Source organism: Rattus rattus, chromosome 3 (genome assembly GCF_011064425.1).
Source record: "Rattus rattus isolate New Zealand chromosome 3, Rrattus_CSIRO_v1, whole genome shotgun sequence".
NCBI classification, from domain to species: domain Eukaryota; kingdom Metazoa; phylum Chordata; class Mammalia; order Rodentia; family Muridae; genus Rattus; species Rattus rattus.
Genome location: NC_046156.1, coordinates 214,742,164 through 214,876,828, shown reverse-complemented (window position 1 = coordinate 214,876,828; position 134,665 = coordinate 214,742,164). Strand labels below are relative to the sequence as shown.

General features: G+C 41.5%; 1 protein-coding gene and 1 pseudogene across 1 annotated transcript; one reads left to right on the top strand and one right to left on the bottom strand.

Moving 5' to 3' along the window:
- Positions 1-21,306: 21,306 nt before the first annotated feature.
- Positions 21,307-102,698, bottom strand: Adgrv1 (adhesion G protein-coupled receptor V1). Its single transcript, XM_032899093.1, has 39 exons — positions 102,476-102,698; positions 100,769-100,882; positions 98,481-99,046; positions 97,927-98,197; positions 97,256-97,585; positions 91,788-91,964; positions 90,677-90,900; positions 86,474-86,600; positions 86,204-86,389; positions 85,327-85,507; positions 84,248-84,411; positions 83,007-83,130; positions 81,606-81,872; positions 79,980-80,106; positions 79,208-79,422; positions 77,562-78,293; positions 75,746-76,119; positions 61,543-61,719; positions 60,460-60,640; positions 57,788-57,990; positions 54,772-54,901; positions 49,304-49,384; positions 47,877-48,016; positions 44,708-45,317; positions 41,854-42,069; positions 41,166-41,381; positions 40,179-40,423; positions 38,775-38,956; positions 37,183-37,997; positions 34,643-34,852; positions 31,716-31,846; positions 29,155-29,254; positions 27,505-27,684; positions 26,749-26,912; positions 24,479-24,572; positions 24,026-24,052; positions 22,537-22,615; positions 22,298-22,436; positions 21,307-21,669 (listed from the first exon to the last, which is right to left on the bottom strand). The coding sequence occupies exons 1-39, from the start codon at positions 102,494-102,496 to the stop codon at positions 21,499-21,501; spliced, it is 8,691 nt and encodes a 2,896-aa protein (XP_032754984.1). The 5' UTR covers positions 102,497-102,698; the 3' UTR covers positions 21,307-21,498.
- Positions 102,699-130,507: 27,809 nt separating this feature from the next.
- LOC116897334 lies at positions 130,508-131,726 on the top strand (annotated as a pseudogene).
- The last annotated feature ends 2,939 nt before the right edge of the window (positions 131,727-134,665 follow it).

Sequence of the window (134,665 nt, the reverse complement as noted above, 5' to 3'; positions counted from 1 at the left end):
CCCTCACTGCTTCTGTTTGGGCCACCCTGGGTTCTCCCTGGTTGTTCTAGAAAGCCTGTGCTCACTACCACCGCCTGAGCTCCTTGTTTACTTTGTACTCCTTGCCTAGAGCCCATCTCCTGCACAGCACTTAGCCGCCTACTTAGCCCATAAGTCCTAATCCCATGATTGTTGAAGAAAGCTTCGTCGGTATATCATAAACTAGCCTAAACCCTTTGAATGCTTTATTCAATTCTTCCCTGGAAATTATCTGTTGTAGCTATAACACTATTTGTCACACATGTGCACACACGCGTGCGCACACACACACACACACACACACACACACACGTCTTTCTGCTACTATATGCCACATTGTTGTAAGACAGAGACTACAGAGCTGCCCTTGTACCCACCCATTCCGTCCTGCGATTGCCACCTTAAAAGGAATCTATTTACCCTTAAAGGAGCCAAAAAAGAAAGATGTGGCAAATCTACACATCCTTGCCATATGCGCCCTGTTCATGTTCTGTCTTCCGTTTTCAGAAATCAATCACGGAACTAACCAAAGCATAAATATGTGCACCTATGCCCCCGGTTCCAATTTAACATTTTTAATAAAGTATTTGACTTATACAAAATAAGAAATCCTTTGAGCGTTTTTTAGTGCATGCTTTCAGCTTTCAGGACTTTATAATAGCTATTCTGAGTAATTCCCTGCTGTCTTTCATGTCTCTACAACTTCAAGTCACAGAAACAAAGGAAACAGAGAGGCCTCACAATGGGCTCTTCATAAAACCTCCGGCAGAATTTCTCCTGAATTCTTTCAGAAAGTACACCTATTATATTTTTTTGAAAAAAAAAATCTTTAAAAGGAATTCTATAACTTCAATTATTGGCCCATCCACACAGTACACTTCTTCCTTAAAAACATTCATTAGGCGACTATTGTAAGCATTGGGAGGTGACCTGAGTAGACAGTCCATCCCTCTGAAATCCTGAGGGACGGAGATGACAGAAGCAGAAACGAGAGGCCCCAAGTTAAAGGATAAGTAGGGAGAAGAGCTAACAAACATAAGGAAAGATACAGAATGTATTCAGTAAATCAAAAGAAGAAAGCCAGTCCTCTTGTGCATCATAGGAGAGCACCACAAGGTGTTTCCTTGTGAGCGGTGGGGGGGAGGGTTAGCTTCAGGTCTCGGGGGAGAGTGAGACGAGTGTGGGGACTAGAAAGGCACACCGTCACCCAGGTAGAAATTAGAGTGTGCAGGATGAATGCAGAGCCAGAAGGAAGGGGGAGAGCCATGGAAACAAAGGCAGCTCAGTAGGAGAACTTGGCTTAAAAACAAAAGGGAAAACCCACAGGGCAAACCTAACTCTCGTGCTGAGTGGGTGAGGGAGATGAGTGACCCCAGGGAAGGTGCAGTGCTCCATTATGATTCCACAGACAAAAGAAACACCAGAGTCCTGTAGGGTTGACTAATTCTGCTCGTCTCCTGCGTTACTCTATTGTCTTAACTGGCCAGTCTCGCCTATCCCCAGGGATCAGCATCTCTGACGTCTAAACCTCTCCCTTCCTCCTGAATCTGTGCCACACCTCTCACCACCTAGGCGCTTTAACGTTACCTCGAACTACAGCCATCTAGAACCAAACTTTTTACTGCTTCCAATAGACACAGTTCCCTACAGCCTTCCTCAATTTCAAACTAAGAGCTGTGAAATTGCCAAGGTGCAAGGGTTTTGCTGCCCATACTCAAATAGTCAGAAGTCCTCGTGAATGCTTACGGCTGAATCCCTGTCCAAAAACTTTCTTACATCTAAGGTCCCCTCCAGCTCAGGATGTTCTCTTGGTTGGTCTAGGCAGCTGGAACACATTTCATTCACGTTTCTTGCACTAAAGCATGTGCCTCTGAAATGCCTAAAAGGATTTCTCTACCGCAGCAGTGCTCATGTCAAAAGTCCCAGACACTTAGACAATCCAAACTGTTTTACAGAGAAGCTATTTGGGTACTTCGTTCCTATATTATCAAGTTCCCTGAGTTGCTGTGACTGGCTATACTGTAACAGACCGAATGGAGACACAGACACGAGAATCCAGATGCAGAGAGAACACGCAATTCCTCTTCCACAGGCCAAGACCTTTTGTATGAAATGTGAAGGACTAGAATATTTCAGATTTCAGAGATTTTCAGATTTGGGGATACCTATATATATTAACCTGAAAATTAGACACAATTATAATCATAAAGATTCACAGGAATGGTGGCACCTTTAATTCCAGCATTCCAGAGTCAGAGGCAGGCAGATCTCTGGGAGTTTGAGTTGTAGCACAGCCAGGGCTATGTATGCGAAGAAACCCTATCTCAAAGAAAGAAAACAGCAGCAACAACATAAAAGTCACAGTGCATCTTATAATCTTACTGAAGGTAATCTTACCTGATTTTCTCTCACTAATTTTATCCTTAAAACAAGGCATTGTGGGTATAACATTTCATTGGTGGCACCCTTTCAGGTTTCGAATGTTCATGGAGAGGACATTCAAGCAGCCTGAGGATCTTAAAAAGTTGAACTGTTGTAAAAAGAACTTACAGCAGGGCCAAGGGCATGGAGCCACAGATAAATCAAAGCCTGTGTAACACAAGCCTGCCAGGCTGCCCTCAACATCCCTGAGGGGTAGCTTGCTGCTGTAGACTTCACACTTTATAGTGTGGCAGAGTAAGTTCTGCTCTCATCTCCACGTGCAACTGTGATGGAGGCCTGCTCACTAGTATACATGCATGTGTACACACATGCACGAACAAATAAACAAACAAATCTTTAAATGAAGAAAGCTGCAATGGCGGTTGCCACAGGCCTACACTGCAGGAAACGGAAGGGGATTGATTAAAGAATCAGACCTTCAGTTGTGGATATGTTCTGGAGAGCTCATTGTATAGGGTGGGAACTGTACAACCAACAACAGAGTTGAAAACTCAGAATAGGTCAGGAGAATAAATCTTGAGTTCCCACTACATACAGAAGAGTGATAGGCCGTGCAGCCTAATGAAGCAATGATTTCACATGTGCTTCAAAGCATCACACTGTACATATTAAGGATATACAATGCCTCTATGTCAGCCAGACCTAAATATAGCTAGAAAAACCAAAGAACAAATTAAAGGTGACATAGAAATAATCTAATAAGTCAGACATGAAATAAAACAGCATCTTTCACAGAAATGCTTTTTGGAGAAGTGTTTTTAAAAGAAACACGTTAAGGGGCTACAGATGACTCACAGGGTAGGAACGCTAGCTGCAGAATAACTTACTAAACTCTGAGCTCAGCATTCACTTAAAGGAGCCAGGCAGGACTGAGCATTTACCACTCCATCTGAACTCAGTGACACTGGAATCAGTCTAGCTCCCCATACTGCGTTAGCAGACTGCCTAGCAGTTGAAACACCCTTACCTATTCCAGAGGCTGGTGTGAAAGAACGGATTCTGTTAACAGTGGCAAAGTCCAGGGATTGGAAATGTCTCAGAGATGACTGCCCCATCTCCCAGACAAAAATGTCGACTGCATTCTGATTTCCTGATTAAGAAATGAAAAGAAACAAGCTGTGCAAAAAGGACAGCACTGCACGGCAGAAGTGTAGTGAAATAGCAAATTCAACGAAACTCTCCACACAAAACATCTATTTTAACAACTTGGTAGGGAACACTGCAATCACTTTCTGTTTTTATCACATGAAACACACACACACACACACACACACACACACACACAAAGACACACCAGGAGACATATTCTGTTACATGAAGCACATACACCAAGCTACACACAAGAAAGACTAAGAATAAAATGTTCCTGGGCTGGAGAGATGGTTCAGTGGTTAAGAGTACTTGCTGGTTTTCCAGAGGATCTAGGTTCAATTTCCAGCACCCACACACGGCTGTCTAACTTCAGGGGTCTGACACCCTCATACAGACAGACATACATGTAGACAAACACCAATGCACATAAAATACAAATTGCTATAATTTTTGTTTAAAAAAGAATAAAATGTCCACCCATTGATGATTGTTGATATTTCATCCTTGAAACTGAAACAACCAGAAGAAAATGTATTCTTGTGCAGACTATATTTTGAATCAGTTATATCATTATTCTATAAATTTCTCATGACACCCAAGAATAGTCCAATAAAATTATAACTTGGGAAATTGACTATAAAGTCTTTATATACATTTTCACATTACCCATCTACTGCTCATTTTATAGAAATATAAGTTTAAACTGGTTCAGTCCAGCACAAGATCACAGATAGAATGCTTCCTGCTTTGGTTAAATCCTCATCTAATTGGCATCAGTCTATAAATCATGAAAAAAGAGAACATGTCACACATAACAGACAATGCTGCAGAATGTGGGCGGTAACTGCACATGCATTACAAGCACTGCATTCACTCACCTAGAAAGGTATTTTTGGCAAAAAATAAGTAAATATCATCGCCTGAAGACAAAGCCTCAACTTGTGTTATTCCACTGACGGACAGTTCTTGAAAGTTAATAAACTGACTACCAGACCACATGAATAAGAGGGGATTTTGTCTGATGTTAGCCTGAGAAATGGCTAAGAAGACAGAGCCTCCTCTGCTGAACAAGGCCATGCCCAGCACACCTCGCACAGGCAATGTCTGGTGCCAGGCGAAGTTGTTTCCGTTCCACCTGAAGACCTGTAGGGAAAGTCCAAACACAGGCTCCTTATGACCGGGAACTCAGCATCTGCGACTGGGAGCAGGGTCGTACACCTCCACTCCCGCAGCCTACTGTTCAGTTGAGTTACGATAGTTACGGAATAGAAAAGTAATAACATTGACATTCTTTCAATTTTCTCTATTCACTCCCTCTCCTCTCTCTGCCCCTCTGCCCTGTCCCTCTTCCTCTCCTCTCTTTCCCATCCCTCTTCCTCTCTCCCATGTCTCTCTCTCTCTCTCTCTCTCTCTCTCTCTCTCTCTCTCTCTCTCTCTCTCTCTCTCTGTGTGTGTGTGTGTGTGTGTGTGTGAAAAGAGAATCTATTTAAAAAGAAATCAGTATAAAATATGTGGAGAAGAAACCAGAGCAGAAAACGAAAACTAGAAAAAAAAACTGAACTGAGTATAAAAGTAAAATCCTTGATGCCTCCAAGTCGTCAATGGCACCTCAAACAACAAAGCAGAGAGACGTTTCCACCTGAGGGCAGCAGCCATATTTCCTGCCCTCATGGTAACAATGAATATAGGCCTCAGGGTGAACATCCAGGAGGCTAACCTTACTAGGAACTTCATGACTTACCTGGTCCACCCTATAACCTGCTCACTTTTATAAAGCATTGCAGTGCTTAAGCCAAACTCCAACTTCCAACCAAGCACTAAGCCCAGGGCAATGGACATCCAAGGCCCCACCAGTTATCAAGAGATAATCAAGCTATCAATAAGTAAAAAGACGACTGCACACGGAGACAGTCCTGAACCTGAACGTGACAGGAGGGTAGAACACAGAATTTAAATGTCCTGAGGAAGTCGTTAGACATGCTGGCCCAGAAGACAGAGACAGTTTGTCTTGTTCTAGGCAAAGATTAATCTGACCAGAAACAACGTGAGGGGAATGGGGAACTGGAAACGTAAGGCTGTCCCTTTCCTTGGGGCAATGACATAACATATAGTTCAGATGGGAGCCTCCGAGACAGTAAAATATAAGTAAAAATGATTCCATCAAGGCAAGTGGCATGCTACAGCAGTGACCTAGTGAAATGAGAGAAAGATGGCAATGCCATATAACATATAGACTATATTAAAAACAGACAGTCTATATTGAAGATAGTCTGTTAAAAACTGTATAAAAGTTTGAAGTTTTGTAAGTGTGACTGGAAGTTGCTTAGCAGTTTTAAAATGAGGAATAACACAAAGTAATGCTGATGAAAAAGGTAACTGCAGACTCCTGACAGAGATGGGTTTGCAGAGCTGAGAAGACTCTAGACATGGGCCGGGATGGTCTTCTAACTCAGTGAGAAATGCTGGGCAAATGCCTCAGTGGAAGGTAAGAAGGGGACAGATGTGACTTATTCTAAATATTATGAGATGTTAAAAAGTATTGAATGATAACCAGATATAAAAGAATGTAACAGGATAAGTAAGCAGAGGCTATCCCATAATTCCTATCGAATAATTCTACTTTACAGGGTGCTGCTTCCTGACATAAAACAACAGTGAAGCAAGTCACATGGAAAACTTTAAGTTCAGGCCAAGATGTTATATATCACATGCTGAAAAAGCATGCAGGAGGGCATGGAAAGAAACAGGCACCGTCGTCCAGAGGACAGAGGAAAGGCTTCAGGGGCGATTCGGAAGACACTGGCCTGCAGCTTGTATGTCAAACCACAGACATAAAATTACCCAGAACAAGTACAGAGAAAGAAAACTATGAATTAAAACTGAATTCTCAAAAGTTCCAGGTTCTCGGTTTTGAGAGGAAGTGGGAAATGACAGTAGTGTCTGGGAAAGATGGGGCAGAAGTGGGGGTAGAGGGGGACTTAAGGGAGGGATTGAGGGAGGAAGAAAGGGATGGAAGGGAAGAGAGGGGAAGACAAGGGAGGGCAGGGAAGATGTTGACAGATGAGAGTAAAAGAAGATGGAGATGTCTTTTCTCTTGAAAAACAAAGTTTGAGACCATGCTGACCACCATACACAATCACAGTGAGAATTCACCAATCCCAGAAGACCCGACAACCCAGTCACCATTGGTGAAAAGTAGTATCAACTACATTTCTTGTCTTGTGATGAAGGATTCTGGCAAAAGCACCTGCATGAAGAGTTTATTAGGTTAACGGTTCCAGGATATGGTCCATTGCAGTGGGAAGTGCACAGCAGTGGGAACCAGGGCAGCTGGTCAGCCTGTACTCACTACCCAGAGATAGGGAGATAAATGCTCAGTCCACTTTCACCAGCCTACAGAATGGTGCTGCTGCAGTGAAGATGGGTTTCCCACCTCAAGTAACCTGATCTAGAGAGTCCTCATCGTCATATCCAAAGACTGGCCTTATCTATAGAGGCTGTCAAGTTGACTAGGAAGTCAGACCAAGTGTGGAGAAATGTATTCATATCAGGGAGAGGGAGGGAGGGAGAGAAAGGGGGGAGGGAGAGAAAGACAGAGAGACAGAGAGACAGACAGACAGACAGTAAGTCAGTCAGTGTGTATCAGGGAGGAGAGGCTCTCTTTTTAAGCTGGGCAGTGCTTAAACATTGTGCTCATTGTAATAATCGCCAACATGGAGGGAATAGCTGGTCTATGAAGGCAAGAAGGGCATCAGTGTGAGAGGATGGCCTTCCACAGACAGATCAGTGTGAGAGGACAAGCTTTCACAGATATCAGTGTGAGAGGACAGGCTTCCACAGACATCAGTGTGAGAGGATGGCCTTCCACAGACAGATCAGTGTGAGAGGACAAGCTTTCACAGATATCAGTGTGAGAGGACAGGCTTCCATAGATATCAGTGTGAGAGGATGGTCTTCCACAGACAGATCAGTGTGAGAGGACGGGCTTCCATAGACAGGGCCCCACAGTGATGGCAAATGGGGATAAGGCTGGGTTCCAAGTGTTGTAAAAATAGTAAGTTTCTTTCTGGAAGATTTCATTCCTTATGGAAGATAGCATAGAACATACATCATCTTCTATTTTGATGAACCTTACAAATCTGAAGTGCACTTAAGAATATAGAGAAAAAGGAAGATTATTTTTAACAAGAATAATGGCAGGGGAGCCATTAGCTGGAAATGAAGAGGTAAGAAGCATCATCAAACAAGATCACAAGATGTAGTGTGCCAGAGAAGTGTGAAGTGTGGGCTGTGGCCCCGAGTGCCCGCCTGGCAACATTAACCATGACTCTCTACTGATACCATCTGTTGAGCTGGGGCTTTTCTCCATAGTGCTTTCCAAGTCGACAAGACCCTAATGAGATGCTAGTGCTATTATTAGATTGGCTCTCTCTCCTGAAGAAAAATTTCATATTTTAACCCTAGTCTTCAAAAACTATGTCCAAGCAGTATCATTCCACATTACCACCATGAAATTATGGCATTTGTTAAATCCGATGATATACAGGAACAAATTTTAATAGCATGTTTTAAAAGGGAAGAAATTTTCACGTCAAGAGAATCACACCTGGGTTAATTCAGAATCATTTCTTTGACTTGCAATGATGAAATAGTCTTGAGTATCTGAGGTGAAATGCCTTACTTGACAACTTCCTGAAATAACGATTGTCTGTACCTACAAAAGAGAGGGGAGCGTAAAGGGTTTTAATGATGGGAGAGGCTGAAGTCCTTAATAGCATGCATTAGATATGGCTTAACATTCGAAACTCTTTAATTTGTAGGCTATGTATTCCTAGTTAGAGACAAAAATAGCCTTGAATTTATATACTTGCTACAATGTGTATCCAACTGCAACAAGAGTTCTTTTGTGCTTTAACACAGAACATACAGTATCTTCCATTCTGATTACTCTTACAAATCTGAATTGCACTTGTAAAGAATCTACAGAGAATGGAAGAATGTTTTTACCAGGAGCAATCTGAATCCAGAAGTGAGTGTGTACACGCTGTTGATGGAAGGCTTTTCTCCGTTTCTTTCCCCGTGAGTAATCACAAGATACAGAGAAACACCAATAGTAAAGGCCTCGCAAGTTCTAGGACTTTCTACATTTAAGTCCTAGGAAATACAAATGATATTAGTAATTGATGTTGCATTAAAGTTTCCACAGACATATTATTTCCTGCACCATAAAGCAAACAGGGATATTTACCTCAACTGGAACGAAAGTCCCTTGCCATCGGTAAACAACTAAGGAGGATTTTCTTAACATTACGCCATAAACTGAATCTCCAACAGCAAAAAAACACCAGTCCAATGCTGTCTTGTCAAAAAAGCTTTGAAATATGGAAAAGACAACATCCATTCCCCCTAAAACAATAAAATAAATATTTATTTGTGTATATAATTGCATCTGAACCTTATCTCATTTGGCATTATTTAAAGAGTGAAGCTAGTGAGTGTGTTAGAAAGACAATGATGGTAATGAGCAGGAGGAAGAAGAGGAGGAGGAGGAGGATGGTGTGTGGGTGTGTGGGTGTGTGGGTGTATGTGTGTTCGCGCCTGTGGACGTGTGAGTGTTGTATGTAAAAGAGAATAGACACTAGGAAGCTTGAAAGCAGTAACTAAAAGTATAAAAAATTTAAAAGTAGTGATATTTTGATAGATACTCTACATATTTTCCAAGTGTATTCAAAACTAAAGTCTAAGTATATATTTTAGAGAAAAATATGCTAATACAACTTCTATCATCTTCCATAGAGACTATGCAAAGACAGCTGAATTTTGAAAATAATAAATATGCCTAACAGAAAATATGCTAATGGTATATCAAATTTAATCTCACATTTTAATGTCTATCCATCTGACAGTATTAGTTTCCATTTGATAGACTTTAAAATATCTATGCAGACTCACTTCAAATGACTTCAAGGTTTTATCAGATTGCTCTAAATTACACATGTTCTAAATTTAGTATTTAAAAAACATTAAAAGAGAAAACCACAGGTTAATGAGGAATTTTTAAATTTTTTTCAATTTCTATTTTTTTAAAAAGGTTCTATCACATACTGTCATGACTATCTCCCAAAGTAAGTTATTTTTAAACTTTCGCTAATTATCTGAACATAATAGGCTAAGAACAACAAAAGCTACAACTCATCTAAATTATTGAACCGAACATTTTAGTTCAAGAAGACACAATGTCAGTACCCAGAGGAAGCATCCACTAGAGACTTCTTTCCTAAGAGTAGAGATTACATTTTTAATTGGCAACCTTTCCCAAGCTTCGTCATTAGGAGTCATGAGTAAAAGTGATGAATCTTCATTCCTGTCACTCAGGAAGATGGATGATGTGGATGGAACACCCGCCACCTGGGACCGCCCACTCTCGGGACCACTTCTGAGAGATGTGATGAGCGAAGTCTGAGCGGGAAATAAGTCTCTGTGTTTTTTATATGTCTCGTCATATATGTGACGTGTGTATCCACACACATATCTTCTGACATTATTGCTACTTCTGTTTCTCTCCCTCATGGTTACTCTTTCTTATTTCCTAAGCCTTCTCCATCAGCACTGATGCAAGTTCTAGTAACTTCCCACTACAGGGAGAGGAATTTTCTGAGTTCCAGTATTTCTCTAGACACTATCTTACAAGGCAGACTTTCAGAAATAGTTGCATGTTTTTAAAGTCTCTTTTCTTTCCCTCCCCTGTACAAACAGCCTTTGCTATGCCCATGTGCACTTCCTCATTAGTAACTGTAATAGTTGGTTTTTCTAGATTTTCATCTCACTCAACTCCCAGGGGCACACGGCCTCTCCTCAGTTCTAACACTCTCTTTTGCCTGTGGCAACCTCACATTTTCCTGGGCTTCTCGGGTCATGTTCATTTCTTAGGTCATTTTTCTATCTGTAGCCACTCCATAGGAGCGTCTTCAAGGCTCATAGCAAAAAGCACTGCACTTGTCCCCAATCTAACTACAGACTCTGTTCAGTCTCTCAACCCCCGTGAGTCTCAATACAATGTGCTTCATCAACTCATTGTGTATCAGAACATTTCTATCTAATCTAGAGAAATACCTTCTCATCTCTAACTCAAGTGTAACGTGTTACATTTAACCACACTTAGTCCACTCTCCTTCCTCAAATCATATTTCCTTGATAATTTCTCTCTTAGAGGGTGGCTTGAACTTTCCTCAACTGTATTAAGTTAAAAATGCAGGGTCTTCCACAGCATTTCACTCACCATGACAAGACAATCCATCCCTGAGTCTAAGCTACCTAGCCTGCTGCCTCCTTGTTCATCCTCTGCATCTTTTCTTCTGTTCACCAACAATTCTTTGCATGGCACTTGGAACGATGTCTACAGAGTATATATATGGTCCTATGTACACCTAAACCACCGAGAGGCTTGTCCTTAAAGCTCAGACAAGCGTGACATCCAAGAGATGTGTTTCAGGTTCCCCCACTCATTAGTAAGTCTTAATGCAATCATTGATTCTCCTTAGAAATACCCACCTCATTTTTTTTATTTTACGTGTGTGTGTATTTGATTGAATATGTGCCACGTGTATGGGTGCCTGGAAAAGCCAGAGGGAGGTGTCAGAGCTCCTGAATCTAGAGTGCAGGCAATGTGAACCTCCTGACATGGGTGGTAGACCAGAATGCAGGTCCTCCGAAGAGAATCTAGTAATGAGCTGTAGGACCATCTCTTCAGCCCTCACTTGCATTTCTACTACTTCCAGTGTCCTCAAAAGTATTGATCTCATTTACAATGAAAATTTATTTTGTATTTCCTATAGTTATTTATGGGAATGCCCAAATGCTAAACTTTGTGAGCGGAGTTCCAAGTCTAGTGCACGATAAGTGCACAGTAAATACTATGGATTCAATAACAGAATCAAGTACCTGTTCTGTTGGTAATACATCATTTATGGAAAGAAAGTTAAACGTACTCATGCCAAAAGCTGTTTCAGATACTGTCTCCCACTGCACACTCACAGCCAAATCAAGGCCATTCGTACGTGACACATTGAGGTACACAGTCCTGTTGGATTCTTCAACATCTATAGAGGTAGCACTAAAAGACAAACAAATGGATTTTGGAGATAGAAGAGAACAGTTTCTAAATATTTAAAATGCATATTATACTACCAGCATAGTACTTTATATACTTATAAATTTGTACTCTCCAATGACACCCACAAATTTTAATTCAGTGGAGGACTAGACTCTAGTATTCAAAAGTATTCACTTATAGAGAATTTTTAAATAAAAAAATACAAACGTGACACTCCAATAGTGTTATCCTTACAAGGATTAAATATCTGTTACTCTACAATATATATATCAAGCAATATCACCATTCTAAGGTCTCTCCACGCAAAACTCAGATAACTGCTAAGAAATAGGTGAAGTAGGAGAGGTTTAGCCTATTAATAGTATTAGGTGCCTTAATTATTTTAAGAAATAAAATATAAATATTTGTCAGCTCCCAGACGTTAAAAATAACCAGATATTAATTTCTATCTACAGCGTCTCAGTTTGAAAGTGTTACATACTGTTCCAAAATGTTAATGTTTTGTAAATAACCCATACCTATTTTCAACAGCAGAGATACTGAATAGTCCCAAAGGGGCCTGGTTTTGCAAAACTGTTATCAAGGTTTGAACGTGGGCCCCTAGTCTAGCACCTCCAGTTGGATTAAACAAGGTGCAGACAAAATGCTCGTCCATTTCTGGTTCCGTGTCTAATACGGCAGAGATGTGTAGGGCCTGAAACACAATGAGAAAATGAAGTTAATAGAGTCTGGTCTTTTCGAAAGACACATTTGGAGAAATTTACTACACATTTTCATAATGTGTGCTTTGAAATATGACTTCCACTTATTTACATTTGATTCCCATCATGTGGTGGCTACAATTGTTTCAAGTTCCTACTGTGGGAATTTTCAACGCTATGATCTGCTGTCCTATAGTGTCTGAAAAGTAACAGTCATTAGCATTTCAAAAGAACCCTAGTTGGGGATGGAGGGATGGCTCCTCAGTTAAGAACTCCTGCTGCTTCCATAGAGAGCCCAAACTTAGTTCCAGCAGATACACCTCAGGCGGCCACAGAGGCCTGGAACCCCAGGTCCAGGAGACAGGACGCTCTCTTTCGGCCACCTGCATCCATGCGAACAGGCACATGCATGCCAGTGCTTATGCATAACTTTAAAATAAAACAGTTTTTAAGGTTCTCAAAAAACACTGATTACCAGGTTAAATTCATGTGCTGATTTCTGTAACATTTTTGTCCTATCCGGGCTGTATAATTTCCTTAACCTCATCTCGTCTGGAAAGGACTGACTAGAAGCAGTGACCCGCAGAGTGGGTGCAGACTAGAACCAATCAGGGGTGGGATAAAAGGGCTGTGGCCTCAGCAACGGAATGCAGCAGCACAGTAACCGGGAAATGAACCAGCTATGGACAGGTATGACTGTGCTCCAGAATGCCGAGCGAAAGGTGTCCTTAGCTGCTGAACAATCCTGTCTCTACAGAGCACGACGGTCCTGAATTTTAAAAGGTGGAAAGCTGTTTTCTCTGGAAAGGGCAAAGGACAAAGAGAGACGCTTCTCGACGGCAGTCATTTGACACCCTCCTCTGCATGGTGGTCCTAAGTGCCATCGTATTTTTAAAGCCATTTCTTCATGTGCTCAGGGACTGTATACCCTACAACTTACATCTTCAAATTAAAGTGCGGGAGGCAGATAGGCTAGTTCAAATTTTATTTAATTTGTTCTAACAATTAATTTTTTTAGTGAACATTTCAAAAATCTTAAAACTATTTTTAAAACGTTCAAGGAAAGCCAAAATAAAATGTAATTTTAACACTAAAAGAATAAAATATGAGTAAACTAATAGCAAATTCACAAAACACTTATATTTTAAGCTTTTATATCATTTCAAAATTGGAGATTTTCAAGAATATATATACCCAAAAGATGCTTCAACATACAACAAGGACACATGCTCCACTATGTTCATAGCAGCCTTATTTATAATAGCCAGAAGCTGAAAAGAACCCAGATGCCCTTCAACAGAGGAATGGATACAGAAAATGTGGTACATCTACACAATGGAATACTACTCAGCTATCAAAAACAATGACTTCATGAAATTCATAGGCAAATGGATGGAACTAGAAAATATCATCCCGAGTGAGGTAACCCAATCACAGAAAAACACACATGGTATGCACTCACTGATAAGTGGATATTAGCCCAAAAGCTCAAATTACCCAAGATACAATCCACAGATCACATGAATCTCAAGAAGAAGGACAACCAAAATGAGGATGCTTCACTCCTTCTTAAAAGGGGGAACAATATATTCATAGGAGGGAATGTGGAGGCAAAGTTTAGAGCAGAGACTGAAGCAATGGCCATTCAGAGTCTGCCCCACATGTGGCCCATATACATACAGCCACCAAAACTAAATAAGATTGATGAAGCTAAAAATGCATGCTGAAAGGGACTGGATATAGATCTCTCCTGAGAGACACATCCAGAGCATGTCCAATACAGAGGTCAATGCTAGCAGCAAACCACTGAACTGAGAACAGGACCTCCTTTGGGGGAATTAGAGGAAGGATTGAAAGAGCTGAAGGGGCTCGAGACCCCATATGAACAACAATGTCAACCAACCAGAGCTCCCAGGGACTAAACCACTACCAAAAGACTATACATGGACTGACCCTGGGCTCCAACTGCATATGTAGCAGAGAATAGCCTTGTTGGGGCACCAGTGGAAGGGGAAGTCCTTGCTCCTGCTAAGTTGGACCCACAGTGCAGGAGAATGTCGGGGGCGGGGCAGTAAGGGGAGTGGATGGGGAAACACCCATATGGGGATGGGGGAGGGGATGGGGGCTTATGGACAGGAAACCGGGAAAGGGAATAACATTTGAAATGTAAATAAAGAAATATATCTAATAAAAAATAGAATTTCAAAAAAGACAAAACAAAAAACCCAAAACAAACAAATAAACAAACAAACAAAAAAACCGCCGAACTTGGAAAGGTGCTGGAGTTTACACATGTAAGAGGACTGAGGATGTAAGTGAACTGGAGTGTTTGCACAGCATTCCCAAGGCCCTGCGTCCAACCTGCACCACAGAAAACAGTCTTCTTCAATTATTAGGTTACCTCCAATGTTAAATCATTGTAAATATACTACTTTACTATTGTATTTAGCTGTAAAACGCGTAAGGTAATGTAACCAAATAGTTTTAACTGTATCTCGAAAGTAAAGCTGAGGGCGTGGAACGATGGCTCAGTGGTTAAGAACACTGGCTTTGTTTAAAAAAAGGGTGGGGAGCTGGAGAGATGGCTCAGTGGTTAAGAGCGCTGACTGCTGTTCCAGAGGTCCTGAGTTCAATTCCCAGCAACCACATGGTGGCTCACAACCATCTGTAATGGGATCCGATGCCCTCCTCTGGCATATCTGAAGACAGCTACAGTGTATTCATATGAATAAAATAAATCTTTTTTTAAAAAAAAAAGAACACTGGCTTGTCTTCCAGAGGACCTGGGTTCAATTCCTACCCTGGGTTCAGTTCAGCACCCACATGGCAGCTCACAACTATCTGTAACTCCATTTCCAAAGGACCCAACGCCGCCCCCACCTTCTGAGCTCCATAGGAACCACACATATATGGTCAAACATTCATATACATATAAATAAAATAAGTCTAAAACATAAATTTTTAATAAAATTGAGTACCAACTTCAAAAGAAAAGGAAGGTTGGAAGGCATTTTTAATTTAATTTTATTTTATAGTAGACTGCATTCATAACTAATCTCAAATCCAGCATTTTCTCTTCTAAACTACTCCTGCTCATTTGTTCATCTGAAATATAGCAGACAAGGATGAAAAGCCAAGTATGAAAGTTTCTTTTGGCTTCTGTTCTTACAGACAATATACAGGAAAAAATACCATTTAAATGATTTTTTTAAAAATTAGATTATATAATGTAGGAGTTATCTATCTGCATGTACATATGTAGGCCAGAAGAGGGCATCAGATCCCATTACAGATGGTTGTGAGCCACCATGTGGTTGCAGGGAATTGAACTCAGGACCTCAGGAAGAGCAGCCAGTGCTCTTAACCACTGAGCCATCTCTCCAGCCCCTGATTGTAAATTGACAGTGCTGTTTGCACAGTTCAATCCTTGCATATTCCTCTATACATTAACAGGCAATTTTCCCAGCTGCCATCTCTGTACACTTTGTAATTCTGAAATGCTCGCCACATTGTAGTGCCTTTGTCTCTCTCCTCTAAGAAGGTTTTTTGCTTTGATTTTTGAGAACCGAGGGGACACCACTTCTTAGGGAAAAAATTGTAAACACTGAAAATAATCTTGCGTTCTTACTAAAGAAGATATTAAAGATTCAACTATACCTTGGATCGAACGCCTTCCTCTAGAACAATAAAGCCTTTGGAAGGAACCAGGTCCTTAGATTCAGTTGAAGAGTTGACTTCTGTCACAACAAACTGAACTGCCACCGTTCCAAACAGGCCTTGGGCTGGCTCCCGAACAATGACCAACGCTGCTACGCTCTCCTGCACGTAGAGAGACGTCGGTTCCCTGAGGAGGACGTGCCCACTGTTGTTAAAGGACAGGACTCCAGGGCCATCGTCGTTGGCAAGGACAGTAATCAAAGCTGTGAAAGCAAACACATCCAAGCAGTAACTGAATGGACGGCACCAGTCCCAATGAGCATGCTCACATCTGACAGTGAAATCTGTATCAACTGAGTTCTCCCCACCGCCCCACCTTGTGTCAGACTGAACACAGGTACTCTATAGAAGTCACGCAGCTGGAAGGGAACAGACCGGCGGTGCAAACCAGGAAGCTACCTTCAAGATGCTCATCATTCTTACAGTCATCTACGTATTCATTTATTTGAGCACACGTCACAGCGTGTGTATAGGTGGAAGTCAGAGGACAAATTGTGGAAATCCACCAAGCAAATCCCAGGGATCAAACTCAGATCACCAGGCTCGGTGGCAAACACCTTTACCTGCTGAGCCATCTGCCAGCCAGGACATGTGGACTTCAGCAGCAGGGTATCCTTAAATATCAGCTGCCATTGATCGAAAAAATATAAAAATGGTCTCATTCAAAATAGACAATTAACACAGAAATTGATGTGAAAATGTGAAAAAGATGGACCAAAAATGTTGATTGTGGCCACCTCCTGTCCCTTTTGAACCACTCACGTCCCTTTAATTAGTTCACATTTGAACAGTACAGTCTTCCTTCCCCCCCTTCCTCCTTCCCTCTCTTTCTCCCCTAACCCCTCTGAACTACGTCAACCCATGCTAGAGCCAGTAGGCAAGCCTGTGAGGAGCTTTCTCGAACAATGACTAATGTGGGAGTGTACAGTGACCATAGCTTATGTAAAAAAGCAAGCCAAGAGAGCACAAGGGCTAGAGAGTAAACAGCACTCTTCTGACTTCTTCAGGAAACAAGCTCGCAAGAGTAAGCTATAAACTAAAGTGAACCCTACGCTCACCAGTGTGCTTCAGTCATGGTGTTTAACCACAAAAGCAAAACCCAAACTAAGACGATAGATAAAAATAAATTGTATATTGAAAACCAACAGCCAAAAATGTTCATCTGTAGCTTTACATTTTAGTATAAAAATAAATTTACAGTCTTGTCTCACATATTATCATTATCAATAAATGATTTCCTCCTATGTTAGAAATAACCACATATACATCAGAATTATACAGATCTCAGAAAAATAGAGTAAGATATGTTGTTTTTGGGGAAAGTAAATAGAATTTTAAAAGTAGCAATAATACTGATATTTTTAAACTGTATATAATAAAAGATAACATAATAAATTTCAAACATAATAACAAGCTCTAAAATAAAATGTCTAATAATTGAGCCCATCTGCTCGTCCGGAGCAGCCTCACTGCTGAGACACAAGGGTAGAGATTGGAGTGAGTGAAGTCGACATTCACTGGAATGACCGTCCCTGTTCCCGTCCTCAGTGTGCAGGCTGCCTAGAGAAAGCTGCCTAGAGATACAACTGAAGGGGCTGGTTCTGATGTTAAAGTCCTGGTCCCCCAACTGGTTCGTGATTTGTCAGTAAAGAAGGCTGGGGGGCCAATTGCTGGCTGGAAGGTACAGGCGGGATTTCCAGGTCCTAGGAGGAACGTAGGGAAGGAAAGGGAGTCTTTTCTGCCATGCCTTAGAGGAAGAAGAACACAGGGGCCGTAGGTGCAGTCACCTCCCGGAGCAAAGGCAGGTACAGCAAACAGAAAGAAAGTCTGGAGGGGCTATTAGCTTCATCCAATCCCGGGCAAGGGTGGTAGCATTTAAAAATGACACACAACATACAATGATATCAAGGAAGTGACATACAAGATGCCACAGGGTCCCTGATGGTCATCCTGGACTATACTGAGAATCAGGTTGTCTCCTAACAGAGACACTTGTTCCTCTACCCTTGACAATGGTAGCTTTGCTCTCAATGAACACTCCCCCAAGCTCGCTTACTGCTAAGACAGTGAATTTGGATGCACTATATGATGGTAGACCTCATGGTCAGTATAGCCTTGTGGTGGTTTCAATATGCTTAGAGCAGCACTATTAGGAAGTGTGGCCTGGTTAGGAGAAGTGTGTCACTGTGCAAGTGCCTTTGAGACCATCCTCCTAGCTACCTGGGGACAGTTTGATCCTGGCTTCCTTTGGATGAAGACTCTCACTTCTTCCCATGCCAAGCCTGCCTGGATACTGCTGTGTTTCCTGCCATGATGATAATGGACTGAACCTCTGAAACTGTAAGCCAGCCCCAATTAAACCTTGTCCTTTATAAGAGTTGCCTTGGTCATTGTGTCTGTTCACAGCAGTAAAACTGTAACTAAGACAAGCCTCAAGGACTATGGAGCCCTGGACCATTCACACCAGCCACAGCAAGGAAGGAAGACAGAGACCTTCAACTACTGGACAGTTTCTGCCTCAACTTAGCCCCAGCACACTGGGGATCTCCCTCAGAGTGTCTATCCCAGATTCCCCAGGATTATAGGATTTTAAGACCTTTACCCTCTCAAACACCATCAGTAAAGTTCACTGTACTTCCCCAAAGGAACTGAAACACTCAATTCCAACCGGATAACATACAATGATACTAATCTACAATACTAATAATCTACAAAAACAAATCTATGTGGAAATGCAAATGGGGACATAAGAAGCAAAGAGGCACAAAGGAAGACCAGGCAGCGTCAAAGCCACTGATAAAGAGATATGTGGCAGTAAAGAATGCTGCAAGCCACAGGCTGCTCAAGAAAACTTGGGTAAAAGCTTTAACGGGTTAAGAAATCACCAACAGGGGTTGGGGATTTAGCTCAGCGGTAGAGCGGTAGAGCGCTTGCGTAGCGAGCGCAAGGCCCTGGGTTTGGTCCCCAGCTCCGAAAAAAAAAAAGAAAAAGAAAAAAGAAAAAAAAGAAGAAATCACCAACAAGGGTTTAAAGAAACAACAGCTTTAAATATACATTTGAGTGGACATCCCTGTACACACTATGCTCAATTCAGACCACTCATTATCTAGACATACACTTCCTGAATATGGAAAAATAGCCACATTCTTTAAAAAATGTTTCTAGGGACCTGGAAATAATAATGTATAAATATAGCAATGAATTTAAAACATTAAAATGTTTTTGGTACACAAATTCTTTCATTTTTTTTTCTATAAATTTTTTGAAATCAACTCTAGGAACTTATAAACAGAAAGTTACCACTGACAGAAACAAGTTAAGAGACTCAGTCTCACTTGGTTCTTCAAACACACCAAGCTGCGATCAGAGGGAGCTGAAGTGACCGTTGTGGGGAGGGCACTGAGAATTAAACTTTAGGCCTGCAGCAAGCTCAAGGAATAGCCCAGCAACCTTGGACTCTACCTGGCTGGGGCTTTGCGTCCACCCAACTTTGATCAATGTGCATAGCAAGCTATTAGCTACCTTCGAACCACACCCACGCCATCTGCTGATATAACTACTTTGAACAATGAAAATAAGTTATTCCCATTATAAATTGACCCGGGGTATCTATTTCTGTTCAAACATATTCTGAAATACAGTCTGTGAACTGAGGGCAAAGTGTCAATCTAGCTTAAACTGATCTTGGGTGCATGAACAATAAGGCAAAATTATGTCCTTGTGTGAACCTTTAGAGAGAATCCCGTCCTTATTATCTTATACCTGTATAATTGGGCGTAAGAATACAAAAGAAATCAGACGTGCTATGGACAGAGATATGCACAGTTGAAACTGATTGAGTGACTTAATCTGTTAGAGAAAAGCCACTCTCCCTATGCCCCATAGCAAGCAAAGTAAGCCTCATGAACAGAGGCTCATACATGTCATAACTGCCACACAACAACCAGGACCAGAACACCGTCACTCACTGGCTGAGGCACCCCTGACACTGTACGTCTAATCTGTTCTATCACTTTGCTTTTGAGTAAAGCTTCCTTCCATAGTGTGACTTTTATAAGAGGCTAGGACCCCGGAACCATTCCATCCAGACCCTGCCAGCCTCTGCCTGCTCAGAGCCTCTGCCCCAGCCATTTAAGCTAACTGTCTTTTGAAAAACTGAGTCTTATAAAGCTTAGGCTGGTCTTGCGCATTTTATGTAATCAGAGGATGGCCTTGAACTCATAATCTTTCTGCCTCTACCCAATGAGTAGTGAGTGAGATTACAGGCCTGTACCATCATCCCCAGTACACGTGGTGCTGGGGACCAAAGCCAGGGCTTGTGAATGCTGGGCAAATACAGATGAGCTACTTCTCATCTAGAAGTAACTTACAGGGCTCTCAGTGCTCAGCCCTAAGTGTGACTGCTCCATCAAGGCACCTCCTCAGCTTCCAGGAGCATCACGGATGAGGCCCACAGACAGAGTGCTGTGAGACTCATGCCACACCTGTTACCTCACAGCAGCTAGGAATACAGAGATCTGCTCAGCAGCCAGCCAGACGAAACCCTGTCCTAGAGGTGACCGTGTCCGTTTCTTAAGGGGGAGCTATTGGCCATAACTAAAAGTTAGGGGAGAGAATTGGTCTTCTCTAGCAGGATTGCCCATGTTCCTGTGCCTAATAACCCCAGGCCCAGGCATGTCCTGATAGCACCAGCTGGACTCGGTAGATTATCAAAAAGAAGAGGAGGAGCAGGGGGAGGAGGAAGAAGAAGAGAAGAAGGGGATGATAATGACTCCGAGAAGGAGGAGGAAGAAAAGGAAGTAGCATGAAGCTGGGAGGAGACGTGTTGAAGGAGGTGGGATCCAAGGAGAGTTGAAAGGGTGAATTGTGGGTGGATATAATCATATTTCATTATAAATGTGTATGACGTCTTCAAATAATGAAAAACGTAGAACAAGTCCTACAAATAAACGTGTTATTCAGAATTCGGCACACCTGTGAGGTCCTCTCTGCCATCACTGTTACCACTGCTGAACAGTCACTATATTACCTAGACCACGGTGAGATCGCATTTCTACAATGTCAAACCTCTCCAACCAGAGAACTGAAGCTCTCACAGTGTATCTGAGACAGAGTACCCCGGCACTGGGCACAGACTTCCTAGCGCTGACTATCCCTGTCATTTGTGTCATTGTAAGAACAAAACCACAGCGGAACTCAAATTCTCACAGAGAGATGTCTACATGTTGATTAAAACCTCAGTAATTGAAAACCTTGTTTAAGATTACTTTCATTATCCACGTCCTCTGACCTTGCTGATGTCATACACAAACACACACTGGCTGGACGCCGTCCCACTGTTGAGAACTTAGAAAAGCTGAGCTTTACGGGGTTCTCGTATGAGGCTAAGAAGAGGCTCATCTGTCTCGAGCCACACTAGAGGCTGTGAAAGGAAAGGCATCTACCTATTGTGTTTGTCCCCAGCTCCAGTCCAGGAGAAGGATTTGTTAATATCAACTGAAATCTTTCGTCTCCTTCTGGAACGTCGTCGTCCAGAATCACAACGTCCACAGGTTTAAACCTTTCTCCATCAGCAAAGTGAAGAATCTAGTCAAAAAGATAAATGGAAAGAGAAAACACGTAAGTTCACAGTGGGTGTTCATCACATGTTTAGAAAGCGGTCCTGCATATGTGATAACGCAGAGAAGACACGATTTTAGGGCTGGGAGGGGGCTCAGCAGCTACTCACATTTGCTGACCTTTCAGAGGACCCCCAGCCAGGTTCCAACAACCTTTGCCTTTCATCTTCTAATCTCCCGAAGCTACCAGCTCAGGGAATCTTAACTTCTACATGCTCTCTTTTTGTTTAAACTTAAATTGAAAGCGTTTCCGTTTGGTTCCGTAATAAGTGGGATGAAGACAGGAAGATTTTTTAAAAAGTATTGCAATGGCTTAAAGTATTTCAGTAAATAAGCCAACAAACAAACAAAACAGAGTGGTTTTTGATTTCCAGAAGCATAGGGAACGTTCTGGGAGAGTCTAGTGATTAATATACTTTACGCATTACTTAGCGTTCTTTGGAATTAAGTACTGCAAAAAGATTATTAAGGTTGAAGTAAGATATAGAAGAGAATTAAAACAATTCAACAACCTATTACAGCAGAAAGACATATAATATAGAAACGCTCTGCCTGCTCGCCCTATGCAGTCTCTTACACATAGGTTATTTCCCTACCTGTGGGGTGCACATGTAATCTAGCCCCATCTGAGCCTCTAGATTCTGGGCGTACATAAACAAGGATACGTGGCCCAGAGCTGCTGTGCCCCTCTGGACGACCAGTGTCACAGTGCCGTGGGTTTCATTCACTTCAAGTCTGGAATAAACAGAACAGATGTGGTTTTCTCTCATGACCTCTGTGTGGTAATCATGAAGAACGTGAACTTAGGGAAGGAGCTTACGCATCCTTGGTTTACCTGCTACGCTGCCACTCAATCACACCCTGACCACCATCGTTGGCGTCTATGACAATCTGCGCACTCAAGCCTTCGGAATCTGTAAATCAGAGATAGAGTGAATGAACACAATTTAATATAAAATTCATCAAAACTATACTTAAAGCCACTATCTGCTATGAAATTTGAAGACTATATAAATTTTTACGTGTAGGTACTACACATAGTGAAAACATGTTTAAGGAAGTAAAAACAATATTGGTAACATTAGAGAGAAATATGTTTATTACCAAGAGTTTTGGTGCATAACTACCCAACTAAGAACAGTGTGACATACAGGCTACAGATGTTATAGCTTCATTTTGAATAATTAAACAATGTTTACATCTCCACTCAATTTCAGGATGGGAAAAATGGTAGTGTTGGAAAAAGTAGAAAGGACAAGAGAAAGGAAAACAAGGTGGAAAGAGAAAGGTAGACGGTCACAGGAAAAAAATCCATGTTTAACAAGTGACACAGAGGAAAGTGTTAATACAAACTAGAGAAAGGGTTTGATGAAGCAAAAATAAAAATAGTGCTCTTGTCTGGATGCGTGTGTGTGTGTGTGTGTGTGTGTGTGTGTGTGTGTGTGTGTGTGTCTGTGTTCGATACTTTATTCTTTAGTTAAGGACAATTATCATAGCTATTTAGTGAGGAAAGGGATAAGAAGACCAATTCTCTTTAGGTTGAAGGAAACAACACTGTTCAGGAGATGGTATAAAATCAGAATTTGTACCCAGTAGACTACAGGCTTAGAGCCAGACAGTCTAAAAGTCATAGCATACTACTAAAATATAAATATCAGTAACATTGTACAGACCCCACAGGTCTTATTTGTGAATATGTGTGTATGTATGTGTATATATATGTGTATATATGTATATATATGTGTGTGTGTGTGTGTGTGTGTGTGTATACACATACATACACATGTAATAACAATGACAAAATAACCCTTAATTTGAAGAAGAGCAGGGGGCAGATATGGCAGGGTTTGGAGAAAGAAACCCTCAACATCTCAAAAATAAACAAAAATTTATTTTTGAAATGAAAATTAAATCATAAATCATAAAATCATTAATCATATTAAAATTAAATTTCTAGTTTTCTTTAAAAAAAAAAAACGGACCCAGCTCTTTCATGCTCTGGCTGTGATTCGGGGCACAGTCCTAAGCTTCTCACAGCTTCCTTGGTTTCGTATGCCCAATGGGGGATGTAAGAAATGGCAGAACTAATACATACAACAATTCACAGTAGAGGGCCAGAGCAGAAAGAGCTCCACTGGAACTGGCACCGAATGGCCTAACTCCCCTCTGCCCTGCAGACCTGCAAGCCCACGGATGAGCAGCCGGACAGGCTGATCTCGATGCTACGCACTACGGCCCGGCACACCACACATACTTTCAGGCAAAACTGAGAATATATCTTATTAAAGGGTCTAAAGAAGTTTCTACCAAGGTCCAAGTTTTACCTTTCAGTCTGTAATGAATTAAGTTTTCTAAAAGCATGGAAAGAAAAAGATCAAAAGTCAGAATAGAAACAAGCAGCAGAGTATACAAAAGCAAGTATTAAACTTAGAAGAAAATGGTCAGCTTATGAAGACAGCTAATTACAGTTTTAAAAGGAAATGAAGGAAAATGCATTTGAAAGAACTAACACCGCCTTGCAGGTTGCATATCTGGCTATAACACAGTTGCAAAATTCAAAAGGCACCACCGTAATTGCTGCCGTTACACTGCTTACAGAATTGCAAGATAGTCTCTAACTCGAATAGCTCTAAACGCTCTGCACATCCTCACACGTGGCTGAAACTAACAACCAAAACAAGGGACAGTGCTAGTTCACCTAACAATCCGCTCTGATTAAAACAAGGAAGTCCTTTCAAGTTAGTAAAAAGGGTCGCAAACGAGAGCCCCGTACCTACCTAGTCTGGGAGGAAATGAAGTCAGAGGAGCTATAACGAGATCAACATGAGTTAAATTCACTAAGAAGTATTCTCTGAGCTCTGGTATGTCGTCCTGCAAAAAATTAAAATCATTAAAAGGGCTTTAATTACGCCGGAAAGGAATTCTTCCTCATATGCTGTTCTTTGAGTGCACAAACAGTAAAAGCACAGTGGAAGACAAACACAAAGTATTTAAACACAATTATTTAAATTAGGAAATATAAATATAACAGTGTCAAAGATATATGTGGAATTTATTAGGTGGAACCCTATGAAGGCACCTCAAAATTATTACATTTTAAGCACAGTTTATAAGTAAACCAACTATCTGAGTCTAATTATTTCAAATAGATCGTATGCGAAAATGCTCAATTTCCCTGACACCTGTCAGAGACGGGAACGGGAAGGCTGAGGACAAGCTATGGGAGTTTGAGGTGAGCCGTTTATATTCCAAAGCCTCAACTCTACCACGTTTGTTATGGAAAATCATGGCCACAAGGGCGTGGCTTGCTGGTGATAATTAACAAGAGTGTATGAGGAGTATCCACCTGCGAGAAACCCTTTGAACGTGATAGTGATTTTTATTAATCAATAGTCCCACAGTTAACAATGAAAACAAGGAAGGTACCCTAACACAGGAGTAGTAAACCCGTGTCAGCAGGCTACGAATACTTGCCAAGTTTACACACACACACACACACACACACACACACACACAGAGAGAGAGAGAGAGAGAGAGACTGCATCTGTGTCTGTGTCTGTGAGTGTAGTATGTGCATATGTGTGTGTGTGTGTGTGTATACACATATATGCCTAAAACATCAGTACACACATACAAACATGTTTTTTATCTTATCTGAGACATGTCTCTACGTGAGAAAAAAGAAGTTTAAAATTGGTCTCTAGGCAGGCAAGAGTGTCTGGGCGAAGATGAGTCCCAGCTCCCACCTCCCACAGCCCATCGAGGCTTGCTTCTGCACGTCAGGCCTGCTGTGTTCTAATCTAGCACTGCTCAGAGAACAAACCTTGAAAATGACAAAACGAAAAAGGCAGTGCGTGGAAAACCCACGCTTGCAAAAACAGACTTGGAGGAGGAGGTGGGGGCATACATTGTACTTTAAAAGCTCACTTAACTAGGAAATGTGTGTGTGTGTGTGTGTGTGTGTGTGTGTGTGTTTTGTGTAGTGTACTTACAGTGTCTAATTTGACGCTATTAACAGATCAGGCATTTACAATGGCTGTGTAGATCAGGTCGTGTTACACACTGACATGGAAACACCCTTCCTTCTTGAAACTGTAGTTCTCGCGTGGCCATGAGCCACAGTGAAGTGGAAATAAAGACATCGCAGGGCATGTGGCTTATATTACTAATAATTTTGTAAAACTACACGAAGCCTCTGACAGAATAAAAACTATAAAATTGAACTAGCAAATACAAAATAAGAGAAATGTATTTTCAAATATATAGTCATTCCCACGTCTAGACTCCCCACTGTCTTTACCCTTCCTGGTCACAGTGTTTACATAACCTCTTAGAAGCACATTTACATAGTAGAACCACAAACTCCCCAAACACAGGATTTCACGGTGAGGAAACTCATTTAAGGTGCAGTTTCAGTCATTGCTGATTACTTTACACTTGGCCATAATCTCGTTTTCTATCGCCAGCCTCTGGAGAGTCTCCAGTCCTAATTTAACTGATCTCACCCACAAGGATTATAATGTACACGAGCCCGCGGCTCTGGTGAATCCTCGGGCATTATCAAGTGCTCCCCTGGGACCTCTTAGGCCAGAGCCACGTTATAAGAAAGTGTCCTAAGGAAGTTATCTCTCACACAATGTTTCTATAATAAAATACACAACAGCAGGCTGGCCGATCTAAACACAAATGGAAACTCCTGGGTGATTCAAAATTAAAGAAAAAAAAAAAAAATCAAGGAAAGCCATAACCCGATCTAATGCCACCAGCAGGGGACACCAACCAAACAGACTCTTAGAATATCTAAACATGGCAGAGTTCTCAAGTTTTGAAGAAAATTTACAAATATTAATAATATTTAATATAGAGACAAGCAAAAAGTATTATATAATCTTAGTCACCATGAAAGGTGCTACCTTTAGATGCAAAGTTGCTAGAATTCTCTAAGCACATTTTACAGTTTATGTTTATATAAATTATTCTATCAATTTATGCTCTGTGTGACCGTTTGGGTTGAATATAAGATCGTGGAAATATCGTAAGCGTTTACCTCGAGGACCGTGATATTGATGGCTGCTGTTGTTTCCCCTTCCTCTAAAACCAGAAAGCCCACCACAGGGATGAAGTCCGCCTCTGGCTCAGCGAGGTTTCCTTCTGTTTCATTTTTCAGACTTGCTATTCCGGGAACAGTGGCGTACGAGACATTGATAGCTCCTGGAATTCGTTGTTTAATAAGAAGATGATTACCTACACCTTTAGAACTGTGAAGTCTCTCCTATTCTGTTCAGCCCTGCTACTGGTCCCGATGCTGCAGTCTTTCACATGGACCAGCACGGTGATGCCCACTGTTATGAAGACATAGATCCCTGCCTCTGGACTTACAGCTTGGCTCTGGGACTTGTGTTAGTATATGGAGAAGGCAGTGGCATAGTCCTTTTTAGCCTTTACCCAGAGAGCCTGCTACACTTTCCTTTTCTTTACTGTGTCTTTACTTGTCCCAAAAGGATAAGGAAAAACATGAAGAAGCCCACAGTCACCGTGCCCAGCCTAGACACCCCACAGCAGCCTTCTACCCTCTGTGCTGAGACCTGAGGGGCTGTTCAGTACACAGCCTTCCTGTGAAAACAGATAATTCCTTTATTTCTTAAAGAAGTTACAAAGTACTGTGTTAAACACTGTTTTTCCTATGAAGATTTATGTTACCAATGGTTTCATTCACAGAAATAGATTTTTAAAATTGAAAACAGAATTGTAAAGGCCCTGGTCTAGAAGCCCCGTTCAGTACTCACTCCAGAGGAACACAGACCTAGGGATCCGAACTCTCTGTTGACGAAGAGCTGAACAGTGAGATTAGCCTCCGGGAGCACCACAAATCTTGAGGAGAGAGCAAAGTTTAAAACGCCATGTGGTTCATCGCTGGCTTCGACCGTCAACACAGCTGCATATCCCTGGGCATCGAGCAGAGCGACTCCCGCTGGCGAGACCCCTAAAAAATAAGGGAGCACATCAGGAACCCAGAGGGTACCTCTTCAGCAACTTCAAAATTCTGAAAGCACTTACACGTGAGTGGAGCAGTGAAAACCCGTCAGCTGTCCTGTGCCTCCCAGAAATGCAGACTGACAAGCAGTCTACATCCCATTCTCCCTCCACACAACGTGTGGCTTCTTCTATGTGGACGTTATTGTCACTACTGACTATATTGACTGTGTGGATTATAGGAATTCAACAGACAGGAAAGAACCAAGCAATTTGTTCAGAAATGATGAAATTTATTTGTAAACAGTAATCGGTTCGAAACCTAAATTGATTTTGTAACTTAAAGTCAAAAATTATCTTTGGAAAAAGTGTTCTATTCAACAAATGACTATGTAATATGTCAAGTACCTGTCACCCAGCCCGTTAGGCTGAGGTAGGAAAATCATGAGTTTGAAGATAACTCAGGCTACACAGTTGAGACCAGCCTGGGCTACATAGCAGGACCTTGCCTCAGAAAACTAACCTCTGTATAGCAGCAGCAAAACATTTGAAGTCTTTCTTTAGTATTTGTTTGTGCATGAGTGCGGCTGTTTCATGTGTGTGTGTGTGTGTGTGTGTGTGTGTGTGTGTGTGTGTGTGTTGTTGTGTGTATGTGTGTATGTATGTGAGTGTGTGTGTGTCTGTGAGTGTGTGTGTGAGTGTGTGTCTGTGTCTGTGTGTGTGTGTGAGTGCGTGTGTGTGTGTGTGTGATGTATGTAGTGTGTTATGTGTGTGGTATGTGTACATGAGTGTGTGTGTGTGTGTGTGTGTGTGTGTGTGTGTGCTGTGACATGCACGGGTAAACATCTGTAGGAAGCCATGAGTGTAGAGCCCTGCCTTCTTCCTTATTTGTAACACGGTCTTTTGTTGTTTGCACTCTAGATGCCAGACTAGCTGGCATGTGAACGCCTGGGCATTTCCTTGAGTCTACCTCCCACAGCACAGCAGGCCTGCTTGGAATTAGTTATGTAAAACCATGTGCAGCTTTGGACACTGGGTACGTGAGCTATGGTCTTCCCAGTTTCACAGTAGCACTTCACCTGCTGAGCCGTCTTCCCAACCCTATAGAGCAAAGCTTCCACACTACTTTCTACACTTCAGGAAGATCAGTGTTCATGTGCCAGCCTAGGAGCTTTTTCAATCTAATATGTCTGTGGAATATTTAATATTTAAAGTAAAATATTCTCAAAGAAAGGATCTTACTTTGGAGTTCTGGATGGTCGGGCATTTAAAATGGGAGCCCAACATCACAATCCTCCTGCCTCAGCCTTCTGAACACAGAGATAAGAGATGTACAGTGCTATGATGGCTACAAAGTAACTTTCTTTTAATTAACATATACCTACTTCTTAGACACAGTAATAGAAACTGGCTCATTTCATTCTTTCTTCTCTGAAAGGAAAATACCAAAGAAAAATTCAAAAGAAAAGTCTAAAATTACCTTGTGTCTTGACATCATACAGAACAACCTGGTATACTTCTTTCTCCTCAGGAATATTGTCATCCAACAAATGTACAAATATTGTTTTATTCAATGCCCCCTATGACAGAGAGAAACATGATGCCTGTATTGTTACTGTGCATAACCCATACCCTGCTTTCATTGGCCGTACACTTACAGTGTGCAGTTTAACATAACTTCATTAGAACCAAGATTGTCTTAGAGATTAACAGAAACCATTGACTCAAGATAACATGTTTAATACCTGACCTCAAGCTGCATTACAAAGCAATAGTGATAAAAAACTGTATGGTATTGGGACAGAGACAGGCAGGTAGATCAATGGAATAGAATTGAAGATGCAGAAATGAACCAACACACCTATGGTCACTTGATCTTTGACAAAAGAGATGAAGCCATCCGGTGGAGAAAAGATAGCATTTTGAACAAATGGTGCTGGTTCAACTGGAGGTCAGCATGTAGAAGAATGCAAATTGGTCCATTCTTATTGCCCTATACAAAGTTCAAGTCCAAGTGGATCAAGGACATCCACATAAAACCAGACACACTCAAACTAATAGAAGAAAAAGTAGGGAAGAGCCTCTAACACATGGGCACTGGGGAAAATTTCCTGAACAGAACACCAGTGGCTTATGCTCTAAGATCAAGAATTGACAAATGGGACCTCCTAAAACTGTAAAGCTTCTGTAAGGCAAAGGATACCATCATTAGGACAAAACGGCAACCAATAGATTGGGAAAAGATCTTTACCAATCCTACATCTGATACAGGGCTAATATCCAATATACAAAGAAATCAAGAAGTTAGACTCCAGAGACTCAAATAACCCTATTAAAAATGGGGTACAGAGTTAAACAAAGAATTCACAGCTGAGGAATATCAAATGGCTGAGAAGCACCTAAAGAAATATTCACTATCCTTAGTCATCAGGGAAATGCAAATCTAAACAACCCTGAGATTCTACCTCACACCAGTCAGAATGGCTAAGATCAAAAACTCAGGTGACAACAGATGCTGGCAAGGATGTGGAGAAAGAGGAACACTCCTCCATTGTTGGTGGGATTGCAAACTGGTACAACCATTCTGGAAATCAGTCTGGAGGTTCCCCAGAAAATTGGACATTGAACTACCTGAGGGCCCAGCTATACCTCTCCTGGGCATATACCCAAAAGATGTCCCAACATATAACAAAGATACATGCTCCACTACATTCATAGTAACCTTATTTATAATAGTCAAAAGCTGGAAAGAACCCAGATGCCCTTCAATAGCGGAATGGATACAGAAAATGTGGTACATCTACACAATGGAGTACTACTCAGCTATCAAAAACAATGACTTCATGAAATTCATAGACAAATGAATGGAACTAGAAAATATCATCCTGAGTGAGGTAACCCAATCACAAAAAAAACCAAAAAAAAAAAAACAAACAAAAAAAAACCCACATGGTATGCACTCATTGATAAGTGGATGTTAGCCCAAAAGCTCCAATTACCCAAGGTACAATTCATAGACCACATGAAGCTCAAGAAGAAGGATGACCAAAGTCCAGATGCTTCAGTCCTTCTTAAAAGGGGGAACAAAAATATTCATAGGAGGGAATATGGAGACAAAGTTTGGAGCACAGAATGAAAGAATAGCCATTCAGAGTATATGGGGATGCAGCACATATACATACAGCCACCAAACCTAGACAATATTGATGAAGCAAAGAAGTGCATGCTGACAGAAGCATGATATAGCTGTCTCCTAAGAGGCTCTGCCAGAGAATGACAAATACAGAGGCGAATGCTAGCAGCCAACCATTGAAATGAGAACGGGGTCTCCATTGGAGGAGTTAGAGAAAGGACTAAAGGATCTGAAGTGGTTTATAACCTCATAAGAATAATACTAACCAACCAAATTTCCCAGGGACCAAACCACCATCCACATAGTACTCATGACTCTAGCTGCAGGAGAGGATGGCCTTGTTGGGCACCAAAGGAAGGAGAAGTCCTTGGTCCTGCCAAAGCTGGACCGCCCCCCACCCCAGTGTAGGGAAATGTCAGAGTTGGGAGATGGGAAGGGGTGGGTGGTTGGGTGGGGGAAAGAGCATAACATTTGAAATGCAAATTAAAAGATATACGATAAAAAACAAACCAGGTTTAAAGTACCAACTCGACATTTTGGCTGCTGAGCCAATCAATTTAAATCTTAAACAGTGACTGGTGTATATGAGAAAGCAATCACACAAAGACTCCTCTGTTCAAGTGATAGAGAAAAATGTGAAGAGAAGACACTAATGGTGAGGGGTTGCAGTTATTGGATGTTCAACCCAGTACAGGAGGTGACAGCGGCTGGGCTGTGGCCCAACATCAAAGCAAGTGAAAAGAACACAAAAGTTAAATACACCAATGAAGAGCACAAGTCAGGTAGGTGTAAAGTGAAAAGAACAATGATCAATACGATGTGGTGGCGTTCACTTTCTACCCTGTCTTCCTCACTGTGCTGCACTGTCTTTGGAAAATGTATGGCAAAGCTTTTCCTCAGAGTGCTACCTCAGAGAAGAAGAGTTGTCCCGTAGAGTTAGCAAAATTGACTTCTAGATTTTGTCCAATAACTTTCCAGTTGACAGTGACATTTCCTCGACCTGGGGGTGTTCTTACCACATGGAACTGCAACATTTCTCCTGCAAAAGAGAGAGAATACAAGGAACAAGCACTTAATGGGAATGAACTTCGTGTTCAAAGTCAGCAAAATCCAAACTCAAGCATGCCTCCGTTCTGGGTCCTGTTCCCAGCACATGACAGCTCTGTGTTGTGCTGTGAATTTTCTAGCATGTGAACACACATGCTTGCCATTCATTAGCACAGAGGCCCTACTTCCAAATACTTGCTGTGGGTAGAAAAGCAGTACAAAAGACTCGTCAGGAAGAAGCAGCAGAAGTTGGAACACTCCAAAGCATGCACCAGAACACACATAGGGGTTCTGTAACTTTACAGTCACAGTCAAAACTAGTCAGGATCAGTTAACTCTTTCCTTCCTTTCCCCCAAGGACACAAACTCTTTACACTAGGAAGCAATGTGATTTTACACGACGTATGCATAAAAATGCTTGCAAATACCCGAAAATCACATATCTGTAGGTTGCAACTTATATATAGCAGCATGGATTTTGTTTTATAAAACACAAAATCTTTCTTTCTAGCACCTTAGCCTGCTGCTCCAATCCTGACAATTCGCTTTTCTTGTCAGTCCAAAACATCCAAGAAAATCCAGCTTCCATTTCTAGAGATAGAGCAAGGTTCTCCTTCTGATTTCCTTCCTTCAAATCCTTCATATAGGCAGCACTAATCAGACTCATTAATCCTGCATTTAAACTACTTCAAGTGTTTACCGTTTCCTACACTGTCAGGTTCTGCAGTGGATACAAAACAGTCTCTGCCATGGAACTTGCCCATCACATAGGCTCTGGCCTCCGGCACTGTGGAGGTGAAGTTCCACTGCTGACCTCAAATGCAGTCTCTACTTCCGCGTGTGTGAGATCCCACAGTAAGCATCGCACAGAGCTGCTGCTGAAACACGGAAAGGATGGGCGTGGACCCAGCACGCAGGTAACACTCCGTAAGCTTGTCAGCATTCCTAAGGACTCCTGTGATGGTGTTTTAATTTACACTCCAAATCAACTTTGCCAGCGATTTGTCTTTCCTGTATGCTTATGACCATTTATCAGTTACTCTTGTTCATTATTAAGCTGACAAGATGAAAGTCTACACCATTAACAAAAGCAAAGAGCGTCGGTGAAGGGCTCACGTGTTTAGATAAGTTCAGCAAACTTGCAAGTGGGAATGCAGTAAGGAGACAGAAGATGCGCTCTAACTAACATTCATTAGGTTTCCAGCACAGCCGCTAACTAGGTCCTTGGCTTTGTCACGTCGTTTAACGTGTGTGTGTGTGTGTGTGTGTGTGTGTGTGTGTGTGTGTGTGTGAGCTTTATGCTTTCCTCTCAAGAGAACCATGTATAGGAGCCATATTATTTTCATCTCCTAAGTCCTTAGATTAGAATTGTTTTTAAATATTTAAAAATAGGATTCAAACTATGTGGTGAAGGACATTCTGTAATGTTTCATTAATTTCAAAACATTTTTTCAAAGGTAATTACTGTCACTGTAATATTTGAATCAAACAAAAAGTAGACTGTTCCTAAGACAGAATACTCAAGATGCAGGGAAACTGTAGTGTTTAAAACAAACACTGTCACAGGCTTTCTAGCACAGCACACTATTCATAAAACATAGTAAACTACAAAGCTGGGGCTAAAATATCCACCGATTATGAATATTTTCCCTGACATTCAATATTTTACTGTTCAATAAAAATAGGTACCAAAATGTGCATACTACTCTGGCCAAAACCTATATTATGCACTTCAAATTCACAGCTCACTTCCCAAAGACCTCTGTGAGGTGTTGTGGTTTGCCCTGGAGTTATCTGTATTTTGATGCTAATTCCACTGCCCCAACAGCTGCCTACTCACTTACTCAGGAATCAGGTGACTTCACCAGAACCTTCTCCCCACTGAATTTGTAAAGTACAGGTGAGGGGCAGGTACAGGACAGAAGGAGGCCTGTCATTGGAGGAGAAGGAAGGATGGGCAGGAGAGAAGTTTGAAGGAAGAGGAGGAGACTGGAACAGAAAGGAGAGGAGAGGGAGGAGAGAGGAGAGGGGAGGGGGGAGGGAGGGGAGGGGGGGAGGGGGAGGGGGGGGGGGAGGGAAGGGAGGGAGAGAGGGGAGAGAGAGAGAGAGAGAGAGAGAGAGAGAGAGAGAGAGAGAGAGAAGCCATGGCAGGACAATGGACGCTGACATTAAGATTCCACTCTGTGTATTTACAGGTTGTTATTAATGCTCCTAAGGGATGGATGGTACTGGGCTTTGTATGTTTAGGTGCAGCAATTATATCTTACCAATTGGGTTAAAGATTATTGTGTTGTGTGTTCTTTTATGTGACGGTTTGAGTGTAGTTAAGTGTGCGGCGGCTGGAGACACTGGTCCACCGCAGAGTTGGGATGTGTTCCCGCCAAGATATCTAGCAGATATCTAGGGGCACCGCGGTGCCAGACCTAGTGGGGTAAAAGACAACCATACTTTTTTATTTATTTATTTATTTTTTTTACAACAACAGTGAAGTATGGACTGTGTCGTGATTTAGCAGAGGAGAAACCCAAGCATTCTAGCATGGAGGCATCCAGCAACTCTAGCAGTGGGAACGTTATATGTGAGCTCGATCACAGTACCTGTGAGGCTCACACATGTGGTTAGACAGTGCATACTGGTGGCCCGGCCCTCTTCTAAGCAAAGTGCTACACAGATGAAAACAGCAGCTCAACGAGAAAAGAAAATAAAAAACAGAGGCTTCAGAACATGAGACAAAGAATCACATCTGTGGAAACAAGAAAGAATGTGTTCAATAGTAAGTGGCACCCACCTTCGTGGCCTATGACAGATCTCGAAGCTGTCTGAAAACTGACAATTCCTGCCACATTGTCGTTTGCCAAGATGTTGACTGTAACTGTGTCAGAGCTGGGCAGGATTCTGCTTCCACCCTCCGTGGCCACCAGACGGACGAAGATGCTTTCCTCGTCCTCTGGTTCAGAATCATCCAAAATGGTTAGAATGGCTGTCTTTTTGGTTTCACCTTGAAAAAGTTGAAAGAATTAAAGCTGAATCCGTGAAATACCAACCTGAAAGGCCAAAGTAACCTTTAATTTTAAAAGATAAGTAAAACTGTGTCAAGTGTAAGAGTTCAGTGCTGTGATCAACAGTGTAACCATCGCACCAAACTGTGCCTCTTAGCCGTTTTCTGAAATCCAAAGTGCTGTAAAAAATCTCAGTGCGGGCATATTACAGAGAGGACATTGAATAGTAGAACGTCAGTGGGGACAACTATTCCAGAGAATCATGGTCTACTCCCTGGTCTCTGTCAAAAATGATCGTGACCTGGGAAAGAGTGCTAAAGTCATGTTTACAAGTAGTTTCCTACTTTCCAAGGAAGTATAATCTCATTCCTGGTATGGCATTACTGTGAATAGTCTTGGCTATCCCTACATCTCCCTCACAGGTCACCGGCACCCATGGGACGGTAGTAAAGTGGCACAGAGGGACAACAAGCTCTAGCTGAGACAGCCTCATGAGGACAATTGCTTTGGGGAGATAGATGGCTGAGGTGGCAGCATCATAGACCAGTTTCCAGGATGTGTTGCAAGGAACAAAGGAGACAGCAGAAGACCGCAGGAGGGGAAGAGGGGCAGTATCTGACACAGTGCTCCTTTAACAAAGAAAGCGCTGGGGAACACCCCACAAAATGCCCTCCCTCTGAGGTTCACCCGTGGGGAACCCTGTCTAGTTCCCTTCCATGTTGTAAAAGGAGGATGAAAATGAGGGATCCCACAGCATTGCCATCCTCAATACAACATGGTTCTATTTTCTCCCTCCTTATGCTTCTGGGCATTGAACCAAGAACCTTGATTTGAAACTGCATGTTATCTAGTAATCTAAGTTAGCTACAAAATCAAGTCCATTTTGTGTGAAGCTAAAGTTAGAATTCAATCTAATAACGTGTATAATGCAGGTGCTTTCTATAATTGGTCCTTTATGCTTATCTAAGCCATGAGAAATTTATCTATAACTTTTATCTCCTGTTTTATAACCTTCTCCCCTATCTTGTTACACTTTTGTTACTCACTTCAAACAGGAAATGTCACCAATCTCCAGTCTACCACCTGCCATTATCCGCTCAGGAACCAGCTTCCTTTCCACCTCCCCGCGCAGAAATGTTTTCTAGCATTTCATTTCATTTTCTCTTTCTGAGATAGTCTGTCTAATGGAGCTCAGCACTGCCTCAAACTTGGCATGCAGTTGAGGATGATGGTAAACTCCTACCCCTGTGGTTCCAACAGCTGAGTGCCAGGATCAGACGCAAATATTACCACCTCAGTTTACATGGTGCTAGGGTTTGTATCCAGGGCTTTGTGAATGCTAGACAAGCATTGTATTGACTAAACTGCATTTCCAGCCAACTTTAAGACATTTAAAATTTTTATTCTCAAACACAATGTTTACTAGATATCTTCAAAGTCTGTTACATATATAGTTACTAGTTTCAAAAATGTATGCGCATTAAAATATAAACAGAGAGTGAACTTCTCCGAGACACAGAATTGCTAATAATTAAAAATTTTTTATCCAGTTTATATTCTGAGTTTCTTATAAATATGTGTAACTTTTTCAATCAGGAGCAAAAAAAATTAACTGTGAGTTTTTGTAATTGTTCAATTCAGGATTTAAAAATATTCTGATTAAAATTACCATTTCTATACCAAACTAAACTATGAACTTCCCCAATTTTAAATATCATACCCAACTAGTACTAAGATTGAGTATGTGAAGACAATCTTCATTAGACTCTCCTGGCTGCGTTTCAGACGTCACTTATGAGAAATTCTGTGCACTCTTTTACAAGTTTAAGAATAGTACCACAGCAAAATAATCGACGGCAAAGATCACCTTAAAATAAATACAACTCTCAAACTTCAGGTGGTTTTTATTTAAAAATTTTCACTGATGTTCTACGCTGCTTTATCTGGTACATCTGAAAATGTTATATTCTCGTGTAGCATTGCTTCTTCAACACATCTGTTTGTGTGTCCATAGCTCATTCCTGTAACTTTCCTTATAAAATAAGAACCTGTCTTGTGGTTGCTTCTGACATATGAATGCCATGCACCATGCACAAAGGCATAAAATTTACATGTTCCCTAAATGTCTCCTTTAAAAACAAACTAAAAACACACACATACAGGTCATGCGAGCCTGCGTCTATTAGGATAACCATTTATAAGCTGAATCACTATTGCTTCCAAAACCACACTGCGTCTCTAAATAAATAAGAATGGGCAGGAACATGGGCATGATATTGACTCAGAACTTTAGCAAGAAGTGCTGAAACCCATCTATACCAGGACTTACCTTCTGCAAAAGTAAGAATGTCTCCGGCACCTATGAAATCTAAACCTTCAGTAGCTGTTCCACCAGCAACACGCCATTCGACCGTCACCTGCCCCAGGCTGCCTCCTGTCCTGTGGATAACCAGTTCCACCGAGGTCTGTGGCTGTTCCTGCACTTGTACACATAAGCCATCTTCCGAGGTATTGGGGCTAACACTGTACATAACGAATACTCCGAAGGCATCGCCATTCAGTCCTATGACCACCGTGGAAGTATTCGGATGTCCTATGGTTGGCTGGTTTTTAAAACTGTCTGTGATGTTCACGAGGTGAACTTCAAGGAGAGAAATTAGGAAACATTCGTCCATCTCGGGAACATCATCAGGAAGTAAAGAAACCGTGAGGTTTGCAAACTCATCGCCTTCCGGCATCAGGGCCCACTGTCTTGTCACAGGCTCATAGTCACTGCCGGCAACAGCCTGGCCACTAAAGAGAGAGGCCACCTTCGTCACGTTCTTCCTGTAGGTCTGGAAGTCTGAGCTGTTCGCCGTTAAGCTGACCCATGAGGTCATCCAGAAACACTGAGGTCCGTCGGCACCACTGACAACTGAGAAGGCAGAGCAGGCATGTTCTCTGAGACACAAAGTGGCACAGGTATACTGTGTCTCCTCCACTGCAGACACATTCACCCACGTTCTCCAGAGCGGGTCGGGCATCCCTTGCGTCGGTGATTCATAGTAGGATAACACATCTTCTTCACCTTCCTCAACTGCAAGAGCCACTACATCAATATCAGAGGTGCTGTAGAACAACAGCAGGCGACCATAGTGTCCTCCGCTGAAATGTGCAGGGACAGAGGAAAAGCAGGTGAAGCACTCAGACTAATGTGGGAGCTGCACACAGAGGACAGACAATGCCCACTGTGGCGTTGAGAAGCGTTGTTAGTAATATTTCAAACACCAGTTTAACCCAAGTAGTACAAGCTTATTTCTTAATAGGGTTTGTCTTTCAACATTTTATTTTCTGGTGTTAATTATGCTGCCTAGTTTTCAACCAGTAAGGCTCACTTTTACTCGTGCTATGAAAATATTTTGCAAGGTAGGCAAGTTGTATCCGTTTCAGAGTTCCCAGACCTAATTACGGAACTTTAACTATTAGATTTCACAAAAAATAACAATGACAGCAAAATGAATACATTTATAGAAACGTGACTATTTTGCTACAGGTCCCTCAACCCTCTCTGTTCTGTTTCTGAGGGAGGCCAGTGGACAGCATGTTCCCTACAAAAGAAATGCAAGGAAGACAGAACCTAAAAGTCCACCCTTCGTACATCCGAGTTTAAAAGGAAACAATATTCAAACTCTAATTAGAACATATTACATAGGAAACCAATAGATTTTGGTAGCTCAAAAGCACAATGGTGTAAAAGGCCATCCTAATTTCACTAACTAATAAACATGACTAAGTCTTTCTATCAACACATAAAAGCTAACGTGTTAGATCAAGCTATGGGGTAAGTTATGAGGTTAACAACATACGACTCTACATTATTAGGTTAGAGGAGGACACCTCCCCAACCCACACTCCTACAGACGCAGCAAGCAGAGCGCGTACCTCCTCCTGACAGTTATGTTCGCAGAGGAACGTCTCTGCAGGGGTTCTTGCACACGATAAATGGACTGAGCAAAGGCTACTGAACCGTAAGGGTTATCGTTGGCGGCAATTACAATGTGTGCCACGCGATCTAACCCGATCGTACCTCCGCCAGAGGCAGCAGCTAGTTGCACCTGGATGACCTAAAAACATAGTGAAAACTTCCTTAATGGAGTCCCAGTTCTGAGATAGAACAGGAAAATACCAAGCACATCCACATAATAACAAATTATGATGAAATGCAAATGAGCCCGAAGAAACTGCCCATTACACTCAGAAGTTAACGTATAACAAAATAATACACAATTAACTTTTAATACATAAATAGTGCATAAGAAACATAAGCTGTTCATATCGCTTAGTACTTAGTCATAAAAATCAGTTTTTTTAATTTAAATTTTATTTTTAATTAAAATTTTTAATTTAAAGTAAGATAATTTTAATAATTAAATATTAAAATTTTAAGTAAATATAAAACTAATCAAAGTAAGTACATTTTGAATTTAAATTAAAGACATAAACTTGTGTTAATCATTGTAATAGTATGACTTTCGTAACCAAAGCTTTTCTTACTTAGGGGAATATTACATATCCCTCTCAGTGGTGAGTGAATCTGTTCTGGGTCTCACCCATACTATCTTAACTTGAAATTGTCAACAAAAGTTTAAAGAATAGTTGCATAATGTCATCTAAGTTTAGAAAGAAGAAAATGTATTACATGTACTAAACGTACTAATGCATGGTTCATATTTTTAAAATGAACGAGGGCACAATTAGCAATAATAAAAGTGTTATAGACTTCATAAGCAGTTAAACAAAATTGTTATTAAAGGAATATGAGATCTAGACATTAATACTTGAATTTCACAAAATAACATTACTTTTAGTAATTTTAGTAATTAGCCAACTTCCCTAGTGCATTTCCACCACGAGAAATGCCGGGAAGGTGGACCTGGTATGCTTGTTACAATAGTGGAAGAATGGGAGCTCGAGTCTGTGGAGAATCACAACCTACACCCAGCCCACACTCCGAAGGGGACAGAGACACAAGCCAAAATGATATGAAACAAACGTTGCATCATTATGATATACATGCATACATACGTGCATACAGTCACTTAGCAGAAGTGTTCTAAAACACGCTATAAACACACACACGAAAACCGTCTTAAACTGGCCAGGTGGCCTGTGCACCATGCATTCTAGGAAAACTGTTCCTCTTTCTGTGTATTGTAAAACAGTCTTCAGACTGCCATTCTGGGGAACCCCTGCAGACAGCATGCACTCGCCATTCTCTCAGCAACATAGTCACTCTACGAGACAAGGCACAATGTACAACGTCATTCTAGACGTCAGTCCTCTCACCTCTTCGATCTCCGGAACGTCGTCAGCCAGGACCTCTAACAACAAGGTTTGAATGGTTTCCCCAGGGGCAAAGGTCACATTACCTGAGACAACTCGCAGGTCGCCAGTAGCAAGCTGTCCATTAATGGTGGCAACCCACTCAACAGTAACATTGCCGAGTGTCCCAGAATTTCGAATTATTGGCATGTTTACCCAAACTGAGTTAAACTCAGGTTCCTCTACAATAAATTTAGTATTCTGAAAACCTGAAGGGTAGACAGAACAGGTGTTTTTAGACACAAGGTGAAACTCTGACAAACCAAGACCAAGCTGGGGCCTCTGAGACAAAGGATTCTCCTGCTAAGAACCGTAAGCAGTAGCTGTGAGGTAAGCTGGGCAAGACTGCCTGCAATTTTTAATTGTGACAAAAGCAGATCATGGATGCCTACGGGGGACAGGTTTGTGTCCTGCAGTGCTGCAGCCACTGCAGGGCCAGCCTGGACTACAAAGGTAGTTGCTACTTTGCTTCCCGGCTGACAATATGCAGAAGGTTTAAAAACCCAATTGTGAGTGGAAATTTTGTTAATTAACCATTTAAAAGAATTATGTTAAAGTAAAAACCAGGCATATAGTCAGTCCATGTTTATCATCTGGTACTGAAGAGGCTAAGACAGTGTCGAGTTTCAGGGTAGCCCAGTTGTCACAGTTACCATGACACTGTCTCCCAAAACTCAAAGAATTTATAGAACATATATAGGAGCCAGTATTGACACAAAAGCAAACAGGTTTTGAGTATCTCTGTTAAAAAAATGTGATTTCTCATTTCCTGGGTAACCATTAACCTATGCCAGGAATCTTATGTATACGTAGTAATACCTCAAAAACAAAACAAAACTAAAAAACAAAACCAACACTAACCAACAAGACTGTCTTGGTCAACTCAATCTTAAATAAAGATTCCATGACTTACAGACTAAATAAAAGGGAAAAAGAAATTAGTCTGGTTACCAAACAGTCCGAAAGGGTCATCAGAAGCGTCTATGGTAATGACGGCCTCTCTTAGAGGCCCCAGCGAGGCTCCGCCTGTCGTTTCATTCAGCAGTTGCACAAGAAAGGCCTCTTCCAGCTCAGGGTAGATGTCGTCGATGATATATATCGGCACAGCTTTAGTGGTTTCCCCTTCCAGCAAGACCACGTCCGATGACGCTATACTATAATCCTCACCTGAAAGGGACAAATGTTGCTTCAGAATTAGCACCCCACACACCAGGGAAGTGCTGCCCCACACTTGGAGAAATATTTTTGAAGGATGTTTAGATACACTCATTTGAAAAAAGAAGCCTTATTTCTCAAACTAAAGACATGTGTGTTTGATAACGGACATCTTCCTGCTTTCATGTTCATTCCCTCACATGCACGGAAAGATAATAACATTCCTCAGGGAGATTCATGGATAAACACTCATAAAAAGTGAGGTGAAAGAATTGTAATGTCAGTGAGAAGACAAGCTATACAGTCGTCCAGATGCCACAAGCAAGCATCCCTGTCGACATAGCTGGAGCGACCTCCTCACGAAGCTGGGTGAAATGCAGCAACTGCAGACCACCTTAGGGAGGGAGGGGGATGGATGTCCCTTATAGAGCCTAAAGGATGAACGAGCTCACAGCGCCACCGCTCCTCTCCAGGATTTTCTTACCCGTGGCTGCAGTTCCTGGCACAGCTTTAAACTTGACAGAAACATCTGCAAATGCTCCTCCCGTCCGAGTCACATTGATGATGGGGCCAACATGATTTTCGGCTACACGAACAGCCGGTGCAGACAGCTGCACCGTTCCAAACGCATCGTCGTTGGCAACGATAATGAGATGGGCCACGGTCTCCACCTTAGGCCCAAGGCGTGGAGAATGTGGGACTGAAAGACATTAAGAAGAATAACACAATGGACTTCTGAGGTCCGGCTAACAGCCGTCAAGAATCCAGTGGACTTCTCGGTCTCTCCCTATCTATGTTTAAATATGTTCACCTGTCCTTCCTAATTTAAGCATTGGAAATACAAAAGTAAAGTAAATAGGAAATCTCCACCATCTTTTAACATATATTCTAGAAATTAAAAACATTATCAAGGGAACAGTTACACTGTAAGTATGTCTTAATAAGCATTAGAGAAACTGCTGATCCAAGTGTAATTAGCCATCAAGTTGTGTAGCATTAATCGGATACTAAGAGCCTACAGAGTTACACTATTATAATTAGATCACTGCTGTGACAGAATTCCAGCACGAAACTATTTTTTCGTGCACTGCTTATGTCACTGATGATATGCCCCCCTGTTTCATCTATTTTGTCGCAAACACAATTTCATTTCTTATTCAATTCATATTACCTTTATGCAGATAATAATATGCACACGTCTTGTTTTTCTATTCATCTGATGACATATTTGTATTGAATATATGTGTTGGTTCGGATGACAATTGCCGTGATGAAACACCATGACCAAAAGCAACTTGTGGAACTTTATTTGGCTAACACACCCCTAGGCATAGTCCATTTAGGGGAAGCCAAGGCAGGAACTCAAAGCAGGTGAGCACCTTGAGTCAGGGCTGATGCAGAAGCCATGGAGGGGTGCTGCTTACTGCCTTGCACCTCGGGGCTTTCTTAGAGAACCCAGGATCGCATCACCTACAATGGGCTGGGCTATCCCCCATCTGTCACTAATTAAGAAAATGCCTTACACCCTGATTTTACAGAGGCATCTTCTCAACAGAGCTTCTCTCAGATGACTGTAGCTTGTGTCAAATTGACAGAAATTTGTTACATTTGTATATAATTAATATATATACACACGGACACATACGCATTTCTACAGTAAGGACTTAATGCCACAAAGAAACTAGTGAAATAACCTGTGATATTAGTGTCCGTGACACATAACCAAGAAACTATAAAAATTCATACTCCCCCCACCTTCAAATGTGCAGACCTCAGCAAGCCACGTGTAATGCCTGCAGTAATCCACAGGTGGGCGCCCTCCTCTGAAGTCTTCTCATGCCTCTACCAATCATAAACCTTGGTGGCTACATTCAAAGTTAAGGCTTACCAGACTTTACACACTCGTTTTTGTCTCTTACAGTCTGGGTCTGTCTCTCCCTCTCCTCCCCTGCACTCTTCTTGGCTGTGCACCTTTACCTGCATAACAGCTGTTCTGCATTGCTCTATAGATGGCAGGCTGACTACTCCTCCATCCCAACAGCACGAAGGTTCTCCCCACATGCCGTCCTACTGATAACTGCTGACACTGTATGCTCCCCGCAAAACAGATGCTGTATTGCTTTTACATCTAGTACCACATGTAATCCCCTAATATCTCCACATTAGAAATAAAAAATATTTACACTTCTACCATTCTCTAATTATATCAGGAAAAGGGAGCTTTGGAAGATTACGCCCACCAACTTATGATACACTGGAAGGAGGTTACCCGACTTCGGCATGGGCAGATCCACGCCACTGTCGTGTGAGGTCTTCCATTTGGTGTTTATTTCTATCTCAGCAAGTTGCAAACTGGTGGAATAACAGTGCGATCTTTATAATTCTTACTTTAAAAGACTAACTGTTGAGTTCCATTTCAACTTCTTGGCTGTCAGAACTGATCCTGAATCTATCTTTATAGAAGAGTAGGAATGTTTCATAAGAAACCATTAACCTGAAGGCTTCACGTCAGCAACCATAAACCGCCTTTATTGTCCTCAGCTATAATTAGTGTGGCTGTTGTCACTTCATGGTCTTCACCCAGGGAAGGCGAGCAAACTTGCTGAGGAGAGACCTTAATCCATACAGCAGTATATTATAGAATGTGGACCTTCGAGCCTCGCATCCTAGCCCGTAATTCCACCAATGCTCATTGTTTACAGTTGCACAGCCCTATCTCTTCCCTTACACACATCTGTTGATTAGAACATCTGTTAGAAGTGTACCAAAATGGAGTCACTCACAGTGCTGCCACGAGAAAACTTAGGAGCTCTTTACAATGTCGGCAGAATAGTTTGAAGCAAAACAGCACTGGGGTCAGCCATATAATCATTACACAGAAGTTTTTAAAATTCACTTTGGGGGCATGAGTGCTTTTTAATATATGATTCCCAAGGGAAAAATCTATGCCTGCTTTCCGGTTGTCTGAAAGAAAATCATTTAGGAAGCATTGCTTTCAGAGATTCTTGGAGCTAAGGAGATGGCTCAGTAATTGAGAACGTTTGCTCTTGCAGAGACCCGAAGACAGGTCCAAGTGTGCGGCTCAACGCAGCTGTAAGTTAAGTTCCAGGAGACATGACGCACTCTTCTGGCTTCCTCAGGTACCCGCACACATTTGGTATGCATGCGGTCAGGCACACATGAGCACATAAAATAAATAAAGAAAATCGTATAAAGGTAGTTTTACTTACCCTTAATCTTACCTTCCTTATGGATTTTTTTTTTTACATAAAAAAACTTTGGGTTTTCGTTTCCATAGTCTTATCTCTAACTTTCACAACACATTAATAGATACTTACTTGGGCGATTCTGTACTTTGTCTACTAAAGAAGAATTGAAAAGTTCAATGAACACAGATTCTGACCGTTCTGGTTCATCGTCATCCAGGATTGAAATAGTGATCATTGCCTCAGTCTGATTTGCTCTGAAAAGAGCCAATCCGGATGCTGATACGTAATCTCCTCCTTGAGTTGCTCTTGCTAAATTAGGTGGGAAATATGGTGGTTTTTCCATATCATCTATGGTGGCGTATGAGACTGCAACTTCTCCCATCAGGCCTTTCAACCTTATTATCGATAACGTGACGTTCTGGGTTGCTTCTTCAACACTAATAGGTCTAGTTTTGTTAGGAAAAATGAACACCCCATGGGGATCATCACTAGCCAATATTGTCAACGTGGCACTGGTAAGAACTCCCAAGGAGCCACTGGACACGTTGAGGATGGACACGGTGCATGTCTTGTCTAGCTCCGGCTCTTCGTCCGCCAGGATCTCCACAGTGATGTGGGCAAGCCTCTGCCCAACCTCAAACGTGATGTTGCCAGAGGTGACAGCGAGATCCCCATCTGGGTCCGAGTCCACCTTCCAAAGCAAAGTCACCGGAGACAGAGCTCCCTGAGCCCGTGTAACCTGTGAAAGAGTTCAGATGTAGAGAGAGAAACTGGCACACCGACTTAAGAATTTAAGTGCACAATGATAGTGCCAGGCCAAATTCTAAGTTGTCTTTTAATTTTTTAAGTTTTCAAGACTATAAAACTATTGGAGGGAGAGGCTGTACACATCCTACCCCTGACTTGATGGCATATAAAAGGTGACAGTGGGTGGAAAGCCACAGACTATCTATCTATAAAATACTCAGTAACCACAGGATGTGAGTTACTGTCCTTATGCACACGCAAAAGATACTCTTTATACTTACGTGATGTGTTTCCACTGTAAAGAACAGACCAAGAACATTTTCCAAAGAAAAGTTATTTTCAGTACAATTGACCCAAAGTACAACAAAGTACAATTAGAAGAAATGCTTTCATATATTAAGAACAAAAGGTTAAATGTGTTCTAAAGAAATCCTAATAATAGTCCTAATAATAATTTATTATGTATAAATATTGTCTTCAACTCAAAGTAAAATGAGGCAATAATTTTATTAAAGGATCATCCTTTCTCAGGATTTTTAGTCCTAAGTAATTATTCAATGAACTCCACAGCAGATTACTCAATGATCTCAAAGGGACAAAATGAAGTCTGTCACATGAGTGCAGAAGCATGATCCGGCCTCAGCTTTCCTCATCGCTACATGGAAACGAGAGAACTGATGGAGTCATCTATCGGTAAGAACCTTCTAGGTCTGTGCTAGAACTCAGCAGGACGGGCACACACGCCTGCATAGTATTAATACTACTTCTACTACTCACAAATCTTTGGGATTTCCTTTTCCTCTAGGTGAAGTGGCACAGGGCCGTAGGGGCACGCAGTTCACTTACAGGTATTCATAAATCCCTTCCCCCTCAGCACTCACATCTCCCAACCACACTTCTACAAGATAAGCAATATTTGCTTCCTGAAGCAATCGATGAACCAGAGTCCTTTGCTACCTCAGGGTGGCTATGCACCATGAACCTAATTTTTAAAGAACAAATTGTTTAAAAATAACTTCCACACATTTTCATTTGTTTGCTGGTTTGGGGGTGTGCCATAGTAGAGTGTAGAGGAGTCAGTTCTGTTTCCACCATGTCGGTTCACAGATTGAACTCAAGCTGTCGGGCGGGCTTCATGGGAAGGCCCCTTACTTGCTAAATCATTGAATTCACTAGCCACTCTCCCCAGGCAATGTTTCTTTGCTCTAAAAAGCCACTGAGATTTTAAAGTGTTTGTTGCCATTGAAAGATCCCCCTTTGATATTAGTGCAGCCATTTCTTAAGAATGAGAATCTTTTAAGCTGGCCCTTGCTTAGCCCCTAGACGTTGACAATAGACCAGAAAGTACAGAAATCACATTCCCATCCACTCTCTAGGAAGCTGCCCAACCATAAGAACAGATGGTATAGATCGTATTTACTGCAGGGCAATTACAAGGCAGGAAACATCCCCAGGAAGCTGACTGACCACTATAGATTGTGCCCCAGGACGGGAAAGCCTATATCAAGTTAGATGTCCTTGGTACTGACATAGCTGTGCTGACATAGCTATAGCCTTGTCCTGGGAACTCCAGGAGAGAAACATCTGCCAAGTCAGATATCCTTGGTCCTTGTCTTGGGGATCCCAGGATGGGAAAACATATATCAAGTCAGACGGACTGAAATGGCTGCATTGATATCGTTACAGCCTTGTCCCAGGAACTCCAGGACAAAAAAATCTGCCTAGTCAGTTATCCTTGGCAGAGAAATAGCTGAGCTAATGAAGCTGTGTAACCTTAACTGACTATTTAAGCTGTATTTCTGCTGTTCGAGGCTCTTCACATCCCTCCTGCATGAGGATCGTGTCGAGCCCCAATGCATTGGTATCCCAAAGTAAACCTCTTGTTTTTACATCAAGACTGAGTCCCGAGTGTTTGTGGGGTGGTGGGTATTCTCAGGATTGGAGCAAGAGTCTCCTCAATCTGAGGGTCTTTCACCATGGTTATGAGAACTAATGCAGAAACTTGAAACAGAATTCTAGCCAAAGTCCAACATGAAGGGTAATGACCTGCGACCCTCAGTTGACTGAGAAGCTCCGGACTGGAAAGTTGAGCTGACTGATGAAGCTTTGGATAAGGAGATCCCGGCACCATATCCACTGGTGTCTCACACTCCACAGTGCACAGAAACAAACATAAAGACAGACTCTTCATCCCCAAAGTTCCCCTTTTCCTTCCCGGAAATCCTCATGACCCCATGTCTCACATCCATGTTTCCACGGCCCTTTGTTTTTCTAATTAAAGAACAGTTCTCTTCCTTGGATGCCAGTCTGCCTTGCCTCCAGAAATCCAAGTATAACACAGTATATTCTCTAAAAGGTAAGGCTCCTCAAAGTAGCAAATTTACATATAAATGCAACCACACACTAACAATAAGTCACTAATTAGCAATCTGCCCTACCTAGACTCACTCTTAACACCATTTTACAGAAAAAAAGCAAACAAAAGAAGAAGCACGCCCTACAGATATACTACACCATTTTGCAATTAGGAGGCGTCTCTGAAAGTACTCACATTTAATACGACAGTACTGTATCCATCCTCTGGTTCAGTTCCACTGATGAAGAGTGACTCAGGGCTGAATTCAAACACCCCATGAGCATGGTCGGAGGCAGCAATGGTCACCAGAATCTGGGAAGCCACTCCTAGACTGGCTGCAAGTTCCCACAAATGGGAAAAAAAGAGGTTAATCACTATTTTATAAACTACCCAAAAGCCAAAGAATAACTAATTGTAAAAAATGTAAAGGCTTTCTATTCATGGAGTTCCTTCTAAATTGTTTTAGAAAGGAAGGTGGGTCCAATGGTCGCCACACATATTTGTACTTCTATGATCCTCTCTGCTTGGGCAACGCTTGAAGATGAATAGGGGAACTTGTGTTCCTTTGCCTTTCTCTCTGAAAGAGCATTCTCCCACACAAAGCTTGGGAGGAATGTGTCCCACAACTCTGATTACCTCTCAAGGGCATCAAGCAAACCTACTATAAACTCTCTAAGACAGTGGTGTCCCTAGGACTATAATGGATCCAAATGCAGAGTCAGGGTTTCCAATGTGCCCTCTAAGCCTACTTTTCCATCATATTATAGATCAGATTAAATCCCAAACAATCCATGCCTGTAGCAAAAAAAAAAAAAAAAAAAGCTAAAGCCTAAAGTAGCATTCAGTCCTCCTAACTAGCGCTTTTATAGTGATTCCTGCAGACAGACAAAAAGATGGACAACCCTAAAAGCAACAGTCACACACGGAAATGACACAGAGTACTGATGGGCACTAGAACCAACGGGAGTAGCAGTAGCAGCATGCACTCTGAGGCCAACGTGCAAACTCTGACATTAGGAAAGGGAGCGTTTGAGGGTTGGATGGTGTGATCTATCACAAGGCAGCTACTCTAAATGGTCTCTGCATGCATGAGAAAGAACCTGGGTAAAAAGCTGAAGCGATCTGTATCTGAATCTGTTTCAGAATTGTTTAACAGTAATTAACTGGGAACTTATTTTCCCTTCATTTCCTTCTCATTTTTCTCACTTGATTTGATGAAGTTGTGCATATAAAAATTTGTTTCTTGTTGTACAGAAAATAAGTGGGACAGATTTTACATGAAAATACCAATGCTCCGTCAATCACTTTCCAGGCATTCAAACCCATGGAAAGTATTTTCAACAATCATTCATTTTAATGGCATTCAAGCAAAGTTTCTATCCATTCAGAGTCAGCAAACTACTTCAGGTCCATGTAGTGGAGAGTGTTGTCCATTAGAAGCAGGCAAGAATGAGATTCTGTCTCCATCATCGAGAGAACATACCTCATAAAGCTGTTGTGATGGTTAATGGGTTAAAACACACAAAGGACCATCTAGTTACAGGAGATGACAGGAAGGGATTAGCATTGCTCTCTGGAATGAGAAGCTCTTCCTAGTAAGAGACCGCAGGGTAGCTGCTTACCATGCATGCGAACAGCTGGAAGGAAGAAATCCGTGTCCCCTTCTCCACTACCACTGCCATCAACCCTAAAGAGTTCAGACACTTCACAAGAGACACACAGAGACAACGCACACAACACACAGCAACACAGTGAGAAAATTAAGATCACTTAAAACAAAGCAAGTAATGAAGAAGACAGTAAGAGCCACTCAGCGGTGTTCATTTTCCATAGATAATAGATCATCAGGAATTATGATGTGCAGCATCATGTAGGAAATTGCTAAGTCTTTCTAGTTTTAGGAAAGACTCCACTAGTAACTAATATCATCCATGTCCAATTATTTAAATAATCTTACTTGGAGATTTTTGCAATTTATAGTAATATAAATCTGTAGCACTTTGAAATTTTTGATAATAATTGTGTATATAGCCATACATTTTGATTTACAATCCAGTGAAGTTTACCTTGTTAATCACAACTAATTAAAAACTAGCTAACACTTACCCATGCACACACTCAGACCCCACCAGTCTACCCTCAAACTTAGTTGCCCTGTTGGTTTGACACCGACATTGTCAGCAGAGTCGTAGATCATCAGGCTATGTTAGCCCTGCCTAGGAGGGATGCCAGTTGTATACAGTTAGCAAATCACTGCACTTTCCTCAATATCCCAGCTCTCTCGCCTACAAAGGGCACTGTTGTTTACAGATATCCCACAAAGCTTTAAAAACATAGTTAAAACAATAAAATATGTAATGCCTGGAGAACATACTAGAGCTATAACCAATATAAAGTAGTTACACTTTCATATCTAATACACCGTATGCGCCAACCATGATTTTGCAAAATATTTATAAATAAAGGAAGGACGAAAACAGCAAAAATGAAAGGCAGATATGAAAAGCAGGCCACATTACCAAGGTCCTTGATTGACAGGCCAGGTTAAGGTCTGTCTTGGTTTTTGTTCTTCCTTCAATAAAGACTGGAATAATCCAGGCATGAGAATGTATAGAATTTATAGAATTTATAGTTCTCTCAGAAAGAGAGAACTGATTTCCAGCAACCATACAGTCCATAAATCTGTTGCCATACTGTCTGGAAGTCAGAGGAAGAAATATGAAGCCCAATGGCACGTACACCTTAACTGGTATCAAACACTAGTAAGGCTATGGTTAGCATGCTCAGTCAACACCTAGTAAGGCCATGGCTAGTATGCCAAGTCAACACCTAGTAAGGCCATGGTTAGCATGCCAAGTCAACACCTAGTAATGCCATGGTTAGCCCAGTCAACACCTAGTAATGCCATGGTTAGCATGCCCAGTCAACACCTAGTAATGCCATGGTTAGCCCAGTCAACACCTAGTAAGGCTGTGGTTAGCATGCCCAGTCAACACCTAGTAAGGCCATGGTTAGCCCAGTCAACACCTAGTAAGGCCATGGTTAGCCCAGTCAACACCTAGTAAGGCCATGGTTAGCCCAGTCAACACCTAGTAAGGCCATGGTTAGCCCAGTCAACACCTAGTAGGCCGTGGTTAGCATGCCCAGTCAACACCTAGTAAGGCCATGGTTAGCCCAGTCAACACCTAGTAAGGCTGTGGTTAGCATGCTCAGTCAACACCTAGTAAGGCCATGGTTAGCCCAGTCAACACCTAGTAATGCCATGGTTAGCCCAGTCAACATTTAGTAAGGCTGTGGTTAGCAGGCCCAGTCAACTTTGGAGGAAAAAAAAACCAGTACAGCCCAAGGTGTGCTCTTTTGCTCCATGTAGACCCTGCAAGCTTTTTCATTTATTACACAGATCCTAAGAATTTGTACAGCAGAAAGGTCAGTGTCTAGACAATTTTTTCTCTTAGCCTCAACTCACTATTAAAAATTGAGCTCATCTTACTAGGGAACTACAAATAAGATTCTATCACCTTCTAGTATACAATACATGTTCTAAATCTCTGAGGAAATGTTTCTACATAAACGCCTAAGTATCACTAGGATGATAACTTCGTTACATTTGGTGGACACAGGATGGGATGCAGTTCCGTGGACAGTCACTTCCTTGATACAAACGGGGCCTTGGCATTGATCCCAGACTTGCAGAACTTTGATGACTTCTTTTTGTGAGTCAGAATCTCACTATGTCCTGACTGGCCTTCACGCATGATATAGACTAAGCTGACCTCAAAAGTGCCGGGATTAAATGTATGTGATGTCATACCTGGCCCTTGATGGTTCGTTATTTTTTTTCTTCACAACAAATAATTTTATTTTAAAAGTCAAAACTATGTCTATTTCATATTTGAGTATAAAATTTTGACTGGCTATTTAAAATTGCTGACCCTTGATTTCTGTTTTTTCTTCCATTTTTATTAAATTGTTTTTTTAAAACAATTGTTTTATTAAATTGTATTTCTTGTTTACATTGCAAATACTATTCCCTTTCCTGGTTTCCTGTCCATCAGCTCCCTAACACCTCCCCCTCCTTTTCTATATAGGTGTTCCCCACTCCATCCACCCCCCCATTACCGCTCACCCCCAAAAATCCCCTACACTGGGCATCCAGTCATGGCAGGACCAAGGGCTTCCCCTTCCTCTGGTGCCCCAACAAGGCTATTCACTGCTACTTATGGAGTTGGAGCCCAGGGTCAGTCCATGTATAGTCTTTGGGTAGTGGTTTAGTCCCTGGAAGCTCTGGTTGTTCTTATGGGTCACAAGTCCCTTCAGCTCTTTCAGTCCTTTCTCTAATTCCTCCAATGGGGGTCCTTTCCTCAGTTCAGGGGTTTGCTGCTGGCATTCACCTCTGTATTTGACATGTTCTGGCTGTGTCTCTCAGGAGAGATCTATATCCAGTTCCTGTCAGCCTGCACTTCTTAGCTTCACCCATCTTATCTAGTTTGGTGGCTGTATATGTTTGGGCCACATGTGGGGCAGGCTCTGAATGGCCATTCCTTCAGTCTCTGCGCTAAACTTTGCCTCCCTATTCCCTCCCAAGGGTATTCTTGTTCCCGTTTTAAAGAAGGAGTGAAGCATCTGCATTTTGGTCATCCTTCTTGAGTTTCATGAGGTCTGTGCATCTTGGGTAATTCAAGCATTTGGGCTAATAGCCACTTATCAATGAGTGCATACCATGTGTCTTTTTCTGTGATTGGGTTACCTCACTCAGGATGTTATTTTCTAGGTTCATCCATTTGCATATGAATTTCATGAAGTCATTGTTTTTGATAGCTGAGTAGTACTCCATTGTGTAGAAGTACCACCTTTTCTGTATCCATTCCTCTGTTGAAGGGCATCTGGGTTCTTTCCAGCTTCTGGCTATTATAAATAAGGTTGCTATGAACATAGTGGAGCATGGGTTTTTATTATATGTTGGAGCATCTTTTGGGTATATGTCCAGGAGAGGTATAGCTGGGTCCTCAGGTAGAGTCCAATTTTCTGAGGAACCTCCAGACTGATTTCCAGAGAGGTTGTACTAGTTTGCCATACCACCAACAATGGAGGAGTGTTCCTCTTTCTCCTTTTTCCTTTCCAGCATCTGCTATAACCTGAGTTGTTGATCTTAGCCACTGTGACTGGTGTGAGGTGGAATCTCAGGGTTGTTTTCATTTGCACTTCCCTGATGTCTAAGGATGTTGAACATTTCTTTAGGTGCTTCTCGGCCACTCAATATTCCTCAGCTGTGAATTCTTTGTTTAGCTCTGTACTCCATTTTTAATAGGGTTATTTGGCTCTCTGGAGTCTAACTTCATGAGTCCTTAGTATATTTCAGATATTAGCCCTCTATCAGTTGAAGGATTGGAAAAAAATCTTTTCCCAATCTGTTGGTTGCCATTTTGTCCTAATGACCATGTCCTTTGCCTTACAGAAGCTTTGCAGTTTTATGAGATCCCATTTGTCCATTCTTGATTTTAAAGCATAAGCCATTGATGTTCTGTTCAGGAAATTTTCTCCAGTGCCCATGTGTTCGAGATTCTTCCCTACTTTTTCTTCTATTAGTTTGAGTGTATCTGGTTTGATGTGGAGGTCCTTGATCCACTTGGACTTAAGCTTTGTACAGGGTGATAAGCATGGATTGATCTGCATTCTTCTACATGCTGACCTCCAGCTGAACCAGCACCATTTGTTGAAAATGCTATCTTTTCTCCACCGGATGGCTTCATCTCTTTTGTCAAAAATCAAGTGACCATAGGTGTGTGTGTTCATTTCTGGGTCTTCAATTCTATTCTACTGGTCTATTTGCCTGTCTCTGTACCAATACCACACAGCTTGAGGTCAGGGATGGTATTGTTGAGGATAGTTTTAGCTATCCTGGGTTTTTGTTACTCCAGATGAATTTGCAAATTGTTCTAACTCTATGAAGAATTGGATTGGAATTTTGATGGTGATTGCATTGAATCTGTAGATTGCTTTTGGTAAAATGTCCATTTTTACTATATTAATCCTGTCAATCCATGAGCATGGGAGATCTGTTCATTATTAACCATGCTGGTGACAGTCACTAACATTCTCTTTCTATTATTTAAGTATCATTTGAGCTCAGTGATACAAACAGTGACTTCTAATAGTGCACACTGATCTTCTCATCACTGAAATGATAAGGCCAGCGTGAGGACGCCCCTGTGGCTAAGTGAAGCTGTCCATAGACAACAGTGGCATTTGCACGTGGAACTGTGCAGCTCCTCTTCCTGCTTTATACATTCACCTGGGTGCAACACTGCCTGTTGACTATGTCCTCTGCTCCCAAGCACTCGCTTGGTTCCCTGCGTTTTCATCTAGGTTAGTAACACAGGAAAAGGGAATTTTGTTTACTTACCCAAAAACCTTAATCATATAGAAAGACAGTTCTTGTATACACGCTCTTCCTAGATTTCCAGTTTGAAAGCTCTCTAGACTATGACTTTCTTCGTTACGTAATGCAGATGTTGACAATGAGATCAATGCCAGGCTTTGCTATTTAAGAAAATGCTGTGAAAACACTACCTTTCTTATAGCTATCAAAGCACATGCAGTGCATGCTGCATGTATTTGATCTCTGCCTAAGCAGCACCTACCTGATAAATACATCAATATTTCTGCAAAGAAACACAGAAATTGCTCATCCCAGTGGAAGAGATATGAACAGCTTCGTATTTCTAACAGAAAGTATTGCTACGCATTGAATTTTAGCTGCAAAGGCCTTTGATAATGAGTTTTCTAACTGGCAAAATTCAGAATAAGATATCATAGACCTGTCTTCCCTGGAATTATTACTCTGGACTACACTAACAGATGTATGCATTATATCCGAAGACAGCTCTAGTGCAACTATTAAGACATTTCAAAAAGAAAGAAAATAACCAGGTCACTTTAGAGCCCGTCAATAGGAATGGCAGCAGTAATTTTTCCATTCAGTGCCAATGTACTGTGACTGATTCAGAGGAATCTTTGAATTGACTCTACCTAGTGACATCATGGTTAGCAGACAAGTAAATATTTGCTATTTATATGTTACCCATCTTACCTCCTCCATCCAAGTTTAACAACTCAACTTTAAAAGACTTTTCCAGTTCAGGAACGGAATTATCAGTGATGTTGACAAAAATATATTTGTATCTTTCTCCTGATTGAAATTCTAATGTGCCAGCAATACTCTGAAACACAAACGAACAATTATTCTGTATGTAAAATTGCAAAATGAAAATGTTTACTGTATGCCAAATTGTCATAAATTCTGAAAATGGGAAAAATTAAACTCACATAAGTAAATATGAAAATGTAGAATGTAAATTCAAAACACATGTGCTTTTCATTATTCTTGTGTGTGATTATCAAATGGTCTACCAATGAGATACTCCTCAAGCTCTAACAAATACTTATTTTCAACTACACAAAGTAAGTGGACTTCTGTTTTTCTCACTTCTTCTTCATCAAAAACAAGAGATTTAAGAAATCTTCATAGTTGACACATAAAGATTCTTAAAGAAACATTTCTCTTCCAATACTTAACAAAACCATTTTCTTCTTGAGTTTACTGCCATAAACTTTAACGTAATTTAATATGTTGGCATCATTGTATGTGAATGCCTATTTCACCTTCTATAGCTGTTAATAATCTTAGCTCTAAATGAGAGGTTGGAGCGTGGGTTCACTCAGTTACTCATTGTCAGCATGTCGGACACCAGTAGCCAAGACCAATCAAACTCTACGAAGAAGTTCTAGAAAGAGTATTGGAACTCATCAGTTAAGAACACTAGCGGCTGTTCTTTCAGAAGACCCCGGTTCAATTTCCAGTACCCACATGGCAGCTCACAATCATCTATAAGTTCATTTCGAGGAGTTACAGTGCCCTCACATACCTGCCCATATGTGAGCATCAGGTATGCACACGGTGAGCAGACATACATGCAGGCAAACGTCAAATTCTTAATTAGAACTTTGCGAAGATGAAAGAGTGTTACATATTATTAATTATTAAAGTCATCAGGTGGAATATGTGAAATAAATAAGAGTGGAGATGGAGCCAGTGTGCCTGGACTTTGGCACTAGGTAGAGGAATTCCACAGGTCAAAGGACAGACGGACACTTGACCATCTTAGGAAACTGACTTAACCCCAACAGTGTCTTACAGTCAACACTTCTGGGCTTGCTCATCTGTGGTGATACTCTATGCTGCTTTCTCTGTCTTTTTGTATTGTCCAAAGTCCTCTCTGTCAGTGTTCCTGGCAGAGTTTAACTCAACAAACTCTCCAGACTCTCCAGACAGTCCATCTAGACAAACCAACAATTCCCCGGGCTTTTGATATTATGTAGATGTCCACAACTTCCAGGGCTGTGTGTCTTCTAACCTCTGACATCCAGACTTAACAACTGAATTTTTCTAATGATTTCTGTCAAAGTCTCACATTTATTACCTTTTTCCTAAAACTCTGCTTTGTTCATTCGTCTCCATGACACTGAGTCCTCGAACAGTATAACCTACTGTTAACATCATAACTCTATCAAGAGACATTCTTGACACCCTTTGCTCTGCCAGCCACACTGACCCTCAGACCCTGCCACCTTCTCCCGAAATCATTGCTTGAACCTGTCTAGTTGTCTGTGGATTGCGGCGCTAGCCTAGTTCAAATCCCTCTTGTCTTGGCTCCTTCACAAGGCTCCATTTGCCTTTCTACATCCAACGTTTGCCTCCCGGACCCCATTCTCCACAATGAAGCTTAATGTGTATGGATGCACAGTCCCTCTGCATTTCTTCTCTTTATAAAAAAAAATTGTAAAAAGCTGAAAGTGTCAGATGGCCTGTGAGGTTAGAGTCATCCTGTCTACACAGACCATAGCTTCCTTCCTAGCCAGTCCTCCACATCACAGGGAAAATGCCTTCCTGCAGTTCATTTGACAGCTTGGGCCCTTCCCAACACTGGTGCCCTTCCCAACACTGTTGCCTCACTAATCTAGCGTTGTTGGAAGAAGAAGTCTAAGACTATATAACTCACTAGGTTAGAGCTGAAATTAGTGGAGTTCAGTTAGCCAAGATCATGCAGCTCAGAAGAAAGAGTAAATACAAATTACTGTGGAAGAGGAAGGTAGGGAACAAGAAACTGAAAACTTAAAAGAATGAATTACTGGGGAAACAATAAACATTGAAGTATGTAATTGAGAAGGATTCCCAAGAAGAAACTCTAATCATTTTCTTTCGTAAGACTGCTGTCAATCTTATGAGTAGGCAGTGGTGAATGTTACTATATATGTATCATGAATAGTGTGTAACACATTCAATGTTGCCATTCATCTACAGAGTGATCCTGCCCAGTGGATATACTATGACCTTATAGGTAAAGACTTTCATAGCAGGAAGGAGGGATCTCTACAATCCACATAGAGAGATCAAATGAAAACCCTGTTCTGTCCATTTCTAAATCCTTAGAACCATACTAAAGTGCCACGTTGCTTCTCCATTGAAGAAAAAAATGATAACATTTTAAAGCCCTGCACATATATTATCTTTGCAATTTTTAATTTTATCTAGTGAACTTTCTTAAAGAGTTTGAAGGAGTTAAGGATCATATTGTTACATGATCCAACCAAAGCTATGCCATTATAACAAACTACACAGGGAAACCTAGAGTGAGTATAACATCCAATCTGATAGCTATCTAAGTGCCATGTTTCATTGCAATAAACTGACAACTTCCACAAATTTAAAAAAGATCATAAAACAACCAGTGCTTGTTTGTTTGCTTGATGGGTTCCTCATAAAATGCTCGATGCTTGCAATCCTCCAGGAGGACTGAGTCCAAGTGCAAAGGTATAAATGCTCCTTCAAAGGCGTGGTGATGGGCTGAAGGAAGGGCTCGTTGGTTAAGAGCACCTATCTGTCCTGAGGACATGTTGGCTCTCAAGTTTCTGAAACTCTCATTTCAGGGAACCTGAGTTTCTCTTCTGATCTCAACACGGATGGCAGGCATATGTGCACAGACACTCATGCAGGCAAAACACTCATACACATAAAATAAGAAATGTTAGGTCTTAGTAATATGTACCTGGTAGTCCCCTGGACTAAATGCTGTCAGGGACACTGTTCTAAATCCCACAGTCACTCGGCCAAGGAGCCCTTGTGCACGAACAACCAGCAAACGGATTTCTCCATCCTCTTCCTGCACTGTGATGTGTGGCACACTGCTGGCAGGCAGACTCATTGCATCTTCAGGTTGAGGAGGCAGCCCTGTGGAGAACTGCAGCAACCCTGGTAGAGACAAAGACACGTGTGGGGGGGGGGGCGGGGGTGTCTTAGTCACTATGGAGGAAGCCCTTGCACATCAGTTCAATCTTTGCTACAAACAATCTTGGGCAGTCATTTCTACTATCCAGCTAAACTCCCAAGGAGCTTCACATAGGAGAGATTTTAACAAAGCTTTATTAACATACTTTTGATGCAGAATACTTTTCATATGACGTTTTAAAATTATTTCCTTTATTTTTGAGATTATACTCACATCAGAATCCCTTCCCCCCCCCATATATCTCTCCTTACTTATTTCAAATTCATAGCTTCTTTTTCATTAATAGTTCTTATGTAAATAGATGTGTGTATATATAGGGATATATATGCTTAAATACAGAAATACAGCCTGTTCAGTCTACACGGCAGTAACACTGTGTGTGTGTGTGTGTGTGTGTGTGTGTGTGTCTGTCTGTCTGTATGTATGTATGTCTGTCTGTGTCTGTCTGTGTGTGTGTGTGTGTGTGTGTGTGTTTTCAGAGCTGATCATTTGATATTCAATAACCAGTAGCTGTGCTCTTCCCTAGGAATGACAGTTTCTCCCACTTTCAGCACAGCTTGGTTTCCTGTAGGTTTTTGTGTAAGGTTGAGGCCTGAAGAAACTTCCGGCTGTCTGTATTAGTGTGTCTGTTGGTGCCATCCTCGGTCAGCTCATGTTTCAGCAGTTATATTGGTGAGTGTGATGTATGACCAAGTCTTCTAGAAATGTCAGACACCCATAACTGTTCTTTAAGCCTTCATAATGGCACATATTGAGAGTGCAGGAGGGAAGAAACCAATCGCCCTCCCTGGCTTTGACACCTATGAACCACAACAACAAGCACGGCATGATGATGCCAAGGGTAATGTGTAACATGCATATCCTAGCAGCAACCAGCCTCTCTCTGACTGGACCTAGGACCCCTCAGCAAGAAGAAAATCATGCCTGGTACTGTGAACCCCACCAATACTCAGGGTTAGTGAAGTCATGAATCTTGGAGGAAAACCTACGAGTACCATTTTACTAAACCAGCATAATCCCCACTACGTTCTAAAACTTTCTATATGCCCACGGGTAACTGTAACCCTCACCCCCCAGTGAGGAAACTTCTCTAATGCAACAGATGGAGACGTTTACAGAACCTACGACCAATTGTCAATGCAGAGTCGTCCCAAATGATAGATCTGTAACACAGATTCTGACCAAAGTCTTGGAATCATTGTGTTAGAGGGGGCAAGAATAGTGTAAGAACCAGAGGACAGGAGTGTCCTGTGAGACCATGTCTTCTAGGAATGTCCACAGTCACACCCAGAATGCTTTTAAACCTTCTTAATGCCCACCATTAAAATGTTAATTTTTGTCTCTACTCAAAGAAATCTTTGTCAATCCACTGAATAATCAATAAGAGAAACACTAAGGAAATTTAAAAATAATGTGTTTCCAAACATTTACTCATATTTGACAAGTTTCTGGAATTCTTGAATTCATGTAGAGCCATACTGATGATACTCTAAAGAATAGTCAACATTTTCTTTAAAATTTATTCTAAAAACAGAAAAAGACAATCCTAGTTTTCCTACCAAAACACTTAAAAATGCCCTTGTCATTCACACACAAAATATCATTTTAATAAAAAATAATTTCAACATCAATGGTTTCCAATTAAATCTATTGCTTGTTAGGATAATAGTTAAACTACTATAGTGAGACTCCACCTGTTGAAATCTATTAAAACATAAATTACAGAATTTTTAATTACTTCAATATGAACATACTGTGGGTGGTTTGAATAGGAATGGCTTCCACAGACACATGTGCTAGAATGACTGGTCCATGGGAAGTGGCACTATTTGGAGGTATGGCCTTGTTGGAGTGTGACCTTGTCAGAGAAAATGTGACAATGTGGGAATGGGCTTTGAGGTCTGTATGCTCAAGCTCCACCCAGTGTGAAACACGGTCTCCTTTGCTGTCTATGGATGAAGAACTCTTGGCTCCTTCTCCAGCACCCTATCTGCCTGGATACTACCACACTTCCCACTATGATGATAACGCACTACAACTCTCAAACTGTTTGCCAGCCCCAACCAAATGTTTTCCTTTGTAAGAGTTGCCTTGGCCATGGTGTCTCTTCACAGCAGTCGAAACGCTAAGACACAAAGCAATCTAAGTATTTTCATTATATGAACTTTGATAACCGTGTAAACGTACTTGTTCACTTTAAATAGCACTGGGAGACTCTCTGAATGTATTATTTAAGCTGAGAGGTTGATCTTTACATTGTCTTTCATAGTCGATGTCCCACAAAACAGCAACATAGATGCTCATGCTGCTCTTAAGGTCTTAAGGGAGTTCTAGTGCAGATTCCCTTGTAAGTTCTTTTTAGAGAAAGAAAGAAGAAAGAAACTGAGAACAGCGAGCGAAGAGAGAACAATTAATTCAGCAGAGTGCTTTACCATAAGGGTGATCGCTAGCTTTGACAGTGATGTCTGTGGTTTCCTTCTCAGGATCTATGCTGGCACCACTGACAGGGGTTGAACCAAGTTTGCCGTCTCCTGGAACTGCAGACACGAGCGTCACACGAAAATATTCATTCAGCTCAGGGATGTTCTCATCAAGAACATGTAAATTCAGGACCTGTTTAGTGCAAAAGCACAGTAGTGACTACCAGTTAAGAAAACAACCAATTAAATAATATATGATTCAAACTGCCATCAGACGTCACTTGATTATTTCAACATGAACTTGCACGTTTACGCATACATACCTGTGTAGGCACATATATAAATAAAAAGAGATCTGAGGATGTTAATTCCTTAATAATGTTTGCTTTAATGAGCTGAATGTGAAACCCCCAAAATTGAGATGTTAATATCTTGCTCCTAAGGTGATGGTATTAGGAGACGAGCCTTAGGAAGAAACCTGTTCTTAAAGGAGACTTCTTGAGTGGGATGAGACAGAGGCCGTGGAAGCTCATTTATGCTGCCTACGAAAGCCAATTGGTAGCATAGATTTGGAGCAGGAAAGGAGCCTCAGCAGACACTGAATCTGCAAGCATCCTGCCCTGGGGAATCCCACGATTTATAACCATAAACAATGAAATGCTGCAGTTTATAAACTCTCCTGTGTGAAATGTTGTGATAGCAATATAACACATAGGAATGGTAATACACATCTATAACACCAGGACTCAGGAGGCTGAGGCAGGAGGATGACATGTCCATGGCCAATCTTGGCTATATATTTCAAAATAGATAAGTAAAAGAAATTTTAATAATACAAATCTCGAATGATATATCCTCAAGCTATATCAATTTTATTGTAGCATCATTGAAGAATTTATAAAACTAACCTTCAAAACTCTTAACGTCCCTCTTGTAGAAAGCAAAATTATTTTCTGTCTTATAGAATAGTGGATACTCCTCAACTCACACATAGTTTAAAATGGGTAAACACCAAGAAATTGCTAATCAATGAATAAATAGATGGTGAAATCCTTTCTGAGAAGCATCCAAAGAAATGCAGGCAGAAGAGTTTACCTCAGACCTCTGCCAAGGCAGGAAGGTGATGGTGCCACTGGCATTAGCAAAATCATCAACGAGGTAATGGAGGCCTTCTGACTCGATCTGGGAGATGGTGTAGAAAACACGAACATAACCCAGGGCTCCCCTGGTTCTCTCCACCACACAGGAAACAGTGGACCCCTCCTCTGTCATCTGAAATTGAGTATAAGCAATTTTTAGTGCACCAGTGATGAAATTAGCTTTCACGAGTCCTTCTGTTCTTTATTTCATAGTTGTATGACTTTCCATGCCCCCAGACAGGCTTGGGGCCACTACACTATCAAAGTATATTTGAGACCATTTTTTCCTCCCATGCTTATCAGGTACAAAGCAAAAACAACTGTGATCTCTTCACTACATACATAGTTCATAGGTAGCTCCTGCCTGCTAGACACAGTGCTAGGTGTGATGGTTACAAAATAGATTTTTTCCAAAATAATGTACAATCCTTCCTAAGGAATTCCTAAGAAGGCAAGAATCTTACAATATAACAAAAGATAAAGTGCAGACGGGCCAAATCAGGGAAGAAGGAATGTCTAGACACATCATCCAGAACATCCTAAGAATGGGTCTAAAAGCATACATATACTATACTAGGTGCAACCACTTGGGATTGATACAAAGCAAACAAGGTAAATACTTTAGAAATGTCTACCTAGATGTGGTGGCTTTTAGTTCAAGCACTTGAGGAACTAAGACAGAAGACTAGGATTTCTGTGAGTTCCAAGACAGCCTGGACTACACAGCAAGGCCATGATTCCTAAAATAAACAATTAATTAATTAAATAATTAATTGATAATAAATTTTTTATATGGAGGAAACAAAATATAAAGGATATTTTGTGTTCTGCTTGACATCATTTTAATGCTTTTATTATGCACACTTGAAAACATAACCATATCTGTGTATGTACATATATATGTATATATACATATATATGTATTATAAAAGGTAATATGTGTTCTAAATAGCTTAAGACAATGAGTCAAAGCTATATGGACCAAGAAGTCTGGAGTTTTTAAAAAAAATCTGCATCCCTCCATAGGGCCTCAGTTCGACTTCATTGTTGCATTTGGATACACAGGGAAAGAACCGCACTGAACAGAGTCCAGTATCTCTCATGCATAAGATTCACTTTGGTGCCGCTGTTAGGTCTGGAGAAAGCCGATTTGGAACGTGTCTACTGGCAGGTAATAGCGGAAATATTTCTCAAATCGAATGGACTTGTCAGGACTTTTTCCAGCAAATCCTGAATTTTAAGGAGCAGCAGGAACCCATGTGGCTCTGAAGTAAACAGGAGGGGGCACCCGTGGGTCACCATGACAGTTGTCTGGTGGCCATGTGGTACAAGGTGAAGCAACCAGATAAGGGTCGAGTGAAGCTCTAGGTGTGTCTTCTATCAGTCAGGTTATTCCCCGAAACTAACTCAGGACAGAAAGTGGCAGTGTGAGAAGGACAAAGGCTGGACACAGATTCAGATGGTGAATCAGAAAGACTTGTGGGGCTAGGGCCAGTCTCGCTTCTACTTCCTGCTTCCTGAGCTTTAGCTGCAGTTATCAAGTACACAGAAGCCAATAACAGCACTGACTGCACATAGGACATCCTGGGACAACGTCCCAACTCTGCGAGACAAGCTCTAAGCCAGCAACTCGCCTGAGTCTTTCACTCGTTATCAAATGCGTTTGCTTCGGGTGAGACGGTAGAAAGGCAATTGCTTGCTATTTCTGTGTGCCTACTGTCAAACCGTCATATAATATGTGATCACATGACACATGTTCCCAACTGGTTAAAACAGGCACCCATTGTGCCTTTAGGTGTTGGTGCTGGCAAGACGTACTAGGAATGCAAGTCCATTACCTACACCAATTCCCTTAAGGATGAAATGCTGTTCCTGTGTCTGAGATGGATCTACTACTAAGTGATTGACTGGAAAGTGCTCGCCATTGGTCGCTGCCTGAGATAGTTTGTGGATGAGTCTTAGAACCATGAAATGCATGCTACTATATCCATGTCCAGCCCCCAGCATGCTGTCGTTAATGTCAGCACCAAGGAGGCAGAGGAGAATCTCCCTAATAAACAAAGAAGTCTTACACTGACTCCATGATTGGTGAGAATCACTTGAAACAAAGTCTTTCTTAAACTTAGTTCTGATTTGAATGCCTCTTCCTCAAACAACCTTACTGCTAGTCATCGTGACTCTTCGAAATCCCTCGTAATTAAGTTGTATCACTAATATTGCTCAAGAATATGTATACCTTCACCCTTCAAGCCGTTTCTCCCTCCACCTTAAGATGAGTTGCCCAACACGCATTTTATAGCTCTCTGTCCTTCTCAGGCACCTCTGAATAGAGCGATACAGAGGAAGTAACTCGCTTTCAGGAAGTGCCAACAGGTCAAGCAAGCCCACCTATGGCTTTTCCTTATCAAATTGACAAGGAATTTTTGTAAGAACTAGAGATGAGTTCTAAATATATACTGACTTAATTGGATATTAAAACATCAAAGCGATGTTTCAAATTGACAACTGTGGGATGGATTTATGATTCTACAGAGGCCAGGATTGATCTACTAAGCCTGGAAGTGAAGAGATAAATGTTTTCAAAGACCATGTACAAGGGGTCTGTATACATAAAATTTGATAAGCGGTATATCAAGACAGTCTGAGACAGTGCAAGTAGTGAGTGCAGACAGAAGGAAGAGACTAAGTACATCCAATTACACTAGATAAAATAGTTTTGATGTCATGATATTGTTTCGATGTGTGGAGAGGGGGGAATGGATGTGAGCTCACCCTTAGCTTTCTCCAACTGACAGACTGCTTACAAAGGAAACATTAGTTTTGCCTAATGGAGTCTCACTGGGATACAAAGCACACTTAAGGGTAGGCTCCATGCCCAGCAGTAGATGGCCCACACAAAACAAACTCAATGGTATTTTTTGAAGAGCTTTGTCTCATATTGCTTTGTTTGGCTGTTTTTATCTTTTGATTTTTTGCTCATGTATTATGATTTCAGATGTTTGTGTTTTTATAGGTTTTGCTTTTCAGAGTCTGGGTGTCTCTGTGTGTCTGTATTTCTCATGGGGTGTTTTTCTTGCTTTGTTTTTTATTCTGGTTTGTTTGTTTTTTATTTACCTATTTGCTTGGTTTCTAAATAGAGTGGGGGTGGGAATAGAGTGGGGTAAGGTTGGGGGAGGAAAACCATGATCAGAATACATTGTATGAGAAATGATTTTCAATAAAAATAAAGCCCTTTATAAAAAAAAATAACTTACACACTGAATTTTGCATTTTGTTTTAAGTGTGAGTTAGAGTTCATTCACAAGGTACATGGTGAGCACAGGAAACTATTCCTACTTAAAATAAGCAACAGAAAAATATCTACCAGGCCTCCAACATCTACCAGCGACCTCAGTTTAGCATTCAAGTTATGAGTCACACTATTTCTAGTGTTACAGTTTTTCTTCTGGTTTTAAATAACTATACATGTATCACTTCAGGATGCCAATTAATCTGCAAAACTCTGAGGGCCATCCTTAGAGGTAAACCTGAGTTTCTTCACAAGATAGTATACCACAGAACATTTGTTATAGGATGCCTTAAATGTTTACTGTCTGCATTGTTTGTTGGTCCCCATCTTGCTTCTTAAGCATCGGTGATAGTGTTCTTTGTGTTAGTATCCCCTGATACTGCCTCTGTAATGGGCTCAGTGTTCTCACTACCTGACCTGGTGACTGTGACGCCTTCCAGTCATCCAGCAACGTAGACAGAACTGAGTGTTCCATAGGTAAGGCCCTCCAACCTTAAAGACTAAGGAGGGGAAAAAGCATCAAGAAAGTCCCAAGTGCACAGTATGACCTCCTGTGATTTCCTCTAAGGGCTCTGCTTGGTACTGCACACTGGCAGGATGTACCTGAGCAAATGTGTGATGGGATAGGTGTGGTCCAGGGTCATTATCGGAGCCTCTTCACTGTACACTCATCAGCTCCTTCTGGGCCCTTCTTAAACAGATCATAATGACAGCCAGACTTGGATGGAGATTAAACAAGAACCACACATAGATTCTAATAATACATTACTATATACAAGCATTTCATCCCTTAAAAATAGATACCTATGTATTAACAGAGAAATGCTATGTGAAAATACCTAAATTTATAAAGAAGGAATGTGTACATACTAAAAAGCAGGATTCCTGTGTATTTCGACTTCCAACACAATAACAACTGATTTGCTCCAATTGGTCCTCCAAATATTGTTTTTATTTATTATTTGATAAATCAATATATGTTTGGTCATATTCTTTCCCCTCACCTATCTTTGGCCAGTTTCTACCCTCCGCCCATTCAATATCATGTTCTTTCTCTGACAAAAAATAAAATAAAATAAACAATAACACAAATAAACAACACACAGACACACTCATACACAGAGAGAGAGAGAGAGAGAGAGAGAGAGAGAGAGAGAGAGAGAGAGAGAGAGAGAGAGAGAAATGCACACACACAAAGACACATACACAGATACACACACTGAGTCCTCTTTATGCTGGCCAGCAACTCCTGGGCTTGGTATCTGCCTTGGTAAGGATGAATTTTTGTACAATATAAGCTAATAAGCCACTAATTTGAATATGTTAATATTCAATGCTTTCTTCCTGCAAAGGACAGAAAGTAAACCAATCCAAAGATTTACTTAGACATGTGTGAAGGGGAGAACTGCAGACAATCCTGAGAGGTCAGGGAGACTGCCACCTCTACTTTCATTCCTGGCTCAAGAGGAACCTGACTACTGCCCTGTGGACACAGGAACCTAGGAGCAATCAGGGGCAGGACCCTTCCGGTTTCTGCATGCACCCTGAGCTGACCTGGTACCACACCTCTCTTTACCCAAATCCCATCGGGGAGAGAGCTGGACTCTCAGAAGTGTGGAAAATCCTGAGAGCTCAGGAGAGACCACAACTTCTGCTCACATTCCTGTCCCAAGAGGAACCTGCCTAGAGCCCTCTGAACACAAGAACCTAGGAACAGTCAGAGAGAGGATCCTTCCAGTCTCTGCCGGCACCCAGAGCTGAAAGCCAGTTGTCCTGAACACTGAAACACCTTACCACAGAGGTAAGACCAACTCTTCGGTTCCGAGCAACCCGCCTGGAGCCCTCAGGACACACAAACCCAGGAGCACTCTGGGACTGGACACTTCCCATTTCTGTCTGCACCTAGAACTGACTTGGTCCCACAGCTCTCTATACCCAGATCCCCCTGGGAGAAAACAGGTCTGCAGAAAAGCTGACACACTTACGGGAGGGTCAAGCCACTGTCAGAGACAGCAAGACCAGCCAACACCAGAAACAACCTGATTGCAGGGGCAAGCATAGGAATCTAAGCAACAGAAACCAAGACTATTTAGCATCATCAGAGCCCTGTTCTCCAACCAAAGCAAATAGTGGATATCCAAACACAACAGAAAAGAAAGATTTGAATTAAAAATTATGTCTCATGATGATGATAGAGGACTTTAAGAAGGACATAAATAACTCCCTTAAACAAATACCGTACAAGACAAGTAAACAAGTAGAAGCCCTTAAAAATGAAACACAAAAATCCCTTAAAGAATTACAGAAAAAAACACAACCAAACAGGTGAAGGAATGGTACAAAACTGGCAAGGATGTGGAGAAAGAGGAACATTCCTCCATTGTTGGTGGGATTGCAAACTGGTACAACCACTTTGGAAATCAGTATGGAGGTTCCTCAGAAAATTGAATATAGTGCTACCTGAGGACCCAGGTATATCTCTCCTGGGCATATACCCAAAAGATGTTCCAATATAACAAAGATATGTGCTCCACTATGTTCATAGCAGCCTTATTTATAATAGCCAGAAGCTACAAAGAACCCAGATGCCCTTCAACAGAGGAATGGACACAGAAAATGTGGTACATCTACACAATGGAGTACTACTCAGCTATCAAAACAATGACTTCATGAAATTCATAGGCAAATGGATGGCACTAGAAAATATCATCCTGAGTGAGGTAACTCAATCACAAAAACAAACAAACAAACAAAAAAAACCACACAGGTTATGCACTCAGCGATAAGTGGATATTAGTGCAAAAGCTTGAATTACTCAAGATACAATCATAGACCACATGAAGGTCAAGAAGAAAGACAACCAAAGTGCGGATGCTTCAGTCTTTCTTAAAAGGCGAACAAAAAATATTCATAGGAGCAGACATGGAGACAAAATTTGAAGCAGATACTGAAGGAATGGCCATTCAGAGCCTGCCCCTCCTGAGGATCCAGCCCATATACACAGAGCCACCAAACCTAGACAATATTGCTGATACCAAAAAGTGCATGCTGACAGGAGTTGTCTCCTGAGAGGCTCTGCCAGTGCATGACAAACATAGAAGCGAATGCTAGCAGCAAACCACTGAACTGAGAATAGGGTCTCTATTGGAGGAGTTAGAGAAAGGATTGAAGGCTGAAGGGGCTTGCAACCCCAGAAGAACAACAATACCAACCAACCAGAGCTCCCAGGGACTAAACCACTACTCAAAGAGTACACATGGACAGATCCATGGCTCTCGCTGCATATGTAGCAGAGGATGGCCTTGTTGGGAATCAATGGGAGAAGAAGCCCTTGGTCCTGCCAAGACTGAACACCCAGTGTAGAAGTATGTCAGGGCAGGGAGTCAAGAAGGGGTTGGTTGATGGGTGGAGAAACACACTCATAAAAGGAGGTAGGGGATGGGAGAGAGGGCTTATGGACAGGAAACCGGGAAAGGGAATAACATTTGATATGTAAATTAAAAATATGCAATAAAAAATGTGAAAAAAGGAAAGAAAAAAGAAGTGTGTGAAGGCTCTTTTTTATACTTAAAAAACATGACCTGGGGCGATCAGAACTAGAATAAAGCTTTGTTTCCACACCACCCCTTCAAGTAGTAAAACCACATCTATAGCCTCCTGACATGCTAGACAAGTGTGATCAAATACATGCCATGAATGAGGTTTAAACAGAAAATTGTGATGGGTTTGTGCTGTATTTAACAATGTTTACCTACAAAACTTTCGTTTAAGTGTCAAGAGTCTATAAGAATGAATCATGTAGGATGCTTGGCTAAAAAAAAAAAAAATACTATTAATGATCACAAATATTAGATATCATCCCCTGAAGTTTTGTTACTTTAAAAACAGTTCCTCTATGTGTGGGCCCATGATCAACAGAGTCTTCAAAATCATGTTTATGCTTTTGCCCTGCCCCCATCTGTCATCTGATCCTGGAATGGCATCCTGAATCAGGAATGAATTTGACATTTCTGACACATTTGGAAAGCCCTGAACTACTACAAAATCTCACTATTGACAAGAGTCAAGAGATAAGAATATATATATATATATATATGTGTGTGTGTGTGTGTGTCAAGAGATAAAATATATATATTTACCTAATTATCATATTTAACTAAAATGACTTTAGAGTCTTGACACAAACACTGAGGCCAGTAAATAGATCCATCATATTTGAAGCCGCCTTTATTCTGTTTCACACTAGAAACAGTCTCTTCAATACAGTATACCCTGTTTTGTTTTTTTTAATTCATTTTAATTACACATAGGTATGTGAACCTGAGTGCAAGTGCCTTGGAGGCATGAAAGGGTGCTGGATGTCCCTGGTGCTGGAATTCTGGACAGCTGTAATCCGCCCAATATGGAAGCTGGGACAAAACTCAGGTCCTCTGTATGAGCATTTCATATTCTTAATCAGGGGGCCATCTTTGTAGCACCTGTTCTTAACTGGCATTTTGCTGAATATTCATTTGGAAGATCAATGGAAGTTCAATGGACGATCAGCAGTAGGAGTTGTCAAGTCTGTTTGCTCAGAAACATTAGTTGAGTGAAATGTGAATCAGGCTTTTTAGTTGAAACAGAAAATTAAAGCTAAAAAAAAGTTACAAATCTAGTTTTTGTTTCATGTTTGGGCGATGTGTTGTGAGGGATGGTATCATATTGGTATAATACTAAAGGAATTATTCATGAAATAGAGTAGTAGGTACTTAAAACAGTGAAGAAGCATTCTTTTTCTACAATGGTCTTCCCCAGCCATTTCTAAATTGATTCTTAAGCCAAGTGTATAAAAACATAAATCAAAGTATTAGTTATAAGATGTGAGTCTAACAAGTTCTATGAACTATTGTGAAGCAGTAATTTCACCAGTTAATTACATGGAGTACATTATTTTATGATGTGAGCTAAAGAAGAAATAACGTAGAAATTGCAGAGCTGTAACTAACAGCATGGAGAGGGGAGGGACATGGTAACAACATGGAGAGGGGAGGGACATGGTAACAGCATGGAGAGGGGAGGGACATGGTAACGTGGGTGGGTACTGCGCTGGGTCTAGCAGGATCAGCCAACATCTCAATACAGACCCTGCCTTCACTCCAAACATCATTTGAAACGCCTCATCAGAACTCCAATCCGCCCATACATTTATTGACTCTTATTATAATTTCGTAAGCACCTGTGATTTCCTGGGGCATAGTGCACCTGAGTAAAGAAGAAACAGGGATCGGGTTGCCATCCCACAGTCAAAAACTCTGACTCAGAATTGTTCCTGCAGGGACAAAAATAAAGAAGAGACTGAGGGAGGGAAGGTTTGGTGACCAGCCCAAATCGGAATCCAGATCAGGGGTGGAGGGGGGAAGGGAGGCTCCAAGGCCTGACACTACTACTGATGCCATAAACAGCGACTATCATGACTGCCCTCTAGGGGCCCAACAGGCAGCAAAAGAATCTGATGTCAGAGGCCATGGACCCCTGTGGTTGACTTGGGAAAGGGCTAGAAGAAGCTGGGGGGGAGGGGGACCCCATGGGAGGACCAGCAGTCTCAACTAACCTGGACCCCAAGATCTCTCACTGAGCTGCCAATCAAGCAGTATACACTAACCGATAAGAGGCCCTTGACACGCATACAGCAGAGAACCGCCTGGTCTGGCCGTAGTGAGAGAAGATGTACCTAACCCTCCAGAAACTTGAGGCCCCAGGGAGGGGGGAGGCCTGGGAGGGTAGAGTGGGGTGGGGACTTGGGGGAAGGGAAATGGGATGAGGAACTGTTGGATGGTGAACCAGGAAGCAGATAACGACCGGACAGCAAAGAAAAGATTAAAGATAATTAAAGATAAATAAAACTAAGGTATTAAAATTATGCATTTAATTTATGAGGTACATGTATATTATACTCATAATCTTGTCCAACCTAACTACTGTTGTTGTAAAAATATAAACAATAAAGTGCAGTCCTTTATCTCCCTCTGTCACCTCAGTGCCCCAAGATGTCTGCTAAGTCTCAGTCACCAAAGCCTCGCACCCGCTCTGCTCCATCCCATATCACACAGGCCTCTCTCTGAGCCTGGCAGCAACCTCTCTACCTATCCAGTTCCCAAGGCAGGTTTAGCTTTCCATGCTAGAAACACACATCCCAACTCCGTGGCAGCCCAGCCCAGCTGCCCCACACTCCCTTACACTTAAACCTACACATGAAAGAAACAACACAATAACCTTTGACCCAATTGATAAGACATAATTGCCCACCTAAGCATGCAAAGCCCGGTACACATCCATCCCTTAAGAACATGCACAACACCCTGTAAAGGTACAGCGTGGAATCTTAACATCAGCCTCCATGTTGTCTCCCAGCTAATCTCTCCCTCCTCCCCTCTTCTGTTCCCATCTCCTCCCCTTCCTTCGAACTTTTCTCCTGCCCATCCTTCCTTCTCATCCAATGACAGGCCTCATTCTATCTTGTACCTGCCTCGCCTGTGACATCATCCCACATTTCACCCTTTTTTTTATGCAAGGCTGCAGTGCCTACTTAACATATTTTTTTAAGATTTATTCATTTATTATACATAAGTACACTGTAGCTGTCTTCAGACACACCAGAAGAGGGCATCGGATCTCTTTACAGATGGTTGTGAGCCACCATGTGGCTGCTGGGATTTGAACTCAGGACCTCTGGAAGAGCAGTCAGTGCTCCCAACAGCCAAGCCATCTCTCCAGCCCAACATTTCACCCTTTTTGTCGAATTAAAAAAAAAAAAACTTTTCTCTCAAATATAAGCTGAGCACAACTATTATCATTTTGCAATTGAAAGCATAAAATGTATCTAACACCCAGTCCAACACTTTATCAGTTAAACAGAACATTTAGTTATCCACTCCAGCTTAAGAAAGGCTTAAAATCTATGTTACATCCTGGCTAGCTTGTATACTACCTGATAACTAGCCAATAAAATATGTATTTTCAGAGTTAAACAGCGTAGTAAGCTATGAGACTATAATCAGTCTTCAACCCCGTCAGAAATCTGGTGGTCTAGTGGTTAGTGTTCGGTGCTCTCACCACCGCGGCCCGGGATCAATTCCTGGTCAGGGAAACGGGAGAAGCCGCTGAGAGACAACACAGAAACTGACGTTAAGATTCCACGCTGTACCTTTACAGGTTGTTGTGCATGTTCTTAAGGGATGGATGTGTACCGGGCTTTTTATGTTTAGGTGGGCAATTATATCTTATCAATTGGATCAATGGTTATTGTGTTGTTTCTTTCATGTGTAGGTTTAAGTGTAAGGGAGTGTGAGGCAGCTGGTCTGGGCTGCCAGAGTTGGGATGTATGTTTCTAGCATGGAAACTTGCCTTGAGAACTGGATAGGTAGAGAGACTGCTGCCAGGCTCAGAGAGAGGCCTTCGGCGTGTGATATGGGATGGAGCACAGCGGGTGAGAGGCTTTGCTGAGATTTAAGATATCTAGCAGGTATCTTGGGGCACTGTGGTCCAAGTGGGGAATAAAAGACAGCTTTTTATTTTTTATAATTTAACAACAAACTATGAAAACCTATTTTTTGCAAAGACTTGCTACCAAATGCAGGATTTTTTTTAAAATAGTGACTGTCTTCAGAATTAGCAGCATTAGAAATTGAAGGAATTTGGGTTTTCAATTTGTTTTCTGCTTGCTTGCTTGATTTTGGCTTGCTGATGTGTCATGAGAATCTTCCTGGAGAAGATGAAACTAAGGGTAGGGGTATCTATGAGGTGTGGACTCTCAACCACAGTAACAAAGCAAGCTAGGCAAGGCAGGTTAAGGAAAAATGAACTGGATCTAGGAGAGACTTTGTGAACACCCACATAAAGAGTATCACAAGAAGACAGACAGGAGACAAGAGAACAAACATGTATCATGAAAGTCACTTCATATGCACCCAAACACATTCATTCATATGACGATTGCAAACTACTAAAGCCTACACAGGAAGATTTACAAAGGGAATATGTCCCCCTGGATTTGCCACATTCAAAAGCCAATAGTCATAACACCAAACCTAATCAAGCATACTGAGTTCTGGGGTACAGAATTAGATCTAAGTCTGAAGTGGAAGGGAAGGAAATATAGGAGTTCAATGTGTTCAGAGTATATTATATACATGCATGAAAATGCCCTTATATAATCCAGTATTGTGCTAATGAATATATGACAACAGGAAAGATTAAAAAATAATAAATGTAAAAACCAAGTGAGAAAAAAATCAAAGAAATTATGGTCACTTTCAATAATTCTGAGAATAAACTAAATAGCTATTAAACTTAAGGTCATGAGAGGCATAGAGTAAATAAAAGACTTCTCAATCTTTTTATTTGTGGAGACTGCATATTCATAAATTCACTGAGAAGTCCAAAGAGTTTCTGCGTATGTTCGTGAAGTGTGGAGTTCTCCACGATACTACAAATGTCACCATGAAAAAGTAATGACTAACAACTAATTGCAGTGCAGCTGTAGCCTGCCTGTCAACCCACTGTCAACCCACTGTCAACCCACTGTCAACCCAAACCATGCGAATTGAGTAATAACTATATATTCTAAAACAAGGACAAACTAACACAAAGCAGCATTTTCATTTGCGACTCTCTGTATTCTACCTGAGGAATTCAGAGAAAAATCCAGCCTTGCATACATAACTGGAAAGCAGTGGCATCTTCATAGGCCTTTAGGATAATTATTGTTACTGCAGCACTACACCAAAATTTGAAAAGTGGAAGTTTCTTAGAGATTAGTGCCACGTGAAACTTATAAACACATTGTACTGCATTTCAACCCACTGCCCACCTTGCACTAGGAATCAATCTTCTATCCCTGCCATGATAATTTAGAACATTATTAGCTTACTGAGTTCTTCATATCATCCACATGCTAACATATTTAATTATGCAAAACAATCACACTGGTATAGATCAACTGGCAACATTGTCTCAAACATCTTTAGTATTGGAAAGCAAACTCACTTTAGCTGATAAAAGTTTCTAAAATTTAGATTTTTTTTCATGTGAAAGACTGAACTTTTTATTGCCAACCAAAAGCATGATCTGTTTTTCTCATAATCAATAGCTTATTTTAGGAAAAAATATGCCAAATTCCAAAGTCTGCATAAACAGTACTTGTCAACCATTTTTCCCCCAAGAAAAAGATGAGATCATCAACTAGTACTGCTCATGATTCAAAACTGTGTCTGGGACTTTCTTCACTTACCCACCATGTCTGTGCATGTGAGTGGTGTGCGTGTGCAGGTGTGTGTTTCTGTGGTGTACCTATGGGAATCTATGTTTACACATGTGTGGCATGTGCATGTGAAGGCCTAAAGTTCATGCTGAGTCTCTACGGTAACAGCGCTCCACTTTATTTGTCGATACAGGGTGGCTTGCCAAACACAAGGCTCACAGATTTCTGCCGCTCTGGCTTACCCTAGGCATCCAGTTGTCTGCCTCTTGAGCACTGGGTTTCAGGTGGCTGCCAGACCTACCTAGTTTCCCGTGGGTTTTGAGTCCTCACACTGATAAGGGCAAGCACTCTAACCACTGAGCACTTCTCATAGGCAACCACCACATTTGTTTAGGCGCATGAATGCATGCATACATGCACGTGCATGTGTGAGTACAGACTTGAGCAGTGTGGAACAGGTTTTGAGTCAAACATGGGTCCTCTGCAAGAGCAGGGTATGCTGACTGCTGATAATCTCCCCTGCTCCCTGACCATAACGCTTTGGTAATGCAACAGAAAACCTCATCCTATGTCGTGGAATATTTGAAAAACATGTATTCATAGTTTGAGACCTTCAAAACTTAAGGTGTTTGCCACTAAGCTCGATGTCCCGAGTTTGAACCCTGAGACCCAGATGGCAGAATAGGAGAATTGACTCCCACAGGTTACCCTCTGACCTCCAGAGACACAGCATGGCACATATACACCCGTGCACAATAAAAGATAATAAATAAATAATCAATGAATAACTGAGAAAGAGCAATTCAAAAATCATTATCAACATATGTGTTATTTCTCAGTTTACAAAAACACCTGGAGATCTCTAGTCTTGTGGTTGCCACACAAACTAAGAGGGCCACATAAAATTTCAGAGATCTGGTTGTCCCAATTGAAGCTACAATGAGTTCTGTGAGTTTTTCAAGTTCTACTCATCCTGTTTTGCTTAATCATCCAGTTCACATACATGTTCATCCAGACCTCCTGGCATCAAGTTTCAAAGCAGAAGGCTCTCTTGGTTCTTGGCAGCCTTTTCTGGACATAGAGCATTTGCCGTCACGCACAACACCTGGGAGGCAGTTTCCTGAGCTCTCCTATTACTAATCAGTAGAGACGATCACATGTCCTTGAAAGCTTAGGAGGAAGTGAGAAGGCCAGTACACCAGCCTAATGAATTGAGTCAGCCAAGAATGCTGGTAAGAAACAAATGCAACCAAGTGGGGAGAGCCCTATAAAATGCTGCCTCTAGAAGAACAAAAGCATACTGAAGTAGAATTTCATTTTTAATTACTCATATAGGCTTTCAATATTTATTTCATATCCATATATGGTACCCAAAATATGAGCCAAATTAGAGGTGGTGTATAATTACTTATAGAGTGATAAACTTTAAAGCTTTATTGCTAAGAGCCTTTTGCATTTTTGTTATTGTTTCTCTCACCTCAATAAGGCCACTTAAGCTGCAATCTACCAGGAACAAGGGCTGAGATTTGTATGTGCAAACGTGGATCCTATGTACTTTGAAAGCTAGTTCAACGCAGACAAATCCATCTACAATGAACGATTTACCGTGAAATTCCCCATCTCCCTACTAACCTCGGGTATACAAGCCCCGGTGAAGCCAAACAGGCCATTGGCGTTGTCGCTTTTCTGTATCCTTAGCTGAGCAGTAGTGTTTTCCTCAGAAAGCTGAGCTCCGCCATACACAGAGACCAGTTTAAGAAGGAATAATTCTTCTCCTTCCTCTTCACTGTCATCTCTTGCAGCAACAATGAATGATTTGTTGGTTTCTCCTTGTCTGAACTCCAGATACCCAGAAATAGGATGCAAATCGTTCCTTGCAGGCATAGCATGAAGTTCATAAATCTCTTCGGGAGTCAGTTTGCGCTCATAGGTTCTCACATCCTGCATCCAACCTGTGAATCTGTCGCCGCCATCCATCCCTGCCCCAATTCTCAGGATCCCAGGACCTGAAATCAGAAGTGCGTTTAGCTGTTACGACAGCCACTATCACCTATCTCAACCTAGAAGTGTGATTCAGAAAGCAAGGTGATTCCACTGAAATATGTCTAGAAGAAGGAAAATTTGGGCACAACTAAAAAGTGATCATAAATATTATCTTCTACGATGACACAAAAGAACCTGCAAAATAAGTGCTGGATTTTGTGATCCTTCACTACAGAACCTGCCTTCAAAATCATATGATGGCTACTTAAAAGTAACTCACGTCAGTCTGTCAAAATCATTTATGGGCAGAAAAGTAAATCAACACATTCAGACACACATCTGTCTACCATGTGTGTTTGTGTGCTGCACATTTAGCTGAGTGAACCTGTGTCTTGGACACTTTAAAGTTACTTACGGAACTAAATAAGGACAGGGTTAGTTCTGCTCCAAAATTACAGATTACCACTCACAGAGAGCTTGAGAGCTCTGCGTGTTAAAAATTCATCTTGGGTTAACTAAAGTAGTGATTCTAAGGGAGTGGTGGTTTCTACAGGCCAAATACATCATTGTTTCCCAAAACCTAAGTGAATGTAGAAACCAGAAGCAATTCTTAAAACACTACATTCAAGCATGAAACACTACAGTGACAGTACACAGCAGTATGCAGCCCGGCTGTACGTCACCACGCCTCCACAGTCCTTTGTAGGATTTTGTCCATTTAGAGTTCAGATGACTTGGTTTTGACTTTGGTTTTGGGTGTTTTATAACAGGATCTCACTATTGCTTCTGGTTAGCAACTTGCCAAATGACCCAGGTTGCCTTGTTGTTCGTGATCCTCCTGCCTCAGTGTCCCAGTCCATACAGTCCACAGTGAGTTATCCTAAGAGAGGGTGTGTGACTTGGCTAAAGCTAACAAAGATCACCCCTTCAAAGCCAGGCCCAGCGTTCGCTGGTTCACCTGCGCTAACACAGTGCCGTAATCACTTTTAGATCCTATCTTCTCTTGAAGGCTCTTCTGTCGTTTTCCCATTACCCTTCACCCTCAGACACGCTGAAGGAGAGTTTCCCAGATACGGTGAACTGTTCCACAGTTCCAGACCTTTGCTCATTCGTGTACAGGAACAGTTCCTTCCCGATCACCAACTAAAGACAACATTCCTATCATGTCCCTTCTTCCCACAAAGTTTTGTAGTGACCTGCTTGCACATCTCTTGCCTAGTGCTTGTTCCTGATTCCCCCCATGTTGAAGACTTTGCACCCTTCATTTCCGAAACACTCGACTTAACAGTGGTCTTGGTAGGCACACAGCTTTACTAGAGAAAACATAAAGTCAAGTTTCAAAACATTTGCTAGCTCTTTCTTTGACCAAACTTTCTAATTGAAGAGTTGAGCATTTTTCCTATGCAATGTGCTAGTTACGATGCAGACACTCACTGTCAGCAATAGTTACAATACGAACACTCACCGTCAGTAATGGCTTCTCCTTTCAGACTCTTTATGCCTTTGGGCATTGCATTTCCATCCAGATAGAATTCAATTATGCCATCATCTAAGATGATTAAAACATGAAGCCAAACACCATCCTCTAAATATTTCATGGCAGTGCTCTTGGCAATATATGTAACATCTGATCCAAAAGTTTTATAATGAAGGGACAAGGTCACGTGGGTTTCATTCGTTTGGATTTTTACCCCATAGTAGATGCTGCCATGACTGTCATCCTTCGCTATGAGAAATCCATTTGTATAGGCATTAGGCATTACCCACGCTGAAAATGTAAAGTTGGCAATTGTGTTGTTCCTGGAGGGCTGGTATTTGGGATCAACGGTCCCAAATGCACCCTCTAGTCCACTGAAGTACAAGACGTCTGTTCCACTGTGGCGATGTCGCATATGTGGTTGTAAAAGCACAGTGCTTGGAAAAACCCCTACCAGCAGGAAGTCGACCATCGGTGGCAGGCCAGCAGGGAGCTCTCTGGACAGAACTTCCCAGCCAACCCTTACATCACCAAAGACACCCTGCTGTCTCAACACGGTGAAGTTGGCAATATAAGACATATCGTCTTCTGAGAGAACATCTTCAGCCACTTCTCTCTCTAGACACTCTGGATCCAAGATGAAAACTCCAAACGGATCATCATTGAATGGAATCATGACCGTTACCTGAAGGTTGGTTTCTGCTAATTGGCCTCCAGCACCTGTAATTCAAAGACCAAAAGTTAAATACCTTTTAGTCTAAGAAACAAAATGGCAGTAGGTTTTACAGACAAATTTCTAGTTGTTTACTCATTATTGGTACATAATGGCATCATATCGCTTTCACAACATTTCAAATAACATCGATTAGCATATCCATATTAATAATCTGTTAAGCCCCTACCAAAAATAAATAAATAAAAATAAACCCCACCAACCAGCCAGCAACAACAAAGTAAGATTTTATGCTTAAACTGAAAATGGTGAGAAAGAGGAAGCCTCCATCCATGAAATGGAATCTTCCTAAGACCAAAAAAAGTGAACATTCAAAAAATATCTTTTTCTGGCTGAGGGCATAGTAAAATGACCACAGCACATAATTAGCACAGAGCCCGAGACTCTATGCCTAAGACAAATGAATAAATAAACAAGAAAAACTAAGTCAGTTACTGCATCCCATGCCTCTAACACCAGCCCTCTAGAGATGTCGATGGTAGGGTCCAGATCTAAGGTCAGCCTGCACTGTGCAGTGAAGCCACATTTCAACAAACGATGAAATAAAATGTTATCACTGGCAGCACACCACAGTGGACTCTGCATCATATTTCCAAGCCAACCTGTACGTCAGCAAAGACATCCTGTTGTATCAAAATGGTCAACAAAAACAAGGGCTAGCCAGGGTGTGCACCAATGGTAGAGCACTTCCTAATATGCACAGGCTTAGGGTTTGACTCCCAGCACTACAAAAACAGAAAAAAAGACAAAACAACAACAAAAAACATCTGCCAACAAGGTGCTTTGACATTAAAATCAGACAATAATAATACACTTGACTTCCCTGGGTTTTGTACATAATTCTATTTAAGTATAATCTATAAAGTTTTGGTGGTAACATAAGAGATGGAAAGGTCTGTACCTGAAATATTTACCAGCCTTAGAATATAAAATTCATTGAATTCAGGAATCCTATCTGGGAAAGCACGGAGAATTACTGGTTTTGTTCCTTCTCCGTCTGTGAAGTTAACAGTCCCTGATGTTTCATAGAATTCTCGTCCAGGCTGCAGAGAAGCATTCTGGAACAGATGCCAAGCCACAGAAACGTTGCCGAAGTGTCCTCGGTGCCGTAAAATCCTGTGTGAAAATGAAACAAAAGTAGTGTTTTTGAAATGTGTATGTAGTGACTAGGGCTTACAAAGGCATCTGTGCATTTTCTATTTATCTCCAACCTAGCCAGCCAGTGTGCCAGCTCACTGAGAAACCACGGAAAAGACAGACAATCTTAGAATCTCTTCAAAGCCAATCAGCATGGCAAATTCTAAGCCAAGTTAAAAAAGAGGCTGATGGCAACTGGCAACGTTTTTCATAAGAAAAAAGAATCTTAGGTGCAAGAAGTCACACGTTGCAAATTCTATGAAGATTTTTCCTGAAGACTGAATAGCTGAAGTCCTCTAGTCTTGAAAACACAGGACAAGGAGGGAGAAGGTGAAGGACTCGAGTTCTGTCCAGCAGATGAATGGTGGTCATGGTTAGTTTCTTAATGAAAACTATTATAGCAGAGCATAAACAAAGTCACCATTAATCCCACTTACGTTTGAATCTGTATAGATTAACAGTGTTTCCATTTCGCCCACTTAATGGTCTCATTTTGTTGCATCCAATTTTAACTTTCCTTACCCAAACATTCTTACCAAAATGCATTTGTCTTTCCCTCTTCCACCGCTTTGTCTATAGGCTCCAGAGAAAAAACACCATTCGGGTCATCATTGGCTTCAATTACGACTGTAGCTACCCCATATTCATAAACTACCGTGTCACCTAAGTTAAACACAAGAGAGTCAAGGTCGTTTTTTTAAAACTATTTTTTATTTTAACAAAATTTCTTATCAAGTATTCATTTTATTCACTTAAAATGTAAGAAATATACAACTACAGATATTAAAAGGCTTCCGGAACGGCTCAGTTGGCAAAGAGCTTGGTGCATGTCTATGTTTCCCATTCAGATTCCAGCCCCTGAGTAAAAGGCAAGGGCGTCTGTAACCCCAGCTGGGGGACCAGAGGCAGTTGTATCCAAAGGGTTGGTGGGTCAGTCAGCAGAGCTGAAGTTGCAAGAATGAGGTTCAATGAGAGACCCTACCTCACAAAACATGAACAAACCACTAGAGGATGACTCTAACAATGTTCTCTAGCCGCCACATGCATATACACGGGTGAGCATACACACACACACACACACACACACACACACACACACACACACACACACGTGCACAAAGTAACCATGTGTGTGTGTATATACTCCCAGTCTGTGCACATTAAAAGGCAATAACCAGCAATAGCAATAACCACCCAGTGACCAGATTCTATTATTAAATAACTTTCTTAAAATCAGGGCTTCCAAAACAACTGGATAATTTCGGGACTGTGGCAGGAAAATTCCACACTGGGCTTGGAACAGCTTGCCGAAGAAATGCTTGAAGCATAAGAAGGACAAAAGACGAGGACGTCATGCTGAATAGATTACCACTAGGCAAACCTGGATGAAGGTAATCATAAACTTAAGTGATGGTAATAAAAGTCATCACAACACTAAATAGAAATTACAATTTTATTCCAATAAATATCAGTGAAAATTTGAAAAAAAAATTTTTTGAGTAATAACACGGCTACATAATTTTACGTTAAGAAGCCACAAGCATTTATTAATGACACTAAGAAGTAAGCTTGTAGGCCACCACTTTAATTTAACCAAAACAAAGGGGCAAACCAAAATCCTGACAAGAACATACTAAGAACACAGAACTACTTCTGTGACGTTATTACCGAGTGTAAAATACCTACAGCAAATAAAAAAGCAGCATCAGGCAAACTCAAATGAGTTCGTGGCTTTGCGGGGATCGTGAGAGCCCCAGAAAGACTATGGAATTACTTTACACTGAGAAGACTGGAGGAAGGTTACCACTAAGTGAAGTGCATAATTCCAGATTCCAGATAGGAGAAGTAAAGAAACCTGAAAGGTGACAGAGGTGACAGTTTGCACTGATACCAGCTGTGCTTCATTTCAGACATGAAAACAATGTAGCTAAATAGCCAGGAGCAAATCCCCCTGGAACATGAGCACGTTGATTTCCCCAGAATTGTACCACATTGAGCTCTGGCTTACACTGCACAGAAAGGTTCAGTGACCATCCTCTTCATCCCACCAGCCATGTCATGGCTTTCGTCATGAGCAGTTGTGGATGACAGCAAAGGTGGACCTGGCACAACTACTTACCAGTATAGAAAACCAGAGATGAGCCAGGCCAGTATTGATTTACCTGTGGAATTGAACAGGATTATATAAAAGGGCTCGTCGGTTTCTGGGATTCCATCCTCGTTGACAGATACAGACACACTCTGCTCTCGGCTTCCAACCTCAAACACGAGGGTTTCTCCTTTCTCAACAGGTACGAAGTCTCCCTGTCCTCCTGCAGCCTTTCCATCCACGGTAGCATACTGAACAGTGCAGGCCGCATCAACAGATCCATTTCTGAGAACTGTAAAGTTGGCAGCCTCACCCTCCTGGACTCTCACAACAGAAGGCTCTGAAAAACGCACAGCACAGAAATCCTTCAGCCTCTTCCAGTCCGTGAGCACATTTTCAGATCACTCTCGATTTTTCCCTGCCATCTACAGGAAATGCCTGGACTCGGCATTTCCTCTGCTCCCCTCTGATATAAGCTCCCTCTGAAGGTGTCAAGTCAGTATTCCCCCTTGTCCTAATGCTCCACAGTACCAGAGTCTCTGTCAACTAAGCTGTCAGTAAATATCATAAGACATCCTTTCTCTTCCGACTGCAACCTCATGCTAAAGGTCAGTTCCTTGAATTAGAAATCTCTCGTTTCACTTTGCTATGGTAGTTAGAAAAGAGATAGGTATAAGACCAATTTATTAATTTTCAGGTAATAACCTGAAAGCTAAGAGTGTAAATAGAATTCAAAAGGCTCAGGACACTACTAGATCGTAAATTTCATCTATATACATCTTACAAAGAAAGAGACTTCAAAGAATTAAAAGTTTGATTAAGTCTCATAAATGTAAGTAAAAGATGCTTTTGGAGCAAAGGACAGGTGTACAGAAAGCAGTACAATGATAAAAGGGGGGATTCTTAATTAACATGCCCCTTAACCATCAGCTAATGTAACCAGTGACCACCCTTAAACTGTTAGGAAGCGACTCCCCAGACAAGTTCCTGTTGTCTACCCAAAGCAAGGCATGCTGGGGGATGAAAAGCAAGGGGCGAAGCTGCCAACTGCCCTCTCTTGTTTTCACTGTTTCAGAAGGCACTAAAAATAAAAATGTTTAAACTCAAACACAGAACACCGATTATCAAATGAATCATGAAATTACACTTGACTATACTACAAATTGACTACATACAGAAAAATGTAATTTAATTCTTCTTAAACCTATGTATGGGGGCTGGAGAGGTGGCTCAGGCAGTGTAGAGTACTTGTCACTCTTGCAAAGGAGCCACGTTTGATTCCCAAGATGGGTCACAGCCATCCTAACTCCTGCTGCAGGGATCTGCTGTCCCCTGTGACCTCCACAGGCAAAAGGCATGCATGTGACACACATGCATACATGCTGGCAAAACATAAAACTAAATAAGACCGTCTCAGAACGTGTATATTATTTAAGACCGACGCAAACTCACTCAAACAAGACAGCAATACCACCTGCAAAGTAAATGGGGTCGTCGTTCCTGAGAATCCTCAGGGAGGCAGTTGTCTGATTTCCAGTTTGAGCCCCGCCAGTGGCACTAAGTAGGATAATGGTGAATTCCTCCATCTCCTCCGGGATCTTTGGCAAAATGGTACATACTTTAAGTCAAGTGAATCGTACATCCAATTACATTATGCACACTTGTTATTTGTCTTTTGAAAGCTCAGTTACCACTGCTAAAATTCATTTTCATCTCTAAGATGACGGCTTCTTTAAAAGTTTTCCCATGAAACTCAGATTGCCCTAAAATCATTTCAATATTGTTCTTCCAAACAGCCATTTTATTGCAGCTGGCTACAAAGTAGAAGGGAAATACGTATGTTTTGACTTAAGTAAGGAAAACCTGGCCATACAACAGAGGTTTATATTGTTTCCATAAGAAAATGGAAACAAATTAACTGTAAGGAAAAAACAGACCAGAAAACCAATGTAACAATTGAAACATTTCCAAACAGAGCACTAAGGGTTGCTGGGCTGTTAGCTTCCCAAATCTGTCTTCAAATCTTCTGGAAGATTCCTGAGGAGGTCCAAAGACATCCTCACTTCCATGGTCTCTAAAAGATGAGATTTCCACTTCTCTGATTCTTAAATGCCCAAACGGATACTATTTTTCTTTCTCATTGCCAGTGTGCCTTAGTTTTTCCCTCACCCAAAAACAGGAAAAAAGAAGTGATAGTTTTGTCTGTGGGGGGCCAGTTCTGAGGGAAAGGGACAAGCTTCGCAGCTTTGCCCTGCGAAGAAAGGTCCACTCTCCACCTTAGCGAAATTCTTTATCTTTCCTGTCAGGCTGACAATCCTGTGCTTAGTGCCCTAATAGTGAATGTACCACGATAGACTCAGAAAACAGCTCCTTTTCAAGATGCCAAAGGCAAGTAAGTTTCTAAAGGTCTCCCACAACCCTGAATCCATGACGTTCCATATATAATGGGTTACTGACCAGTATCAATCATGAGTTTTAGAAATGCCTTAAAGACACCCCTAAATAGCATTGCCATCTTGCTTTGGAACCAGCCAGTCATGTTAAACCTCCTTATCGAGCAGCATCAGCACAAAATGTGTTGCCAGGTATTTAATTGCCTCCATGACATAGAGTTTGGCCATCAGCACCACAAAAGATAAACCTAGCAAATAACACCAAAACGGTGTGCTTCAAGGCTTACAGCAAGCCAGGCAGAAGACCGCAGAGCACACTTACTTCATCTGCGAGGGAGTAGACAGTGATGTTTTTAAAATTTTCTTGGTCTCCAAAACAAACGGTTCCTTGCACAGGAAACACATCTTGCGTAGAGTTTGGACTAACCATCCATGATACATTAACAGCACCAAAGTTGCCTCGAGTTCGTACTACACCATAAACAGCTGAGAGAAACACACGGGAACACAGGGTGAGCAAGCAAAATAAGCAGAAATAAAAACCTCTCGTCACCAACACTTGCTTAGCATGTACTCCAAGGGTTGACGTATGTGTGCATGTGTGCGTGCGTGCGTGCGTGCGTGCGTGCGGTGTGTGTGTGTGTGTGTGTGTGTGTGTGTGTGTTTAACCTGCTCAATCTTTTCTATCACACTTTGAGATATTAAGAATCATCTGGCATAGGAATGGAATTATAACTAATTATGTACAACTATTACAAAGTCCTACAAGCAGATTCACCAAAGGCATGTGCTGGAAGCTTAACTTTTCCTTGACAGCCAAGTTATTTAATTACCCAAACAATGTTTTAAAAATAATGGAATTCTCCTCTCCTGACACTGCAGTGGCTTCTCAATAGTGACTCTTAGCTGTGGTGTGCTCTCCACTTGACTGACTTGATTCCTTCTCGAGTGTCTGAGTTTATACTGAATGAGCTGAAAGCAAACTGTGAGGTCCTCACTATCAGCCCAAAGCTATGGAAGACAGGTAAACAGCAAGCATATGCACGAGTTCTAACAGAGAAGTTTCTAAGTTACATGCAGACTGGAACACTGACAACAGTTACTAAAACGGTCTAAGGGATGGTGAGATGGGACAGCGGTTAAGAGCACTTACTGCTCTTCCCAAGGACCCGGGTTTGATCCCAACACCCAACCAGTTGGCTCACCACCACTAGTGTCAGCTTCAGGAGGTCCAACAGCTTTTGGCCTCCTTGGGCTATGCAGACATGTGGTGCACACAGATTCGCACAGGCACACACAAATACACACACACGTAAAAATAATTTTTAAAAATTAAGTTGAAAGGAGATGAACATCCTCTTCAGAGAGCAGAATAAAAATGTGGGAGACAGAATAATTTACCATGATAGACATCCTCTCCTTTGCTTTCTCTTATCGACACAGTCAAACCATCGGAAGCAAATTCTATAATGCCGTGAGGATCGTCGTTCTCCAGAATCATTATGTTGACATGTGTAGCACTGCCCAGCTTGCTCTCCCTTCTGCCATGGCTGCTGAGGACCACCCAATAGTGCTCGTCCAACTACAAAGAGCAGGTCGAATTTGGAAAAGACAGAAAGCCGAAGTTTCCATTACAAACAAGATGTGTATGTGACTGACAGTGTTTTCGTGTTCAACTTTTCAGGAACAAACAACACGTGGAAAAGACAAGAGAGCTGATACTTATTCCTAATTTTTAAAACCATTTGCCACTCACTGAAAGACAGGAAATACCACTCTACATTATATAAAAAAGGAAATGGCCACACTAAGCTGATAAAAAATTTAAGGCCTTTTCATTGGTGATTGTTTATTTAAATGAGCAAGAATAAAAAAATTTGAAAGCTGCATATGTATTGCACTATTGATTCTCCTATCATAAAACAAGCTCATTTCTTTCTGAAAAATAATGTCGCAGCAGAGCTTTAGCTCCAGATCACGGCAGGAAGAGTTCAGTGAGTAAAGACCACGAAAAATAAAACATACGGTACGAGGGGAAATCCGAGAACAGAAGCTAAGCCTCTCATGGCTTTCTTGTTCTTGTTTTGGGACAAGAATACACTTTGGTAAGTTAAATGACTTGTATTCTGCTTTTCAAGCTTCTTTTTAAACTTTTCTAAACACGAGTTCCTAATTTTTTTCTTATGTCTTGCTGTCAATGTTTATAATATTTCTATTCTCAAAATCCTGACACTGTCAACCTTTCAAAGGGACATGGCAGAAGTCCCGACCCGGGTACCTCTGGCATGCCATCCAGTCTGGTGAGTAGCGTGATCACTACTTCCCGTTCCCCTGGACTGAATTCCAGCACCCCCGTGTTTCCATAGAATTCATTGCTATCCCGGGGCTCCACGTGGAAACGGAGGAACTGTTTAACAAGCGCCCCCCTGGATCGAGCAATGCGGAGCTCCACGGCATCTCCTTCCTGTAACAACAAAACCAACAAAAGCTCAACTTCTTCTAGAACACTTTCTGAAGTTATGAATCCAGAGTGAAGTTTTGGACCTACTTTTATAACATAGGGTCCTCTAGAATCATAAGAAAATTCAAAAATGCCTCCGGGGTCATCATTTTCCAAAATAATCAAGTCTCTGCTAGTATAGCCTGATTTCAGGACATCACTGTCCACACTCATCCTGGGGAGAGAGGGAAACACACTCTGTTATGCTGGAATTTTCAAGATGTTTTCTCAGGCTTTAAAAAAACAAAAACCACCAACAGAATTTACAATTCTTCCAAATAATTAAAAAAGCAACTATGGGTTATAACTTAAAGCAAATTTGCATATATTAAAATGACTTCACACTAAAACTGTTCTTCATTGATAACAGTGAAAGATTTCTGAATTCATTATATCTTTTTCTTTTATTTGACTAGACTACATAGGTACACAAATAATATAGAAACCATCATATAAAGCATCATATCCTATCATATGTGCTTCTCTGACACATGTGTTTTAAATGTTATATTTAAGTCTCCTTAAATATGATTATATTAAGTGATATATTGATTGGGTAATTATAGACCACAATGAGCAAAACTAAATAAGTAAGCACAATTACGGTCTGGCATTTATAAATACTCTTTGTCTTTCAAGTGATTTCTACATGTCTCAGTTTTAACCTCAACTATTTTTTTAGGAAAAAAATAAAATGTAAAATAGAATAAAAGAAATAAAGTGGATCTGAGAGGCTGATTTGCAACAAGTATGCATGTGGGCGTATCTGAGTGTGTATATGCACGTGTGTATGTGTGCATGTATGTGTTCACATGTGAGTGGACAATGACTCAGCTTCATTTCTATAAATATATTCATTCCTTGAAATTTCTGGCGTCCACATCAGCTAAGAGACATGAAAATCGGATGAGAAGCAGACTATGCAAATTCGGTGTAAACATTAAGTAAGTGAAGCTATTTCAGACTTTGTAGAATATGTTATCTTCTATGACATAAACTCTGAAAAATTTCTCTATAAAACAGAGACACAAGAGGAAGAAAGTACAAAGATACGCCCAGAAACGCCACAGAGGTCATTTTCTCTGTTAAAACAAAACACAACGTTCATAAAGTATTTTACCTTTAAACCACAATTATTCTCCGATTTAAACTTATGCAATGTTAAAACTTAAAACTCTTCAAAACGTGTAGTAACACTCAATTCTTCGGTGCTTATTAAATATTTTGAACAAATTCATAATGCCAAACTGAGGAGCCCAAACCCAAGCCCTTCATACGAATCCCATTGTCACTAGAGAATGAGATCTCAAACCATCATGCACGGCCAGGTGGACAGGCAGCACTGTTCAAGTCTCGTCATGCAGAACGGCAGCTTCACCAGAAAACCATCATGCACGGAACAAAAAGCGACCCTTCACAGCAAGCCGTTATTCCGCACACTTACCCAAAATACACAACAAATCTTTCCGTTTCTACCCTGTCAACACAGAAAGAACGGTGGGAAGGGCGAAGGGAAGGCAAGTGCGCCGTTTGCTAAATTCTCACCGCTACGAGCTTGGAGTGGAATGGTAAAAATGAAGTTAAACGAAGCCCACCGAATCCCCTGCTACCTCCCATGAGTAACTGTCAGTCTGTGGGAACTGTGCACACCGTGTTCACTGCTATTGACAAGTGCTAGCAAAGCCACTTTTGTGGATGATGACCCCATGACCGGCGAGCATGTCCACACTCATTCAAGACATTCCTTTCTTGGCCCCCTCCACAGCATAGATGTCTGCCAAGCGCTGTGCACCTCCAGAAGCTACAGCAGCTGAGCAAATTCATTCAGCTGCATTTGTAATTACTCAGCTGGATTTGTAATTACTCAGCTGGATTTGTAATTACTCGCTTTAATGAGGTTTGGGGAAAAAAATACTTCCATCCTCAGATCAAAAGCCAGTTGCTATTTGAATTCAAATCATCAAAACCCTGTGGCAGAGACATCTGTACCTTTCAATGTTTTCAGAGAAATACATTCCAAGAGTCACAAGACATCGTCACTTTTAATTACAGTTTTATGACAGGAAATTTAAACACTTTCCACATCCCCACTGTATTTCCTTTTCAAATAACCTTGAAAGGTTCAAAGAAAAATAAATAGGCCTTATCATTAATAAAGAGTTATATACCACAGTTTTTATTAAGTCAAGTGACAAAAAAATGCTTCTAATTGCAAAATGTTAAACTATAGAGTACTTTTAGTAGGTGTTTTATTGTAGTTACTTTTAATTGTTTAGTATCAAACCAAAGTTAGTTTAGATATAAGTCCTTGAGTATGACCTTATGAGAAAAGTGTGCAATTCACCCTACTAAAGTATCACTATTTTGGTTGCAATACGATCACACTAGCATTGGTTCATCCATCATTTTGCTGAAGCTTGGTTAAAATTTTGCAAAACTATAGGAGGATCCAGACCAAATCACTTTCAAATGCTAAGATTCATTCTCTCTTATTTATTTGAACGGTCTTTGGATACAGGAATATACTTAGTTTATTCTTGTTTACATACAAGTTTCTCACTGAACCGACATGTGACTGCACTTTTTTATTGATAAACTCCATCTTTTAAAAAGTGCAATATTTAAACCTAGCCCTGGGACTGGCTCTGTGTATAGACTTTCACACAGGCAGGGGGATGGACAGGAAAGGGAAGAGCTTTGAAATATCGGTTAATTCACTGCTAATGTTCACATGACATTTGAAAGACTATAAACACGAACTGCTGGGATCTGCTAAGGTGTGATTTACATTATTCTTTAAACATCCCTCGAGATCGGCAAGCTGACAAGGTTTCTATCAAGTGCCACAGGCTTATAAGTATTGTTCAATTTGCTTTAGTGTTCCCTATACCTGTCCATTGACTTAATTGTGTTCACACTTAAATTACTTCAAAGGTCCTTGAAAAAATCTATTTCAAATTTATATTTCACTGAATTTCACTAGCTTTTATGAAGTGAAAGAGTTAACCATAAGTTACTTCATAACATATTATGATGGCGTCATTTAGAATGCATGTCGGCTTTTTTTTTTTTTTTTTTTACTTTTGCTGAGGAGGAAAATAAATGTGTGCTTCTGAAAGAAATGAACAGTGGCCGATCAACAGATGTGTTCTCTGGAGTCTACCTTTTGTTCGTTCATTCATTTTAAAAATTATGCCAAACTGTGTTTACCTTCTAGTGTCTTCTGTGAGACTGGATTTGTGGCATAGAAAATAACCTCAGTTATGTTATAGTTACAATTATAAATAGATAAAATAATAAGAGGAAAATATTGTCTGGCATTTAAAAAACTATTCCTGACAAGATGGTGCACACCTTTAACCCCAGCACTCCAGAGACCAGAGTCTGAGGTCAGCTTTGTCTACATCTAGAGTGCCAGACCCCTACCCCTACCCCTACCCTTACCCAAAATTATACACAGGAACTGCTAATCAGATATTTTAAAAAGCACAGGATAAAGTCTCACTGATCCATTCATCTGCAACATAAAAGGCCCTGAATTCAGTCCTGAATCTTACTTTGTATAATTCTGAATTGTTCAATGTGGTCCAGCGGCACTGTCTTAGAAGGTAACTGTGGGGTAGCTTTCTAAAATCATCGTCATCAACTAATCAGATTGCGTTTTCTCTTTAGAAAGTATGCTCTGAATTTTTAACTAGATAATTAACTAACTAACCAAACGTAACAGAAGCCCTGAGTACATCCAGAGAAATGCTGGGCAGTTCTTATTACAACAGCTGAAAGATAACACACAGATTCGTGTAATTTTTTATTATATAGAAATAAAAATTATGTATTATTTAAATATCATGTAAAGAGAATGAAGAGTAATCTTTTCTTTTAAACCACTTGATAAAGGTCTAACCTTGGCCCTCTTGGATGTAAAGACAAGAGAGCAGAGTGCGTGACCTAACGTTTCAGATGGCTCACTGCCACCCTCATGGACACAACAGGACACACCATGCTTCAAATTTGCCAGCTACTTCCCATAAACTCTCTACATACTGCTCCCTCAGAGCAAAGCAGGGTAGTAAAAGGTCACAAAACATAGTAATGTTCATATTCAAAGGAAAAAAACTCCCATATACAACAGAAATGTATGAAAGCCTTAATGGTCCTTCTTCAGAGTTTTCCCAACATAAGGAGAAATGAATTAAAACAAAATCACTAATCAAACACATAAAAGTTGCAGTTTCCTGCATGAGTTCTTACCTGTCCAGAGAAAGCGTTACAGTTTCATTCAACTCTGGTATGTCATCACCCTTGATAGTAATGTTGATTGATGTGTCGCTTTGCCCAGATAAAAACACAACAGAGCCATTAAAGGGACCTGTGTCGTCCACAGTCACCGCTTTTGAATTAAAGCCAGAGGGCCGCAAACTCCAGTACACAGTAGCCTGCCCATCAGTTCCATCCCGATGCAAGGGAATAGATACCTTATTTTAAAAAGGAGAAAGAGAACAGCAAAACTCTGCTGAAATGCATGTTCATGAGTTAACATGAGCTCTGCACACACATGCGAATATAACTAGCTGACCATGTCTTCCCCATGTAAAGAAGTGGCATTAAAAACATACTTGGAGGGGCAGGACAATAAGTTTATATACAGTTTTTATTGTATTGTGACCGTGCGTGTGTCTGTAATACATATGTATTATATATAGCTACAGTTATTTTGATAAGGCTCAGCATTTCACAATGTTACCGCCATCACAACTGGCATCAACCACAGTACTCAGAGCTACCTGTGAATCCTCAGTCCCACCTGAGGCAGAACACAGCGTTCAGAAGACAGAGCCCCCCCAAAAAACACCCATGTTTCCACTGTATGACCACTAAAAACCAGATTCATAATTGGCTATGAAATGTCACAGCACTGTGTAAAACCAACCACTGTTAAACTCTACTCTCATCATGAATGATAAATTCTACTTTTAATTAAAATTTGTATAAAATTTTTATTTTTAATTAAAATAGTATTATAACATTTCCCTTCCTCCCTTCCCTCCTTCCAGCCATCCCAGCTACTGTTTCTAGTATTCCCCCATGCCACCACAACTCTCAAGTAAACAGTTTCTTTTTCTATCATTATATTTGTTACATATATACTTAGACATGTATGTATACAAATATATATGTGGATATATATGTATATATATATATATATCTTACAAATAGTAAAAATTATAGAAAAACCAGATGCTCATCAGTTATTTATTCTGAATAGAGTATAGTCCATTAAATACATTTGAATCCTATTATTAAAAGGTCTTCATGTTCTTCAGACACGTTAGGACATACAAATGGAAAAAGGCGTACTTACCACCTCAGCAGCAGAATCGTTTGGTTCATGCAAAATGATTGGAAGGTTGCTAAGAAAGCCAATTTCTCCATTCGCAATGGCTGGGGTAACCAGTAATGAAGTATTTCTGACTTCCCCGAATCTGGGGCTTACTGGTGGGATCAGAGGGACTATGTTCACCAACACCACAGCTTCCAACTATAAAGCAAAACAAAATCAAGGAGGATAGGTTTAAGATTCCGGCCACAGGTCACCAGTAACAAGAGCTTCAGGCCCTACCTGTCCTGTCCTTCTTACACATCCTGAGGCGTCCACCAAGGTAGTCTTTTCCTATCATTGGGTATGATTATTATGTGGGATTCCCCCTGTGTTCTTTACCTTATAGCTTCACCCTACCTCTTCAGTAATGTGTGAGCATCTCCCTCAAACTCCAAGTCATTACAACCAGTTACTAGTGAGCATCTCACAACTGTCACATGGACATTTTAGAGACAGTGAATCCAGATAGAAGGCACTCTCCTGCTGCAGGTCCCATTGCTATTACCTGTTTGTCTGTATGTTACCACCTGTCTGTCTGCCTCGTCACCTGTAGCCAACCACACTGACCCTTTAAAAGCCAAATGTAAAAACATTTTCTGCCTGGTTTCCACTGACCTATATATCAAATCATTCACCTCCCCCCTTCTTTGCCAGACCTAAGTCATTACAAGACCATTCGGAACTCCATTCATACCCAGAGCAACCTAATGCTTAAAGAAGTGCAGGACGCATATAACATACTATTAATCTCCCAGTGGTTGATGAAGATGGTATTCTCCTCATCTAGAATGGCCCTTCATTCGTCATCTCAGAATATGAAATATGCGATCTTAAAAACCAAGTAACATCCCCTCTTCCATATGAAAATATCCTGGGATTCTCCAGTTGCCTTCCATTACTTTTGGAAGCTCTGGAAGTGGAAGTTTCTGGTTTCTTTAAAGACTCAGTTGTGTCACGTGATGTTTTTCGGGAAGCTGTCTTCTGAGAGGGCATGTGATGTTCTGCTGAAAACTGACACACTTGAGAGGCCCTCGAATATGATGTTTAGAATGAATATACATAGAACCCCCCAAGACAGTGGGAGGAGGCTCTTGCACTGCTGTGCCATGCAACACTTCTCTGGGCTTCTCTGGTCCTGTCTGGTCTTTGCTGGTCTTCACTTTGTAGAGGGAAATGGCAAAAGAATTTGTCTTGGCATTCTGACTGATTTAGCAGAACACTGCTGTTTCTGCTGGATTATGCTGCCACCGCTGACTCAGGTTTGGTGTTTACTTTTGGATTGGACCGCTGATATCCAGACAACAAAGAGTGGACCGGCCCCACGGAACTACTTCTAAACAGCTCCACAACTCCCTTTTCCTTAAACTTTCTTTTGCTGAGCTTTAGTCTGCTGCTATGCATTGTAATGCTAAGTGCGGGGGTGGAGAGAGGCAAGACCTGGTTGGCCAAGAGACAATAGAGTTTGCTCACAGACCCAAGTGACTCTATGTGACATTGAGGCCAAGTCATTTCTAATTGGTGAATAGAGATGCTTTAATCTACAGGTGGGCAGAGTAGAGAGAGGCAGGCCTTGGTGTTCCTAGCCTTGGGTTCGGAGTCTCACAGAGCATTACAAAGCTCCAGTTCAGTGTCATTTCAGAGCTTTGCAGAGTTGAAGACTTGAAACACTACTGCTGCTGCTGCTGCGGCTAAGAAACCACAGTAGACATTTGTGAGCTGCGTGCTCTCCAGAAAGGGGCAGGACTGGGGCTGTGCTCCCAGCACTGGAGTACTCTGTGACAAACAGCACACTGCAAAGGGCCAGTGGACATGCTCACTCAAATGTCATGCAATTTGCTGAAAATTATAATTATGTACACGAGAAGGAGGTGAAGAAAACCACATTTAGTAAGTACTCATCTGAAGAAAAATAAAAAGAAATTATACTACAATCTGTCCAATACTGACATTTAAACTAAGCCGAATATAACAATGTTTGATTCTTTAGTAAATTACATTGACTTTACAAAATAAACTGTAAAGACAAATAGGGAGTTGAAACCATCTGCATATGACCTTTACTTTCAGAGAAAATGAACACATGAGATCAATGGAATAGAATTGAAGACCCAGAAATGAACCCACACACCTATGGTCACTTGATCTTTGACAAAGGAGCTAAAACCATCCAATGGAAAAAAGATAGCATTTTCAACAAATGGTGCTGGTTCAACTGGAGGTCAGCATGTAAAAGAATGCAAATCCATCCATTCTTATTGACTTGTACAAAGCTCTACATTAAATCAGATACACTGAAACTAATAGAAGAGAAAGTAGGTAAGAGTCTCGAACACATAGGTATAGGGGGAAATTTTTTGAACAGAATACCAGTGGCTTATGCTTTAAGATCAAGAATCGACAAATGGAACCTCATAAAATTTCAAAGCTTCTGTAAGGCAAAGGACACTGTCAGTGGGACAAAAGAGCAACCAACTGATTGGGAAAAGATCTCTACCAATCCTACATCTGATAGAAGGCTAATATCCAATATATACAAAGAACTAAAGAAGTTAGACTCCAAAAAACCAAATCATCCTATTAAAAAATGAGATACAGAGCTAAACAAAGAATTCTCAGCTGAGGAATAGCAAATGACTGAGAAGCACCTAAAGAAATGTTCAACATCCTTAGTCATCAGGGAAATGCAAATCAAAACAACCCTGAGATTCCACCTCACACCAGTGAGAATGGCCAAGAACAAAAACTCAGGTGACAGTAGATACTAGTGAGGATATGGAGAAAGAGGAACACTCCTCCATTGTATGTGGGATTGCAAACTGGTACAACCATTCTGGAAATCAGTCTGGAGGTTCCTCAGAAAATTGGACATTGAACTGCCTGAGGACCAGCTATACCACTCCGGGGCATATATCCAAAAGATGCTCCAACATATAACAAGGACACATGCTCCACTATGTTCATAGAAGCCTTATCTATAATAGCCAGAAGCTAGAAAGAACCCAGAGGAATGGATACATTAATACAATGGAGTACTACTCCGCTGTTAAAAACAATGACTTCGTGAAATTCATAGGCAAATGGATGGAACTAGAAAATACTATCCTGAGTGAGGTAACCCAATCACAAAAGAACCCACATTGTGTGCACTCACTGATAATTGGATATTAGCCCCAAAGCTTGGAATACCCAAGGTGCAATTCACGGACCACATGAAGCTCAAGAAGAAGGAAGACTAAAGTGTGGATGCTTCAGTCCTCCTTAGAAGAGGGAACAAAATACTCACGGGAGGACATACAAGGACAATGAGTAGAGCAGAGACTGAAGGAAAGGCCACACAGAGACTGCCACACCTAGGGATCCATCTATATCCATCCACCAAACCCAGGCACTAACTCTGGGTGTCTCCTGCCAGAGCCTTAGTGATACAGCTTAAGATGCTTGCAGCTAATCATTGGACTGAACAAGGGGACCCCAATGGAGGAGTTAGAGAAAGGACTGAAGGAGCTGACGGGGTTTGCAACCCCATAGGAAAAACAACAACGATATCAACCAACCAGATACCTCAGAGTTCCCAGGGACTAAACCATCAACCAATGAATACCGTGACTCCAGCTACATATGTCACAGAGGATGGCATTGTCCAGCATCAGTAGGAGGAAAAGCCTTGGTCCTGTGAAGGCTCGTTTACCCAGTGTAGGGGAATGCCAGGGCGTTGAGGCGGAAGCAGGTGGGTGGGAGTAGGAGCATCCTCACAGAAGCGGGGGGAGGGGGATGAGAGAGGGGAGAAGAGGATGACATTTGAAATATAAATACATAAAACATCCAAGAAAAATAAAATTAAAAAAATAATGAATCTTCTGAAAGGGAGGGGATAACATTTGAAATGTAAATACATAAACTATCCAATAAAAAAAAAAGAAAGAAAGAAACAGTCAACTCAGAGACAGCCATTCCAATGCATAAACTAAGACCTGTTAGTGTTGGTCTTGTGCTGCTATGGATTCAAATGCTAAGCTCTGTGTCCCAAGATATGGTTGCCCCAAAACAAGCGAATTCTCATGTACACCATTTGTGTGGTGCAAACCTTATTCCCCAAATTAATAAGTCCATAAAAGGCTACGAGCTGTGCTTGAGTAGTAGAGGAAGGCAGGACTTGAGGGTCTGTCGAGTCTCAGGAGAGACTAGGAGAGGAGATGGGCCATGAGCATGTGGCCAGGAGAAAGAGCAAGTAACGGACATACAGCGGGAATATAAGTTAGAATAGCCCAAAACCTATCCAATCTAGTCTTACAGCTTGCTAATAAAGTGCCCAGAGCATGTGTCTTCCATCTGGGCTAGAAAGAGTATGTCATTCCTTTTACAAAGGCCTAGGTACAAGTGCAGAGCTAGTAGAAATGGTGGCGTGAAACACAGACAGTAATGGAAAACAGTATTCATTCGGTCTACACTGTGGGTGACACGATGTGCCCAAGCAATATTTAGTTTTCTATTATGCTTTGTTTTGTTCTTTTAAGACAAGATCTCACTTTGTAGGCCTGGGTAGCCTGGAACTTGCTACAGAGGCCAGGCTGTCCTCAAATTCAGATCTGCCTGCCTCTTCCTCCAGAGTGCTCAGATTAAAGGCGTGCACCACATGCTTGGTTTGTGATACCTAACTTACCTAAAGTTATCTAACTTTACGATAACTCCCATATCTAATTCTCTATCAAATTTCTTTATCTCATTAAATTTTGACAAGCAGCCCTCATTGCTTTATAATTTAATATCTAGTCAATATCAAAGGTGTGGAAAATGGAAATACTTCCCAAATGGGTGCATCCATTTTAAATTATAATATAAAAATAATGTGTTTGCAAACAGAAGTTGAAAAGGAAGGATGGCAAGATGGAGGGGTCTGAGGCAGGGCTTTTCACAGTGAGAGGCCCAGGGATGTGATCCGCACTTAATGAAGAAACAAATGAAAAAAATGCCTCTCATAATAAATGCTGTCGGAAACATTTATTCCATAAATCCCTTTATCATGTCATATTTTCCAAGCCAAGCCACAGCTATGGCCTTGCTCACCAGTCTGTCACTCTACTACGTCACCCACTACCGTCCACTTGCATTCCATGGGTGGGGTTATCTGTAGTACCCCCTGGCTAAAACAGTTATTTCTGCAGAATCCTTCCCTTATACAGATTAATATGCCATAGGAGAAAGTGTTGTCTCTTAGGGAACACAGTTTCCAACAGTTTCAGTATGTAGCCCAGGCTGGCCTATGGCTCATGGTCCTCTTGTCTTAGTCTCCCGAGTACTGGATTACCAATGGGTATCACTACACCATCCCTAAGTAGTTTCAGGTAACAAATAGAATCTAAAGTATGAATACAAACAAAGTAACTGTTAGCTATTTTCCATAGACTCTTGGAGTTTGACCAAAATTAAGATTATTTCGATCATTATAGTACCTGCACTAGGAAGTGGGCCCCATTCTGAAGAAACGCATCATTTCTTATTGGCAATTTTGTAGTGACTTGATAGCTCTGTTCTGGGAAGAGGAGGCTGTTTCGTCTGGACGTATTTAAGATGCCATCTTTTGCTCGCGAGGGGTCCACAGCTCCGGCAGGAATATAAAGTGCAGAATAAATCACCTTCAAGTCTCCTTTACTTCCCCCGCGTCTCGTAAAACTCAAGGATAAGGATCGCTCGCTAGGGCTGCTTTCAATCCTTTGGCTTTCCACAGGAAAAAGGGCTATTTCGCCATAGACATCATCGCTGTCCTGAACGTAGAACAGCAGCTGCAAATGGAAGAGAGCGTAAAGAGGAGGAGCTACACAACTGGGATGGTCCAACCCTCTGACTTATTATTTATTTATGTGCCGTGCCTTATAAGAACACGTATATGAAAAAGTGTATATGAAAAAGTGGAAAAGAATCAAAAACACTTTTGAAATTTTTCAGAAAATAGAAGTTTTGACACTTGTTAAATGGCAAAGTATTTGTCTGGGCTTAAAGACAGTAGAGCTTGTTGGCTGAGCATGGAGAAGTGTGCATGTCTGTGGATATGTAAACTTAGATCCCGCAGCTCTTTTGTTGTCACGGAAGTATTGACACGGGTGATGCGTGACAGAGGCCCTACCTGCGCTGGTTCGCTCACTTCTGCGCCTCCTTGTATGGTGTGAGGCAAGATTGTGAGTAGGTAAGCTTCAGCCTCCTCCGGAAGCTCATCGTCAATGATGGCTAGAGGGATTAGCGCCAGCATCTGCCCTTGTGCAAACTGTAGAGTCCCAGAAGCAGGGCTGAGGTCTGCGGTCACTGGTGAGGGATCACTGCTGTTCCGCGTCAACACCCAGCTCACAGACACATTCCCGTGTGTGCCTCCGTTTCTAACCACTGTAATTTCTTCGAATCTAGAATTGTTTATAACACACGGAGTCATGTTATACACTTTTAAAAAGCAGAGACCAACACAAAAATCATTGTTTTTAATATGAAAATACATATATGTGGATATAGCCTAAGAACTTATCACCATGTGAGTTCTTTTAATAATTAAATCACATTAAAAGGGAAATCAGTAAAGCAGTCATAGTGGAAAAGGCAAATATTCTATCAGCTCGACGTGTATCGGCAGCATAAAAATTAAATCATGTAGCTACCATAAAATAATTATAAGTTTAAAGTAAATTATACCTGGACGCTGTATCTTCATCAATTACAACTGGCCTTTCAAACAAAATACTATTGAATGAAAGAACTCCATGAGGCTTGTCATTCGCTTTAATGGTGACCTGTACCGTAGAAGGGTCCATTAGTACAGCATCTCCCTGCAAGGTGTCCTTTAGTAACATAATGTGAAACGATTCGGCTATCTCTGGTATGAGGTCGTCGATTATCTGAAATTTCAGGTGTGATTCGTGAACAAAAGGAGGAAAGACAAGAGTGGTATCCGGCTGAAGATCGATGAAGTCAACGTTTTGCTGGGCGTGTGCTGTTGAATCCCCAGTCACAACCTTGTATCTGACGGACACTGGGGATTCGTCAGAGCCGATGGGATGTCCATTGTTATCCTTTCCCCGAACCACAGGAATCGTGAGGACGCGGTCGTCCTCGGGAACCACGTAAACGCTCTGCAGGAACTTCACGGGACTATCATTTTTCTTCACAATGATCTCAACCGAACTCCTAGAGGCATTAATCTCTGCTCCTCCTCCTACACTTCTCAGTTGAACCAAAAACATCTCATCATTCTCTGGTACCTGTTACAAGATACAAGCAAACCATCATTAGCCAAAGGATCCACCAACAGGCCCAAGTAGGGGAAAAAAATGAGTGTTTCATAGAAACTGAAAAGCTTGAATTCAGGGGGACAGAAAGAGGCTAAGACTCCACACACTAAGTTCTCAGTGGGTTCTCTTCCAAATGCTAATTGATTCTCCGTTCAGATAGAAAATAAAAAGTAGTAAAGTTATTCTGCGGAGAGTTGGTGATGCGTACTTGTTTCTTTGAATCTTGATCAAAGTTGGGAAAACTGTAAATTACACACAGTCCAAATGTGGGTAAATCCTTGTCCACTTCAGATCATTGGTAGGGACCTAAAGAGTATTCCAAGTCTAATAATACCCTAGACTCTGACAAGGATACTAAATACATATAGCTGCTAAATTTCAGCAGAGGAGTGGCTTTGAATCTCTGTCTGTGATGTGTGGTTCTGGAGTCAGTTCTATGACTGTTAAGAGAACACCATGGCTCCCAGGAGAAGGATCCAGGAATGTCACTTCTCCGCAAAATGCTAACACTGCTCAAGAGAATAGTTAGTTACAGCTTACAGAGATCCTGGGGCTAATCCCCAGTGTGCCCTGCTGTTCAAACTCTGCATTCACTATTAATTCCACTTTTGTGAACTTTATGTCATTTTATGAATTTATGAAGTAAAAACACACATCATTTTGCCTCCATCAATAGAAATATATCGAAGTAAAGACGCTTATCCCAAAAGATGCTATTAAGTCTTTTCCATTTACAAGATCAGTAATTAATTCCTCTTACATGGATCATAACCTACTATTATCCTGGGGCCTCTGAGGAGAAAGCCTTTGTTGATTTCCCAACCTAGAAAAATAAGGTCATTGGTGTCTACCAAATGTCTCAGGTTGTTCCAGAACAGTCTACTGTTCTAGCATTTCTACAGAATTTCCTTCTTTAACTCCTGTTTGTGCTTTGGTTACAGGATTTGTGTAGGAAGCTGCGTTATTTCTGCCTCGTTCCTCTGTTTTCTCTTCTTTAGCAATACTGTATTCCTTGGCGAGTTTTTCTTACTGGCCCATGAGAGACATCTCTAATCTAGTATTCAGATTTGGCTCTGTGATTAAGCTCTGTCATGTATATAAATTTGCAGTGAGCTGTACATAAAATATAACCATAAGATCTCTGTGACTAGGAACCTAAAAAATATGTAAACAAAGTAGGTAACAAGACGGCCCATCAGTTGAAGAGGCCACATAAGATGGTAACCTGAGATTCCCAGAAGTTATGTGTGTGATGCATGTGCTTATGAACACACATGCACTGATAAATATTTTAATCTTAAAAAGGAATCAATTTTAATAGAATTTTCCTCGAACATAATGATTAGTGCAAAAATAATAAGCAGATGTTTCAAATTCTTCAATGTTTATATTATGTTACATTTAGTTCAAGACCCTGGGGATGGAAGCCAGGGCCTCGCACATTAGGCAAGTGCCTCCCCACACCTCCAGCCCTGTAAGTACGAGTTACTACGAAATAAAGCAGATAAGCATCTGCAAGCCACATTCGCAAATAACATCTTGCTACTCGTGGTTAAAGTGTGAATGGGTATAACACATTAATTTTGCACCCTTGAGTAATTTCAAATAATAAATACAATTCAACATTCAAAAACAGTTCTCTCAAAGTCTCCATCACTGATGCTGCCTTCTGTGTACTTAACAGTGCCTAACCTCGTCGTCAAGTACGGTCAAGTTGTGAATTATAGTGGCTCTGCCGGGTGGAAAGGTGATATTTCCTCTCACTGGACTCAAATCTTCCTCAGGGGGATTTGAGCCACCTGATACCTGAAAAGAAATAAACAGTGCCACCAGTTAAACAAAATATCTCAAAACAAAGAAAACATTACTGTCGTGTTGCTAGCAAAATTCTAGAAATATAAAGATAGTGCACACAAAACACAGGAGCTTGTCTGAGAGACCACCCCCACCCCTTTCTAATTAACTCAGAGTCTGCAATGCCATTACACGTCTTAACTCTAGTGATAGTAAGTTGTGTTTTCTAAGATTTGGGAGTTTTAACTGTTATACTAAACCCGGGGAAGGGGTTGGAGAAACACATCTTCTGGAGAAAGATATGGAAGACAAGTAAATCCCCTAGAGAAATGGTTCTAGCTCTACCATTGACTATGTGACCTTGGGAAAGCTGTCTGACAACTGGGTAGCATTTCCCTTATCTTTAAAACGAGCAAGAGTGTCTGCTTTGCAGGCGGGAGCCGAGCACGTGTAATCTCACTCACTGAAGTCTTAGCGAGCAGCACACACCTTATCTCTTAAGTCCTGAATGTAGATACTGTAAAGCGAACTCCTCCTTGAGGTTTCCTGAACAAAATTTGCAACAGTCCTGCATTTTTAGCTGAATGCTGTGTGGATTTTTTTTTTTTTTTTGGGTATCTATTGTCTCATGCTATTTTATGTTCTGGGTATTTTTTTTTAATCTTGGTGTGTTTGTGAACTGCGTATGTGCATGTATGAATGCGTGTTTAGTGCAGGTCCTTGCCTTCCACCTCGTCTCAGACAGAGTCTCTTTGCTTCCAGGGCGTCTCTGGCCTCCCCTGTAGAGCCCTGGGCTTTCATACCTGGCCTTCCCTGGGTTGTGAGCATTAAATGCAGATGCTCCTGCTTGCATGCACGCACTTCCCACACTGAGCCATCGCTCCAGCTCCCTACTTTCCTCTTATACAGTTAAAGAGACACCATCTGATCTAGACATCCATAAGTATAACAAATATCTCTATGCCACGTTAAATCGTGTTATATTAATCCAAATATCGAATCCACTTTTACTACAGTTAATCACTAAGATAGGAATGTATGAAAACTTCCAAACACTCTAAAATTTTAGGCCATACTTAAGACCTTACAGAAAAGTAAATTGAAAATTTCAGTGTGAACCTCACAACGTATCACTGCAGGAAGCAATAGAATACGCCTCTCCATAGCCTGCTTCGTTCACACCACACCGTACAATATCCATGAGCCTCTATGACTGAGGTAACTGCTGTTACCTACCAGACGTCCTGAAGACATGGAAGTAATGTGTATTAATCTAAGTAATCTGTGAGTGTTCTTAATCAGATACCTTTAAAAATGATTATCATAAAGATTCCAGGAATTTTACATAATTAATGTCATTAATCTATTTTATTATTATCCTGTGTCTAAAATATTGATTAAGTTTCATGCTTGAGTATATGCAAGCAGCAAAGAAAATACTTCTCTCCTAACCAAAAGGTTATAAAAAGTAGAACTCCGTGTTAAGTAATTTTAAGTCAGTGTGATACATATCACACTGAAGATTTTGATACTATTTTAAATTGCAGTCATGCGATATGGACTCTTGACATGGTATTATCCAAAATTATTTCCAAATAAACTTACATCAAAAGTCACAGTGACCATTCCATAGGTGCCTTTTTCCCGGATGAGAGTAAGGGAAACAGATGCATTTCTGCTCCTTGGCTCAGTCACTGTGATGGATGAGGGCTACGGGGAAGAGCAAAGGCAATCAGAGAAGGATGTGGTAAAAGCACTTCCCTAGAAACGCTAAATGGCACAGCAAATCAGTTCATATTGTTCTCTTGCAGTGTGTATTCCCAGCATCAATATACTATAGATGATTTTTTTAAAATGAGAGTGGAGAGAAGCAGTGTAAAGAAAAGCAAAGCCGGGTTGGGGATTTAGCCCAGGGGTAGGGCGCTTGCCCAGCAAGCCCAAGGCCCTGGGTTCAGTCCCCAGCTCCGGAAAAAAAAAAAAAAAAAAGAAAAGAAAAGAAAAGCCTACATCAGACAGGTTTTCCCAGCCCTACCAGCGTCTGCTCTGAGAAACCTTGAAGGCTACCCAGCTAAAAGAGGATAAAGTGCTCACAAAGCCCAGGAGGTCACAAAAGTAAGCTAAGCCTCCAGAGAAAGCTAGTGGCTCGCCAGGACCACTTGTCATGCACACTTACCTCAGCATCAGGTAGAAGATCACTTAGACACACAGTTGTTAATGACTTTCAGAACCAGAAGAGGAGAAACAGGGAGAACTTCAATGTTGAAACAGGTGGGTGGTGGTTCAAAGACAGAGTAGATGAGGAGGACATGGGAAGCACTGAGTGTAGCTATGTATAGAACAGTGGACATTTCTGAGGGTGCAATGTCAGAACCATCTATTAATGGTTACCTGTCTCAAAGCTTTGTGACTAGAGTTCTTCCTATTTCCTGACACGTGCTGGATATTCCATATTGTTGGCTGTATACATTAGCACTCTGCCAAGGTCATGCTCATTACTAATCTAATTGTTCAAAAGCTACAGGCGGAGGCAGGCTACCGAGTACTTTCTGTAGCATGGAGCCCATGTGGAGTCTGTCACAGGTGGCCTAGTAGCACTGTAAACAACCCCAGAAACAAGGACTCACCCCAACAGCCTGCACAGCACCCCAACATGCACATGTCAGAGGAAAGAGAGGAAAGATGGGAGAGAGGCAGTCAAAGAAAAGAGGACCAACTTTTAAACAAATCACTGTGAGGTTCTGTGGTAAGGCACAAGTGAGTAAGGAAAGTTAGACAGAAGAACTGTGTAATAATTTCTTCATTCAAGAATCCCTAATTTATGAAATTAATGTTTATGAATGACAGTAGTGTCAGATTACCAAATATCTACTCCATTTAAGTTAGAAAAACATCTGTTTTAATAAAGGTAACTCAGGCACAAAGAGCACATTTATCTAGGGTTTGCCTTGTTTCAAAGATGACTTTACAGACCTGGACATAGAACACACACAAGGGCAGGAGTGTTTGAAAAGGAATAGAAAGCTAGAGACTGCGGTATCAGATTTTTAAATGTCGCTTAGCAACGGAATTCAAAAAGACTATCAGAAAGATTATTAGAGCCTCCTACTTGGTATCCAAATCCAGTTGTACTGAAGACAACCTTTAATTTTAGCTTAAGGAGCTGGAAACATTTTCTCTCCAAGAAAGACTTGTCTTGTATGTTTGTTTTTAAAAATGAAGCCTTCTGAAAATTGGATGGGCTAGAAGAACAAGAACCTGATGAAGGAGAGGAAATAACTGAGCAGAATTTCAGGAGATGAGTCTGAGTTTTAACCTCCGTGAAATACGAATTGATAAGAATGTCTGAGAATTGAATAGGAAGCGTTATCACACAGGCAGATTAATCTTACGTTTACCACAGGCTTTCTTTCTGTGTGTTCCCTCACGTCACTGTCACTCCAAATGGAGAGTCCAATGGACAGAAGCTTCTAGAAAACAGGCTAGACTTCTCTAAGTGGGATTTGAAGTTTGAAATAGGGGGAGCCCCAGAGCACATGGCAACGGGTGACAAACTAGTCAATGGTCAGAAATGGTGACAATCCCCTCATTGTGAAAGTGTAAATACAAAGAATGCAGAGTGACTACAGATTCATGTCTAGCCTGAAGTTAAAAATCACAACAGAATGGCAGTAGCCAATACCAAGAAAACTCGGACAAAAGACCACTGAATGTGGTAGTATCCGGCGAGCACTACAGTTTTCCTTGTAACCATACCGTACTAAAGGAAATAATTCCAAATGCATTGTCATTTGATAGGATTGTCACAGCAGCAGCCCTTGGCCATCCAAGTTTCACATTTGCTGAGGGTTTCTAAAGTGAAAACAAACAAATTAATACATTAAATATTACAAGAAAACCAATTCTTCAGTCAAATTTCTGTCTTCAATCACTAAGAGTATAAATAAACCCTTAAATCTTCAGGCAGTCTGACGACTTCTGGGGGATGGGGAGATTTTCTTCAGTGGGGTATCTACTAGCAAGGAGCACGAGCCTATAAACAGACCCTCAACCACACCCCGTACATCTGTCAATGAGATCTAGAGAAGCCACCGTGGGACACGTGCCTTGCCTTATCGCTCACTAAGCAGATTTTTCAAGCGTTAGAAGGCGTTTCATGAACTCAATGCTGAGAAGAAAGAAGGACTTACCTGTAACGTCAACTGAAAAGTAAAAGTCTCGTCGGGCTCTGGAAGATCGTCATCACACACCGCTATGTACACTGTCCTGTTCGTCCCTCCCGCAGGGATAAATGCCGCAGCATATGTGTCAAAAAAGTCACCAGTGTCTTCTCCGTCCAGCTGCCGAGTGAGACACAGAACAATCTCCTTTAAGAAAGAGGCAAGCAAGTGAAACCGATCCTCACTGGGGCGATTAGGAGAAAGGGTATAGATCAGGTGGCACTGACACTTACAGACCAATGTTTAGCAACAAGACTCATCTTCTGAAGAAATATCACAGAACCAGCAAGACGGAGCAAAGGTATTTGCAGCCAAGCTGATGACCTGAGGTCCATCAGAGCCTCAGACCTCTACCTATGTGTCCATAGACACATACATACATACATACATACATACATACATACATGTAATAAATATTTTAAAACAGGGAAAATCACAAGAATAAATCATTACATATTTCTTAATGTAGCGGAACCAGGGTTAATTGCCTACAAAAAAAAACTAAGAATTTCATTGAAAAGTAATTCTACATTTTTTTCTTCTGTCTCTCACTCAATTTGGTATAGAGTACAGCCTAGCAGAATAAATTATGGCTAAAAGCCTTACAAAAGAAAGGTGAGAAGTGGCCTGGAAAACTGAGAAGGTGCTATGATTTCCCCAGTGACTTTAGAAAAGTAACTTCTATATCCAAAACTTTCAACCTACAATTGTACGTACTCTATCCACGGCAACTGGCACAGACACAAGTTTTTAGCATCCCAAAGTATTAACGAGGGGACCTCCTCAGACAACTCTACAGAAAACTGCCATCGCTCAGAAAAGATGCACTAAGCATACATAAAATACATGAGTCCACTCTAAAAGCCCAAAGTGCAGGGAAATGGTCACATCCATTAACAATTATTCAGAATGGCATTCACTATAGACAGCAAAACCTGGGAGCGACATCAATGAGAAGCAGTGGAGGAATGTTTGGAGTACAATGATTTCCCAGGGAAAGCAAAATGCATCAGCCTGAAAAGACCAGTGAATGCCATCAAATACAATTACACCTCAACTACAAACTCACAAAATGGATGCATATATGTCAAATCGAGCAGAAACTAAAATATACAAAATTATAGCATTGGGTTCATTTTTGGGTTTTTTTTTCAGTGTTTTTATAAATAATTTAACCTATTGCTTTAAAAAATCACTTTGAATGAGCTGAAAGCTGGGCTGGTGGATAAACTGCCTTCCCCACAGGTCCACTTATCTGTAACTCAGTGCTGTGGGCATGGTGGTACAAAGGGTCCCTGGTGACTAACCACCATCCCAAGAGAACCTAAGGCTCCATCCAACAGAGGATGGCCTTGTTGATCATCAATGGGAGGAGAGGCCCTTGGTCTGTCAAGGCTGGATCCCCAGTGTAGGGAAATGCCAGGGCAGGGAGGTGGTAGGGAGTGGGTGGGTGGGTGGGGGAGCACCATCACAGAACCAGGGGAATCAGGGTGGGGTGGGGGTGGGGAGATGGATTAGCAGGTTTCTGGAAGGGAAACCAGGAAATGGGATAACATTTAAAATGTAAATAAAAATGCAATTAAAAGTGCAATTTAAAAAATTGTCCCTGGTGAGAACTAGTGAGGTACCCTTGTCCATCAGTGAGTTCAGTAAGAGACAGACAGTGACAGAGAGGAGGCTACTTGACATTGACCTGACCTCTGCAACTCTGGTTGCAGTGTATGTGCTCATCTGTATGCACATATGCACATGTGTGTATGGATAAACAAGCAAGAAACATACACAGTATTCTTGTCCCAAAGTTTTAAGATATAGAAATGTTTTTTTGGCCATGTGACATTGCTTTCTCTGTAAAAACAGACACAAACGTATAAGATAAAACATCCCATCTGAACTTTAAACTTTCTATAGTACAGAATTTATATAATCTTTGTAACTTTTAATGATGTTAGTAAACTTCATTTCTCCAACAGTGACTAAATAAACTTAGAGTGATCCTTTGTCTGTTTTGTGTCTTTAAATATTGTATATGTTCTTACATAAGTCACCTTACAATGAATGTCTAAATTTCTCTATTTGAATTACCCAAAATGAAATAGTTTTGATTTAAAGCAAACACATAAATGACTTAAGATAATTAGCCTTTGTGTTGAAAATGCACCTATCAGATATCCATGGAGACACAGGAACATTCCTGAGCAGCTAACAGACTTAGATACAACAGCGCATTCTCCAGGTCATTTATCATAATGAAACTCTGACAACAAACCCCAAACAGTTAAAAATGTCTCTGCTGAGACTAAAAAGTGTCACACGCATCTGATTAAAAGCACAGCTGCGGTCATTTCTTACCGACACAATGGCAGTAACATTTGCTGGTTCCCCTATCCTCTCAATGACAAAACGAATAACTGTGGTACTTGTCTCGTTAACGAAAAACTCTGTCTGTCCAGTGAATCTTATTTCTGCTTCTCCACAGACAAAAGAGACGACCAAGGCTGACAGGTATACTAACAAAAGCGAAGAGACCATCCCTAGAGAAAGAAAAAGAGACAAAGTCATAAAGCCAGCTGATACATTCTCCTTAGTTTTGGTCTCAGTGTTACAAAGAATAAGAAAATAACCAATTAAGACATCCAACTTGAATGTGTGGTGATAGTTACAAAATCATAATTTGTTATGGTTTCTTTTACTATTTAAAGTTATCTTTTTGTGTTTATCCACTTCATCAAGATAATAATTGTAAGCTTTACAAAATTTATTTTTTCATTAATGTTATTCACTTTACATTCCAATATCACATCCCCTCCTCCCAGTCTTCTCCTCACACAGCTCCTCCCCCCACTCCCCCCCCCTTCTTCTCTGGACCTAGCTCCGCCCCCCTGTACACTGGTCCTCCTGCAGGTACTCCAGCAACTGAAGTGAAGGTTGTCCCTGAATCTGTCGTGTGCCTGTGGAGTCTGTTTCCCTAACTAGGTCACCTTGTCTGGCCTCAGAGGGAGAGGATGTACCTAGTCCTCCAGGGACTCGATGTGCCAGGGTAGGAGGTAAAACAATTTCATGGCCCCAAATGACTTATTGCTATAGCCACAGACCTCAACCTACTTGATTGAGAGCTTCCTCATGCAACAAGTAACAACTGGTCAACATGTAGAGACTGGAGTCCTCAGCCTCACATGGCTCCTTCGTTTCATGTCCCCACCCCCCATGAAGCTCACAGATCCCTGGGGAAGAGGGGAAAGAAAGGTTCTTTAGGAGTCAGCCATCAGAAGTGGTGGGTAGCTTCGAGTATGCAGTGGTTTTGTCCAGACCCAACAGGCCAGCTATAGAGACGAACTCTCCACGATTATGACAACATTAGTGAGACCTGCTCCAGCTCAGTCAGACCAAACCCCAGTATGGGGGCCTGGAGACTAGCATGAAATCCCACAGCTAGCCAAGGAGCTAATGATATTTGAGAGAGGCAGAGAATCTGTTTTCTTAGGCAATGTGATCCTGGTAGGTCAACCACGCCGCAGGGCAAGTCCAATCCAAGAGCAGTAGGATTACACAGTGCAGAAACGTAAGGAGGAAATCAACCATCAATTTGGTGGGTAGGAAGGGGAGGGGAGAGAACGTGAGAGGAGTTGAGAGGTGAAAATAGTCCAAAGGCATCATATAAAGCTTTACAAAGCTAGAATCCTGAGTGCTTTATGCATAAGGAAGATAAATCTCTGATCTTAAACATTACATAATGTATACATGTATCAAAACTTTGTATGCTATCGCAGTAATACAAATTAAACTATGGAAAAATAGTCATTCTTTAACTGACTGAAACTTACCCTCATCCAAGCAGAGCCTAAGCAGCATCACAGAAAAGAAACTAAGTCCGTCTTTTCCAAGTAAAGCTGCTGACGGCTGGAACTAAACAATTAAAATTAAACTTTAAAATTGATTGATTTCTTGGTTATGTCTACATTTACCTTGACTTCTTCCTAAGTTTTAAAAACAATTATGTGAAACTGCCAATCCTTCCAAAGTGGTAAATTTCCAAGGCTTGAATTTCTTTCATGTTTTTTTATTTAATGGCTAAACTAACACTTCTTCGAAGAATGTCAACGTTGCTTGGGAATAAGCGAATTCAGCCAAATGTGTTCATTTTCAATAAACTCCGGTGTGTTTATGGAACAGAAATGTTGTTCCCACTTTTAGCTGCATGGGATTCAAGAGCTTTGAAAAGCACAGCCCCACCGTGGCCTCGCGGAAGCACTGCTTTTTTGTGATGTAGATGTACCTCTGAAAATGAGAGCAATTTATCTCACAGATCATTAAGATTCCCATGGATCTATGTGACCAGCCACACGGACGTAACACATTTGTGCATTCTATAGGACAGTGCCCAGAGCAAAGGCGCATTACCTACTCCAGGAGGCAAACTGCCTCAGTCTTTCCTTCGCTAAAAAGCAATGAAACTTCACACGTGGTATTTCTACATGGCTACATGTGACTCTATATGCAAGGAGTACCACATGTATAAGTCCTTGACATATTTTAAAGTTTAATTGGAATATACCCGATGCAGTGTATTCCGACAAACGGTTTCACACAGTTTGGTGATGCCTCACACGCCTCTGAATTGTGAAATCACACAAATGGAGACACAGTTCAAATGGAGTCCAGGGAACAAACAGACCAAGGGTCAGAAATGCCAGGGTTCTGGCTTCTTCCCCACCCCCACCCCCATCTCTCTCTCAACTGCAGTGAAATACAGAAGATCTTTTGTGGATTCAAAAGCCAGAGAGATTTCACACACCAACCTGACAGACTATGGGCAAGGAATGATTGAGAGGTGATAAAAATACAGAGGCATGGGAGGGTGAGGAGTAGCCAGCCAGGTGAGAGGACTTAGGTCGGCCATGACGTTAGGAGAAACAAACCTCAGTCCTGGAATATGAGCTATCGTGGAACCTGAGTTGCAGAACTCGAACGGTCATCTGAACACCACAGTGGGAAAGAGCGGATGTAAGAAGACGGCACAAGGAGATGGCACCACACGCCCTGCAGAGCAGTTCTCACAGCTGACTGTGCTGTGCGTCAGCCCTGGAATCCTCACAAAGCCAGTTCTCACTCTGACCAGGGAGATCGGGGCTGAGTCCTAGGTATCTGCAATTTTAAAACTCCTCATTTTCTTTAGCTCAACCGCAAAGTTCACTGGGTACACTTATAAGCATGCTGCTCTAAACTGTGAGGAACAAGTCTCAGCGGGGCCATGTCAAAGCACACATCTATAGCTCAAAGTTAACTCCTGAAATTTTAAAGACCACATGCTTTCTCTTTTGTTTTTCTACCTATTCTAGTGCTAGAATTTAAGATTCCATGCATCTTAAAGGGAAAAAAAATGTAATGACGTATTAGTATCGCAATAGCAAATATCTATTTGTACAATGTTGTTTGAGTACTTTATACACATGAATGCACACGGTTACCTCTACGGAGGTTCAAGGACCACTGACTTCATGCTAAGTAAGGCACAGACAGGCTAGCACAGGAAAGGTATAGTGTCACTGGACAGGTAGGATTCGACTCCTGGCCTCTTACATTCATCCCTAAAGTTACACATTCCCTTCACAATAAGACACTACCATGCTACATGTTTCCAACCATTCAAGTACCTGAAGGTCATGTAAAACAAGCAAAACTACCATGACCTTCTGAAGACTTTCCCCCGACTATTCTCATGAGCATTCAGGGTATTTATGACACTGCAGTTCCCCCAATCCTTTAAGTATTCCAATATTTAACAGCATCCTTTCAAATAGAAAACAGTGAACTCAAGCACTGGGCTCTCACAACCTCCCAGGCAAGTAGATCGCCCAGATCTTGTGTTTACCTCAAGAAATTCATTTTAAATTGTCCCACACGGATGAGTTTTGAAATTATGGAAAAGGAAAAAACAGACATGGCTGGAGATGCCTCAAACCGTGAGACACCATTGGTAACTGATCCTAGGTGCCTCCGTCCTTCACGCTGTAAGAAAGGCTGTTGGGGCAAAGACGAATAGATGTGTTGTTCATAGATGATAACCTTGAAGAGATAAGAGGTGAAACAAGGCCTTGAAAATGAAGCTTCCGTTGGGGATTTAGCTCAGTGGTAGAGCGCTTGCCTAGGAAGCGCAAGGCCCTGGGTTCGGTCCCCAGCTCCGGAAAATGAAGCTTCCTTTGCAGCAGGCGTAAGACACTAAAGCATGATGCTGTTTCTCTTAGAGTAACCAAGAACATTCTCTGCTCTCAAACTAAAAATCAAATGTATGAAAATCCCCTTCTTCATTAAACTCAGACCAAACACTACTTAATGATATAATTCTAAATATGAATAGTATCTCAGGTCCCTTTTTCCTTAGATTTGATAAAACTTCTACAAGCCCTTCAGTTCACTCTATGAAATTCCCAAATAATCAATGTGGCTATTAGGTTGAGCAAAAATAAAGTAAATTAAAAATATAACATTGGAGATTTATTATAAAGAAATGGCTAACGAATACGTGAAAGATGCATTTATGCAGTTAAAATAAAAAATAATTCCTAAGACAAAAAGTAAAACAAATTTTCAGCAACATATGTATAAAGACTGTGAAGTACGGAACTCAGACTCCGTCACAAGCGTAGGAGGATAATTTTAGCCTCTCTGACCTGCTCCTTTCCCTCCTTACGGCACCGTAGTAGCGGAGCATCAAATCCTCTCCGACTACCTCCTACCTCCCGCTCTTGCTTGGTATGGAGTCGGGGAGACACTAGCTACTGCTGACAATAGATTTCTCATCTCTCAACAGAACTCTTGTCATGTTCATAGACTGGAGGATTAATACACATTCTTCTTTATTTCCCTGATGGTATTACAAAGTTTGGTCTGCTTTAATAAATAACACAGAGGTTCAACCGCACAGCTTCTTAAATCCTATCATCGTCATTCTACCTAAGCCACCTAATTCTGCAAGAAAAAAAATAAAATTTGAAATATTTTTGGGTACCTTATAAAATATAAATTGGCTACTTCCAGAGGTATATTTCACAGCTTCCTATAGCATTTATATTTTGAGAGCCTATTGAGCCAAGCATGGAGAACCAAAACAAAAGGGACAGAGTTGGAAAACTTTTGCTCGAGCCCTGGAAAGTGGATGCTGTGTGGCAAGTACGGGATTGGAACGTCTGAGGCAAAGGTTCCTCACAAGGACATGAAGTCAGGTCAGCTGAAGCCAGGGCCAAGGGTTGGGAGGAAGCGATGCCTTAAAATAATCAAGATGAAGCTTTTGGATTCGGTTCTTTCAACCGTTAAGTTACATTTGTTTACGGGCCGGTGAGATGGTGCGCTGGGTGAAGGTTCCTTGATACAGACGTGACAACCAGAGTTTGGTCCCTGGAACCCACAGGCAGAAGGAGAGGACAGGTTAATGTAAGTTATCCTCTAACCAGAGGCATGGTACAGCATGCACACACCCACACGTGTGCACACACAAAGGAGGAAACACTCATTTTGCTTGTCCTCTACGTCTGTTTTCACTTTCCCACCTTCAACACCATCATTAACCTACAGCTAACGCCCATCCAGTGGCGTTGTGGGTCTGAGTCACGGTGCGCCAATGTCCAAAACTGAGCAGCGTCTGTCCTCCCCAGACATTCGTGGAGGACATTATGTGGGCTACTTTTCCTTTTCTCATGCAGTTGTTTCCACCGTCTTTGTTCAGTCCTCCTCTCTGCCTTAATACATGAATGACTAGGACGCCTGAATAAATCAAAGATGTCTTCAAAATAGAGCAGAGAAGGGCAGGCACACAACAATGACTCAGTTTTCGTTGGCGATTTAATTTCCAATGGCTCATGATTTTACGTGCGCACAATTCACATAACAGAAGTTCTATCCTGGAATAGGATAAACTGATATTTGCAAGACCAACCCCAAAATCCTCTCCATGAACGCACCCTCATGCTCAAGTATGCACATGGAGGGGGCATCCAAAGAAGGGAAGGATGGAAGGAGAGAGGGATGGAGGGAGATCGATTTACAATACAGGCTTCTCCCCTTGGTCCTGTGAAGGCTCGTTTCCCCAGCGTACGGGAATGTCAGAGTGGTGAGGTGGAAGTGGGTGTATGGGAGGGGGAGCATCATCATAGAGGCAGGGGGAGGGGGAGGGGAGAGGGGAAACCAGAAAAGGGGATAACATCTGAAATGTAAATACAAAAAATATCGAACAAAAATGCAAAGAAGGGTATTCATCATCTGAAGAAGGGGATATTTAGAGCCCTTATGTATAGAACCACATCATCTTTAAATAAAGATACTTTGATTTTTTTTTCTTGCTAAAAAAAAAAATAAAAATACAGGCTTCTCTTCCACTGTGGCAGCAGAGCCTCGCTGTGTTCCTGCCCAGCTCACTGTCTTACACAGGATGATAGACATGGGTGGCAATGAGGAAGGGAGCTTCAAAAGTTCCTCAAATTGTTCCATCTTCATATCCTGTCGGTCATAGTGCTCTATGGGCCATGGTGAAAGGGTCGAGAACGTTTTCCACACGATTCTACATGCGGGGCCACCCAAAGATGGCGGTTTTGCCTGCGCTCCCAGTTTGCTGTGTCCGCCCTCAGCAAGGCCTGGCTCATCCGCTGTTTCCCTCAGTGTGTGAGAGGAGTAGGGGACAGAAGGGACTGGGTCTCTGCCCTGCTCAGCGTCAGCAGCAGATACGTAGTGCCACTTGTTGGAGCTCACAGCCCACCAGCAACAGTGGCTCACAGAGCTTTCTGGATAATGATACATATACAACTTTATCTCTCAATTAAGTTACTCAGCACGTGGTCTAAATGTCACATATCCTGTTGCTGTTAAATGTTTGCTCTTGTCATCTAGGCTAGCATCTTTCTCCATATAGCTTCTAATTCATGAGTACCTTAGGAAACGTGGGTGGGTTAGCATATTCTACGAAAATGAGAACAGTTCCTAGTTAACGGTAAGTCTGTAAAGCTACAGTAGAATGAGAAGATGGGTTTGTTTTTTTTTTAAATGTAAAGCGCAAATAGCATGTGGGACATATGGAAAAACACTCCTCATTCCACTATACCTCTCTGACTGGCATAGATTTTTTTACTTTCTTTGTTCTCTAAAACTACAAAAACCTCATGAGACCGCTTAAATGTTAGAAAATGGAATTTGAGGTAACTTAAATCAGTGTCTTTGGGCCATGGTTGCTTCGAATGGTTCCAGAAGAAATTAACTCTTGTCATCTTTAAAAAAACAAACTGAATAAAACTAAATATAAACAATAAAGTCGAAACAACAGTGTACAGTTAAACATAAGATGAAGTGGGCAGTTCCGGTTTCATCGCAGACTCAGTCGTGTCGTGTGAGAGTCTCCGGGAAACTGTCTTATGAGAGGATGTTTTGGTGAAGCAGACATGAGAGGATGTGCTGCTGAGAACAGACATGTGGTGTGTTTCTGGAAGCTGCTGGTGATTATAATGTTTTGCTGGAACAGATGCTTGAGAGGACAGGTGACGTTTGGAGAGAGTTTACGTATAACCCAACAGACATTGGACAATGATGCTCTGGCATTGGTTCGCCTTGCTTTCTTCTGTAATCTTCGCTTGTCCTGACATCACAGAGAGAAATGTACCAACGAGCTTCTGGTGGTTTTTGGCTGCCTTGTGGCTTCTCTGGATCTGGCCGCTGCTGCTGATTAGCATTGGCTGTTTTGGCAGTGGAGTGAATTGTTGACAGTGAAGATTGGAATCACTCCAAAGAACTACTTCTAAACAGGTCTATGTCCCTCTTGTCCCATTAGCCATTGTCTTCCCCTACGTTTGGTCAGTGGGCTATAAGGAAACTTGAATTGTTTAAGGACCCTTAGTAAAATAAGTTTTGAAAAATACAAACCTGCAATGAGAATTCAATTAATTTTACAATAATCAATTTCTATTTTTAAAAACATGTGGCACAGTGTTGGAGTGCTTGCCTTGCACGGCCAAAGTCCTGGGTTTGATCCTTAGCGCTGGAGAATGAAAGAAAATTGTCTTTTATCATGATGAAAGCGAACTCTGTCTTTTCCAGTTTCTGAATATAGCACCTGTACAAAATCTACAGTTGAGAGATGTGTCTTGAACAGACTACACATTAGCGGTGTATTCAGAGGGATGCATGGTGCCTCCCGCTTCAGCCTCTGTCATCCCTGACTTAGCAAGCATCTTCCCACAAGGTGATCGCCAGGTAATTAGTGCTGAAAATCTGATCCCAATGGAGCAAGGTTTTCAAGTTTCGAATTACTTCAATTCTATTAGCTTTACTAAGGGCACTGTAAAACTATAGAATTACTCGGTGGGACGAGAGAAGCTCTGTCATCCTGCTCATCAAGTATTTAGCATTGAACAGTTCTTCATCTCAGTTCTGTTATTAAACTTAACCTTGTAGTCTCAAAAAAAGGAAAGTCATGAGGGGATGGGCATAACCAAAGGTTAAAGAAACACACTATTTAATTAAGCCTTCTCATTACTGGTAAGAGAGCTCAGACTTAGGGATGCTTCGTGAAAACTTAAATTTCTTTCTAAAGTAAAGGCAGAAATAAGTTTTGCCTGGAGTAACAGATGCTCAGTCGGTCACAGACATGAGGGGGTTGCAGTATCACATTAACCAGTTTAACCCCGGAAAGCTTCACCCCGAATTCATGTCTGCCTCCCACATACTCTTGAAATAACATTAACAGAGAGCTATCTCATCGGGTAATAAAGCCCTCGGAATGACTTCGTTTCACATGAGCCTGGTTTGCAAACTTCTGCTCATTGGACTTTAAGACTTTTTTTTTTTCCATAAAAAGCCATGACCACCAAATTACCTCAGGACACAGATAACTCTTTGATCTTCCAAATAGCACCTGAATGAATGGCTTGGTCTAGACTGAAAGTAGAAATACTTTTTACTTAAAATAAGTGAATCTGTGGTTCAAATACATTTCTTTTAGATCCTGGGTCTGTGCTTCTGGTTTCTAACTTCGTTCCACAGTATTTAAGGTTAACATTCTGCAATAATGCCATCTGTGCCCGTTGGCATAAATCCCCAAGTCGCAAAAGAATAAACCATTTACCCTGCTCCTAACTTAGCCACATGTGCCCCGTGTGGAAGAACCTGCTAAAGCATCAACTCCAGAGCTATGTGAGGCTAGCGGCTCCTGGACTTCAAATAACGCTTCCTCTATCCCACTGCTGCAAAGGACAAGTTAAAAATCTCAGTACTCTACATATTTTGAGGTAAATGAAGGCTTGTCCACACAGTGAGAAGTCTTTTTGTGTGATGGGATCTGTCAAGGCACAGCTAAGACATTTGACTTTTAAATATTTGTATTAATTCTTTGATAATTTGATACAGGTATATGATAAATTTGATCCTATCCACCCTTCATTCCCCCCCCCTTGTCTTTTGTTTTTTAACCCAAGTCCCATTTGTGCTGTTCATGTACTCCTAGGAGTGGGGCAGTCCACAGGAGCACAGCTGATCTATAGGGAGCACACCACAAAGAAAACTGCTCTCTCCGCAGTAGCCAACAGTGGCCCACAGCTTCTCCGCTAGGCTGGAAGACATTATTTTGAGAAATAAGGGCCAAGAGCTTAAGATCTCACGAGCCACCACTAGATGGCACCACTCCATCTTCCAAAACAATCTTAATTCCTGGGCTTAAAAATCTAAAGTTTTCCACCTCTTCATAAACCGTAGTTCTATAACTTCATGTACATTTTGATTTTTTTCTGGAAATGAGGTCTTCCAGCACAATTCTCACCAGTGCCAGAAAATAAGTCTTGTGTCCCCTCCCCCTTATCCTGCTCCCCTCCCCCCGAGATTCAAGTCAAGTCGCCTACTAGAAAGAGTGACTTCTTCCTGAAATTCGTCTGGAGCGTCTTCTGCATCTAGTTGCTGGAAACACTCCAGTTCTAACTGAGAAATAAGACTTGTGCTTCCTAGAGATGTTAATTGTGCTTACCGCAGGTAAAGAAGAGAAAAACAGTGAACTTGGAGGCCTCAACGCAGAGGCCAAAGGGATACATGTTAGTACAAACTGTTTACAAAAAAGATCACAGAAGGTTACTTTTGGCAAGAATTGAAAGGTGGAGAATCAGCCCTGGACAGAAGGTTAGGTGAAGAGTAATTGCATGCTAATCCACCAGAGACTCCAAGCTGAGTTCTAGCACCCTTCACACAGCTCACAACTGTCTATAACCTCAGCTTCAAGAGACGGTCTTCTGGTCTCTGCCAACACTCACACACACGCACGCGTGCACACACACACACACACACACACACAGACGCACTCACGCACAAACACAAAAAATAATAAATCATTTTTGAAAAATGTGAAGAATCACCTCTTTGAAAATAGACTTCCAAGTTCAAGGCCAGCATGGTTTACAGAGAGAGTTCCAGAACAGCCAGAGCTACACAGAAAAGCCTATCTCAAAAACAAAACAAAACTAATAAAAATAAAAATAAAACACTCACAGGCCTTTTTTTTTAATCATCAGGAGCTATGACAGTCAAGGTCCACATTTCTTCACAGTGTCAAAGGACACACCGTTATTTTGGCAAAGAATTTTCTCTCATTATAGCCTCCCAATGTCTCCTTGGACCATGTTCACATAGAAAGGTACAATTATTTTTCATGACGTCCATGTACACACACACACACACACACACACACACACACACACACACACAATCAGCTTGTGGGCTATTGTCTCTATCTCTTCATCATCCCAGAACTTTGACTTTACAAAGCAGTGGAAAGGGTTGTTGGCAGGACTCAGAAGAGCTCCTAAAAGGAGGCAGTAACGAGACACAGTTCCGGCCGCCTTTTCCAATCTGGCCTTCGCATATCTCCAGTTTGATAATGTTGGACACATGCTGGGCCATAAAATTTATGCATCAGCCATCAAATCAAGGGTGAAGAACAGTTGTGGCACCAGGAGAGTCATGAGGCGAGAGGCAAGTCCATCCCTGCAAACTGTGTAGTCTGGATCCAGGCTCCAGACCTTTAGTTTCCAGAATCGAGGCACCAAGTGCAAAGGCCACTGCATCCTAAACTACACTAACTCAGGAAGGACACTCATCATGGCACCATCAGAATGAACAGATGCTTGGGGTAGATGGGAAGCATGGGGAGCCCACAAATGTGACAGAGGAGGATCCGATGCAGCCCTGCACTGGAACGACAGTGTAACAGAGATTGTGCTGGATGTGCATGAGCACCCTGAACGCAGACCAGCGTGTGGGGTGCAGTCTGGAGGCACTGGGCACACCCACGTCCCTGCTGCATCCATCCTGGCCGTCTCCGTTTGCTTTGTGTTGCTGTGAGAAAACACTGGCTAAAACTTTCTTGGAAAGAAAGGAGTTTATTTTGTCTTACAGTTTATAATCCACCGTCAAGAGCAGCCAAGACAGGAAACCAAGGCAGGAACCTGGAGACAGGAACTACAGCAGATGGCGGCAGAACCCTGCTGACTGGTTTGCCTCCAGGCATAGAATCGGCTACTTTTCTTATCCAACCCAGGCTTAATCATCTAGAAATGTCACTGCTGGTGCTAAGCTGGACCCTGCCACAGCCATTAACAATCAAGAAAATGTTGAGATTGTGTGGGGCAAATCCGAGGAGGACACTTCGTTTATGGGGTTCCTAAGAATGTCAAGAAAACAACCAAACTGTCAATAGCCAAGAGAAAAACAAACAAGCAAACTTGCCAGTGTTAGGAACTGCAGTCTGTATCTATCTGTGTGTGCCTCTTCCAGGGCTACCATGAGAGTGGGTAGTTAAAAACAGAAGTGAGACAGACTTCTGACAGGAACCACTAGCCAAGACAACATGCCCAAGCCCAACCACTGTCTTACAAGGAACTGGTTTGTTTTTAACCTTAATTTTTAAAATTAAAAACTATCTCATAAAATCTGATTCTTAATTTTAAATCGGTCACGTTTATATTTTATTGAATTATTTTCTTTACAGAAGAGCAACTTCTAAAATAAATTGACTTTATTCCTTTGGGCTTTCACAAACATGCTTTTAAATAAATATGTCTGTATTCGAGGTATTCGTGTTAACATATTTCTCTTACTTGAAATCCCTATGTATGTGCTCATAACCTATAGCCCACACATATTCTAAAATAAAACACTGATTTTATTAAGAGAGATGGCATTTTGGATTTCTGTTAAGTGCTGATTTAAATGCAGCCCAAACTGTTCCTAGTAAGGTTCTTAGGTGTGGGATGATAAAAATATCTCCTAATCAAGGATACAGAAAATCCTGATGGGCTAAGAGGTGCCCCATGGTTAACAGCAGAACCTCAAAACCTCTGATCTGAGTTTGATCACCAAAATCCCACCCTAGCTCCTCATGCTAAAGTGTGAAGTAGAAAAGTAGAGACAAGACAAAGGCTCTGGGGTGGTTCAGGGCTGGCTTGCCTAAAGTGGAACAAACAACACACACACTAAAAATAATAACAATAATAACAGTAAATAATAATAATAAATAATTTTAAAGTGAATTCCCTTCTCATTTCTTTTTTTTTTAAAGATTTATTCATTTATTATATATAAGTACACTGTAGCTGTCTTCAGACACACCAGAAGAGGGCATCGGATCTCTTTACAGATGGTTGTGAGCCACTATGTGGTTGCTGGGAATTGAACTCAGGACCTCTGGAAGAACAGTCAGTGCTCTTAACCACTGAGCCATCACTCCAGCCCCTCCCTTCTCATTTCTTAAAATCTTTTCAACCTAACATCTTTGGGGAAGTTATGTCACACACACACACACACACACACACACACACACACACACACAGACACGCACGCACGCACGCACGCACGCACGCACATGCGCGTTAAGTGATTCCTGGAAGTTAAGCTCTGTATAAAGTTTTACATTCACTATTTCATCAAATCCCCATGACTACCTTTTTCTAGACATTTTTGTTAATTTTTTAGTGTTTGAGAATTTCATACATTCCTATAATGTGTTTTGATCAAACCTTCTGCCTCTCCCCTTCTTTCCTATTCCTCCCCTATGGCTCATAAAGTCCCACCCCTAGCTAAGGAGTTAGTCAGTTGACGGCTGCTGAAGAAGAGTTCATGTTGTTCATGGAAACAGCCTCCTAAAAGGCTTCTCATGCTCCAATAGATGCCCATCCTACATCCATGTATATACAAGTGATAAAAATTGATGATTGATTCTGTATTCGTTCTTAGACATACTTGGTCTGTAACCCATGGTGACCATTTAACAATTGCTCCATTATTTTTCAATGAAATTAAATATTCAAGATGCCACGTACGATGCTGGCAAAAAGTCCCATTTTTCTTCTTGATAGTCCCCTCCTTACATGCTGCAGAATTCCAGAGGTTTCTGCATTCCTGAAGGAAGTCCACAGCTCACCTCCCCACCTGCCCAGGCTGCTGCTGTAGGCTGTGGCTTGCCTGCCTCACTGTCCCCAGCTGCTGGCACAGTTAAAAATGGCCCTTTAGAGACAGCCACTCCACTGCCTAGGCTCCTTCTTTAGTCCTACCTTCAGGCTGCAGGGTCCATAACCAGCACCTTCATTTTTCCATGCACAGCAGTTTCAGAGAGCTTAAAGAAAAGCCACGTGGAAGACGGAGATGGTATTGATGTGCTCTGCCTCTGTCTGACTATGCTATGCTTTCTAAACTACTGTGTGGATTGTTACTGGAAAAAGAATTGTGTAACTTAATACATTTGAAAAACTATTTTTTCACTACCTCAGAATATCCATCATATTCACTATCTACTTGTAAACTTTCAAACGGAAAGACTTTATTACCCTGTACCCAAAAATGTCGCTTTTCCTTCCTCCAAAATGGAGCATCTACAGCTTCTCCATGAAGAACTGTTGCCTGCACTTCTGAGCCCTGCTTTCACATGTGAGCTATCGTTCCTACTAATCTTACCCTGTCTTGTCTTTGCTTTCCTCTCTCTCTCTCTCTCTCTCTCTCTCTCTCTCTCTCTCGCCCTCACCCTCTCTGTGTGTGTGCATGTGTATGTTGAGATAAACTAATTTCACAAAGTTGTACTTTAACCTCTGTACTACCAAGTATCATGTATACATACACAAAATCAATTAGTAGTAGTAGTAGTAGTAGTAGTAGTAGTAGTAGTAGTATTTTTAAACTTTTTTAAATGTCATATTTTATTTTTCTTTCAGTCTCCTGCTCTGAGCTTAGTCTTATCTAAATCACTAATTAGTAATTTTTGTTTCAAAGAAAAAGAACATATTATACATGTAAATACTTGTTTGAGTTCACACTGCTGAGGTTAAACCTTAGCCAGTGGATTAGCATCTCTAAGTCTTAATTGTGCTTCTAATTCTCTTCCTTCATCAGAAAACATGGAATTAAATCATCTGCCTCAAAAGCTATTCATAGTGCTATTGAAATAATATGTATGTAACAGTTAGTACAATGCCTAAGACACACTGCCCACTCAAAAATGCATATTAATTACAAGGTCTATAATAAAAAGCCTCTCCAAGTGTGCTTCCAGAAGTAAGACAGTATGTATTTTGAGCAACTGCATTGGAACTCACTGTAAATACTGAGAGAAGCATTTTTCAATCACTACCAACCTAGAGGCGAATCCTGAGGCCCTAGCACTTAGCTTCTCCTTTAGCCAAGCTGTAGCTGAGCTAGCATTTTATCTTCTTTTGCTTAACACTCTGCAGTTCAAGGTGAGCAATTTAGCCTGTCATTAATTAGTTAGCATGAGTGCATAACCCTTTTACAGCCACTCTCCCATAGGTTATTTACCATGTGAAGTCACTGAAATTATTTTAAATATAGACAAGGGATGATTGACAGCCAAGGGCAATAAGGAGAATGACTAAATCCCCATAATATGATAGCATTCTTATTTAAAGAGATAATCACACAGAAGCGAGCTTCTCAATAGCAGTATTTAAGAGAATAGATGACAGGTACAATTGGATAGATCGCTAAAATCACAAGTTATATCTATGTGCTTTACCAGAAAGTTTTAAAGAATAGTTCAGCTTTTAATTCTTTTATAAACTTGGTATGTGTGGGTGTTTTTGCCTTCACGACGTGGCTGTACACACGTACGTGTGCCTGATACTCTCAAAGGCCACGCAGTGACATTTACCAACCTCTCTAGCTTCCTCTACTCTCCTGACAATTGCCACTGTCCTTTCCTGAAACTTGGGCTAAGTCATTCTGTTTTGTTCCACTATTTTATTTAATTATGAGAGCACGTTTTGCTTGTGTTGCAGTACATGCGTATGGGTGTGGCTGTCCACAGAAACCAGAGAAGGGCAGTGGGTCTCTGAGAGCTGGAGTCACCGGTGGTGGAGCCCACTTCACCATGGGAGTGCTGGGCACCAAGCTCAGGTTCTCAGTGCCTTTGAGTAACTGCTGAGCCATCTCTCCAGGACCAACAATTACGAATACTGAAGAAAGGGGTCTTTGTCGTTCTTCTCTGAGGGCTTGGAACCATGTAAACCAATAACTGACTAAGGTAACACCAACTGGTCCTGACTCCATTTTGTGTCAACTTAGACGTACATGTCTCTCTATCCCCGCAGCAGCCATATCTGCCTTGGCAACACATTTGATTGCCTATGACTCTGGTCCAGTTTAATAAAACAGAATAATTAATGTTGGTGTAAATTAAATATAAACTAGAAATAACTGATAAATGTATAAATCAAAATTGGTTGTCATGTTATGTCTGAAATAACTACTATGTTCACAAAAACCCATATTGAATATTGCATATTGATCCTCACCTAAGATTTGTATAATTTCTCACACGGGTTATTTTAATAACACATTCTCTTTCTTCCTCCTCTAAATCTAGTTCCATTTTTAGTGAGCTAACATGAATTGACTTACTTGAATTTCTTTTAAAATCTAAACTCACTTTCCTATTTCATAGTTACCCAATTCAATATATTTCCTGCTTTTGAATTATATTGCTAGAATTTCAGAATATATATATACATATGTACATATATACACACACATATATATACATATGTACATATATACACATATATACAGCAATTCAAAAATGGCCTACACGAACAGGTGGTCATTTGCTTCTCCTTAGGCCCCGTTTTTATGACTCCTAGCTGCCACAGCCCTCTGTTTTCCTTCTAACTAATCTGGTGCCCGGCTTCCTTTCCTGCATCTCTGCCCTCCTTCTGACACCAGTGATAGGCTGATCTCCTCATCCACACTTGTTTTAAAAGAGTTTCCAAAATTACATTTTCAATTTAAATTCTCCAATTCCTTTTCAGACTCAGGTCTCCAAAAGATTATTTGTTATCTCAGTTAGAAGGACATTTCAATCTAATCTTTATTTTCTGAATATTATGATATATTTATATAGATCCAAGATTAAAGCTTTACAAAAACATTCTCATTTTCATTCATCCACTACCCACTGCTTCCTTCCCTATGGGAAATAATACTTAATAGACAGACTTCTGGATGGCTGTGTTGTTATAATTGTGTATTGCATGAACATGTGTGTCATCACACATACACACACACACACACACACACACACACACACACACACACAAATCCAAGAAAACAAAAAATAAGGCTGCATGTTTATGGGTAGGTAGGATTAACATAGTAAGAATGGCCATATTATCAAAAGCAATCTACAGGTTCAATGTAATCCCCATCAAGATTCCAACACAATTCTTCACAGACCTTGAAAAACAATTCTCAACTCATATGGAAAAACAAAAGGCCCAGGATAGCCCAAACAACCCTAAACAATAAAAGAACGTCGGGAGGAATCACCATCCCTAACCTCAAGCTTTATTACAGAGCAATAGTGATAAAAGCTGCATGGTATTGGTACAGAGACAGACACATTGAACAATGGCATCAAATTGGAGACCCAGAAATAAACCTACAAACCAATGGACACTTGATTTTTGTTTTTTAATAAAGAGGCCAAAATCATAAAATGGAGAAGAGAAAACTCAAGTCCAAGTGGACCAGGTTCCTCAGCATAAAACCATATGCCCTAAATCTCATAGAAGAGAAAGTGAGAAATGCCTTTGAAGGCACTGGTACAAGAGACACTTTCTGAAACAGAACACCAGTGGCTCAGGCTCTCACATCAGCACTTGATAAAGAGGCCGCATGAATCTGAAAAACTTCTGTAAGACAAAAAACACTGCCTACAGGACAAATCAGCGACCTAGGACTTAGGAACTTTCACCAAAATTCATAAAAAAGGACTCAGGAAGTTAGACAGCAACAACCCAAATAGCCCAATTTAAAAATGGGGCACAGAGCTAAACAGAGAATTCTCAACAGAGGAATCTCAAGTGGCCAAGAAGCACTTAAAGAAATGTTCAAAGTCGTTAATCAATGGGGAAACGGAAATCAAAACAGCTCTGAGGCTCCGTGTTACACAGGTCAGAACGGCTAAGATCACAAACTCAAGAGAGATCACATGCTAAGCAGAATGCAGAGCAAAGAGAACACTCACCCATTGCTGGTGGGATTGCAAACTTGTACAACCACTTTGGAAATCAATTTGGTGGTTTCTCAGAAAACTGGAATAGACCCACCTTAAGACCCAACTATACCACTCCTAGGAAAATACCCAAAAGATGCTCCATCATCCCACTGAGACAACTGATCACATCATGTTCATAGCAGCTTCATTCATAATAGCCAGGAACTGGAAACAACCTAGATGTCCCCCAACTGAAGAATGGATAAAGGAAATGTGGTCCATATAGACATTGGAATACTATTCTGCTATTAAAAGCAAAAACAATCATGAATTTTACAGGCAAATAAATGAAACTTAATATCATCCTGAATGAGGTAACCCAGTCCCAAAAGGACATGCACAGTATGTATTCACTTATAAGTGGATATTAAGCCATAGAATATAGGATTCCCACGCTATGCTCCACAGACGCAAAGAAGCTAAGCAAGAGGGAAGACACACGTGAGGGACAATGCTTGAATCTCACTTAGAAGAGGGAATAAAGTGGTCATAGGAGGCAGATGGAGGGAGGGCACTGGGTGGGGGAGAGAATGGGGAGGGAATGAGGAGGGAACGGGGGAGTTCAGGATGGCCAGATGGCTATGAGGATGAATGGAAATCTGCAACTGATAGGGGTAGGAAGGGGGGGCGTTTCCAGGACAAGACAGAGACCTGGGATGAGAGAAGCACCCAAGAATCAAGGAGGTGACTTTAGCTGTGACCCACAGCAGTAGGGATCTGGAACCTGAAGTGGCCACATCCTCTAACCAGGCAAGAACCCCAATGGAGCAATAGGGACACCAACCCACCAACAAAACTTTCGACCCCCAAATTTATCCTGCCTACAAGAAATGCAGGGACAAAGATGGAGTAGAGACTGAAGGAATGGCCGACCAGTGGCCAGCACCCTTTGAGACCCATCCCGTGGCCAGGCACCAATCCCTCACACTATTGATGATGCTACTACATTGTACTTGCAGGCAGGACAACGCATAGCAGCCCTTTGAGAGGCTCTACACAGCAGCTGACTCAGACAGATACAGACACCCACAGCCAAAAATGAACGGAGCTTGGGGAGTCTTATGGAAGAATAGGAGGAAGGATTGTGAAGCCCAACGGGGATAGGAACTCCACAGGAAGACTGGAAGACTAACAGAGTCCACTAACCTGGACCCTTAGGGCTGCCAGAAACTGAGCCACCATCCAAAGAGCAGACACGGGCTGGACCTAGGCCTCCCCGAACATATGGAGCAGATGTGCAGCTTTGTCTCCATGATCCAAAAACCTGTTGCCTGAATGTGGGCTATGTTCTTCTACCTGGGCTGCACTGTTTGGCCTTGGTGAGAGAGGATGTGCCAGGGTGAGAGGATCCCCAGGGGCCCTCCACCAGCTCAGAGGAGAGGAGGGGAATGGGGGAAAGATTGTGGGAGGGTAGCCAGGAGGTGGGCGCTGAGCAGGATGTAAAGTGAATAAGTAATAAATAAATAATCACTCAATCAATCAATAAATAAATGTATGTTAGAAAGCAAAAAAAAGTCCCACGAGGGTCCATCAAATGCAAGAGACTATTCATGCTTCAGACTACACCATTTAATACCTTTGATAGAGTAACACTAACAGCACATACAATTGCAAAGAAAGTGTATATTTCATTTAGCATCCTCAATAATATCACTATCATGTTAAAACCAAACTATTCGGCTTTAGAAAATAGGTTTTAGAGCCATATTTTGCTCACCATGTTATGTATTTTTGAAGCTTCGGGTATTATATGATCCATCAAGTAATAACTATGGAGGAGAAAACAATTACATAAAGCCTCTTCAACTATGCAGCACTCTTAGCTCATGACTGGGTTAAGTACATAACGTCTCCTGGCTTTTTCCCACTAAATGACTTAGAAATAGCAACCACTCAGTGATAAGCATAGCCGATGCCCAGAAGTTTGTCTCTAACATCATTTCTCAGTGAAAATGAGCCAAGGTTTCCTAGAGAACTAATGTGTGGGAGGGATCTACCAAGAGTCCGCAATGGTGCTCTTGAGAACTCATGGAATTCACATCAAGAAAGCACAAGATGAACAGGAAGAAATTCCCATAATCCCCAAGGGGGAAAGGTCTAAGTATCAATAAGAGGCAATTACTATAACAGTTTTACATTTAAAAAAATTATTCGATTTATTTATTCCCTTTACAACCCAATACCAGCCCTTCTTCTACTTCTACTACTCCCTCATGCAAGTCCCCGCCCACTCCCCCTTCCCCTGAAGGGGAGGCAACCCCCCCCGGGTGTCTACGCCCCCTCAATTTATTTTATGTGTGCATGTACATGTGAGTGCTCACATGCCCCAGGGGTTTTGACGATCTCTGACGCAGTCTTGAAAACCAAACATAAGCTCAGACTGCATACATACTCGTGAAGACCCTGTGAAGACCCAAATCTCCTACTTTGGCTGGCTTTGTGAGAAGAGAATGTGAAGGCTGAGGTAAACTGTCATGCTCCTCGATGTGAACACTAAGAACACTCACAAAGTGCTTCAAAACGGGGGACCCACTGCACTCGAGGACTCCGGGAAATCTCTGTCCACTTATACACAGGTAAAACCAACCAAGCAGAGACACAGTGATCACACGTAAAAAGAGCAGACACTTTAGAATTACTTCAAAAAGTCACTAAATGGATCACCAGAAAATCCACAAAGAGAGTCAATACATTCTGATTCCTAACGCAAAAGATTTTATCCCTTAAAATGGCCAGTTTTCAACTGTAGCAAAAACTAAATAAAAACTACAGCCAACACAAGGCTTAGGGAGGAGTAACCAATATAAACTAACCTTAAGGAACAACCTGGATGTGGGGCTGACCACACCGAAATCGTATCCGTTCTAACCCCTTTCCAAAGGCTTAGGAAGCCATGCCTACGTAACTAAAAAGAGTACAGGTGAACGACTATGTATTGTGCTACTAGGCTTTCGTGGGTGTGATACAACACTGACCAAACCCAATCTTGGGAAGAAAGGGGTTTGTTTTACTGCACAAGTTACAGCCACTGACAAACCTCAATGACACCTGAGAGAACCCAAAACAAGAAGTCAAGGCAGAAACTGAAGCAGAAACTGCAGAAGACTGTTCGTACAGACTTGCTTCCCTCTGGCTTTTTGGTTATATTCCTTATACAACCTAGGACTACTTGCCCAGGGGTAGCACCACCCACAGTGGGCTGGACTCTTTCCCCACAGACACACCCATAGGTCAATCTGATAGAGGCAGTTCTTCAATTGAGAGTTCCCCTTCCCTGGTAGGTCAAGTTGACAACCAAAATAAGTCATCACACTCACCAAATGGAGAATAATAAACAGTTAAAAATCATTTGTTTAAAAGAAAAGAAACAGAAAAAGAAACATAGAAATTCCAGAGTTGAGAAATACAATAACGCTGTTTAACCAGAACATTCAAGTTCAAAAGCTGACTTGCAAACTTAAATTTATATTACTTAAAATGGCCAATCTTCAACCATAGCAAAACACACTAGACATGGAAATAAAAACTGCAGACAGCACACAGGCTCAGGAATGAGTAACCAACATAAACTAACCTTAGGGAAAAACCTCTGGGCTTCAAAGCAGCAGAGAAAATTGTGGAACCTGAAGATGAGTAAAGTTATCTATTCTCAAGAATTGAAAATCAAAGGAGAAAAATAAATTGCTTCCGTCCTATTGTGCAACATTAAATACACTAAAACCACTTAGAGCTCCGGAAGAAAAGGAAACGCTATGTTGAGGGAGTGACTGAAGAAGGGATGGCCGAAAGGTTCAGTTTGCTGTAAAACGGAGTCTTCATGAACACCTGGGCAAATTTCAACTAACTGAGCCCAAAGAGTCATAAATATCTAGAAAACTAGTACTGAGCTGCAAAAAGCAACAAAGACAGACACTTACAAGTTTTGAGAAGCCAGAATCACAAAAAATATCCCGCTTACATCTGTCTTCCCATGAGAATCCAAGGTTCATGAATTCAAAGTGCCGAACGAAACAGACCATCAAGAAGGGGGGCGGGGGTGTTTACCAGGGTACCAATCAAATCAAAGATGAAATCCACAAATGAACAAAAATTAAGAGAATTTCTTTCTCTTTCCTTTTGAGAAAGGATTTTCAGAGTAAGATTTAAGGGCACTCGAAAGTAAATTGAGGCAGGTTCTCTTTTTTTTTTTTTATTAACTTGAGTATTTCTTATTTACATTTGAATGTTATTCCCTTTCCGGTTCGGGACAACATCCCCTAACCCCCCCCCCTTCTTTATTGGTGTTCCCTCCCCATCCTCCCCCTATTACCGCCCTGCCCCCAACAATCACGTTCACTGGGGGTTCAGTCTTGGCAGGACCAAGGGCTTCCCCTTCCACTGGTGCTCTTACTAGGCTATTCATTGCTACCTATGAGGTTGGAGCCCAGGGTCAGTCCATGTATAGTCTTTGGGTAGTGGCTTAGTCCTGGAAGCTCTGGTTGGTTGGCATTGTTGTTCACATGGGGTCTCGAGCCCCTTCAAGCTCTTCCAATCCTTTCTCTGATTCCTTCAACGGGGGTCCTGTTCTCAGTTCAGTGGTTTGCTGCTGGCATTCGCCTATGTATTTGCGTATTCTGGCTGTGTCTCTCAGGAGAGATCTACATCCGGTTCCTGTCGGCTTGCACTTCTTTGCTTCATCCATCTTGTCTAATTTGGTGGCTATGATATGTATGGGCCACATGTGGGGCAGGCTCTGAATGGGTGTTCCTTCTGTCTCTGTTTTAATCTTTGCCTCCCTATTCCCTGCCAAGGGTATTCTTGTTCCCCTTTTAAAGAAGGAGTGAAGCATTCACATTTTGATCATCCGTCTTGAGTTTCATGTGTTCTAGGCATCTAGGGTAATTCAAGCAATTGGGCTAATAGCCACTTATCAATGAGTGCATACCATGTGTCTTTTTCTGTGTTTGGGTTACCTCACACAGGATGATATTTTCCAGTTCCCACCATTTGCCTATGAATTTCATAAAGTCATTGTTTTTGATAGCTGAGTAATATTCCATTGTGTAGATGTACCACATTTTCTGTATCCATTCCTCCGTTGAAGGGCATCTGGGTTCTTTCCAGCTTCTGGCCATTATAAATAAGGCTGCGATGAACATAGTGGAGCAGGTGTCTTTTTTATATGTTGGGGCATCTTTTGGATATATGCCCAAGAGAGGTGTAGCTGGATCCTCAGGCAGTTCAATGTCCAATTTTCTGAGGAACCTCCAGACTGATTTCCAGAATGGTTGTACCAGTCTGCAATCCCACCAACAATGGAGGAGTGTGCCTCTTTCTCCACATCCTCGCCAGCATCTGCTGTCACCTGAGTTTTTGATCTTAGCCATTCTCACTGGTGTCAGGTGAAATCTCAGGGTTGTTTTGATTTGCATTTCCCTTATGACTAAAGATGTTGAATATTTCTTTAGGTGTTTCTCAGCCATTCGGCATTCCTCAGCTGTGAATTCTTTGTTTAGTTCTGAACCCCATTTTTTAATAGGGTTATTTGTCTCCCTGTGGTCTAACTTCTTGAGTTCTTTGTATATTTTGGATATAAGCCCTCTATCTGTTGTAGGATTGGTAAAGATCTTTTCCCAATCTGTTGGTTGCCATTTTGTCCTAACCACAGTGTCCTTGAGGCAGGTTCTCTTACATCGACCGCCTAAGAGTCGCACTGGAGGAAGCAACACTTCCCCCTCGCCTCCGCCATCCGCACGGCAGCTGCGAAGCAGCAACCACGCGTGAGTGCATCTCCATCCACGTTGGCCAGGCTGGGTTCCAGATCGACAATGCCTGCTGGGAGCTCTACTGCCTGATGGCCAGATGCCAAGCGACAAGACCACTAGGGGAGAAGATGACTCCTTCTCCACCTTCAGTGAGACAGGAGCTGGCAAGCACGAGCCTGGGCAGTGTTCGTAGACCTGGAACCCACGTTATTGATGAAGTTCGCACTGGCACCTCCCGCCAGCTCTTCCACCCAGAGCAGCTCATCACAGGCAAGGAAGATGCTGCCAATAACTGTGCCCGTGGCCATTGGCAAGGAGATCATTGACCTTGTCTTGGACAGAATTTGCAAACTGGCTGACCAGTGCACAGGGTCTCCAGGGCTTCTTGGTTTTCCACAGCTTTGTGGGGGAACTGGCTCTGGGTTCACCTCGAAGGCCAAACTGGAGTTCTCCACTTACCCAGCACACCCCCCCCCCTGGGTTTCTACTGCTGTGGTTGAGCCCTTCAATTCCATCCTCACCACCCACACTACCCTACAGCACTCTGTGCCTTCATGAGACCATGTATGACATCTGTCCGTCGTAGAAACCTCGACATTGAGCGCCCAATCAACACTAACCTAAACAGGTTGGCAGGTCAAATTGTGTCTTCCATCACTGCTTCCCTCAGATTTGATGGAGCCCTGAATGTTGATCTAACAGAATTCCAGACCAACCTGCTGCCTTACCTTCCCATCCACTTCCCTCTGGTTACTTATGCCCCTGTCATCTCTGCTGAGAAAGCCTACCACGAGCAGTTTTCTTTAGCAGAGACCACCAATGCCAGATTTAAGCCAGCCAACCAGATGGTGAAATGTGACCCTCACCATGGTAAATACATGGCCTGCTGCCTGCTGTGCCATGGTGATGTGGTCCCCAAGGACATCAGTGCTGCCATTATCACCATCAAGACCAAGCGTACCATCCAGTTTGTGGACTAGTGCCCCACTGGCTTCAAGGATAGCATTAATTACATTAATTACCAGCTTCCCACTGCGGTACCTGGTGGTGACCTGGCCAAGGTCCAGAGACCCATGCTGAGCAACACCACAGCCATTGCTGAGGCCTGGGCTCTCCTGGATCACAAGTTTGATCTGAGGTATGCCAAGCATGCCTTTATATGTGTGAGGGCATGGAGGAGGGGGGAGTTCTCTGAGGCCCATGAGGACATGGTTACCCTGGAGAAGGATTATGAAGAGGTTGGTGTGGATTCTGTAGCAGGTGAGGGTGAAGAAGGAGAGGAATACTAAATTAAATGTCACAAGGTGCTGCTTTCACAGGGGTGTTTATTCTGTTCCAACATAGAAAGCTGTGGTCTGACCAGTTAATTTGTATGTGGCAATGTGTGTTTTCATACAGTTACTGACTTAGGCTTTAAATATGAATAATTTGTCAGAGACCCAAGCCGCCCACTTCACTGATGGATTTTAAATAAAATAATCCCTGTCTTAAACAGAAAACAAAAAGTAAATCGAATGTGTGTGAAAAAATTAAAAACTACTATATAGTAAGGCTCCCACAACAAAAATACATAAACTCTCTTACAGTATTTAAGACACGCAGGAAACGTGGGTTTGGTGGTGGTGATGGGTTTGTGTTTGTTTCGTTTGGGGGTCAAGGTTTTTTTGTTTTGTTCTGTTTCTGTTCTTTTCTATCCTGTGGGTTGACTCCACAGAGTTTTGTACACAGCGTAATAACTGAACATGGTTGTTACACATTAGACCTCTGTGAGTCCCAGGCCAACCAACAAAATGGACAGAAAGCAGAGAATAAAGGAAGCAACCTCAAGGCTGAGACACCTCTGGGAAAATACCTTTGTAAAATCAAGGAGCAGAGGATGATCCGGGGAAAGGTGATGGACATTAGACCTACCGAATCTGCAATCATATTAAATGTGACTAAGTTATACAGTACAATGTCACAGCTACCTTTTTTAAATGCTCTTCCTCAGGACAAAAAAAAATCATAATCTCTTCAACAAATGCCATGTAAACTTTGTATACCCAAATGGAAATAAAAATAGTTAGTCCCCAAATTCTTAACACAAAAAGTAATAAGACATGAAAGATGAAGGTATAAAACTAAGATCAGAGTCCTGCTAATAAATTTCTGTGGTCCTGGACTAAGATATGGTTTTATAGATATGATACCCAAACATAAGGAACTAAAAAAAAAAAAAACTACATAAATCATCAACATCTTAGCTCCATCACCAGCTCCCTAAGGACAAAGACACTATCTTTTTTCTTTTTTTTCCTTTTTTTCGGAGCTGGGGACCGAACCCAGGGCCTTGCGCTTCCTAGGCAAGCGCTCTACCACTGAGCTAAATCCCCAACCAAGACACTATCAAGAAAATGAAAGTCTATACACTGGCAGAAAAATTGACAAGTGCCATATATGATAAGAATTTCTCCAATATCTTCTACAATTCCATAGAAGTAACCAAATAACCAAGGTTATAAAATGGCAAAGGACTTAAAAAATACTTCCCCAAGAACATAGAGCCCCATGGACACACACACACACACACACACACACACACACACACACACACACACACACACTCTCTCTCTCTCTCTCTCTCACACACACACAACTGTACAAAGATCTTACAGCAGCATAATCATTACAAAGTAGAAGGAACATAATCCCCATGGATCAGTGGATGATAAATGAACGCTACATCCATACACTAGAGTACTATTTGGCAATTAAGGAAAACATACAGGTGACTCTTGAAAAACATGCCAAAGGAAATGGGTTAGACACCAAACATGAAGTGCGTGTTTCCCTGTGTCTCCTCTGCTTCTTTCAACAAACAGTTCAAGCAAGACCCAAATAACACGTTGGGACAAGACACCTCGATGCTTCCTGCCTCTGTGCCTATGATCTGCCTGCCGTATTCCCCAGTCCACTCCTCGACCGTCAGTATGTTCTCTCTTCTGTCTCTGCAACACCTCCCAGTCTAACTGACTAGCCTTCAGGTGGCTTGGGGGCCTCCTCCTCCATACCACGTCTGTCATCAGCAGTAGGAATACGGCAGCTGAGTAGAAGGTACCAAAGCTCTAATGCCAGCCGCAGACAGATTAGTTTTCACATTTTTATTGGAGGGCAACAGGGAAGGGGTGGCTTCCATCAGCAGAAGCATTGACAGGTTCTTCAGTCATTCCAAGCTTGGACCCAGAGGCTCCAGTGAGTGGCTGGGCGCATCAAGCACATTCACATTCTCTCTCCCAGGCACTGGGCAGACATAGGGTGTGGCCCTGTGGATCGTGCCAGCATACCTGGTGCAGATAGAACTTTCTAGGCACAGATTGAAAAACTCCACTATCTCATAGAGTTTCCTAAAATTACACCGATGACCTGCAAGGATCCTATCAAAAGCACTGCTTTTGTGTCTCCTTTCACCTGGTCAGTATCTAGCTGAAGCGTGAGGATATCACTTTATTTCCAAAGAATTTGCACAGTAAGTACAAACTCGCAGAAGCAGTGCTGCAAAGATAAGCAGAAACCAATCGCTCTCCCTCTACTTAAAGACTAACATGGCTCCGATCGCCCTCGAGAAAGGACGGTCGTGAGTGTGGTGCTTCCTTCCCAGGGCTGTGAGGAGATGAGTGAGACATAGTGATCACGCCAAATTATCAAACTCCACGGCTAGAGAAGCCAACCAAAGCCTATTCCAATCAGCACAGAAACTCGAAACCTTAAATCTTCTCAAAATTTTGCTCGGAGCACCCTTCACTTGTTAGAACACCTAAGAGTCTTTCCGTTTCGACTCAAATTACAGAAACTAGCTCCTGCATAAAGCCAGTAGAGTTAGGATTTTTTTTAAAAGGTGTCTTCATTGTCGGTTTTCAGTCATCCTAGCTCGGTAATAGCAGAATATACCCCCTTTATTTGTGGTGCGTGTTGCATGCAGAGAACAGCTAACCATGACACACAAGTGCCTTTTCTGGAGTTCTGTTTTCTTTTATATAAGGCTATTTTATATCCTCCAACCTGTGTCACAAGTAAAGGTGGCTATTTATAATTATAACCGTCCCCTCATTAGCCTGGCATTTCATTCCCCTTTCCCTGTGGAACCCTACAGTTGAAGGCAAACTGTCTGTTGAGTAATTATTTAAGACCAGCCACAATAACAATGCTGGGGAGAAGGTTACTTGGGGAGGATTATACAAGAGCGAGCACTCAAGGCCTCAGACAGGGAGCAGCAAAT

Bases quoted from the DNA above. Each gene is read 5' to 3' on its own strand.
- Adgrv1 (XM_032899093.1), bottom strand. From the start codon at position 102,496: ATGGTCACTGTGACTTTTGAT. The intron at 100,883-102,475 runs GTAAGTTTATTT...ATTTCTTTTCAG, and splicing joins TGGTCACTGTGACTTTTGAT to GTATCAGGTGGCTCAAATCC. The intron at 57,991-60,459 runs GTAAAGCACTCT...TGTCTCTACCAG, and splicing joins AGCTAGCGATCACCCTTATG to GGTTGCTGCAGTTCTCCACA.